General features: G+C 49.2%; 2 protein-coding genes across 8 annotated transcripts; one reads left to right on the forward strand and one right to left on the reverse strand.

Annotated features, from left to right (window-relative positions):
• Nucleotides 1–5925: 5925 nt before the first annotated feature.
• On the reverse strand, nt 5926–25749 carry LOC142023940 (uncharacterized). Its single transcript, XM_075015420.1, is given in 5 exon segments — nt 5926–6693; nt 6695–8117; nt 21302–21501; nt 22628–22690; nt 24157–25749. Coding segments are annotated over 5 exon segments (1890 nt in total). The 5' UTR covers nt 24228–25749; the 3' UTR covers nt 5926–6560.
• Nucleotides 25750–27830: 2081 nt separating this feature from the next.
• LOC142023938 (uncharacterized) lies at nt 27831–98020 on the forward strand. Of its 7 annotated transcripts, XR_012648343.1 has the most exons (5): nt 61223–61637; nt 64019–64067; nt 65385–65584; nt 86073–96904; nt 97263–98020. XR_012648343.1 is itself a non-coding variant. In XM_075015412.1 (4 exons), the coding sequence occupies exons 1-4, from the start codon at nt 61484–61486 to the stop codon at nt 87929–87931; spliced, it is 2262 nt and encodes a 753-aa protein (XP_074871513.1). In that variant the 5' UTR covers nt 61223–61483; the 3' UTR covers nt 87932–98020. The 7 variants fall into 7 exon arrangements, 6 of the variants coding, with proteins under 6 accessions (XP_074871519.1, XP_074871517.1, XP_074871518.1 ...); XM_075015412.1 differs by having other exon boundaries at nt 86073–98020; XM_075015413.1 differs by having other exon boundaries at nt 65385–65524; nt 86073–98020.
• The last annotated feature ends 10363 nt before the right edge of the window (nt 98021–108383 follow it).

Here is a 108383-nt window from a genome sequence, read left to right on the forward strand (position 1 = left end):
CCACCACCCTGGACTCCTCCTCCCTTTGACAACTAGGATGGATTTACCTGCTGCTCTAGGGAGCTGCCATCTGCAGTTCCCCTTTGTGCTGCCAGGCCATGCTGGGCCAGGTCACAGTGCAGCTGGTTTGGGGCTGGAGGTGGTTTAAGGTTGGGGCAGTTTACGGCTGTGGGGGGGGTGTTAGGGCTGCAGGAGGCTCAAGGCTGGGGCTGGGAGGGGTGTTTGGGACTATTTTGTGTTTGGTCCCTGGAACAGGTAAAACATTGCTATCTGCCCCCTGAGGAAAAAAGGGTGGACACCTCTGCCTTAACCAGTCAGTCATTCTACTGATGTTTAACTAGCCAGTCCTCTCATACTGTACCATGATTAGCTAATCAGTTATATCTGACTGCCTCAATTGTTTTACACCCAGCAAAATTAATTATACATCAGACAGAAGCAATCAAAGAACCAGGCAGAGGCAATACAGAGAAACAATACAGAGATGAGAAGCAGAACAACACAGCTATGACTACTGCATTACCACAACTGCTGAGAAGTGTGTCCTTGCCAGATATGAATGTCTCAACCTAAGTTTTCTTTAACTCTTCCAGGCTCTCTTTTACCTCGAGGTATTTTGTGTTTGGCCCCTGGAATATGTGAAAAATTGCTATGCTATGGTAACCAAATTGTTGACATTGAAGAAGCTATGTCACAATAGCCGCGTCTACACATGCACGCTACTTCGAAGTAGCAGCGCCAACTTCGAAATAGCGCCCGTCACGGCTACACGTGTTGGGCACTATTTCGAAGTTAACTTCGACGTTAGGCAGCAAGACATCGAAGTCGCTAACCCCATCAGGGGATGGGAATAGCGCCCTACTTCGACGTCCCACAACATCGAAATAGTTGGGTCTGCCATGGCGGCCATCAGCTGAGGGGTTGAGAGACGCTCTCTCTCCAGCCCCTGTGGGGCTCTGTGGTCACCATGTGCAGCAGCCCTTAACCCACGGCTTCTGGCTGCTGCTGCTGCTGCAGCTGGGGATCCATGCTGCATGCACAGGGTCTGCAACTAGTTGTCGGCTCTGTGGATCTTGTGCTGTTTAGTGCAAGTGTGTCTGGGAGGGGCCCTTAAAGGGAGCGGCTTGCTGTTGAGTCCGCCCTGTGACCCTGTCTGCAGCTGCTCCTGGCACCCTTATTTCGATGTGTGCTACTTTGGCATGTAGACGTTCCCTTGCAGCGCCTATTTCGATGTGGTGCTACCCAACGTCGAGATTCAACGTCGACGTTGCCAGCCCTGCAAGACGTGTAGACGCTATTCATCGAAATAGCTTATTTCGATGGAGCGTGCACGTGTAGATGTACCCTATATGATATGTATTTAAATCTAATTCTTGAAAAATCCAGGTCACCATTTCAAAGCTCTAAGTGTAACATGGCTGTGTTAGGGAATGGCCTTACTTCTGCTACTTGCTACACCGTCTGGCTCAGTGTCACACACAGATGTACAGCACTGATAGCACCACACAGTCCAAAGTTATGCACGAGAAAATTATGATTTTTAAAAAAGGAAACATTTTGGGTTCCTTGCATCTGCCCTTTGTTTCTGATTTGGTAAGTTGAATTACCTCGTTTTCCAGCTTTTGATACCCAACAATGGACCTGTTTGTTAAAATGTCAAATATTGCCAGAATCATGCCAAATTTATGAGAGCCATTGATACTTGGGATCTGTATTTCACACCTAGGTGCACAGGGGCTTGCGATCTGTGGAAAGCTGCGGTTTAATACATTTTCTGGATCTAGACCTTTGCAGTCTGATCCTGCACCCATTGTTTAGTGACACAGATTCTGACTCCATCAGGACCCTACGGCTGCCCCACACATGGAAAAAAAATGTGGGTAGCCAGCACCCTCCAGCAGCCCCACAGACCAACTTCTGCCTGCTATCCCTGTCCTTCTATGCACCCTTGGACCCCACCAATCAGCTTCTCCCCACAGCCAGTGCATAGCTCACTGGAACTAGAAGACACCCTGAGAGGTCAAATCCAGTGGTCTATCATCACGGCAGGCCTAAGCCCCATCTATATCATCCGTTAGATATTTATCTAACCTACTCCAAAATTTCTCCAATGATGGAGATTCTACAACCACCCTCGGCAATCTACTCCAGTGCTTAACTGCCCTGACAGTTGGGAAGTTTATCCTAAAGTCCAACCTAAACCAGCCTTGCTACAATTTAAGCCCATTGATTCTTGTCCTATCATCAGAGACTAAAAAAAATATTTTTTCTCCCACCTCCTTTAGCATCCTTTTAGGTACTTAAAAGCTGCTATCATATCCCTCTCAGCCTTCTCTTTTCCTCACTTAAAAAATCCCACTTCTCTTAAAGTTCTCTCATGGGTCATATTTTCTAGATTTTTAATCATTTTAGTTGCTCTTCTCTGGACCCTCTCCAATTTCTCCACATCTTTCCTAACATGTGGTGCTCAGAACTGGACACAATACTCCAACTGAGGCCTCATCAGTGCACAGAAGAGTGGAAGAATTACTTCTTGTGTCTTGCTCACAACACTCCTGTTTATGCACCCCATAATTATGTTTGCTTTTTTGCAACACAGTCACATTGTTTCCCCATACTTAGCTTGCAGTCCACTAGGACCCCTAGCTCCTTTCTGGAGTATTCCCCCTTCAGAACATCTGTTTGGCATTATTAAGGATGTCCTGAGAGGGGCAGAATGTGGATGGAAAGAGGTGGGGGGGGGGGTGATTGGGGGAAACAGAAGAAACTGGGAGCAGAGCCTAAGGTGGAGTGGATGGCTAACACCCGCCCCCCCCCGGAATTAACATATGATTACCTGCCCTACAGAGAAATAGTGCATGTACACATTTGGTGCAAAGAGCTCTTGGTCTTCCTGGTTGCTGAATTGGAGGAGCTAAGGGAGATAGAGAGAGGGGCACACGTGAGATTTTTCTGGGATTCCGAATGGCCCCATTCCCCAGGCAGGCAGCCTGTGTGCTGTTGAGGGTCAATGGCTCAGGGAAAAAGAACATCCAACTGAAGCAGAAGCAAATTACCTCATACGTAGGATTCTCCTTCCACATGATGTCAGGGTATCCTTTCACATGAAGGAAGCCTCTCTGGGGGAAGGAACTCCAGTTATATGGGAAAGATAGTGTTTCTAATAGTGGTTTCTATCACTAGAACCAGACAGGTGAGTTTGTGATGACCAGGAGAACCGCACAGTGACATGCCAGCCTAGTGAGAAGGTTGTGGATCAGTCAAGACATATAAATAAACCTATGTGAGGAGGAAGGGGGAGGAGTCTGGTGGCTGTGGTACATGTCGATACCAGTGAAATAGGGAAGAATAGCAGAAAGGTCCTGAAAGCCATATTTAGGCTGCAAGGTAATTGATTGAAATCCTGGACCTCAAAGGTAGGGTTCCTGAAATGCTTCCACTTGAACATGCAAGATCAGGTAGACGGGGAGAACTGCAGGGTCTCAATCCTTGGATGAGACAAGTGGTGCAGATTATTTTAGACAGGATGCAGTATTCCCACCCTTATTTCTGCAAAGTCTTCAGAATAAGGAGGCTGGAGAGTCGTGGTTGTTGGTCAGGCGCCCAGTTCCAAAGGCGAAGAAAAAGTGCAGAAGTAAGGGTAGAAATACCACACCCCTACCGCTTACAATAATCTTGTGACGTCCTTTCCACCCTCTGAAATTCCTTTTTTCACCAGACCCCAATGATTACTACATGAAATTTCAAATTAAACTATCTGAAATAACATAAAAACAAAAAGCAGTCAAATAGCACTTGAAAGACTAGCAAAATAGTTTATTAGGTGAGCTTTTGTGGGACAGACCCACTTCTTCAGACCATAGCCATACCAGAACAGACTCAATATTTAAGGCACAGAGAACCAAAAACAGTAATCAAGGAGGACAAATCAGAAAAAATGATCACGGTGAGCAAATCAGAAATTGGCACCCGCATGGCCCCACAATATGCTAATATATTTATGGCTGACCTGGAACAATGATTCCTCAGCTCTCATCCCCTATTACCCCTCCTCTACTTAAGATACATTGATGACATCTTTATGATTTGGACCCATGGTATAGAGGCTCTAGAAGAATTCCACAGAGACTTCAACAATCTGCACCCCACCATCAACTTATGCCTTGATTACTCCATGCAAGAGATACATTTCCTGGACACTACAGTACTAATCAAGGATGGCCTGATCAGTACCACACTGTACCGAAAACCCACTGATCGCTATACCTACCTACACCCTTCTAGCTTCCATCCTGCACACGTGACTAGATCCATTGTTTACAGTCAAGCTCTTAGGTACAATCGCATTTGCTCTGATCCAACTGACAGAGACTGGTCATCACCTACAGCCCCCAACTCAAACCACAGCAACAAATGATTAAAGACCTACAACCTACCCTTAATCAGGATGCCACACTCCAGAAGGCCCTAGGTGACATGCGTGTTCTCTCCTACAGACAACCTCCCAACCTTATAAGGATCCTCACCAACAGCCACAGTCTATACCCCAGGAATACCAGTCCTGGAACCTTTCCTTGCAACAAAGCCCACTCCCAGCTTTGTCCACATATCTTCTCTGGAAATACCATCACTGGACCTAACCAGGTTATTCACACAATCACGGGCACTTTCTCATGCTCCTCAACTAACATCACATAAGCCATCACGTGCCAACAATGCCCAGATGCTTTGTATAGTGGACAGACTTCTAACTCCCTTAGACAAAGGGTTAATGGGCACAAAAAGAGACATCAAAACACTCCAGATTCACAAACCAGTTAGTCAACATTTTAATGGAGTGGATCAATCTGTTAATGGCTTAAGAGTATGAGTGCTAGGCTATGTCTACACGTGCACGCTACATTGAAATAGTATATTTCGATGAATAACATCTACACGTCCTCCAGGGCTGGCAACGTCGACGTTCAACTTCGACGTTGGGCAGCACCACATAGAAATAGGTGCTGCGAGGGAACGTCTACACGCCAAAGTAGCACACATCGAAATAAGGGTGCCAGGAACAGCTGCAGACAGGGTCACAGGGCGGACTCAACAGCAAGCCGCTCCCTTAAAGGGCCCCTCCCAGACACAGTTGCACTAAACAACACAAGATCCACAGAGCCGACAACTGGTTGCAGACCCTGTGCATGCAGCATGGATCCCCAGCTGCAGCAGCAGCAGCCAGAAGCCCTGGGCTAAGGGCTGCTGCACATGGTGACCATAGAGCCCCACAGGGGCTGGAAAAACAGCATCTCTCAACCCCTCAGCTGATGGCCGCCATGGCGGACCCTGCTATTTCGATGTTGCGGGACGCGGATCGTCTACACGTGCCCTACTTCGACGTTCAACTTCAAAGTAGGGCGCTATTCCCATCCCCTCATGGGGTTAGCGACTTCGACGTCTTGCCGCCTAATGTCGATTTCAACTTCGAAATAGCGCCCAACACGTGTAGCCGTGACGGGCACTATTTCGAAGTTGGCGCCGCTACTTCAAAGTAGCGTGCACGTGTAGACGCGGCCTTACTGAAAAAAAATTTCGCACCGCTATTCAAAGGGAAACAGCCGAGCTGTCTTTTATATTCAAATTCGGCACATTAACACGTGGTTTGAACCGGGATGGGAATTTTCTGAGTCACTATAGGGGCTTGTCTGCATACTTGGCTTAATCTAATTCTTGACCCACACCCCACCCCTCCACTCTCTGATTTGCTCACCTTGATCATTTTTTCTGATTTGTCCTCCTTGATTACTGTTTTTGGTTCTCTGTGCCTTAAATATTGAGTCTGTTCTGGTACAGCTATGGTCTGAAGAAGTGGGTCTGTCCCACGAAAGCTCACCTAATAAATTATTTTACTTGTCTTTCAAGTGCTACTTGACTGCTTTTTGTTTTGATAGTATATAGACTAGAACGGCTCCTACTCTGTTACTAACTGAAATAATGAAATTTGTTTGAAAAATTGTGTGACCACACCTGTGACACAGACTATAAATTTGATAAGACCTATAGCTTATTCTATTTTTAGAAGACTGTTCTCCAGTCTCAGGTTGTACTGCTTTTACAGTGTCTAGCATGAGTCTTTTGTTTCCTGCCTATGGCATTACGACCTTTTCCCCAGCTGAATGGAAGCTATTGAAATTCTAGGACTCAGATTATTTGCTATTAACAGCAGCTACTAGCCCTAGAGTCCAGTTCTAGGGAACAGAACAGAACTCCACCGGGGTCAGTGTTCTAGGAAAACAATAATTACAGTCTCTCTCCCGCAGCTCAAGTACTGCTGTGAGGTAGCAGGAGAGAGGCAAGTCTACCTGTCATAGCAGCCCTGATACTGGGGCTGTAGGATATCTGTCTGTCCCTCAGCTACGGCAGATCTGGGCTGTGACTGAGACCAGTGGGTAGAGGCATCTCTCTGCCCACATCTTTAAGTGTTAGGACAGCTCTTAATAGGCTGTTGCTTAGACACAAGGTCACACAGCTTAAAGGGCACTAAGGAGACTGGATTTCTCCTGTAGATTCTTTGATAGTCAGTGAAGTTTCTGGTTTTTACTGAAGGTTTTGTGACAGTCAGAGCTGTTGAAGGGTTTCTCTTCTGTATGGATTCTCCTATATGTAACAAGATACAAATTCATACTGAAGCTTTTCCCAGTTGGATCAGCTAAAGGGTTTCTCTCCTGTGTGAATTTGCCTGTATCTAGCAAGGTATGAGCCAACACTGAAGCTTTTCCCATAGTCAGAGCAGCTCTGGGGTTTCTGTCCTCTGTGGATCTTACAATGCCTGTTAAGAGAAGACAGCTGACTGAAGGTTTTCTTGCAATCAGAGCAACTGAAGGGTTTCTCTCCTGTGTGGATCCTCACATGTCTAACAAGGCCTGAGCTGTCCCTGAAGGTCTTCCCACAGTCAGAGCAGTTGAAGGGTTTCTCTCCTGTGTGGATTCTTGTATGTCGAACAAGATCTGAGCTCTCCCTGAAGCTTTTCCCACAGTCAGAGCAGTTGAAGGGTTTCTCTCCTCTGTGGATTCTCATATGTCTAACAAGGCGTGAGCACCAAATGAAGCTTTCCCCACAGTCAAAGCAGTTGAAGGGTTTCTCTCCTGTATGGATTTTCCCATGCATAATGAGGTGCAAATTCGTACTGAAGCTTTTTCCACAGTCAGAGCAGTTGAAGAGTTTCTCTCCTGTGTGGTTTCTCTTACGTCTAACAAGACCTGAGCTCTCCCTGAAGCTTTTTCCACAGTCAGAGCAGTTGAAAGGTTTCTCTCCTCTGTGGATTCTCCTGTGTGTAACAAGGTGCGAACCAACACTGAAACTTTTTCCACAGTCAGAGCAGCTATGGGGTTTCGGTTCTGTGTGGGTTTTATGATGTCTGTTAAGAGATGAGAGCTGGCTGAAGGTTTTCCCGCAATCAGAGCAGCTGAAGGGTTTCTCTCCTGTGTGTATTCTTCTATGTCTAACAAGGTTTGAGCTCTGACAGAAGCTTTTCCCACAGTCAGAGCAGTTGAAGGGTTTCTCTCCTGTGTGGATTCTCATATGTCTAACAAGGGTTGAGCTCTGGCTGAAACTTTTCCCACAATTGGAGCAGTTGAAGGGTTTCTCTCCTGTGTGGATTCTCATATGTCTAACAAGGCCTGAACTCTCCCTGAAGCTTTCTCTACAGTCAGAGCAGTTGAATGGTTTCTCTCCTGTGTGAGTTCTCTGATGACCAATAACATTTGAATGTTGACTGAAGCTTTTTGCGCAGTCAGCACACTGAAAGGATTTCTCTCCTTTGTGGGTCCTCTGGTTTACTATAAGGGCCTGCTTCCATTGAAAGAATTTCCCACACTCAGCACAAGTGTAGGGTGTTTGTTGATGGGGGATTTTCTGTTGAACAGTTAGTTTGTTTCTTTTTACCCCTCTGCTCCTGGGACTGGAGTTTTCTTGTTGCCTTACTGGACTGTGCCGACTCTCACAGGTCTTGCCCAACACAGGACTCTGAAAAACTTGTCCTTCAGATCTTCCCAGCAACATCTCACCTGGAGACACTTGCTCCAGTTCCTCCTGCTGAAGATTCTTCTCATTGTTCTCACTCACCATTCCCACACCTGCTGGGATAGACAGAGAAACATTCTTTGAGTTGCACTGAAAGGAGGATTCAGAGAGGGGACTAGAAAAGGGGGAACACACTAAACAACTGCTCGGTAGGTTGAATACTCATGAGCTGAGTTCATCCTCCCTCCTCACAACCTTTCCCCAGGGAGAATCCAGCCTTGCTCCCATCCTCTGGCTCAAGATGAAGACAGGCTGAAGGGTCAGTCAGACTGGATGAAAAGGCACAAATGACATCTGCTATGTGGACACAGAAATTGGTTTCTGAGTCACTTCAGCTGATTGATCACTTCTGTGGGGGTCACTGATGATCTCCTCTTCCTTGGAGCCCTGGACATCTGGAACCTGCAGCTCCTTCCCTCGGTCCACCCAGGAGATCACATCAGTGAACACGGTGACTGCTAACAGGGAGCTTAGAGGGGGGAGTTGAGAGGGAGTTACTCACTTTTGACAATTTAAAAAACATTTATATTAAATTACATCCCAAACTACCACACTTAAATAACAACCCCCTAGACAATCCAATTATCCATAGACAGAGGTCTGCGACCAAAAGAGTGAGAAGAGCCATTTATCCACATTTGGTTACACAATCAATACTTCAAGCGCTGCAATGCATGTGAATACTAGACAGTCCTCCCTCCCCACAGTCCTTCCCTCATGTCGCCAACTCCCCAGGCACAACTACCCCACCCCCAGGCTCACAGCCACCCCATCCACTCATGCCGCATCTGCTTATCGCGCTACTGCACACCTTCTCCCCCCCTTGTATGGCTGCGCTCACCACAGCATGCTCTAGCTGCAGTCTCACCTCCCCCACAAGCCACATGCCATGAAAGGGCCTGACCAACCCTGCCCCCCATGCACCACTTCACTCACAGCCACCCTCACTCAGGTATGGACAGGGAATGAGGGATCACATTGGTGCTACTGAAGGGTAAGGAAAGTAGAAGCTCAGGCGGGGCAGAGAAAGCAGCCACATTCCTGCTGCAGGAGCAGCTCCACAGCTCTCCCTCCCTGCTTGTATCAGGGCACCTGCACTCACCCCACTGCCTGGCAGCCAGAGCCCCTGCCCTGCTTGCTGAGCATGCCCCAGCTCCTGCCCAGCTGCCAGCCATGCTGGGGAAAGGAGTATGCCCCCCACACCCCTACGCCACCATCAGGTGGAGCTCTGGGCCCTCCTTGCCAACACATGTCTCTTGCCATGCACCCCCAAGCCCTGACTTCTGGTTTTTCCCACCACCACCTTCCCCTTGGTTTCTCACCCCAGCTTTACCTCAGAGCCTTTGCACCGCCTGCGTTCAGGGTCCAACAGCATAACCCTGGGATCCCTCCTTTCTCCCCCCCTTCTCCCCACTCCTACAGTCTGGGCTGGGGAAAAGGGCTGTGTGGACCTGGCCCCCCGAAGTGTCCACAGCTCACAAGGCCAAGCTGCCTCTGCTCCTCCTTGTATTCCACTGTCCAAAGCCACACATAACTCCTTAAAGAGACGCATGATGCTCCACAGCTGCAGGTTGTACAGCTCTGTCCACGGAGAATGCAAGTAGAAGCCCAGCAGCAGAGCAGGGGTATCTTGTTTATTGCATCCAATTTCACATGTATGACGACCTACCCCATGGTCAGCTGGTGTGTGTGTGCATTCGGTGCAAGGAGCTCCTGGCCCTCAGAGACCAAGTGTGGGCTCTGAAGGCCAGCGTGGCTGAACTGGAGTAGCTAAGAGATGCAGAGAGATATGTTGATGAGGCTTCCCAGGACACTAAAAATCTCCCTCCTAGATGATGTCATATTCTTTTCCACTGACAATGTCTCTCCAGGAGAGGGATCTCCAATTAGTAGGAAAAGGCAGTTGTTAGTCATGGGAGATTCGATCAGTAGAAATAAGATAGCTGGGATTGTGATGATTGGGAAAACCATACGGTGACTACCTTTCTGGTGCAAAGGTTGCAGATCTCTCAAAGCATCTAGATAGACTTATGTGTAGTGCTGGGGAGGAGCACTGGGGTACATGATGGTCGTGGCACATGTAGGCACCAATGACATAGGGAAGGGTAGGAGAGACATCCTGGAGGCCAAATTTGGGTTGCTAAGAAAGAGACTGAAATCCAGGACCTCTATGGTAGCATTCTCAGAAATGTTTCCAGTTCCCCACACACAAGGCCAGACAGGCAGTGTGGTAAGGCTAACCTCCTTCCTGGGCTCTGGGCCTTTCTTTAGTCCACTTGGTCCATGGCAAGGACACAGTTTCCTTTCTTGGAACGGGGGGCGGGGGATGGTGGTCTTGGGGGAGCCCAGGCCACACCCACTCATTACAGATTCTGGCCCAAGGAATCTGGGTGGCTGCAACTGGTGGGGAAAGGCTCCCATTGCCCTGGACACCACAGCTCTTCTCCCTGGGCCTCTTCTCCAGATGATTCCACCCCCCCGCACCCCGCCACACCTCCTCCAGATAGTGACAGCAGCATTGTGTGTCCCCTCCCACCATGCAATCAGTTCTTTCCAGCCTCACATCAAATCTCAGGGCTGCCTGGACAGGAGCGCTAGCCCCTCACTGCTGAGAACACCTCCCCTCCTCTGCTGTTCCTAAAAAAATTTCTCTTGCACCTCTCCACACACCTCCTATGCGCTCCTCAATCACCTCCCCCCTCCCACTGGGCAAAGGGGGTTTTAAAGGCAGTCTTAAGTGGGATCATCTGGCCCCAGTTGACCCAGGGAAGCCTCCTCCCCAACTGCTCCCTCTCCTTTTGTTTGCCAGTTCACCACAGGCCTACTTTTCCCTCTTGTACTCATTCCCTGTCACAGCAGGCAGAAATTCAGAGTGTCGATGCATGGATGAGATAATAAGAGCATAAGAACGGCCATACTGGGTCAGACCAAAGGTCCATCCAGCCCAGTAGCCTGTCTGCTGACAGTGGCCATTGCCAGGTGCCCCAGAGGCTATAGACCAAAGGCAATGACCAAGCAATTTGTCTCCTGCCATCCACACCGTTCCTACACTTGGCTAATAGCCTTTTATGGACCTAACCTGCATGAATTTATCTAGCTCTTTCTTAAATTCTGTTATAGGCCTAATGATGGTGTAGGGAGAAGGGATTTATATTTATTAGGAGCTGGGGAAACTTTTGGAATGGGAGAGTCTGTACAGGAAGGATAGACTCCACCTAAACCAAAGTGGAACCAGACTCCTGGCACTTCAGTTAAAGAGGTCAAAGAGCAGTTTTTAAACTAAGTCATGAGGGAAAGCTGATTGGTGCAGAGGAGCACGTGGATTGGACAGAGACATCTGTTAAAGAGTAGTCTATTCATAGATATTTTCTAGGTTTTAGTCAAGAGAACAGGATGGAAGAGGATAAAGTGTGGGCTGGATTAGAAAAGTAACAATCATATCAAAAAGAATCTAACACATCAGAAAAGAGCAGACAAACAAATAGTGACAAGTTTTTAAAGTGCTTATACACAAATGCTAGAAGGCTAAATAATAAGATGAGTGACCTAGAGTGCTTATTAAAGGAGGATATTGATATAATAGGTACCACAGAAACATGTGGAATGAGGACAATCTATGGGACACAATCATACCAGGGTACAAAATACATCAGAAGGGTAGAACAGGTCATGCAGGTGCAGGATTAGTGCTATGGCCATGTCTACAAGGAGCCCTCCTTCAGCACTGCTGCCAGCAGTACGATGTTAAGCAGGGCTCTCAAAAAGGCAAATGACCGCCTAGTTGTATATTTATGTGGCCAATTTGCATTGCCATGTGAGATTGTCCTACCAGCAGAGGCTGCTGCCAGCAGTAAATGGCCTAAGTAGACTTGGCTGCGCTGGCAATAACCCCCCTTTTTGTCAGCAGCCCCTTATCCCCAATTTTTTTTCAGGGATAAGGGGCTGCTGACAAAGGGGGGTTTGCCAGAAGAACCACAGCCACACAGGTCATTTACTGCCAGCAGCAGCCTCTACAGGCAGTGTGATCCTGCATAGCTATGCAAATTAGCCATATGAATATGCAAAGGGGGAGCCATTTGGATTTGAGAGGCTTGCTTAGTATCATACTGCCAGCAGCAGTGCTGAAAGAGAGCTCTGCGTAGATGTGGTCTGTATGTGAAAGAAAATGTAGCGTACGTAGTATATGTACAGGCTCTACTTTACTTTACTTCCCCTGGGCCCTGGAAGGCCCCAGTCCTTAGTGATCCCTTTACTCCATTCAGGCACACTGGGGAATGCCCCCTATGGGAAAAACTCCAGCCCAGAGGACTTGAGAACAAAAACAAGCTATAACGTGATAGCCATATGGCCAGTAGACTCAAACAGACCCTTCCTAGGACACAGGATCAGATGAATTGCTTTAAAACTGTGAACAAGAGATAAGTAAATAATGGGTTGCACACACAGAAACATATTTCCCTGGGATTCAGCTAAAAAGTTACATGAGGGTAATCTCAAGTCAAATGTCCAGGGTACCTGGCACTGGTCATAGTCAGCAGACAGGACACTGGGCTAGACGGACCTTTGGCCTAACCCTGTACGGCCATTCCTATGTTCTTAACATTGGAGACTGGAAATCCTGCTTGCGGAGCAATTAACCAAGTACTGCATTCGTTCATTACTGTCCAAGCCATTACTACTTACAGCCATAGGATATGAGCTGCCCACACAGAGGGGCTCTTTCCTCACCTGACACAGATGGGGGTCTGGGTAGTACAGATTCCAATGACCCACTCACCTGAGCTGCTGCTGCACTACCATTCTCCTGTTGGAGGTGCCATGGTAATGAGGCAGTTTGAAGTACGCTAATGAGGCACTAAAATGCATATTTAGCACCTCATTAACAATGGCAGCTACACAAACAGACTTTGAATTGCAGATTGACAGTGAAGACGGGGGCAGCTTCGAAATATGCACTCCTCTTCAAAATTTCCTTACTCCAATCTAGTTCTGTGGGAGTAAGGGAATGTTGAAGTGGGGCACTTATTTGGAAGCCGCTGCCATCTTCACTGTCAATCTGCAATTTGAAGTCTTAAAATAACAATAAAAAAGGTAACCCAGGAGGTTCCATTTAAAATCTAAAAAGGTTCACCAGGTTTAAAAGCTTTGATTGCAGATGTTTCATTACTGAACGGAGTAACATCATCAGTGCCTAATAAGAGATCGTCCAACTGTTGTTTATATAGTCCTTTCTCACAGATCTTATCAGTAATTGGTTCTTAATTAGGTACTTGTGTCTTCTATTTAAATCCAATTGCGCCTGAGCATGCCCTCATTAGCACCCATTAACAGCGCACAAGTGTGGTCTGCTGTTAGGCAAAATGGGCGACGCCTGCCTAGGGTGATGATTACGGATGCACATAATCAACTTTCAGAGGGGTAGCCGTGTTAGTCTGGATCTGTAGCAGCAACGAAGGGTCCTGTGGCACCTTATAGACTAACAGAAAATATAAAGAGGTATGTGAACAAGCCAAAGAAGACTGTGCAAACATCATTGATACAACAACTATGACATCTTTGGAATTGGCTAATAACATAAAACAAAGGAAGAGGGATGCTCTTAATAGCAAGTTCTTGAAATTAGTAAAAGCAGTACCACAGATTGATAAAAGTGTTTGATCAAGAACTTTTCAAGCCGAACATTATCAGATAATGAACAAAATATCCTTATTCAGGGTTTAAATTACAACCATAAAGATGCTGAATAGAAGGATTTTCTGTCTAGCTTAGAAGGTGTAATGAGGATTAATCAGTTACTGAATGAAGTACAGCAGGAAATCAGACAAATGGTGGTCCCTCTTATGACACGGAATAGACCTTCTAATACTTTTAACACAATGGAACAAAAGGCATTAAAATCGTTACACCTGGATCAAAATATTGTGATATTACCAGCTGATAAGGGACGTGTCGCTGTCATCATGGATAAACAGGATTATGTCAACAAAGCTAGGATGCTTTTAGCAGATGAAACAACATATCTTCCTGTAAGGACTGACCAGACAACACAATTGGCAAATAGGATCAATCGAACCTTAAAGTCCCTAGGGGACAAAGGAGAGATTATAAAACAAGATCAGTTGAGAATGAGAGCAAATGATACGAATATAGCACAGCTTCATGGATTGCCAACGGTCCACAAAGAAAATGTTCCATTAAGACCTATTGTTTCCCTTCCAGGAACACCTACGTATAATTTGTCAAAAGAACTATGGCAGCATTTGAAATATCTGACTGCAAATTCACCGTATTCAATTACCTCTACTACACAGTTTTAATCAAAAATTAGGGGTAGGCAAATTGAAATGGATGAGCTAATGGTGTCCTTTGATGTCACTGCATTATTCACATCAATTGACTTGCAATTGGCCAAACAAACATTAAAAGAACTTTTACAGATGGACGAATCCTGTGTAATACAAACTATTGGTCAGGAGTCTTTAACGGATCTGATCGATTTGTGTCTTAATATCAGCTTTATATTTGATGGCAAGATAGATAAGCAAGTCAAAGGAACTCCAATGGGATCACCACTTTTGGGGTTAATCGCGGAAGCAGTAATGCAACGCTTAGAATGGACTGCGCTACAGGTAATTAAACCAAGTGTTTGGTTACGTTATGTAGACGACACGTTTGTTATCATCAAACGTGCAGATATAGAATGAGCACACAGTATTTTGAATGATACAATTCACGACATCACATTTACTATTGAACAGGAAAATAATTTCAAATTTCCTTTCCTTGATGTACCGGTCAAAGTGAGACAGGGCACCTGGAAACATCAGTATATAGAAAAGAAACACACACAGACCAAATTCTCAACTTCTTTAGTAATCATCCCGTCAGCCATAAAAGAAGTTGTGTAAGTTCTCTGTGGGAGAATTAGTACACACTGTAGTACTGAACTGTCACGTGAGACAGAAGAGAAGCACCTCAGGAGTGTATTAAAACTAAATGGTTACTCAATTAACTTTATTAGAAGGTGCCTACATAAGAAGCAACAAACTACAATCATGGATCTCCCAGTCAAAAGAATAACACTGCCATATATTAGCAATATCTCTGAGATAACATCAGGATTATTAGAACCATTTGGGATTAAAATAGCACATAGACCAACAAGTATGTTAAAGGGTATTTTATTTAAACCGAAGGATGTGGTCAAGCATATGTATAAAACCAATGTCATTTATAAGAGCCAATGTTTAAATTGTTCTAAGTATTACATAGGACAAAGAAGACGACAGCTAATTACCTGTATACAGGACCACCAGTTAGCTGTTAAACGGCATGATCCCTTATCACTAATTTCATTACATGAGGATAACACCGGCCACAAATTTGATTTTAGTAATGTGAAGGTAATAGGACAGGCTAGATCTACGCAGGGAAGAGAATTCTTGGAAGCATGGTTCTCTGGAAAGGATGCAACTAACCGTCATATTGATTTAGATCCGGTGTTCAAACCCGTGAGATTAAAAGATAATAGAAGAAGAACGGCTAACAGGAGTGGGATTGTGTGCAGCTGCTCTCAAATTGAAGACACAAGTAACTAATTAAAGATCTAATTACTGAATCGGACCCAGTGTTTGAACTTAGACAATCAAAGAACTGCTAATGAGGGCATGCTCACACGCAATTGGTCTTAAATAAAAGACACAAGTACCTAATTAAGAACCAGTTACTGATAAGATCTGTGAGAAAGGACTATATAAATGACAGTTTGAAGATTTCTTACTAGGCACTGACGATATTACTCCATTCAGTAACAAAACATCTGCAATCAAAGATTTTAAACCCGGTGAACCTTTTTAGATTTTAAATTTGAAGTCTGTTTGCATGACCACTATTATGCTAATGAGCCACTGAATATGCACATTAGTGCCTCATTAGCCTGCTTCTAATTGCCTCATTACCATGGCACCTCTAACAGGAGAATGGTAGTGTAAGAGCAGCCCTGGAGTAAAGGTACTTTCTCTCTACCTTGGGAACTGCCCAGCTCAGTTCTCAGGGGGAAGCTGAGTGCTTTGTTGCACTCTTCGGGGTACAACTAGGATGAGCAAAGTATATCAGATCAAGGACCTGGTAACTAATCACTTTGCATTCCACATGAGAGACTATGAATGGAAGTGGCTCTTGCTAGGGCTAAATTCCTTCCAAGGCCAGTCTAGACATCACAGCCAGGGCAGCTCCCTTGTTTCTTTCCACCTGTAACAAAGCCTGATTTTTGGCATAAACAGGATCCCTGCTGCATGAGGACTTTCCCATCCCTATTCTAGCCTAAACAGAAGCCACATCTTATGAACACCATGGGAGTTAAAATTCCAAGGGATTTCACACCCCTGATTAGTTAACTGGTTAAATATTGTGTTTGACTGGTTAACCAATTAAACTGGGAGTGGACAGGCTGCCTGAGGAATTGATAGAACTCTCATCTGGCTCCCTCTGGAGAACCAGAGTTAGGGAAGGCATGGGAAACTCCCTCACCTGGCAGGGAGCTGAGACCCCTCCCCTGATCTTTGTACAGTTATGAGGGAGAAAAAGAAAACATCTCCTGACTTTGAATCACTCTCCTCTTCCCCAGCCCCCCTCCCCTGTAGGCCTGAATGACAATGGGCAAAGGGGTATAGCGCTGGCTGGAGCCTACACATGCCAGGGTTTGTGTGCAGTATGTGTGGGTGTGACTCCAAACGGCATGGGACTTCAGGCCACACCAATCTCTGCTCCAGCAGCCCTGGAAGTGAGGCATGGTCCTGGTTACAGCACCCTGCTTGGCACGAGGCACTAAGGCAGCTGCAAGTGACGGTGAGAACCTGCCCTAAGTGGCCCAGGCTCAGCGAGAGCAGGAAGTGCACGAAGGGGAGATGTGTCTCCTGCAGCCACCTTACCCACTGGCCTGGCTGAGCTGGTCCTGGCCTGCAGCCAAAGAGAGCCAGTGTGACTGTTCAGGAAGTTAGGCAAACCCAGCCATTTTTCCCTAGGTGGGAACACTGTCCACAGCCAAGTGTGTGGAAAGCTAAATGTACTCACTGCTAACCTTTGCCATGGCCTGCTGTTACTTATCTGAGCCATTTCTGACGTGGACAGGCTTTGTCAGCTAGTGCTCGAAGCGAGAGGCGGGCTGTAACTGAGGAGGAATTCAAGCAGCACCAGAAAACATACATGGGGAACCTAACCCGTGGCTAATTCTTGATGGAGACCCCCAGCTGCCTGCCTTGATTGGGTTTACTCCAGGAACAGGAAAGCATTCCCCCACCAGCTGGTATACCTGGCCCTGGGCAGAATCACTAGGGTCAGAGACCTCCTGGACAACAACCGGGAAGACTGGATGGAGGCCCCAGCTCTCGTCCAGCACTTGGGAGTCTCCACCCTACATATTCCCTGGTGCACACTCAGGGAGGTGAAGGCCACCTTGCCGCCCGCTGCTCATGTTTACCTCAGCCGGATACTGCAAAAGGGTGCACCCCGCCCCCCTCTAACTCCTTGCCCTCCCAGTCTCTCTGTGGGCCCCCCTCCCCCTCACCATTCCAGGCAGCTGCACGCCTTGCAGCCAGTCCCCTTCCAAACTGCACCTAGGTGTTATCTGTACACACTCGAGCTTCACACGCTCTATTTGCCCACCCTCGCTTCTCAGCCTGATCATAAGTGGCAGGGCCTTCTGCCACCATCCGAGGGTAGGGAGCCCCGGGGGCCAGCCTCTATTCCACCTTGGTTCCGCAGCCCCCCAGGGACATCGGTTGGAGGATTCTCCATGGGGCACTGAGCATGGGCATGTACCTGGCGTGGTTCACCCCCCTCCCAGACACTTGCCCCTTCTGCAGCGTGAGGGAGACCCTGGCGCACATCTATGTCGAGTGCGCCAGGCTGCAGCCCCTCTTCCGGCTCCTCCAGAACCTCCTGCTGAGGTTCTGGCTGCACTTCTCCCCACACGTCTTGATCCTGGCACACCCCATGCGTGGCCCCACTAAGTCGCAGGACCTCCTCATCAGCCTCCTCCTAAAGAGTGATTTAATAGCAGCCTTCAACTTCCTGAAGGGGAGCGCTAAAGAGGATGGAAATAAACTGTTCCCCACAGTGACAAGTGGCAGAACAAGAAGCAATCATCTGAAGTGACAGGAGAGAAGTACATTGGATATTACGAAAAACTACTTCACCAGGACTGTGGTGAAGCACTGGAATGCGTTGCCTAGAGTGGTGGTGGATTCTCCATCTCTAGAGATTTTTAAGTCCCAGATGGACAAGTTCCTGGCTGGGATGCGTTAGTTGGGGTTGATCCTGCTTGAAGCAGGGGGGCTGGACTAGATGACCTCCTAAGGTTCCTTCCAGCCCCTATGATTCTATGATAAAGGTCCACTCACACCTATGGAAAACCAAGGGAGGTAAGTACCCTGAGTGGAGGCAAACATCTGTCTGAGCGTAGATGAACGCAGGTGTCATTATGATCTCCAACCAAAGATCTCAGAATATTCCTAAGTGGTGGCACTAGAGGATAACTGAGTGACTCCGGAGTACTTGCAAATCTTTTGTAGTTAATACCTTTTATGTAATTAACAAGGATGTAAATCCAAATCTGTATTTTTTTGCTTTGTACTTAAAATCAAGGGATGCGATAGAGATTACCAGTCGGAGCAGATGACCTCAAGGAACATCAGACCCTCATTTTATATGTATGACCTTGCTGAACCTGTAAAGGATCCTTCATTAGCTGTCTAACAAGAGATGTATACAAATCCAGCCTGACTTAACTAAGCATGTGGAGGTAGTGAGAACACAGAGTAGTTCCACTAAGTATGGTGCACCACTCCTCTAATCAAAGAAGAGGCTGTTTTAAAGAGGGTTAAGACATCTGTTGTAATCAGCCATTGGTGGCCATCTTCATTTTCAGATTCCCCCCCCCCCCGCCTAAAATGACAGACACTTGGCATCTGCTCTCACATCTCTTGCTTATATTGCTCATATTGGCCGTGTCTACACTAGCCCCAAACTTCGAAATAACCACACACGGCCATTTCGAAGTTTACTAATGAAGCACTGAAATGCTTATTCAGCGCTTCATTAGCATGCAGGCGGCCACGGCACTTCAAAATTGACACGCCTCGCCGCCGCGCGGCTCGTCCCAACGGGGATCCTTTTCGAAAGGACCCTGCCTACTTCGAAGTCCCCTTATTCCCATCAGCTCATGGGAATAAGGGGACTTCGAAGTAGGCGGGGTCCTTTCAAAAAGGAGGCCTGTCGGGATGAGCCGTGTGGCGGCGAGGCGTGTCAATTTCGAAGTGCCACGGCCCCCCGCATGCTAATGAAGCGCTGAATATGCATTTCAGCACTTCATTAGTAAACTTCGAAATGGCCATTTGCGTGGTCATTTCGAAGTTTGGGGCTAGTGTAGATGTAGCCATTGTAATTTCTGATGTTTGCATTGCACGTAATTTAATGTAGGTGAGCACAAAGGCAGTTTGGTAAACTGAGGCACAGGTCAAGATGTGCCAATATACCTGCATGCAATTGGGTGCCGGTGTCAGAACTCCCAGTATAGGATCCTTTGCCAGCAAGGAGGGGAATGTAGGAAGGAAAACTTCAGTAATCAACAGCACACGTACACCATCTGAAAAGGACTCCGCCTTGGCCACCCTTCTTCTTCTTCCCTTCAGGCACTTTCCTGCCCTTTCTGGTTCTGGTGGGAAAACTAGGCAGACGTGTGACCTAAAGTTTGCCCAGAGACAGCAGCCTACTTTAGGGCTGTTACTAATAGTCTGTTTTGCTGAGTGGCAGAGTGGAAAGCTGCTCAAGGTACACTAGTGCCCTGTGTTAGGTTCTGGGTAAGGGAGGGTGGACAGGATGCAGCAGAGAGGAAAAGGGCTGACCACTGCCACAAGAGAGCTGACAGCCTGACCTGGAGTCGCTCCATTGCTGGCAGGATCAGAGGCTTCAGGACATGGTATTGGATTTCTGGTTCTCTTTCCTACTTGAGCCACACCTAGAGGAAGTAAGTCCCCCCCCACCCCCCAACAGCCGTAGTCATGCTTCATTCTATGCCACTTGCCTTTTCTATAATGGGATGCTGGTTAGTTACTTTACTCACCATGTTTGTTTAAACTGGTACCTAAAACCCTCGTTTGATAGTACCACCTTCTCAATCACTTCATTCCTCTGAAAGGGCTGGATGGCAGAAGCAGGGAGTGGGGACGTTCCTAGGTTGAGTTTTCCCAACAGGACCAGCATTTAGTACCCATGCAGCCCCCTCATATGCAAGCAGCTGTGACCAGCTTATTGGCATTGTAATAACTGGTAAGAGGCTGTTGGCATTGAGAAATCCTTTGGTGGAAGTTGGCTGGCCTGGCTAGGGAGAGGTGCAGACATGGGCAGAAGTGGGTTTCGCTCAGCACAGCAATGGAAGGAAGGTGATTGTGTCACTCTGCTCTGCTAAGACCACCCCAGAGGACCAGTTTCAGGAACAGGGCCCTGCAACTGCACCTTCCCAGCACTCTTGTCACCTAATGAGTGGGCCAGGCAGCCTGATGATCTGCCCTGCCTATCTGACTGGGGACCTAGACATGGGCAGTCCAAGTGACTTAATCAAGGTCACACAGGAACTCTGTCATGGCAGGGAATGTAAGGCAAGTCTCCTGAGACCAAGTGCAGGGCCTAAAACACAAGAACTACTCTCCTCACATTTATCTGCTACAGAGCTCACCACATAGAAAGCTCACTGAGCATGAATTGCCTCTTCACCCGTCCCCCAACCTTGGAGCTCAGCCCCTCTCACTGACAGGAAACAGCATGTCACAGACATCAGCCACAGCCAGGAAAGAACTCCAGGAACCACAGCCTCCATCCAGGGGTCCAGCACACTGGCACCAGGGGTACCATGCACGTATAACAGCAGCTGGAGCCAGCCCCAGAGCTCTGATACCTGCCATTCCTGCCTGCGCCCTTCCACTCACACCTGCAGCCAAGGCAGAAAATGATCAAGATGGTGGGGAAGCACATGGAGACCTGGGTTGTGGGAAGAGCAGTATCACTCTCGTCCTTAAACCTGCTTCTCCTGGGAGAGGCTGCAGAGGGGACAACTGCCCACAACTGGAGCCAATGATTATTGGGACTGACACTGGGGCAACGAGGAACCTTGAACCAAAGCCAACTCAGCTGCAGCAGAGCCCACACAGCCTCTGACATGACAGGGGACAGGAATCCTCACCCAGCCAGTGCACGGACTGATAATTCTCCTGCATCACATCCCTGTAGAGGGCTCTCTGACCTGGGTCTAGCAGAGCCCATTCCTCCTCAGAGAAATACACAGCCACCTCCTCGAAGGTCACTGGCTCCACCAGAGCCATATCCTCTCTCTGTCTCTTCAGGGCAAGGACCAATCTGGAGCAAGACCGGGATGTTCTGCACCTGTCAGGAGAGAAGGGCAATTGGAGACATTTCAGAAGTGGCTTTAGTCCTTTCCCACACCTGAGGATCTCCCCAGACTCTTGCCCTGCTGACAGAGGTGCTGGACTCTGACATTTGGGAAAATGCTAGAGTCAGGCTGTTACAGAAACACCACACACAAGGCAGACCCCAAATCCATAGCCACTCCTCTCAATACATGGCTTGAGTTTCAACATTACTGTGCCTGCAACAATGGGATTCAGTTCTGAGTGCCCCGTGTATCAATAAACAAGCTGCATATTCAGCTGAGTATGTCGGAGTATGGATGCATGTGACTAAATGTAGGCTCCTGTAGTTAAAGCCCCCAGTCCTCCTCCACTGATGTGCAACACAGGGGTGGGGCTGTCACACTGGAAGGTGGGAAGCTGCAATTTGCAGATTGCTACTCAGTCTGCCACCAGGCTCTGCCATCCCATCACCAGCAGCTCCGGCTCCACAGCTGCCCCTCAGGGGCACATGCACCACACAGTGGATGCTCAGTAGTGGCTGCTGTGACAGCTGCCCTCAGGAGGTACCAGACAAGGTTTGTGACAGGCAGTAAAAGGGTCCAATTGCAGAGTGGGATGGGGTGGGTGGGGTCTGAGCAGGGAATGGACACTGCTTGGCAAGAAGGATCCAGCCGTTGTCTGGCCCTGGGCAAGGACTTGCCGCCTGCACCCCCGGAAAGCAGCCTGGGCATCCCCCGTCTCTCACACGTTGCACTGGGAGCAGGGCGGGGGGATTTCTCCCCTTCTCCCCACATGGCACTGTCAGCAGCAGGGCACTGGGTCCCAGCGACGGGGGCTCGGCCAGGCTGGGGTCTCTGCACTAGGAGTGCAGGAAAGTCTCTCAGGAGCAGCAGGCAAGTGCCTCCCTTGCTGGGCACCTCTCCAACTGCAGCCAGGGCTCAGAGGTCCCAGCAGCAGCAGCTGAGGCCTAGTGATCTGGGAAGGACTGAGGAGAGTCTGGCCTGGGGTCCCTGCAGAGCCTGCAAACCCTGCTATACCCAGGTGGAACAAGTGGCTGGCTCCACCTGCACCTCTGGGTTCCAGAAGCCTGAGCAGCCCTGGGGCAAGCTGGGATGTGTCAGACTATGATTTTTACGTACTCTGCAGTCAGGAGCACCAGGCCGCGCTTGAGTGTGGAGGGAGAAGGGACGACTGCCATGGACCTGGGGATTGAAAAGGTTCTGGACAGACGGAATGCAGAGACACACTTCTCCCTGCCCAACCCCCAACACCTCCAGAGATGTCACAGGCTGACCAACATTCAGGCAAGGGCCCAATCCATTCCCCTACTCCAGGCCCCTGGAGCTGCTCCCTTTCCTCCCCCACAGCAAAAGGCACCAGCCCAGCCAAGCAACTCCACAATTCCCACCAAGTGAGCTCCTTGACCCCCGTCATGCTACAGAGCTCTACCAGCCCATCCACTCCCACTCCTACAGGTAATACCTATGCCCCTTCTCTGCCCCCACACTCGTCAGGATTCGTTTACCCTTCCCGAGTGCTTTGGGTCAAACCTCCCTGGGGTGGGAGGGGGCGGCTGGTGCTCAGGATTAGCTCTAACCACCTCTTCTCCCTCCAACTCTGCAAATCTCTGCAAACTGCCTGTGGCACTGAGCAGCCTCTGGTGTTCCCATGTGCAGCTGGCCTGAGCCCAGAGCTAACCCTGAGTGAGTGGCGGTGAGACAGGGAGAGCAGCTCAGCCATGCAAAGGGGCGGCCAGGAGCAGGACATGAGCCCTGCAGGGCAGGGTGAGTCTGGCAGTGACATCATAAGGGCCTTTTGCAGCAGCTCAGTTGATTGGTTAACTAAAGTGGGGAGGTGGTGACCTCACAGAGTCCATGGCAACAGGCAGCTGGGACCGCTGCAGGGCAGGAGCCATCTCAGAGACCCCTCCCAGGGCTTTGCTGGAGAGAGTCTCCTGCCTCCGCTCTGCCCTGAAGGCTGGAGGAAGAATTCAGGGTGAGGACAGTGAGTGCGAGGAGCAGCAGCTGTGGAGTTCTCTCCTGTCCCATGACTAGCAGAGCTAACGACTGACGTACCTGTGGGGAAGGGAAGAGCCTGTGAGAAGTTTGATACCCACAGCCTGAGCCACTGGGGCTGGGCACATGGGTGGCGTGGAAACACTGGGCTCAGGTGTGAGAAATTCTCTCTTTCGGCCTCTCTCTCAGAGTCACTGTGGACATAAGGGTTTCTCTGTTTCCATTTCCCTTTTCCCTGCATCCCTTCCTCCACTGGTGGGGAGGGGCTGCTCCCGCCCTCCTGTGCGCCTCACACAGAGAGGGGCAGGCAGAGAGCTGGGAGCGGGATCCCCACGGTGACTGAAGCCATCCCTGGGAACCCACAGCTTCCTGCCCCTCAGAGGCTCAGTGCTGATTGGCTGAGCAGGGGCTTAGGTTCTCCCCTTTCCATCCCTTCAGCTCACCTGACAGCCTAACGAGTGTCCCTCCTGCAGCCAAAGAGCTCCTGTCCCCAAGGGCCCCACCCAGCCTCTAAGCAGGGCCAGGGGCTTGGCAAACATCAACTGCCTCCACGGGGTTCTGGCTGTTCCATGAGATCCCACAGGCAGCCTAGGTCCAGACTCCCCTTAAGGGACCAGCTGCCTCACACCCCCTCTGCACTGACACCCACTCACCTGCAGAGTGTGGAGCTAGGACTGGAATTGGGGACCCAGATCAGTGGTGCCCTCAGGTCAAGAAGCTGCATGTTGTTTGCCCTGAAGCGTCTCTGCCCCGTCCCATCAGCCTGGTGCTTTGGTGTCACTTCAGTCTGACAGTGCAGGAGTGGTGGTGCGCAGGGGCTTGTGCACAGGAGACAGTCGTGCTGTTTCAGCTCCACTGGCACAGATGCCTCCAAAGGGTTCTGGCTGTTCCATGAAATCCCACAGGCAGCCTATCTCCAGACTCCCCTTAAAGGACCAGCTGCCCCACAGCCCCTCAGCACTGACAGTCACTCACCCACCCAGAGTGAGGGAGCTGTGCAGCTGGGACCGGCATTGGGGATATAGCTCAGTGGTGCCCTCGGGCCAAGTATCTGAGTGTCTTTTGCCCCAAGGGGAGGCGAGCTCTCTGCCCCTCCCCCACCAGCCTGGCACTTTGGTTTCACTTCAGTCTGATGGTGCAGGAGTGGGAGTGTGCAAGGGCTTGTGCACAGGAGACAGTTGTGCTGCTTTGGCTCCACTGGCACAGCTGGAGTGATACATTCTCTCATACGGACACTGTGAGAGGCACCACAGGGGTAGTACTACAGGCAAAAATAAAGGAAAAGGGGGCAGGGCCCTGCCCCCTGCTGCCAGCACCAGCTCCTCCCTGCCCCCACATGCCTATGAAGCACAGGGCCCCAGCTGGTTCCCAACTTTGTCCTATAAGGCACAGGGCCCAAACCAGATCTGCCTCACAAGGGGCTACAGCCAGAACTCCCTGATGGGAGCCAAAGCTGGAGTCACCTGTCTGAGGTCAAAGCGAGAGCCATCCCACACTGGGCAGTAGCCTGGGCTGCCTGTCTGAGGCCAAAAGAAGAGGTGCCCCCACCCAGGCACCCAAGGCCAGAGAGAGCAGTGTCATGCCTGGGGCCAAAGCCAGAAATGCCCCACCTGCAGCCAAAGCTGGCACCTTGGTGCCTAGTGCCAAACCCAGAGCCAATGCACCCAAAGACCAGACAAGAGCTGCCCTGCCAAAGGTGAAACCAGCAGCACCACACCCACTTCAAAGCTAGAGCTGTCACACCTAGGGCTGAAGCTGGAACCACTGGGTCAGGCTAAAGCCAGAGCCCTGGTCCAGGACTGTACCTGGAACCACACCACCCGGGGCGACCAGCAAGGCTGCACCACTCAGGGCACAGCTGGAGCTGCCCCACCTGTGGCCAACGGAAGAGTCACCCCATCTGCAGCTGAAACTGGAAGCAACTTGCTCAGGACCAAAGCCAGAAATGCCAACTGGGGGCCAAAGTTGAAGCCTTTGCGCCCAAGAGCAAAGCTGGAGTCGTCTGCCCTGCGCAACAGCCAGAGCTGCCTGCCGGGGTCACAGCCAGCAGGAACCTCCCCCATCTGGGGCACAGCCAAAGTATCCATGCCCGGCACCAAGCCAGAGCCATCCCACCAATGCCAGAGTGCAAGCCAAAGCCAGAATCTCCACAACTATGGCTGAACTTGAAGCTGTTGTCCCCTGGGTGAAAACCAGAAGAGCTGCTCCCCAGGCCAAAGCTGGAGAACTGGCACCCAGTGCCAAGGCTCGAGCTGCCCCGCCTGAGGCCAAAAATCAGAAGCTCCCCACATGGGGCCAAAGCCAGAACACCCCATCCCCCCCAACAGACACACCCCTGAGTCAACAGCTAGAGCCACCCCACCCAGGGCTAAAACCAGAACCACCACAGCACCTGGGGACAAATCTGACCCAAGGCCACAGCTAGAGCCACAACCAGAGCTGCCCCATCCAGGCCTACAGCCAGATCATTCCCGCACGGAGCCCAAGCCAGAAGCTCCCCGTCTGGGGCCAGAGTCCCCACATGTGGGGACAAAGATGGAGTCGCTGAGCTCAGAGACAAAGTCAGAAGCTCTGCACCTGGGGGCTGAAGCCGGAGCTGCCAGGCCCTGGGTCAAGGCAGCAGGTGCTGCTCCAGGGACACACTCGGATGCACTGTGCTCAGAGCCAAGGCTGGAGCTGCGGTGCCATGAGCCAAAGCCCCCTGTGCGCTGCTGGCCGCAAGGACAGAGCCGCAGTGCCCACAGCCGAAGCTGAAGTTTCCACTCTCTACGCCACAGCCAGAGCCAGAGCCGCCGAGCTTGGGGCAAAAGCTGCAGCCTCTGCACCCGGCGTCAGAGCCAGAGCCCCCCTGGCGGGGGCGGGGCCAGGGCCAGAAACCCGCCCCGCGCCCGGGGCGAAGGCAGCGCCCAGCCCTACAGCCAGAAGTGCCCAGCCAAGGCAGAGCCCAGCTTCTGTGCCACCCACAGCCGCCGCCGCCCGGCCCGGCGCACAACCAGACCCCCCCACCCCCCGGCGCTCGCCTCAGCCAGAGCCGCACATGGCACCGCCCCCTCCCCACTGCGCAACCAGACCCCCCCACCCCCCGGCGTTCGCCTCAGCCAGAGCCGCACATGGCACTGCCCCCTCCCCACTGCGCAACCAGACCCCCCCCAGCGCTCGCCTCAGCCGGAGCCGCACATGGCACCGCCCCCTCCCCACTGCGCAACCAGACCCCCCCCACCCCCCGGCGCTTGCCTCAGCCAGAGCCGCACATGGCACCGCCCCCTCCCCAGTGCAACCAGACCCCCCCGGCGCTCGCCTCAGCCGGAGCCGCACATGGCACCGCCCCCTCCCCAGTGCAACCAGACCCCCCCCAGCGCTCGCCTCAGCCGGAGCCGCACATGGCACCGCCCCCTCCCCACTGCGCAACCAGACCCCCCCACCCCCCGGCGCTCGCCTCAGCCGGAGCCGCACATGGCACCGCCCCTTCCCCAGTGCAACCAGACCCCCCCCGGTGCTCGCCTCAGCCAGAGCCGCACGTGGCACCGCCCCCTCCCCACTGCGCAACCAGACCCCCCCCGGCGCTCGCCTCAGCCAGAGCCGCACATGGCACCGCCCCCTCCCCACTGCGCAACCAGACCCCCCCCCCCGGCGCTCGCCTCAGCCAGAGCCGCACATGGCACCGCCCCCTCCCCACTGCGCAACCAGACCCCCCCCCCCGGCGCTCGCCTCAGCCAGAGCCGCACATGGCACCGCCCCCTCCCCACTGCGCAACCAGACCCCCCCTGGCGCTCGCCTCAGCCGGAGCCGCACATGGCCCCCACCTTCCCCGGCCGCACTCAAAGCGCTGCGCGCGGCCCCTCCTCCGCTGCCGCAGCTTCCGGCAGCCTCACCCCCACCCCTCGTGCTGGACCCCGCCCACATCTTACGCCAGGGCCTGCTCCCGCCCCGCCCCCGCTCCGAGCCCCGCCCGCGGGGTGCTGGGGGGCGGGGCCCAGTGCGCTGGGACCTCCTCAGGCCGCCCGTGGCCCTTTCCCCTCACCGGCAGCTCCACCCGTGCACGAGAGCCTCAGAGGCACTGAGCATGCGCAGTAGCGCCCGCAGGGCCAGTTAGTGACAGGCGGCAAAAAGGACCAATCGTAGCGACCAAGAGGCGGGGATTGAGTAAAGGACAGGACGACGATTGGCCAAGGTTCCAGCAGCTGCAGGGAGGGGGAAGGACCGGACAAAGTGTCGGGTCAGTCACTGTTTCTGTCAGACTTTACTCCCTATGGCAGATTTCCACGTCCGAGCTGATCATAATTCGCTGCTGGTGCACATTGAGCTTGTCCGTCATAGACTCGGGCCTCACGGAGCTGAATGCTCCAGTTCCGCTGCCTTCGCGAGAGAGCCCGAGCTCGGGTCGGGGAGCCGTTACCGCAGCATCCCAGCTTACGGCCGGCGGTCGCGTCGATGCCGGATTTAGCACTTGTGCCGAAGGCCAGTGCCGGAGAGCGCGTGTTCGTCTGCAGAGTGTCACAGCGAAGAGCCAGTCACGGAGCACTGCGGAGACTAACAGAATAATTGATTAGGTGATGAGCTTTTGTGGGACAGACCCACTTCTTCAGATTACAGCCCTGCCAGGGCAGACTCGATATATGCACCACAGGGGCCCAAAACCTGTTATCAAGGTTGCCAAATCAGAAGAGCAGAGAGGCAGCGGGAGGGGGGTTAAGAGTTAGATTACACGTCAAGGCGAGGTCTACACATTCAGCGCCTCGTTAGCGTGCTGTATGCTGCGTTTCGCTCACGCCCGGCTCATCTACATGGAGGGTCCTTTTCTAAAGGACCCTGCAAATGTTGAAATCCCCTTATTTCTATCAGCTGATAGCAATAAGGCAATTTTGACATTTGCAGGAACCTTTCAAAAAGGGGCCCATGTAGCTGAACCACGCACGGTCGAAATGCAACACTTTCAAAGTGCCACAGCTGGCAGCATGCTAACGAGGTGCTGAATGTTCATTTCAGTGACTCATTAGTATTCTCTGATTTGGCTATTAGCATGGCCCTTTCGAAATTTTGGCCAAATGTTGACATGGCCCAAAGTATGTAAGAGCCCTTATAATGAGCCAGGTAAGTGCTGTCCTGGTTCAAACCATGTGTTAATGTGTCAGATTTGAATATAAATGATAGTTCTGAGCATTCCCTCTGTAGACGGCTGTTAAAGTTCCTTTTCAGTAAAACGCAGACTTTCGGAAAGGTCATTAACAGAATGGCCCACTCCGTAAAAGTGCTGGCTGACAGGCTTGTGTATTTGGAGTTTTTTGATGTCTGTTTTATGTCCATGCATTCTTTGTTAAAGAGTGTTTGCAGTCTGTCCTATATACACGGTGTATGGGCATTGTTGGCACATGATAGCATATGTGATGTTAGTAGAGGAACAGGAGAATGTGCCTGTGATTCTGTAATTAATGTGGTTCAGTCCCGTGATGGTATCTCCAGAACAGATACATGGACAAAGTTGGCAATGGGGCTTGTTGCAAGGAAAAGTTCCAGGATTAGTATTATTGTGGTATAACCTGTGGTTGCTAGGGAGAATCCTCATAAGGTTAGGAGGCTGTCTGTAGGAGAAAACAAGCCTGTCACCTAGGGCCTTCTGGAGCATGGCATCCCAATTTAGGATAGGTTGTAGGTCTTTAATGATGTGTTGCAGTGGTTTGAGTTGGGGGCTGTAGGTAATGACAGTGGTGCTCTGTTATGGCTTTTTTGGGCCTAGTTGATTTCTGGGTATTTGTATGGCCCTGTTGATTTGTTTTTTTCACTTCTCCCAGTGGGTAATTCAGGTTTATGAATGTTGGGGAGAGATCTTGTAGTTTTTTGGTCTCTATCAGTAGCAGATGCAATTGTATCTATGGCCTTGACTGTAAACGATGGATCGTGTCATGTGTGCAGGATGGAAGCTAGAAGCATGTAAGTAAGTATAGCAGTCAGTGGGTTTCCAGTAGAGTGTGGTATTGATCAGGTCATCATTGATTTGTACTGTGGTGTCCAGGAAATGTATCTCTCGTGTGGAGTGGTCATGGCATAAGTTGATGGTGGGGTGTAGATTGTTAAAAGCCTCTGTGGAATTCTTCTAGAATCTCTTTGACATGAGTCCAAATGATAAAGATGTCATCAATGTAAAGTAAAGGAGGGGTAATAGGGGACGAGAGCTGAGGAATCATTGTTCCAAGTCAGCCATAAATATATTAGCATATTCTGGGGCCATGTGGGTGCCCATAGCAGTGCCACTAATCTGGAGGTATAAGTTGTCCCAAAATCGGAAATAATAGTGGGTAAGAACAGAGTTACAGAGGTCAGACACCAGAGGGCTGTGGTAACATCAGGGATGATATTCCTGATCACTTGCAGTCCATCTTCATGTGAAATGCTAGTGTAGAGAGCCTCTACATTGTGAGCCGATGCCCAGGTGCCAGCTAAAGGTCCGGTGGGTCAAAGGGGGTGATGCCACACCAGCAGCTACGCTAAGCAGCCAGGGCAGGCTGGGTTCTTTGGTTTGCATTTAGTTTGGGTACAGCAGCAAGAGGAAAATTACACTTATTAGAGGCTTTAACAATTACCTTTTATTTATACAAAGATAGAAACAATTTAACTTAAGAAAAGTTTTAAACAAACTAGCTAGCTTAAACTAATGCAAGTAATGTGTACACAAGAAAGGCACTTTGCAGGTGTGATTTTCACCCCTGCCTCTTAGACCTGGTGGAACCAGAGTCTTTCCCTCAATTCCTATAGGAAAGAAGTGTAATACAGATGTAATTCTTACCCCTGCCTCATAGATCCAGTGTGACCCAGAATCTTTCTCTCAATGCCTCGGGAAGAAGTAGATACGAACCAGGCATCCCCAGTCTCGAGAGTCAATACCGGACGTGGCCAGCAGGTGTAGGTGATTGGAGCTCAAAGGGGGTGGGCTGCCAAACCCCTCTTTATACCTCTTTGGTCATGTAGGCTTCTTCCTGGTCTCAAGTGGCCAATCGGGGAGGAATGTGTTTGAACCCCAGGTTTCCCAGGGAAGGTGCAAGGCTCAATTCGCACCTGTGAATTGTGGACAATTGGGCATCTTGGAGGTGATGGGTGGAGGTTCCCCGTTCTTCCTGGGGTGGTGATCAGGCATGTCAACTACTGATATCAGCCAGAAGGGCAGCCATTAGCTAGCCCATTCACTGTCTGGTTTCTGTGTATGGTAGAGAGTCTGGGTGAGACAGCACACCTGCATTCCCAGGGCATCAAACGCTGCCTGTCTCCCTCTCTGTCTCTCTCTCTGTCTCTCCCAGTGGAGGGAGAAGAAGAAAAGGCCAAATGGGGGGTTCATGTCTGGCTACAAAGTTGTCCCAAAATCGGAAATAATAGTGGGTAAGAACAAAGTTACAGAGGTCAGACGCCAGAGGGCTGTGGTAACATCAGGGATGATATTCCTGATCACTTGCAGTCCATCTTCATGTGGAATGCTAGTGTAGAGAGCCTCTACATCCATGGTGGCAAAGATGGTGTTGTCAGGAAGTTTCCGATGTTTTGTAATTTTCTCAGGAAGTCAGTGGTATCTCAGAGATAGCTGGGAGTGTTGGTGGCACAGGCTTTGAGGAGGGAGTCTACATAACTAGATAGTCCAGTAGTAAGGGTCAATACCCAAATGATAGGGCCTCCAGGGTTGCCAGGTTTGTGGATTTTGGGAAGTAAATAGAATAATCCAGGTCAGGGGTCAGGTGGTGTATCTGAGTGGATAAGGTCCCGAGTAAAAGCAGGGAGTTCCTTAAGTAGTTGGTGTAGTTTCTTTTGGAATTCCAAAGTGGCTAAAGTGGAAACACCATGTCTTTGATTTGAAATTATTAGCCTCCCGAAGTGTCCTGTATATGGCCTTAAAGGAGGTAGCTCAATATTATAATTTCCCTGGAGGGTTGAATTTCCAGAAGGTTTGTGGACACACAACTTTAAATTCATAAGAACAAGCTTAAAAAATTGAAGTTAGTACATGACAGAAGGCAGTAATTTTATACTAGCAGCAGATATCAACAGCCAAACTCATAGTAAACTGCTGTCTGTTGGAATTCACCACGATCAGAGACTACAGCTTAAAGAAGTTAGCTCAATATTAAAAGTGCACTCTCTTCACTTTAACTACCATTAGCTTGAGTTAGTGAGCCCTGTTACCAATAACAAAATCTCAAAATTACTGGATGGTGGTAGCATCAATTTCGATTTTAAAATTTCTAATAAAAGCTAGTATGAAAGCACAATGTATTTAATTTGAATTGATTAGCCTCCCAAAGTGTCCTGTATGTATTGTACAAAGCTACAGGGTGAACCTCCACGTATGGCTGCTTCCTTCACCGCCACTCTCCATCCACTTGCACAGGAAGAAGGTCACAGGAACCCCACAAATTTTTGATTGAATTAGAATTTGAATTTGAATTCTGCAGTTCCCAGGCCTGACTGCAAATATAAAGGTCCAGACGCATGGCTGACGGAACTGGGCAGGGCTGATAGCACAGCTGCCTGCTGCTATGCCAATGTCCGCAGTGAATGCTCTGAATTCTGAGACAGTGCTTTGCGTTCTGGCATTCTAACACGAAACACCCACAAGCAACCAGGGCTAAGGCACCATGGGAACACTATGTTCCACAGGGCAGTGGAGACACAGAAACTCAACCCAGAAAAATGGTGAGTTGAATTTCAAGAAGGTTTGTGGACCGATATTCAAAGTTATGAGACCGAGGTTAGAAAATCGAAGTTAGTCCATCAAAGAAGGCAGTAATTTTATACTGGTAGCAGATTTCAACATACAAGCTGATTGTAAACTGCTGTCTGTTGGAATTTGCCACCGATGCACGTTGAGCTGGTCCATCAGGCTATGTCTACATGGGCATCTTCTCTTGGCAGATGGCGCTGTTGGCAGAATTACCCTGGCAAAACACTCACTATCGGGTTGCATTGGGTAATAAATACCAGAATGGGACCCCCAGATGGTGACATCACTAAAGGCCTGTGGTATAAAGAGTTCCCTAGAGCTATGTGGCTTAGAAAGCAGATGTGATAGTGGGAGAACCATCATAAAAAGTCATGCTGACCTGCAGTGCTAATCCCCAAAATGGCCATGAGGAGGTGCCAGTGTGGTGAGTCTTACACCCAACTGAACTATCCCGTTCAAAGTCTTCTGTTAGTAGATAAAGTTGCCCAAAATGTTTTGAAGTCTAAAGATGCCCCATAGCAGAACTACTGCCCTTCCCATCTTGCCATCTTAAGTGGCTTGGGGTACTTGGTACACCCCTTCCAGCAGAGGTCAACCAAAATATTTAGGGGGCTGGAGCATATGACTTATGAAGAAAGGCTGAGGGAATTGGGACTGTTTAGTCTGCAGAAGAGAAGACTGAGGGGGGACCTGATAACAGCCTTCAACTTACTGAAGGGAAGTTGCAAAGAGGCTGGAGAAAGGCTGTTCACAGTGGTCACAGATGGCAGAACACGGAACAATGGTCTCAAGTTGTGGTTGGGAAGGTCCAGGTTGAAAATTAGGAAAAACTTTTTCACTAGGAGGGTGGTGAAGGATTGGAATGGTCTACCCAGGCAAGTAGTGGAGTCTCCATCCTTGGAGGTGTTTAAGTCTCGCCTCGACAAAGCCCTGGCTGGGCTGATCTGATGGGTTTGGTCCTGCTTAGGGCAGGGGGCTGGACTTGATGGCTTTTTTAGGTCTCTTCCAGCTCTGTTGTTCTATGGTTCCATGATTCTATGTGCAGGTATGTGCTCTCATTCTCCTTGGAAGCTTTGGTCCCATCCCATATGGATTCCTCTGATCCTTACCACCCCTATCCTTAAGAGGGCATTCTGAGCCCCACATATTGCTTTACCAGAGGCAGGGATGATAGAGTTGTGTCTCTGGGTGAAGGGTGTCTTTCAGCACCAGTCAGCTGGCACCAGGCAGAGCTTGTTCTGTTGCCAGAACAGTCACCAAACGTCTAAACATCACTTTTGTTGACAGAATACTGTTGACAGAGTTATTATACCTGATTAGGAAGAGGCATAATGCTGCCGGCTGAAGAGCTGATTTTGCCAATAAAAATCTTGACAGAGTGCTTTAATCATGTGGTAATTTTTTACTGGTAGTAATTTTTCACTGGTAGCAGGTTTGTACTTACAAGAGGATGACCAAGTGCCATCAATTTGAATTTGCCCCCAAAGCACTGACTGAAAGGTTTGGGATGTGTAGTCCTAGGGATGCGTGTTCTACGAGCATCACCCATAAGAAAGGAAGACACAGGACTGCTGACACACCACTGGGGGAGGAGGAGATGGCTCAGGGTGGACACTGGCAGCTGGGGGGAGCCCTGGGGGCACTCGGAGGGCTGGCTTGCTGCCATGGTCTCGCTCTGGCTGTGCAGGGGCACCTTGTGGCACGGCTGTTGCCTGCACAGTGTCAGCTTCCTGCTACTGGGTTTCCGGGTCCATGCAGCTTTAAGAACCGCTGGGCACAGAGACCATAGAGCAAACACCTCTGTTTTCCTCCGCTTGCTCCCCATTACATGGAGCGCCTCCTCCTCACTCCAGAGCCCGAGCAGGTCACGGAGCTCAGAGTCAGTCCAGGAGGGGCCCTGCTTCCTGCCCTGCCGGCTGGAGGCCTGGGAGTCCTGGAATGGTCTTTGGTTCAAATCCAATCATCCCCTTTGAAAGGCATTCAGTTGAATGAAAATGATCATTTCACCTTTTCCATCACACTCTGAATTTCTATTTTGTGGAGATTCTTAAAATGGATGGGAACCCTCAGTATTTGCCAGTGCTAAGGCATATAAACCTTTCCCTCAGCTGAAGTCTGAATACACAAAGAAACTGAGAGTTGATATTGGTATGAGCAATTTTGGGTATCATCTCTATAAAAAGGTGTTCATTCAGAGTCTATCAAATGTATCACATTCAGCACATCGTACCTGCACACTTGATAAATGTGTGTATAGACAGGATGTCAATTACTCTTTCACAGCCAGGGCTATTATGTCCTCCCTTGGCCAGATATTCCTACATAATCACCACCAACCTTCCCAGTCTCTGGTTCTCAATCAGTTCTCTCCAGGCTCGTTATTGTAACAGAAAAAATGAACCTCTCTAGTCACTCTGTGGCTACAAAGAAATGCCGCCCTCAGGCGCTTTGGAGTCAGCAGCAAGGAAGGCTGGGATTGGTGTCTGGGAGAGAAGAGCAGCAAATATGGGACAGAAGAGAGTGTCCTGAGAGGTGGAGAAGCTGGAGGGAGGCAAGGCATGCAGGGGGCCCAGCCTGCCAAGAGTCACAGTTGACCAGAACAGGTTACAGTCAGATCAGCCACCTTCCAAACATCAGTCACAGCTCCCTTTTCTCCAGCTCCAGGCTGGGATTGGATTCATCCCAATGCTCCTCTCCAATCAGCCTCCTCCTTACCCAGCAACAACTGGGATTGCCAAGGGAAGTCTCATCTGTTTTCTACAAGGGGAGAGTAAAACATGAGCAGACATGAGCAAAGACCTACAGCCAGAAACTACTTGGATTTGAAACCAGAATCTTTTGCTTAGAAAGCAGGCACGTTAGCCAGCTAAGCCATGGTGCCTACCTCTGCCAGCCATCTGCTGTCTGCCTACACCTGCCTCCTGCCAGCCCCCACCTGGGCCTGCCCAGCTCTGTTGGTGTTTGGATCCTCTCAGGCAGAGGAGCCAGTGGAGTTTGCTCCCAAGGGGAGTGACTCTTTGGAAAGGTCTGGGCTAGAAAATTACGTGGGTGTCACTATATGACTCAGGGGTGTAAAACTGTCTGCCCTCCTGAGCAACAGTGACATTGACCTAGCTCCAGTGTAGATATCGCCAAGGCAACCGGGGGTCTTTTCACATCCCCAGCACATGAGGAGCTGCTGGATCAGTTCAGACCCAGAGAAAAGGTGGCTGGTGATGGTTACACTGGGGATACCAGTGCTGGGAGCTCCCTAGAGGTGGGAGGGGTCACTGGTTTGCTCTCTGCTGCCCCACACTCATCCTCCTCACTTTGAGGCCCCACCTGTGCTGCCCTCTCATTCCCATTTCACCTCTACTCATCCTCACTCTTCTTCTTCCACTGAGCAATGCCACCAGCCTGCTGCTCTCACCTCTCTTCCTCCCACACCTTCCTACCTGGAGCTCACGGCTCTCCACTGCTTACTCCATGGGCTGACCACCACCCATACAGGGGAAGCCCCAGCCTCACCTGGCCTACGACCACTGTTTAACTTCTCCCTTAGCCTGAGCTGGTGACAATTATACCTCCCTCTGTGGCATGTGCTGGAGAGCCTGCCCCACCCCCATGGGGATCATTGGGTGGAGAGCACAGGCAGCAAGAATTGCAGGGCAGGTCAACCCATTGGGGACAAAGAGTCAAGCACAGATCTGTGCCATGAGCCTCCTTTCCTGCCACTGGGGAAGGCGGCTGGGCCCAAGTCCTTTTCAGACCCAGGTGAAAGAAGTAGATAGGAGAAGGGTTCCACGGGGCCTGGGCATGCTGGATCCTCCTCCCACCTTCTCCTTACAAGCTACCCAGACTCTTTTTTCCCTCCAGAATCTCAGTGGTCACCTAAGAGCCAACAGATGATGGTTGGCCAACATTGGACAGGAACATCCCACCTTAGCATTATTAACACCTCACCCTTACCAACTGACTTAGAATGAAATTCCCAAGTGGCCCTTTTGGAAAGGAGCCATGGGCAGCTGCAGGGACATTGTGGCCTCTAGAATGAGATGAGGGTGGGTCAGGATATTTGCCTGCAGGCATGGGAATTAGCTCAAATGGTAGAGCCCTTGCTTTGCATATAAGAAGCAGTGGGCTCCATACCCACATTCTCCAGTGCACTAGTTCTTCCTTTCCCCAGGCACTTCTGCTGGACCCCTCCTCTTCTCAACTTGGTGTCCCTGGCAGGGCTGAAAGCTGCTGGGCCCAGCCCTTCTTTCCCTGGCAGAAGTGATAGACAGACTTGGGTGCAGCAGAGCTGGCTCCACTGTGAAAGTACCTGCTGTGCATGACAGAGACAGCGGACTTGTTCCCTGTGTTCTTCAGCAGGCTCTCTTGTGAAGAGGGGTTAGTTATTTTTTGCTGACCCAACTCAAGAGCACCAGCCATTTGACCCCTCCTCCATGCTTCACCATACAAAGCTGTTTGGCTGGCAGAGACTGTCATTCAAAGACACACTGACTTGGCTCCCTGGGATACAATGAGCGATGGAGCAGACTGGTGAGAGGGGCCTGATGCTGTCACAGCTGTAGGGAGGGCCACCCACCTGGCCCCTGCACTCAGCTCATGCTGGAGGCACCCAGACAGGTTGGCGTGAGCTGTGTATCTGTGGATGTGACAAGTACTTTCAGGGATTGGTGGGTGGGGAAGGAAGCTCAGGACATGACTGCTGAAGATTTCATCATGATCTGCCCTCATCCTCAGCCGTTGCCATGTTAAAAAGGCTGGGAGCAGCAAGCCCCTTGTGACACCACTAGACACAGGACTGCTCAGGCATGGGAGAGGGCTGCTGCCCCACACACGTGCAAGTGAGCCCAGCTTTGGATGTCTCAGTGCTTCACTGCCAGAGCATCAGAGCGAAGGAATGACCTCGTGGGATCTTCTGTCAAGATACCAGCATAAGTTGTCATGCCACAAACATCACTTCACTTCCATTTCAAACTTTCCTGGTTTTTCCCACCCTCCAATATTTGTGGGAATGGTAGCACCCCAGTCATCTCCTGAGCTTCCTTCTGTCTATCCTTCCACATAGTTCCAGTTGTCTGGGAGAGTCTTCACTTTGACTGCAGTGGGCTTAGGTTCAGGTTCCCAGGCTGGGCCCACACCGACTGTTACACACAAATCTTCACTTTTCTGTAGGGTTGCAGTTGTTTTTTTAATTCTAGGACTTTTTCCCAGAACACTTTTTAAGCAGCTGCTGGTTTTGTACATGGGCAGATAGAACAAATGCTGTTCTAAACAGCCAGCCATTGTACCGCTGTATATCTGCTGTGCTGTACATTCTCCTTCTCTTCCAACTGGTCAGTACTCTTTGCCCCTGTATATTTTTTAATATTTCTGAGGGAGGCATAGTCACACACACTTGAGAGCCTTCAGTGCATCTCATGGAGGTGATATTTAAACTTTCAAATCCTTAGAGCAATACATAAGGGACCTCCTTACAATCCTTTGTATTTATTCTTAGTTATTTGCATAAACCATTCAGTGCACATAAATTAACCAAAGCTGAGATTTGGCTCACAAAATTTGTTTGCTATAGATCTCTGCTGCTAACAACCATCAGTTAGTTGCTTAAATAAATAGACTGGGTTACTTTTGGGAACTGATTTTTGTTTAAGTGACTGTGAACTATTGATTCAGTACAAATCTGGCAGTTCTATCTTGGCTAGTTTTATTTTCTGTCATGTATGGTAAGTATTTTTTAATCTGTGTCATTATTTGGCCATTTTTTTTTACCAATCCACAGTAGGGGGAAGTACAGCAATTTCTATGCTCTCCATATAATGGGAAAAAAGTAAAATCAGGTACCCAATGTTTTATATTTTCTTCATAGCAGTTTGATATTTTTGTTTAATTAATTACAAAAGTGTTCCCTGTCTCACTGAATGATCCTGTAGGCTGTCTTCTTGCAGGCAGTCGTAGAAACAGGGAATGCTCAGCCCCAGGCCAGCCATAGAAACAGAAACACCTGACGGGAGAGAAATGGAAATCACAAAGAATGAGATACTGTGATTCTTGCTGGTTTTAATCGGGGAGCTTTTACAGGCAACACAATGTGATAACCAGTGCACCACAGAATCTCGGTGGGGTTCCTCTGCCTCTCCCCAGAAATGCCATCTGCCTGGATGGCACTTGCTCTAACATGTATGGATGGGCTAACCTGGAGGAAGCAGCAGCCCGAGAGGCTAAGACCTGCCTTTTGATAGCTCAGCTGGGAGAGCAGTGGCCTGTAGGGAGGGCTGAGCAAGTTCTCCATAGTTGTCTGCTTCATCTCTGGCCCAAAGGGGTCTTCTTTGTCCTCCCCTAACTGAGGAAGAGCAAGAGAAGAAAGGAACAGTTGGCTGGCACCTATGTGGAGTGAAAAGGATGATCAGGCTTTTCTAGAGAGCATTACCAGACTCAGAGAAACCTTCAGAGCCTCAGTCTGACATGCTCCCAACTGAGCTACTTCAGCAGCTACTGAAAGAGATCCAGGGCTATCACATCTCTACTGGGGACGATTTTTATCAGCTGTCACAGACAAGAAATAAGCTACGGCAAGTGGTTCTGCAGTGCAAGGTGAGTATTGCCTGCTTCCCTCAGTTTGACTTGCTTCTTTGCACCATTTCTACCTTACCTCCTTGGTTGACGTGGTAGCCAAAGGGGACTGCAGGCCACTGGTGGTGGGGAAGAAGATGGGATGCAACATCCTGGTGGCCAGAGGGTCCACCCACTTGGCCCCAGGATCTTGGTGTGAGCTTCTGGTGCCCAAGTTTTTGGGAGGGAGGTGAGCAGGGTCAGTCCTCTGTGACAGGGCCCAGATTTACAAAGACAAAGCAACTCCTAGAAGAAGCTCTGAAGAAGTGATGTCTAGGGATGAAGTCTCATCTGGTTTGATCTTATAAAAGTGGAGGTCTCTGCCGGCCTGGCTGAGAACGCTAGAGGAGCACTTGGGGTGAGCTGCCCTGTAGCAGATAGAGGCCATGCCCTGGGCCTTAAGATTAGGGTTCAACACGTGAGATCTGATTTTGTGTCTGTGTAGCTCTTTGTATCCAATATTTGTACTTTGTGTTGTGGGAATCTCTCTTCATTGTAACAAACTTGCTCCTGGCTTCCCCACCAATCACTCCCAGAGCTGTGTGTTAAGTGGAGTGATGACCCTGAGATCCAGCTAGTGAGTGGTAAGCCATTCCCTTGGGAGTAGGGACTGGAAAAGGTGTGAGCATGTCTAAGGCTGTGTATACGGTAGCCCCCCGCTTTCAAAAGGGAGATGCTAATGAGACATATTGGGATATGCTAATGAGGCACTGCATTGAATATGCAGCACCTCATTAGCATAATAGCAGTCACAGCACTTCAAAAGTGCCATTTTTGATCGCACGCAGCTTGGCTACCTGGGGTCCTTTTTGAAAGGACCCTGCACACATCGAAATCCCCTTATTCCTATAAACAAATAGGACTCAGGGCATTTAGATGTGTGCAGGGGTCTTTTAGAAAAGGACCTCATGTAGACGAGCCACATGTGATCGGAAACAGCACTTTCAAAGTGCCGCAGCTGCCTTTATGCTAATGAGGTGCTGCATATTCATTGCTGCACCTCATTAGCATATCCCAAAGTGTCTCATTAGCATCCCGCTTTCAAAAGGAGTGGGGACTAGTGCAGACACAGCCTAAGGGATTAAAGGTTAGAATCATAGAACACCAGAACTGGAAGGGACCTCAAGAGGTCATTGAGTCCAGTTCCCTGCCCTGTAGGCAGGACCAAGCACCATCTAGACCATCCCCAACAGGTGTCTATTTAAGCTGCTCTTAAATATCTCCAGTGATGGGGATTCCACAACCTCCCTAGGTAATTTATTCCAGGGTTTAATCACTCTGACAGCCAGGACATTTGTCCTGATGTCTAATCTAAACCTCCCATGCTGCAGTTTAAGCCCATTGCTGCTTGTCCTATCCTCAGAGGCCTAGGAGAACAATTTTTCTTCCTCCTCCTTGTAGCCCTCTTTGAGGTACTTGAAAATCACTATCATGTCCCCTCGAAGTCTTCTCTTTTCTGAACTAAACAAGCCCAGTTCTTTCAGTCTTCCCTCATAACTCATGTTCTCTAGACCTTTAATCATTCTTTCTCTTCTCTGGACCTTCTCCAATTTCTCCATATCTTTCTTGATATGTGGTGCTTAGAACTGGACACAATACTCCAGTTGAGACCTAATGAGTGCTGAGTAGAGCAGAAGAATGACCTTTCGTGTCTTGCTCTCAACACTCCAGTTAATGCATCATAGAATCATAGAAACCAACAAGAAGTCCTGTGGCACCTTACAGACTAACAGATATTTTGGAGCATAAGCTTTTGTGGGTAAAGACCTGCTTCATCAGGTGCATGGGGGTGGGGGGTTCGGAGGAATATTTAAAGGGGGGGTCCCAGTAAAAGGGAGGGCCAGAGTGACAAGGTCTATTCAGTCAGGGTGGAAAAGGCCCATTATCAGCAGTATACATCAAGGCTACGTCTACACTAGCACACTACATCGAAGTAGCCTATTTCGAAGTAAGAACATTGATATAGGCTACTTCGACGCGTATCCTCCAGGGCTGGTGCTGTCAACATTCAATGTCGAAGTAGCGACGGAGAACGTCGAAAGGAGCTGCCCTGGAAGGTAATGCGGAGCATCCACCTACACAAGCACTCTCCATCAAAATAAGGGGCCAGCAAAGCCTGCGGATGGGGTCACAGGTTGGACTAGCCCTTCTGGGGCAAGATCAAGCCACTCCCTTAAAGGGCCCCTCCCAGACACACTCGGCCTGCACAGCATGAGGTCCACAGAGCCAACAACCAGTTGCAGACCCCATGCACACAGCATGGACCCCCAGCTGCAGCAGCAGCAGCAGCACCCAGAAGCCCTGGGCTAAGGGCTGCTGCAGGCGGTGACCATAGATCTCTGCAGGGGCTGGACAGGGTGTTTCTCAACCCCTCACCTGATGGCTGCCATGGAGGACCCCACTATTTCGATGTAGCGTGCAACGTCCAAGTAGGGTGCTATTCCCATCTTTGGATAGGAATAGAGATTTTGACGTCTTGCCGCCTAACGTCGATTTCAACATCGAAATAGCGCATAGTGCATGTAGACGCGATGCATGCTATTTCGACGTTGCACCAGCTATTTCGAAGTAGCTGGCTAGTGTAGACGCACCCCAAGAGAGGAGAAAAACCAAGTCAGATCAGTCAGGGGGGCTGTGGCCATTGTCAGATTCTAATGTGGAGCTGTGAACTTCCAGAGCAGAGAAACTACTTTTGTAAGGGGCCAGCCACTCCCAGTCTCTGTTTAATCCTTGGTTGATGGAGTCAAATTTGAAAATGAATTGCAGGTCAGAGATTTCTCTCTCCATTTCATTTTTGATTTTTATTTTATTTTATTTTATTTTTTTTTTGGTGTAGGACTGTTAGTTTTAAATCTGTTACTGAGTGTCCTGGGAGACTGAAGTGTTCTCCTCCAGGTTTTTGTATATTACTGGTTCTGATGCCTGATGTATGTCCATGTATTCATCTACGTAGAGACTGTCCAGTTTGGCCAATGTAAATTGCAGTGGGGCATTGCTGGCACATGATGGCATATATTATATTAGTAGATGTGCAGGTAAAGGAGCCCCTGATGGTATGGTTGATATCACTGGTGTAGGTGTGTGAGCAGAGTTGGCAGTGAGGATTGTGGCAGGGACTGGTTCCAGGTTTAGAGTTACTGTGTTGTGGTCTATAGTTGCTGGTGAGCTCTTGTTTTATTTGCAAGGCCTGTCCTGTAGCTTCTGGGCAGCTGTCTGGCTCTGTCAATCTGTTTCTTCACTTCCTTAGGTGGGTACTGTAGTTTGAAGAAAGCTTGGTAAAGGTCTTGTAGATGTTTGTCTCTGTCTGACGGATCAGAGCAAGTATGGTTGTACCTTAGTGCCCGGCTGTACACAATAGATCATGTAGTGTGCTCTGCATGGAATCTGGAGGCGTGTAGATAAGCATAGAGGTCTGTGGGTTTTCGGTATAGGGTGGTATTTAGCTGAGCATCAGTTATCTGCACTGTAGTGTCCAGGAAGTGGATCTCTTGTGTGGACTGGTCCAGGCTAAGGTTGATGGTGGGGTGGAAACTGTTGAAATCATGGTGGAACTCTTCAAGAGCCTTCTTCCTATGGGTCCAGATGATGAAGATGTCATCACTGTAGTGCAGGTAGAGGAGGGGCACTGGACAACGAGAACTAAGGAAGCGTTGTTCCAGGTCGGCCCTAAAAATGTTGAGATGCTGTGGGACCATGTGGGTGCCCATAGCAGTGCCAATGATTTGAAGGTGTAAATTAACCTCAAATCTGACATAGTTATGGGCGAGGACAAAGTCACAAAGCTCTGCTGCCATTTGTGCCTCAGTCTCATCAGGGATAATGTTCCTAACAGCTTGGAGTCCATCTTCATGTGGGATATTGGTGTAAAGGGCCTCTACATCCATGGTGGCCAGGATGGTGTTTTCAGAAAGGTCGCCAGTGAATTGTAGTTTCCTGAGGAAGTCAGTGGTACCTTGAAGAAAGCTAGGAGTGCTGGTAGCATAGGGTCTAAGTAGAGAGCCACATATCTGCACAGTCCTGTGGTGCCAGTGCCAATGCCTGAGATGATGGGGTGTCCAGGATTCTCAGGTTTGTGGATCTTGGGTAGCAGGTAGAATAAACCTGGCTTGGATTTGAGGGATGTATCTGTGTAGATTTGTTCCTGTGTTTTTTATAAGGAGGGTCTTGAGCAGATGACGTAGTTTCTTTGTGTATTCCTCAGTGGGATCCTGGGATAGTGGCTAGTTGAATGTGGTATTGGAGATTTGCCCGGCAGCCTCCTTTTGGTAGTCTGTCATATTCACGATGACAATAGCATCTCACTTGCCAGCCTCTTGGATGACAATGCCAGAGCTGTTTCTGAGGCTGTTGATGGCATTGTGTTCTGCACAGCTGAGGTTATGGGGTAAGCAATGCCGCTTTTCCACAATTTCTGCCTGTGCACATTGGTGGAAGCATTCTATGTATAGGTCCAGTTTGTCATTTTGACCTTTGGGGGAGTCCATGAGGAATTCTTTTTCTTGTACCATAGATGGAAGGGTACCTGTGGGTCAGTGCACGGTTCAGTGTTGTGTTGGAAGTATTCCTTGAGTTGTAGACGGCGAAAGTTAGGCTTCCAGATCACCACAGAACTGTATCAAGTTTGTGGGGGTGGTGGGGCAGAAAGCAAGTCCCTGAGAAAGGGCAGATTCTTCTGTCGGGCTATGTGTAGCTGGATAGATGGACAATATTGCTGGGTGAGTTAAGGGTACCACTATTGTGGCCCCATGTGGAAAGTAGGAAAGTAAAGATAGTTTACAGTCCTTTTTCTTCTGCAGAGAAGATAAATGTGCATTATAAATCTCCTCCCTGTGTCTACACATGCCATTTCCTTTCGAAAGGGGCATGTTAATGAGCCGGTTTGAAAGATGCTAATGAGGCACTGCATATTCATTGTAATGAATATGCAGTGCCTCATTAGCATAATGGCAGCTGTGGCGATTCGAAGGTGCGGCTTATCAAATCATGTGCCGCCCGTGGAGACGGGACCGTCTGAAAGGACCCCCCCCCCCGGTTTTCGAAAGTCCTTCTTTTGAATTGCCACAGCCACAATTATGCTAATGAGGCGCTGCATATTCATTGCAGTGCCTCATTAGCATCTTTCGAACCTGCTCATTAACATGCTCCTTTCGAAAGGAAGGGGCACGTGTAGACCCAGCCCCTGTCTCGTTTTAGTAAAGTCCAGCCATGTGGAGGTCTGTGTGGAAGGTTGTTTTTTTATGAGGGTCTCCAGATTTGAGAGCTCTTTTTTGATGTTTTCGTGTTTGCTGTACAGGATGCTGATCAGGTGGTTCCTCAGTTTCTTAGAGAGTGTATGGCACAATCTCTCGCTATAATCTGTGTAGTATGTTGATTTCAGTGGGTTTTTCACCTTCAGTCCTTTTGGTATGATGTCCTTCTGTTTGCATTCGGTATCTGTGCAAGTTTTTCCATGAGGTTGATGGATTTCCACTCAATATGGCTAAATGCAGTGCCTTGCATGGTGACAAGTATCAGAGAGGTAGCTGTGTTAGTCTGCATCTTTGAGAACAACAAGAAGTTCTGTGGCACCTTATAGACGAACAGATATGTTGGAGCATAAGCTTTTGTGGGCAAAGACTCACTTCATCAGATGCATGGGGGGGCAGTTCAGAGGGGTATTTAAAGAGCGGGGTCCCAGTAAAAGGGAAGTCCAGGACTGACAAGGTCTATTCAGTCAGGGTGAAAATGGCCCATTATCAGTACCATACATCAAAACAGGAGAAAAAAAATCATAGAATCGTAAGGTTGGAAGGGACCTCAGGAGGTCATCCAGTCCAGCCCCCTGCTTCAAACAGGATCAACCCCCAACTAAGTCATCCTAGCCACGACCTTGTCAAGCTGGGATTTAAAAACCTCTAGGGATGGAGAATTCATCACCTCTCTAGGCAACACATTCCAGTGCTTCACCACCCTCCTGGTGAAGTAGTTTTTCCTAATATCCAACCGACATCTCTCCTTCTGTAACTCCAAACCATTGCTCCTTGTTCTGCTATCTGACACCACTGAGAACAGTTTCTCATCATCCTCTTTAGAGCTCCCATTCAGGAAGTTGAAGGCTGCTATTAAATCACCCATCAGTCTTAGAATCATAGAATCATAGAATGCTAGGACTGGAAGGGACCTTGAGAGGTCATCGAGTCCAACCCCCTGCCCTCATGGCAGGACCAAGTACTGTTTAGACCATCCCTGATAGACATTTATCTAACCTGTTCTTAAATATCTCCAGAGATGGAGATTCCACAACCTCCCTAGGCAATTTATTCCAGTGTTTGACCACACTGACGGTTAGGAACATTTTCCTATTGTCCAACCTAAACCTCCCTTGCTGCTGTTTAAGCACATGGCTTCTTGTTCTATCCTCAGAGGCCAAGAAGAACAAGTTTTCTCCCTCCTCCTTATGACACCCTTATAGATACCTGAAAACTGCTATCATGTCTCCCCTTAATCTTCTTTTTTCCAAACGAAACAAGCCCAGTTCTTTCAGTCTTTCTTCATAGGTCATGTTCTCCAGACCTTCTATCATTCTTGTTGCTCTTTTCTGGACCCTTTCCAATTTCTCCACATCTTTCTTGAAATGCGGTGCCCAGAACTGGACACAATGGCTGTGTCTACACTAGCCCCAAACTTCGAAATGGCCACGCAAATGGCCATTTCGAAGTTTACTAATGAAGCGCTGAAATGCATATTCAGCGCTTCATTAGCATGCGGGCGGCTGTGGCACTTCAAAATTGATGCGCCTCGCCGCCGCGTGGCTCGTCCCGAGGGGGGCTCCTTTTTGAAAGGAGCCCGCCTACTTTGAAGTCCCCTTATTCCCATGACTTGATGGGAATAAGGGGACTTCAAAGTAGGCGGGGTCCTTTCAAAAAAGAGCCCCGTTGGGACGAGCCGCGTGGTGGCGAGCTGCGTCAATTTCGAAGTGCTGCGGCCGCCCGCATGCTAACGAAGCGCTGAATATGCATTTCAGCGCTTCATTAGTAAACTTTGAAATGGCCATTTGCGTGGCCATTTTGAAGTTTGGGGCTAGCGTAGACACAGCCAATACTCCAATGGAGGCCTAACCAGCACAGAGTAGAGCAGAAGAATGACTTCTCGTGTCTTGTTCACAACACAACTGTTAATGCATCCCAGAATCATATTTGGTTTTTTTGCAACAGCATCACACTGTTGACTCATATTTAACTTGTGGTCCACTATAACCCCTAGATCCCTTTCTGCCATACTCCTTCCTAGACAGTCGCTTCCCATTCTGTATGTGTGAAACTGATTCCTTCCTAAGTGGAACAATCTGCATTTATCTTTATTAAACTTCATCCTGTTTCCCTCAGACCATATCTCCAATTTGTCCAGATCATTTTGAATTTTGACCCTACCCTCCAAAGCAGTTGCAACCCCTCCTAGCTTGGTATCATCTGCAAACTTAATAAGTGGGTATTTTCTATGCCAATATCTAAATCGTTGATGAAGATATTGAACAGAACACGTCCCAATACAGACCCCTGCGGAACCCCACTTGTTATACCTTTCCAGCAGGATTGAGAACCATTAATAACTAGTCTCTGAGTATGGTTATCTAGCCAGTTTTGCACCCACCTTGTAGTAGCCCCATCTAAGTTGTATTAGCCTAGTTTATTGATAAGAATATCATGTGAGACCGTATCAAATGGCTTACTAAAGTCTGGGTATACCATATCCACTGCTTCTCCCTTATCCACAAAGAATAATTATCCTTATCATTATCCTATCAAAGAAAGCTATCAGATTGGTTTGACATGATTTGTTCTTTGCAAATCCATGCTGGCTGTTCCCGATCACCTTATCACCTTCCAAGTGTTTGCAGATGATTTCCTTAATTACTTGTTCCATTATCTTTGCTGGCACAGAAGTTAAACTGACTGGTCTGTAGTTTCCTGCATTGTTCTTATTCCCCTTTTTATAGATGGGCACTATATTTGCCTTTTTCCAGTCTTCTGGAATCTCTCCTATCTCCCATGATTTTCCAAAGATGATAGCTAATGGCTCAGATACCTCCTCCATCAGCTCCTTCAGTATTCTGGGATGCATTTCATCAGGCCCTGGTGACTTGCAGACATCTAACTTTTCTGATACGGCTATGGTCTGAAGAAGTGGGTCTGTCCCATGAACGCTCACCTAATAAATTATTTTGTTAGTCTTTAAAGTGCTACTTGACTGCTTTTTTGTTTTGATAGTATATAGACTAACACGGCTCCTTCCGTTACTATCTAACTTTTCTAAGTGCTTTTTAACATGTTCTTTTTTTGTCTTATCTTCTAAACTTACCCCTTTCCCACTAGCATTCACTATGTTAGGTGTTACTTCTTCAGACTTCTTGGTGAAGACCGAAACAAAGTCCACTGAGCAATGGGCCTACCCTATCTTTGGTCTTCCTCTTGCTCCTAATGTATTTATCAAAAGTCTTCTTGTTTCCCTTTATGCCTGTATCTAATTTGATTTCATTTTGTGCCTTTGCCTTTCTAATCTTGCCCCTGAATTCCATCCTTTGTAATTTGTCCTAGTTTCCATTTTTTATATGATTCCTTTTTTAATTTGAGGGCTACGTCTACACGTGAAGCCTACTTCGAAGTAGCTTATTTCGATGTAGCAACATCGAAATAGACTATTTCGATGAATAACGTCTACACGTCCTCCAGGGCTGGCAACGTCGATGTTCAACTTCGACGTTGCGCAGCACCACATCGAAATAGGCGCAGCGAGGGAACGTCTACACGCCAAAGTAGCACACATTGAAATAAGGGTGCCAGGCACAGCTGCAGACAGGGTCACAGGGCGGACTCAACAGCAAGCCGCTCCCTTAAAGGGCCCCTCCCAGACACAGTTGCACTAAACAACACAAGATCCACAGAGCCGACAACTGGTTGCAGACCCTGTGCATGCAGCATGGATCCCCAGCTGCGGCAGCAGCAGCCAGAAGCCCTGGGCTAAGGGCTGCTGCACACGATGACCATAGAGCCCTGCAGGGGCTGGAGAGAGAGTGTCTCTCAACCCCTCAGCTGATGGCCACCATGGCGGATCCCGCAATTTCGATGTTGCGGGACGCGCAACGACTACACGGTCCCTACTTCGACATTGAACGTCGAAGTAGGGCGCTATTTCTACCCCCTCATGGGGTTAGCGGCTTCGACGTCTCGCCGCCTAACGTCGATGTTAACTTCAAAATAGCGCCCGACACGTGTAGCCGTGACGGGCGCTATTTCGAAGTTAGTGCCGCTACTTCGAAGTAGTGTGCACGTGTAGACACGGCTGAGATCACACAAGATCTCCTGGTTAAGCCAAGGCAGTCTTTTGCCATATTTTCTATCTTTCCTATGCAGAGGAATAGGTTGCTTTTGGGCCTTTAATAATGTCCCTTTGAAAAACTGCCAACTCTCCTCTGTTGTTTTCCCCCTCAGTCTTGCTTCCCACGGAACCCTACCTACCAGTTCTCTGAGTTTACCAGAATCCACCTTCCTGAAATCCATTGTTTCTATTTGGCAGTTCTCCCTTCTCCCTTTCCTTAAAATTGTGAACTCTTATGTTTTCATGATCACTTTCACCCAAGCTGCCTTCCACTTTCAGGTTCTCAATCAGTTCCTCCCTATTTGTTAAAATCAAATCTAGTCTTCTCCTCTGTAAACTAAATAACCCCAAATCCCTCAGCTTCTCCTCATAGGTCACGTGCTCCAGCCTCTTTATGATCTTGTTTGTCCTCCACTGAACCTGCTTCAGCATATTCACATCCTTTTTATACTCAGGGGCCCAAAACTAGATACAAATATTCCAGATGTGTCCTCACCAGTGCCGAATAGAGGGGAACAACCACTTCTCTAGATTTGCTCAAAATGTTCCTCCTCATGCACCCTAGGATGCTGTTAGTCTTCTTGACTACAAGGGCACACTGTTAACTCATATCCAGCCTTTCATCCACCATAACCCCTAGGTCCATTTCTGCTGTACTGCTGCTTAGCCATTCAAGCTGCAGCCTATAACAACGCTTGGGATTCTTCCGCCTCAAGGGCAGGACTCTACCCTTCTCCTTGTTGAACTGCATCAGATATTTTTTGGCCCAATCCTCCAGTTTATCCAGGTCACTCTGGATCCTATTTCTACCCTCCAACATTCTTCCCCTCAGCATTTTCAAAGTTGTAATGCAGGAGGGGTGTTTGTGTCCTGCCTTGCACATAGAACCAGTCATGACAAGAGAGTGGGAGAACAGCTGCACCTGCAGTCACTGTGATGTCTATGACATGTGTACATTGCCACTGCATAACCCACACTGACAATTTAATCACTGTTTTATTTTTGGATCCATTTTTGGGATTTCTTGAAATGCTGGTGTTGACATTCAAATGATGCTATTTAGAGAAGTTAAACTTGGATAGAGATGTGAGGGAAGAATTAAATGTAAGTCTTCTGCCAGAAGTGGTCAGCAGCAACCAGGGCCAGGTTCAATACATAGGGGTTCTTTTTCATCCATCTCATAGAGAATTGGCTCAAGCCCCCACCCAGTAGCCTGGGAAATTCACACGCCCCTGGGTGCCTCAGAGAAGCAATGCTTCCCCACTCACAAGCACAGAGTCTGAGTATAGAAAAGAAACTTTTATTGAAAGATGCAGAGAAGTCACATGGCATTAGCTTGGAAACTATACCCGGAGTTCATAACCAACCCTCAAGTAACTGTCCCAGTTCAAATGGATTGAGCAGTGTCCTTTGCCTCTCAGGCTCATTAGTCCAACACTGTAAGGGTCCCATTTACATACCCAGACTTTCTCTGTACTCCCCTTACAACTCTGTCCCATCAGTACAGGACCTGACACATCACCCTGATGCATTCCTTCAGTGTGTCTGAGGCAATGTCACTTTTGTGCTTGTCCAGTGTCCTGCTTGCTCCTGTTACCCATCCTGCTGGCCAGCAACTTCATCCTGCAGGCCACTTTTCCCCTGTGCTCTGGTGGCTGCTTGTCAACTGTATTGTAGGGTTTGCCTATGGCTGTGATTCCAGCTCTGCATGGTTTCAGCTCTGGAGCCAGCCACGGCATGCCCCAAGGGAGATGCTCACAACATAACCATACAGGGCAGCTTCAGATCTATGTGTGAACAAATAGGGGGGTGGGAGAGAAGAACTAATCAAAGCAGTCTTACAGGTGTAGAGCTGAAAGGCTGCTAACTCAGCCAACTCTTATCCCTCCTGCTCTTTCTAAATACAGAACCCTCACAAATGTTGAGATTGTACTGGACTGATGAATGTCAATGAAAATATTCTTGTATTTACACCTACTGGTAACAACATTTTCTAAAATAGAAAAATATTTTTTCTTATTTTACATTGAACTTTCACCAGTGCAGAATGATCCCCATCCCCCGTCATGTGCTACCCCAGGGCCAAAGCTCCCTCTAATGTTTCCATATGTATGTAGAATACATTTTGCTCTGTGCACCAAGGCATGTGCAGATGTGCACCTCCAAGAGAAACACCTGCTGCTGCCTGTGGTGCTCTGCTAATTAACTGGGCAGCACCTGAATCTCTCCTGAGCAGTGGTCCAAGCACAGAGCTTACAAGGAACACTTCTGAAGGCTGGGGCTGAGGAAAGGTGAAGGCAGCAACACCCACCAGCTGTCTGGCAGTAACAGAGAGGTAACCGTTAGTCTGTACTGCAACAAAACAAAACAAAACAGCAGAAATGTAGCACTTTAAAGACTAACAAAACAATTTATATGGCTAATAAACCATTTTGTTAGTCTTTAAAGTGCTACATTTCTGCTGTTTTGTTTAGCTGCCTGGCAGTATTTCTTACGAACCTTGGCCACTGAGTATTAATCACAGCAACGAAGGGTCCTGTGGCACCTTATAGACTAACAGAAAAGTTTTGAGTATGAGCTTTCGTGAGCACAGACTCACTTCATCAGATGAAAGCTCATGCTCAAAACTTTTCTGTTAGTCTATAACGTGCCAGAGGACCCTTCGTTGCTGTTACAGATCCAGACTAACACAGCTACCCCTCCCATACTTGAGTATTAATCAGTGTCTCTGACCTGGGGGAAGGGCTAGGTTCACAGCTGTGAGTGCTGAGGGGTTAAGGCTTTGGACCCAACATCCAACTGGGGTTTCCCTGTGCAAGTTCAAATCCTGCTCTTACCAAGGCCTGTGTTTTTCCCCACCTCCCCACCCAGGGCAATACAGCTGCACACCCTGAGGCCGTCTGTACAGGGGTGCACGTGCGCAGCCCACATCAGAAGTCGGGGAGGCTGAGCTTGCCACGCAAAGGTTGTCTGTGCCTGGGAGAAACACTGCAGCTGCGGTGCCGTCGCTGCTCCAGACACACGCCGGCTGCTGCTGGCTGCCGGGAGCGACGCTCCAGGCAAGGGGGTGCCCCCCGCCATCTCTGAATGGTTCCTGCTCCGCTCTGCTCTGCCCATCCCCACCTGCCTCTCCTCCCAGGCCCTTCTCCACCTCCTGCTCCCCTCAGGCAGGAAACAGCGACACGTGCCTGGCCCCAGGGCCCCGGCAGCGCCACTGGCAGGGCAGGGCAGGGCTGGGGGAGCCGCAATGGGGCAGCGGAGCCTCGGGGGAAGAGCCCCAGAGCAGCGAGGGGCAGATGGGTGGCGAGCAGCAGAAAGGGGAGGGGCTAGGGTGAGCGGGGGTGTCAATCATCGTCTCTCCTGGGCACGCAGGTTCCAGCCCCCCTGCAGGGGTCTCCCTCTGCGCTGGAGGGGCGGCAGGAGGCGCCTCCCTCCCCGCTCCAGCCCCCGCCAGCAGCGCCCTCACCTGGCCAGGGAGCGAAACGCCCCCGGGTTCCTCCAGCCCCTCCCTTACAGGGCTGGACCCTCCGGCCAATCACCGTCATTCCCCTGCTCAGTCCCCGCCCCCCTCTTTGCGACGCGGCCCTTTTACTGCCTGTCGCCAACTGCAGCCGTGTGAGGAGGGGGCGAGGCAGAGCCCCAGCGGCAGGTACTGCGCATGCTCAGCGCGCCCTGAGGCGTCGCTGCTCGTTCGGAGCTGGCGGTGAGGAGAAAGGGCGGGGGGGGCGCACCGGGCCCCGCCCCGTGTGACAGCCTCGTCCCCGGCACCCCGCGGGGGAGGGGCCTGTGCGGGGCCGGGCTGGCGGGGTGCGCGCTCTGCGGCAGCCGGGGAGGGGCGGCTGCGGCGTTAACTGCCGCTTGTGGCTGTAGCGCGTCCGGCTCCGGCCTGGGGTCCCGCGAGGAGGTTCGGCTCTGCCCTGGCCGGGCACTCGCGGCGGCTGCGGGCTCGGCCCCGGCCCCGGCCCCGGCGGGAGGGTCTGGCCTTGGCTCCGGGCGCGGCCCTGTGCGGTGCTGCTCTGGCTGGTTCCCGTGCCCTGTGGGCCCGGCCCGGCCCGGGGGGAGGCGGCTGGGGCTCTGGCGCTGGGCTGGCTGGTTCCCGTGCCCTGTGGGCCTGGGCTGGCCGGGGGGAGGCGGCTGGGGCTCTGGCGCTGGGCTGGCTGGTTCCCGTGCCCTGTGGGCCTGGGCTGGCCGGGGGGAGGCGGCTGGGGCTCTGGCGCTGGGCTGGCTGGTTCCCGTGCCCTGTGGGCCTGGCCCGGCCCGGGGGGAGGCGGCTGGGGCTCTGGCGCTGGGCTGGCTGGTTCCCGTGCCCTGTGGGCCTGGGCTGGCCGGGGGGAGGCGGCTGGGGCTCTGGCGCTGGGCTGGCTGGTTCCCCTGCCCTGTGGGCCCGGCCCGGCCCGTGGGGAGGCGGCTGGGGCTCTGGCGCTGGGCTGGCTGGTTCCCGTGCCCTGCGGGCCTGGGCTGGCCGGGGGGAGGCGGCTGGGGCTCTGGCTTTGGGCATCGCGGACCGTCTTTGCTGGTGGGAACAGCAGCTGCTCCCTTGACCGAGCGGGTGGCTTTGGCCGTGGCCCCAGGGCTGCAGCTGTGGCCTTGTGCACAGAGGCTCTGATCCGTGCCCTGGGTGCAGCAGCTCCGGCCTAGGCTCGAGGTGGGAGGCTCTGGCCGTGGACCCGAGTGCAGAGTTTCTGGCTCTGTACCTGGGCACGGCGGCTCCAGCAGGCAAGGCAGCGACAGCTGTGGCTTTTCCCCTGGCTGCCGAGACTCCTGGTTCAGCCCCAAGTGGGGTGGGGGTGTCTCATTGTGGTCCCAGGTGAGGCAGCTCTGCCTTCAGTCCTGAGGAAGTGCTTCTGGGTTTGACCCCAGGCACAGCTGTTCCAGCTTTGGTTCTGGCCAAGGAGGCTCCAGTTTTGACACTGGGCATGGAGTGGCCCCAGGCATTGCAGCTCTGTCTTTGTGCCCATAGTATCAGTTCCTGGTCTGGCCCTGGCCGTGGCACCAGGTGCAGAACTTCTGGCTTTGTCCCCAGGTGTGGAGGCTCTGTCTTTGGCCCCAGGCTGGGAGCTAGTGGCTTGGACTCCATGTGGGAGCAATCTGGCTGTAGGCCCAGATGGAGCAGTTCTGTCTGTGGCCTTGGGCACAGAGGCTCTGGCTGTGGGCCCCTCTGTGGTGGTTCCAGGTTTGTCCCTAGGTGTAGCAGCTCTGGTTTTAGCCCTAGTTGGGGCAGCTCCAGCTGTGGACTCATGTCGGGGTGGGGGATTCTGGATTTGACCCTCTGCATGGAGGCTGCTTCTTTGGCCCCAGATCAGTGCCTGTGGCTTTAGCCCCAAGAAGGGCACCTCTCTCTTTGGCTGTGGCAGGTTGGCTTTGGCCTTGGCCACAGTGGCTGGGTGGTGCTTATTTTCCCCCTGCATGCAGCAGTTCTGGTTTTGGCCCTCGTCATGGAGACTCCAGCTTTGGCTTCTGGCTTCAGCCAAATACTCGGTGGCTCCAGTTTTGACTCCTGACAGGGTCCTTCTGAATTTGGCTGCGAGCAGGGAACTTCTGGCCTTGGCTCAGAGCATCACAATTCAGCTTTTGGCCCCAGATGCAGTGGCTTGAGGTTTGGTGATGTTCAGGCTGTAGCCTCGGGGGCTTCAGCTCTGGCTGCGGCTCTGTGCACTGCAGATCAGGGTTTGGCCCTGGGCACAGAAACTCCAGCTTTGGCCTCAGGTAAGGCAGCTGTGGCTTTGGGCTCAGGCACAGGGTCTTGGCTTTACAACTTGGTACACGGCTCCGACTTTTGCCTTGCGTGAGGTGGCTATAGATTTACATCTGGGAGTTGCTCTAGCTTTGGCCCCAGACATGGTGGTACTGGCCTGGCCTGTGATGCAGCAGCTACAGCCTTGGCTGTGGGCATGGCAGCCCAAGTGTTGGCCCACGCACTGCAGCTCCAGCTTTATAATGGTGTGACCAGCTGTGCCTTTGGCCCCACACATGGAGGGCTCTGGCTTTGGCCACTGAGCGGGGCAGCTCTGCACTTGGCCCTGGGGGCAGCAGCTCTGTCCTTGTGTTCAGGTAGGGTACACCTGACTTTGGCTCCAGCCTAGGTCTTGGGCACAGAAGCTTGAGATTTGCCCTGAGTGTAGAGGCCCTGACTTTGGTGCCAGGCAGGCGTGTCTGTAGTGGCCCCAGACCTGGTGGCCCTGCTTTTGGCCTTGGACAGGGCCGCACTTGCTTTGGCCTTGAGTGGGGCAGCTCTAGTTGGGGTGGTTCTGGTTTTGGTCCCAGAGCTAACTTTGGGCCAGCACAGGGTGGTTCCAGCTTTGTGAGGGGAGCTCCAGTTTTTGCCCAGAGTGGGGCAACTCCAGCTTTGGCCCTGGGCAAGGAGACTCTGGCTTTATAACCGGATGGGCAGCTCCAGCATTGTCCCTGACCGTGGTGTCTCTGGCTTGGCCCCACAGAGGATATTCTGGCTCTGGCCTCAGGTGGGGCATTTCCAGCTCTAGCTCTGGACAGGAGAGGCTTTGATCTTTACCCTGGGTGAGGCAGCTGTGGGTTTGGCCCAGGGTGGGATGGCTCAGGCTCTGGCTATGTGTGCAATGGCTCCAGTCTTGATCCTGGGCACAGTAGCTGCAGCTTTTGGCCCCAGTTCAGCGCTTCTGGATTTTACCACAGACAGGGCGCTTCAGGCTTTGTCTCTGGGTTGGGTGGCTCCAGCTGTGGGCCTGGGTGAGGAAGTTCTAGCTGTCACCCCAAGTGGGGGGCTCTGGATGTGGCCCTGGATGGTAGCTCCAGGTTTAGCTGTGAATATGGCAACTCTGGCTTTGGCCCCATGTGGGGTAGCTCCAGCTTTGGCCTCAGGCAGGACACTGCACTCTCTAGCCCTTGGCAGGGCAGCTCTTGCTGTGGCCTCGGGCTGGTGGCTCTGGCTTTGGCTCCAGCAGTGGTGGCGCCAGTTTTGTCCCCCACTAGGGTGTTCTGGCTGTAGCCCCTTATGGGACAGCTCTGCTTTTGGCCCTGGGTCTTATAGGACAAAGTTGGAATCCAGCCAAGGCCCTGTGCTTCGTAGGTATGTGGGTGGCAGGGAGGGGCTGGTGCTGGCAGCAGGTGGCAGGGCCCTGCTTGCCCTTCCTTTTATGTTTGCCTGTGGCCCTACCCCTGTGGTTCCCCTCCCAGTGCTCATAGGAGAGAGACGGTGTCTCTCCATCTGTGCCAGTGGAGCTGAAACAGCACGACTGTGTCCTGTGCACAAGCCCCTGCACACCACCACTCCTGCACTGTCAGACTGAAGTGACACCAAAGCACCAGGCTGATGGGACGGGGCAGAGACACCTCAGGGCAAACGACATGCAGCTTCTTGACCTGAGGGCACCACTGAGCTGGGTCCCCAATTCCAGTCCTAGCTCCACACTCTGCAGGCGAGTGGGTGTCAGTGCAGAGGGGCTGTGAGGCAGCTGGTCCCTTAAGGGGAGTCTGGACCCAGGCTGCCTGTGGGGTCTCGTGGAATAGCCAAGAGCCATTGGGAGGCAGTTGATGTCTGCCAAGCCCCGGCTCTGCTTAGAAGCTGGGAGGGGTCCTTGGGGACAGGAGCTCTTTGGCTGCAAGAGGAAAGCCTGAGTCTGGGACATTCCCTAGGCTGTCAGGTGAGCTGAAGGGATGGAAAGGGGAGAGCCTAAGCCCCCAATCAGCACTGAGCCTCTGAGGGGCAGGAAGCTGTGGGTTCCCCCAGATGGCCCAGGGATGGCTTCAGTCACAGTGGGGATCCTGCTTCCAGCTCTTTGCCTTCCCTGTCTGTATGAGATGTCCCACCAGGAGGGCTGGAGCAGCACCCCCTCCTCCTGCAAGGAGAAGCCCTCATGCCCATAGTGACTCTAGGGGACAAAGGCCTTAAGGGAAGATGTCTTCCACTGAGCCCAGTGTTTTCACACCATCCATGTGCCCAGCCACAGTAGCTCAGGCTGTAGAAACAATAGTAAAGAATAAAATTGTCAGACATGTAGAGGAACATGACTTGTTGAGCAAAAGTCAACATGGTTTCTGTAAAGGGAAGTTGTGTCTTACTAATCTATTAGAGTTCTCTGAAGGGGTTAACGAGCATGCGGACGGGGGGATCCAGTAGACATAGTATACTTAGGTTTACAGAAAGCCTTTGACATGGTCCCTCATCAAAGGCTCTTATGTAAATTGGGTGGATAGAATAGGAGGAAAGATCCTTTCATGGATTGAGAACTGGTTTAAAAGACAGGAAACAAAGGATAGGAATAAATGTTTTGTTGTTACTTTTTGAGTGTTTGGCTAGCTGTTCCTCAAAATCCTTTTTTTGGCTTTCCTTATTACTGTTTTACACTTAATTTGGTAGTGTTTGTTTCTTTCTATTTACCTCACTAGGATTTGCCTTCCGCTTTTTGAAAGATGCCTTTCTATTCCTCACTGCTGGTTTTACATGGGTGTTAACCCATGGGGGCTCTTTTTTCAGTCTCTTAGTATGCTTTTTAATTTGGGGTATACATTTAAGTTGGGCCTCTATTATAGTGTTGGTTCAGCTTTGACCCCAGACAAGGAACTTCTCTCCTTACCTCCAGGTGCGGCAGTTCAGGCTTTGGCCTCAGGAGAGGAGGTTCTAGGTTGTGGCTCTAGCTTTAGACCCCTGCATGGAGGTTTCAGCTCTGAGCCTGGATGGGGCACTTCGGGCTTTAGGTCGGGGCACTGAGCTTCTGGATTTGGCCCTGGGTATTGGGGCTCTGACTTCATTCCCAGGTTCCGGAGCTGTGAATTTGTCCCCAGGCAGGGCGGTTCCAGGTTTGACATGGGGTGTGATGGTTCCAGTTTTGGCCCCATGTGTAGAAGCCCTAGCTTTGCCCCAGGCGTTCTCCTTTGCTAGTAGAAGCATGGGCTCCTGCCTTGACCCAAATGTGGTGGTTCTGGCCTTGGCGCCAGGGGAGGTGTCTGGCTTTGTCCCTCACCACAGAGGCTCTGATCTTTGCCCTGGGTACAGTGGCTTTGACCTAGACCTAAGGGGTGGCAGGTCTGCCCTTGGACCCAGCTGCAGTTTCTGGCTTTGTACCTGGGCATGGCAACTTCACCTTTGGCCAAGGGGAAGTGGCTGTGGCTTTGGTCCTGGGTGCAGAGGCTCCAGCTTTGGTCCTTGTCTGTGGACTCAGGTGTGGTGGCTCCAGCTTTGGCCTTGGATATGGAGGCTTTGATTTTTGCCCCTCCCCCCCCGGGGGCAGCAGCTGCAGCTTAGACCTTGGGTGCAGAAGTCCTGGCTTCACCTTCACGCAGGGCATCTCTCTCACTCTTTGGCCATGGGAGGTGCAGCTCCCTCCTTGGCCATAGTGAGTGGCTCTGGTTTTGCCCCGGGTGCAGCAGTTCCAGCTTTGCCCCTGGTCGCAGAGGCTCCAGCTTTGGCACCAGGTGCCTCCACTCTTTCTTTGTCTAACTAGGGAGGCTCCAGGCTCGGCATGTCTGACTTTGTCCCCTGGCTCAACAGCTCCATGTTTTGGCCCCAGCTGGGCAGCTCTGGCTTTAGATCTGTGCCGGGAGGCTCTGGCTTTCACCCCAGGTGGAGTGCATGTGACTTTGGCACCAAGTGCAGCGGGTCTGGGTTTGGCCCCATGTGAGGAGACTCCAACTTTGGCTCCAGAGTTGGCCCTCTGTGGGGATGTTTTTGACTGTAGCCCCAGTCATGGAGTTTCCAGCTTTGGCTCTGGGTGTGATGGTTGCAGCTTTGGCCCTGAACATTGTGGCTTGTTTTTGCTCCTGGGCACAGTGGCTCCCTCTTTGGCCCCAGGCAGGGCGGCTCTGTCTTTGTCCCTGGGCATGTTGGCTCTGACTTTGGCCCCCCCAGTGCTCAGGCTCTGACTCCTTGTCCCAGGCTGTGTGGCTCTTGCTTTGGCTGCCTGTGTGGAAGATGAATGTATGGCTCCAGGCAGGCAGATCCAGATGAGGCAACTTTGAATTTGGCCCTGGGCAGGTGGCTCCAGCTTTTGGTCTTGAGCAGGGTGGCTGTGGCTTTGGCCCTGGTCATGGAGGCTCCAGCTTTGAACCTGAGCCGAGTACCTCTCTCACAGCATGGGCAGAGCAGCTCCAGCCATAGCCATGTGTTTGGCAGCTCTGGCTTTGACCCTGGGTGTGGAGGCTTTGGCTTGGACCCTGAGCAAGGTGCTTCTGGCTTTGGCCCCAAGATGGGCAGCTCCGTCTTTAGCCCTGGGTGAGGTGGTTCTGGCTATAGCTCCTAGGGAGGAGCTTCTTGGTTTTGGCCCTGGGAGCGGTGGCTCTGGCTTTGGACCCATGCGTGGAGTTTTTGGCTCTCACCCTGGACAGGGCGATTTGGGCACTGAGCTTCTGGATTTGGCCCCAGGCTTGGCTCTGACCCCGCCCTCATGTGAAGGTTTGTGTTTGACCCTTGCTGGGGCAGCTCCATCTTTGCCTCTGGATGAGGCGATGTGGCTGCAGCTTTAGCCCCAGGTTCCGTGTCTCCAGCTCTTGCCTTGGATGGGGCACTTAGGACTTTAGCTCAGGGCACTGAGCTTCTGGATTTGGCCCTAGGCGGGGAGGTTCTGGCATTGGCGCTGGGTGTGACAGCTCCAACTTGACCTTGTGTGCAGAGCTCCAGCTTTTGCCCTGGGATTGGTGGCTCTGGCTTCTTTTTTTTCCAGGCATTGCGGCTCCATCTTTGCTGCCAGGCACATGGGCTCCTGCCTTGATCCAGGGCATGGTGGTTCCAGGCGTGGCCCTGTGTGGTGATATTTTGTCTGTAGTCCTGGGTGGATCGGCTCCGGCTGGGTCTTCATGCCTGTGGGCCTGGGCTTAGCCCAGGGAGAGGCGGCTATGACTCTGGCCCTGGGCATTGCGGCTCCATCTTTGCCGGTGGAAGCATTGTCTCTTGCCTTGACCTAGGGCACGGTGGCCCTGGCTTTGGCCCCAGGGCAGGGGGCCCTGGCTTTGGCTCTGGATGCAGAGGTTTCTGGGTTCAGAGGCTTTTAATTTGACTCCCGGTGGGGCTGTTGTGGCTTAGGCCCTGGGTGCGGAACTCTGGCTCTAGGCCTGAGCAGGGCATCTCTCTCTCTGGCTGTGGGCAGTGCAGCTCCTTGGCCATGGCTCTAGTTTTGGCTCTGGGTACAGCAGTTCCAGCCTTGGCCCGATTCATGGAGGCTCCAGCTTTGGCCCCAGGTGGCTGCACTTGACTTTGTCCCCTGGGTGCCTCAGCTCTGTCTTTGTCCATAGCCAAGGAAGCTCCAGGTTTGTCCCTGAGCATTGTAGCTTCTCTTAGCTCCTGGGAACAGTGGCTTCCTCTGGTCCCAGGGGTGTGGCTCTGTCTTTGGCCATGGACAAGACAGCTCTGACTTTGGCCCCAGGCTCAGTAGCTTCATGTCTGGTGCAGGGCAGGTGGCTCTGGCTCTGGCACATGTGATGAGACTCTAGCTGTGATCCTGGGCAAGGGAAACTGTAGATTTGGTTTTATACCCTGGTTCACGATCCCCTAGGCAGGGCAATTCTAGCTTTGTCTGGGAATGGCTCCAACTTTGGTCCTGGATGGAGTGGCTCTGGCTTTTCCTTGGTTGGGTTTTTTTTGTTTTGGCCTGAGACAGGGCAGCTCTAGCTTTGGCCCTGGTGAGGGGAGCTCCAGCTTTTGCCCTGGGTGTGTGTCTCATGTTGGCCCCAGATGGGGCAGCTCCAGCATTGGCTCAGGGTGGAGGTGACTCTGTCTTTGGCTCATGCAGCAGCTTCTTTTGACCCAGGAAGGGCGGCTCCAGCTTTCTCCACAGCCATGATGTCTCTGGCTTTGCCCCCAGAGGAGGATGTCCCAACTCTGGCTCCAGGTGCAGTGGCTCCATCTTTGGCCCAAGGCAGGAGAAGCTGTGACTGTGGCCCTGGGTGCTGGAGGTTGCTGCTGTGGTTCTGGGTGGAGCGGCTCTGGCTCTGGGCGCAGAGGCTTTGCCCTTGGCCCGGCGCAGAGTGTTTCTGCCTTTGGCCCCAGGCAAGGCAGCTGCTGGTTTGGCCCTGAGTGGGGTTGCTCAGGCTTTGGCAGCTGCAGCCTTGACCTTGGGCATGGAGGCTCCAGCCTTGACTCCGGTGTCGCTTCTGGATTGGACCTTGGACAGGGCAATTCTGGCTTTGGGTTGGGCAGCTCCATCTGTGGGCCTTGGTGCAGAAGTTCTGGCTGTATTCCCATGTGGGGTGGCTCTGGATGTGGCAGCTCCAGCTGTGGCCCCCAGCATAGTGGCTCCAGGTCTAGCCCTGAGTACTGCAGCTCTGTTTCTGACAAGGGCAGACCTGGCTGTGGATTCTGACGAGGTGGCTCTGGCTTTGGCCCCAGGGTGGCTCTTCTATGTTTGGCTGCAGGTGGGCTGACTCCAGCTGTGGCCCTAGGTGGCGCACTTCTGGCTTTGGCCCTGGACAGGACACGGCTATCTTTAGCCCAGGTGGGCAGCTCAGGCTCCTGCCCATGGCAGGGTGGCTCCAGTGTTGGCTCCAGGAGCAGCAGCTCCGGCCCCAGCCTGAGGCAGGTGACTCCGGCTTTGGGCCCCCATCAGGGAGTTCTGTCTGTAGCCCCTTGTGGGGCAGTTCTGGTTTTGGCTCTGGGCCTTTAGGACACAGTTGGGAACCAACCTGGGCCATACACTTCGGGGGGGGGGGCCCTGTGCTTCGTAGGTATGTGGGTGGCAGGGAGGGGCTGGTGCTGGCAGCAGGTGGCAGGGCCCTGCTTGCCCTTCCTTTTATGTTTGCCTGTGGCCCTACCCCTGTGGTGCCCCTCCCAGTGCTCATAGGAGAGAGACGGTGTCTCTCCATCTGTGCCAGTGGAGCTGAAACAGCACGACTGTGTCCTGTGCACAAGCCCCTGCGCACCACCACTCCTGCACTGTCAGACTGAAGTGACACCAAAGCACCAGGCTGATGGGACGGGGCAGAGACACCTCAGGGCAAACGACATGCAGCTTCTTGACCTGAGGGCACCACTGAGCTGGGTCCCCAATTCCAGTCCTAGCTCCACACTCTGCAGGTGAGTGGGTGTCAGTGCAGAGGGGCTGTGAGGCAGCTGGTCCCTTAAGGGGAGTCTGGACCCAGGCTGCCTGTGGGGTCTCGTGGAATAGCCAAGAGCCATTGGGAGGCAGTTGATGTCTGCCAAACCCCTGGCTCTGCTTAGAGGCCGGGAGGGGTCCTTGGGGACAGGTGCTCTTTGGCTGCAAGAGGAGATCCCAAGTCTGGGACACTCCTTAAGCTGTCAGGTGAGCTGAAGGGACAAAAAGGGGAGAGCCTAAGCCCCTGCTCAGCCAATCAGCGCTAAGCGTCTGAGGAGCAGGAAGCTGTGGGAGAGAACTCCGCAGCTGCTGCTGCTCCTTGTGCTCATGTTCCTCACCCTGAATTTTCCCTCCGGCCTTCAGGGCAGAGGTGAAGAAGGAGACTCCCTGCAGCAAAGACCGGGGGGGGGGCGGTCTCTGAGATGGCCCCTACCCTGCAGCCATCCCACCTGCCCATTGCCGTGGACTCTCTGGTTAAGAGGTTGGAAGGTGGTGACTTCACAATCAGCTGAAGACCTGCAAAAGGCCCTTTTGCTGTCACTGCCACACCCACCCCTGCCCTGCATGGCTGATGTCCTGCCCCGGCAGCCCCTTTGCATGGCTCAACTGCTCCTCTGTCACCACCACTCACTAGTGGTTAGTTCTGGTCTCAGGCCAGCTGCACATGGGAGCACCAGAAGTTGCTCAGTGCCACAGGCTGTTTGCAGAGATTTGCAGACTTGAAGGACAGAAGAGGTGGTTAGATCTAATCAGCCCCTCTCTCTTCTGCCCTTCTGCCTCTCAGCCTCTTGCCTATCACAGGTCTCCAGTCTGGCACATTAGGAAGTTTGAACAAAGGCAGACTCCAGAAAGGCAACTGGCCTGCCATGTAAGACAGCAAGAGAAGGAGAGAGCACCACGTCCTTTGTCAGTGTGGAGGGAATTGATGCAGTGAGGGGAAGGAAATTGCCCGTGTAATAGCTGAAGGTTTCTCAGCACTGCTGAGGGCTGACAGCTTAAAGGTGGGGCTATTTGTAGGCCAAGGTTGGTGGTCCTCTACTATAAGGCATCAAAGCAATCAGAGTACTACTGTAGCCACCCTGGCCAGCCTGAAGTCATACAAGGAGTACCCTTGCATGCTCCAGCATAATTGGACACTATGAAAACCAGTCTTGCCAAAACCACACAGGTTCTTCCCATCCCAAAGGAGCAGCTGCGTTCCTGGGTCAGTGCGCCTAGAAGAGCAGCTGCTGAGCCTGAGCTGCTGGTGCTGACTGAGCCTGAGACAGCCTGAGCCACTGCATACGAACTGCAACTGTCACAGAACAGGCACTGCTGCACGGTTGCTCAGGCTGGCAGCAGGTCTCAGATAAGAACTCAGAACGATTAATTTCCGCAGCAAAAATTAGTTGATTGTGTGTAACTCTGGTAACAATTTAAAAACCACCTTTCAATGGAATCATTAACATCAGAAAGCAAATTGAGTAATGTGTAGATCCAATGGTTAATGGCCTAATGTTTATCCCAGTTTAATGGCCTAAGTCTTAACCCAGTTAAGTGCATACGAGCTTACAAGCACACGCTCCCATCAGCACACTCACTCTCTGGGGCTGGCCAGACCCTAGGTAATGGTGGGTGGTTGGTTGAGGCCAGAGTCTGATGTGCACGGAACCCCATTATGCTGAATTGATGGACTCTGACTCGTATGGCAAATTGGTGTACTATTTATCTCCTTGGTAGGAGGCAGTCTAGAGGGAGTGATGTTCAGTTCATTGGTTGTACCTCTCAATCCAGGTGGAGTGCTTGCCCGTCACCCCAATTCTACTTGCCTCAGCCACGAGTGATGAGCAACAGTGGGTCCTTGCTGTATGCTTCTTCCTTGTTAACTTTTTATCTGGGAAACTTGTGTGTCATGTTGCTTTTTTCTCAGCGTACAGTTCTGTTCTCAAGTTGGCAAAGAAGTCCCTAATCCACTGGGGCCGTGGCTCTGGGCCTCTCTTCAGCCCATTTACTGTTAATTTTACTCATGGTAACTACCCATGTTTTGTGACATGGCTTGTGCCTGCCCCTGCCCCCAGCTTCCTGGGACGCATTGCAGCAGGGCGTCTGTGCTGGGCTGAACTGTCCACATTGGGAGGGGAGCAGTGCCCAGGCCAAGGACTGAGGGGTGAAATCAGAAGGGGCAGGTTTGGAGCAGAAGTGAGGCCTGGACAGCCTGTGGGGGAGGGGAGCTCTGAGGGCGGGGTGGGGGGATGATATGCATGGGAGGCAGGAGCTGGCTGTGGTGGTTGAAGACATTAGGGGAGAGCTTGGGAGGTTGTTCCACTGCCAGGATGGGGTGTTTCAGCACTGGCACCCCCCCCCCCCCGGGTGTTTCAGCACCAGTGGGTGTACCAGGCAGCTGCCCTTGGCCCGGCCCAGCCCAGCTCAGTGTTGTGCCCGCGCGTGGGATGCGAGTCATCAATCGGCCATAGCTCCAGCCCTGTCCCACTGCTGCCGTGACTGAGCTGGGGGTTAGGGGCTGACGAGATCCATGGGGGATGTCTGTTCTGTATAAAGCCTTTGAGGAGTTGGCCCCTGTGTCCCACCTGCTGTTCCCATCGCCTGAGCTGCACTGCCTGTCTCCAGCCATGGCTTATCGCTGCCCCTCACTGACCGCTGACAGTGTTATTTGTATTGCTCTGAACGTGTCCCCATTTACCTTTGTTAACACTGTGCCCCGCTACAGAGCTGTCATTAGCCATCACTATGTTTCCAGTAGCCGGAGACTGTGGAAAATATTCTATGGTGCTGTTCGCACTGTCCCATGACCCAGCGTTGCTAGTGCAGTACTTTCTTCTGTGCTGCAACTTAATAACTTTTGGGATTTTTTCCTTTATACAGAAGTTTATTCTTCGGGACCATGTGATCCCCAGGCTGACAAAGTTCCTGGGTCAGTGTCAAAACTCCTTCAGTTTTCTTTCATCTCCAGTGGGCATTGCTTTTGTCAGTGGTGGTTTTGCCTCTATGCCCAGCAGCCTAGTGCTCTGTCACTGCATAGGTAGATTTTGGTTTTCAGGTAGTCACTGCAGACCAGGCTTAATGTGGAAATACTGAGAAGCTTTTGAAAAAAAAATTGGTAACAAAAACATACTGTTCTTTATTGGTAAGGAATTCCCCATCCTGCAAACACTGAAGTACAAACTGGTCTACGCCATCACTCTTATTTCCTGCACAGCTAAATGTTTCTCATCATGTGATAATACTTTAATTGTACATTTCACTGTCACAGCGTTCTACGTGCACTACATCTGTTGTGATACATTTCAGTGACGTTCTTCATCCAGACAAGCTGAACTACCCTTTTCTGACTGGCTTGTATCCGCAGCATAGTGCCAGCCTTGCCAGCTTTGGCTCTCGCCCAGTGATTCAGTAGGGCAATAGCTGATGCTTGTTCATTAGTTCATGGTGAAACTGACACTTTCTTAGCACTGAGGATACAGACTCTAATGCTGACTCAGATGCAAAGTTAAACGTTGTGACAAGCTCTGATACTGATTGTGGGGCTAAACATGGCTGCCTGGACATCTGCAAACTCCTCCTTGGGTGGATTTCAAACTAAAGGAATTAAGAGTTTCTGAATCCTCGTTTTCCCTCATTCTGCTTCCTTATTACAGGCTCGTCTATATGGTGTGACACTAACAGTGTGATATTAAAACACTGAAGTTGCAAGGCCTTAAATCTCGGTTCATGTTAAATGTCAGTTCAGGTTAAATATGCTGTTGGTTTAAAACGAGCAGTGCACCAAAGGTCTGAGCGCTGACTAGCTTCCACTGTGTAAGCCTGTTCATGGACAGGAGCTGTTGGGTCTCCAAGGGCTCTTCAGTCTATGGGCCTAGGTCTGTGCCACAAATAAATGGAGGAAGACTGGGGGCCTTTTGCTATAGGAGCCTAGATATAGGCACCTGCATCCACTCTCAGACAGCAGAATATGCAGCTTGTGTATCAAACGCACGGGGTGCTCAGAACTGAACCCCATTGTTGCAGGCGCAGTCATGTTGAAACTCAAGCCATGTATTGAGAGAAGTGACTATGGATTTGGGGTCTGCCTTGTGTGTGGTGTTTCTGTAACAGCCTGACTCTAGCATTTCCCCAAATGTCAGAGTCCAGCACCTCTGTCAGCAGGGCAAGAGTCTGGGGAGATCAGCAGGTGCAGGAAAGGATTAAAGCCACTTCTGAAATGTCTCCAATTGCCTTTCTCTCCTGACAGGTGCAGAACATCCCTGTCTTGCTCCAGATCAGCCCCTGCCCTGAAGAGACAGAGAGAGGATATGGCTGTGGTGGAGCCGGTGACCTTCGAGGAGGTGGCTGTGTATTTCTCTGAGGAGGAATGGGCTCTGCTAGACCCAGGTCAGAGAGCCCTCTACAGGGATGTGATGCAGGAGAATTATCAGACTGTGCGCTGGCTGGGTGAGGATTCCTGTCCCCTGTTATGTTGGAGGCTTTGTGGGCTCTGCAGCAGCTGAGTTGGCTTTGGTTCAGGGTCCCTTGCTGCCCAGTGTCACTCCCAATAATCACTGGCTCCTGTGTGAGACTGTCCCCTCTATGGCCCCTCACAGGGGAAGCAGGTTCAGGGACATGAGTGGTGCTGCTCTTTCTACAACCCAGGTCTCCATGTGCTTCCCCACTATTTTACCATGTTCTACCTTGGCTGGAGGTGTGAGTGGAAAGGCTCAGGCAGGAACGGCAGGTATCAGAGCTCTGGAGCTGGGTCCAGCTGCAGTTAGTGTCTGCATGGAACACCTGGTGCTGGACCCCTGGATGGAGGGTGCAGGTTTGAGTCCTTTCCTAGCAGTGTCTGATTTGACATGCCAGTTCCTGCTGGTGAGAGGGGCTGGGCTCTGGGGCTGTGGGAGGGTTGATGAGTGTTCTGTGGGGGGAGCTCTTAGTAGATAAACACAAGGAGAGTTATTGTGCCATTTCTGGCCCTGCACTTGGTCTCGGGAGTCTTTTGTTCAATTCCCTGTGTGACCTTGTCACTGAGACGGTCTGTGCCCTGAACCCAATCACAGGGCATATCGCCAGGTAGCCTTGCCCCTGGGTTAGGCAGCTAAAATGAGCAGGGATTTGGAATGGGTCCCATATGAAGAGAGATTAGAGACTAGGACTTTTCAGCTCAGAAAAGAGGGGAAAAAATTAGGAATAAGGATTCTTTCAAACATAAACCCACTTGTGAAAGAATCCTGTCTATAATGTCCACAGTGCTTTTTTTCTTTTGAAAGAATCTCTTCCAAAAGAGTTCATGCAAATGAAGTGTGAGGTGTGTAAATCACTGCTTCATTTGCATTTTCAATTTCCCTCCTTTGCATTCCTCTTTCAAAAAAGGAATGTAGTGTAGACATAGCTCAAGTGAAATTCATGTGCAGCAGGTTTAAAAAAAAAATAAAAGGAAGCTCCTCACATAGCACAGAGTCAGCCTGCAGAACTCCTTGCCAGAGGAGGCTGTGAAGGCTAGGACTGTAACAGGGCTTAAAAAAGTTAGATACATTCATGGCTGTTAGCCAGGATGGGTAAGGAATGGTGTCCCTAGCCTCTGTCTGAAGCTGGAGATGAATGGCAGGAGAGAGATTGTTCCTGTTCATTCCACTCCCTCTGGGGCATCTGGCATTGGCCACTATCAGCAGACAGGATACTGTACTGGATGGACCTTTGGTCTGATCCGGTGTGGCTGTTTTTATGTTCTTCGTGTTCATACCATCTAAACCACAAATCTCCAGCACAATAATTCACAAGCCCCAAGTTTTCTGATGTGCAGCTCCCCTTTTGTGCAATACAGATGAAATGTGGAGAGGGCAAATGGGATCTGCACAACCAACCAGACACTGAGAATTCCTGGAGCTGGCCCTTGAAAACCCAAGACAGCTGCAGGGAGCGTATTTACCCTCTTACAGGGCCCTCCAGAGATGACAACATTGCTGGATCCAGCCACGTTGCCATCAGCTGCATGTTCAGTCAGCCTGTTCTGTCTCCCTGACAGTGGAGCTTGGAGATCGTACGGATGGCTCATGGGCCGTGTCTACACTAGCCCCAAACTTCGAAATGGCCACGCAAATGGCCATTTTGAAGTTTACTAATGAAGCGCTGAAATGCATATTCAGCACTTCATTAGCATGCGGGCGGCTGCAGCGCTTCGAAATTGACGCGGCTCGCCGCCGCGTGGCTCGTCCAGATGGGGCTCCTTTTCGAAAGGACCCTGCCTACTTTGAAGTCCCCTTATTCTCATCTCCTCAGGTTTAGTTCCAAAACCTCCTCTAAACAGTCACAAGTCTCCAGGATCGGAGGGTATTCACCCAAGGGTTCTGAAAGAACTCAAATGTGAAACTGCGGAACTATTAATGGTGGTTTGTAACCTATCCTTTAAATCAGCTTCAGTACCCAATGATTGTAAGACAGCTAATATAACGCCAATATTTAAAAAGGACTCTAAAGGAGACCCTAGCAATTATAGACCAGTAAGTCTAACGTCAGTACCGTGCAAATTAATAGAAACAATGGTAAAGAATAAAATTGTCAGACACGGAGAGGAATGTGATTTTTGTTGAACAAAAGTCAACATGGTTTCTGTAAGGGGAAGTTGTGTCTTACTAATGTATTAGAGTTCTTTGAAGGCGTTAACAAGCATGCGGACAGGGGGGATCCAGTAGACATAGTATACTTAGATTTCCAGAAAGCCTTTGACACGGTCCCTCACCAAAGGCTCTTATGTAAATTAGGTGGTCATGGGATAGGAGGAAAGATCCTTTCATGGATTGGGAACTGGTTAAGACAGGAAACAAAGGGTAGGAATAAATGGTAAATTTTCACAATGGAAGGGGGTAACTAGTGGTGTTCCCCACGGGTCAGTCCTGGGACCAATCTTGTTCAACTTATTCATCAATGATCTAGAGAAAGGGGTAAGCAGTGAGGTGGCAAAGTTTGCAGATGACACCAAACTGTTGAGGATAGTCAAAACCAAAGCGGACTGTGAAGAACTTCAGAAAGATCTCAGCAAACTGAGTGATTGGGCAGCAAAATGGCAAATGAAATTTAATGTGGGTAAGTGTAAGGTAATGCACATTGGGGAAGAATAACCCTAATTATACATATAATATGATGGGGGCAAATTTAGCTACAACAGATCAGGAAAGGGATCTTGGAATTATAGTGGATAGTTCTCTGAAAACATCCACACACTGTGCAGTGGCAGTCAGTAAAGCAAATAGGATGTTAGGAATAATTAAAAAAGGGGTAGAAAATAAGACAAAGAATATCTTACTTCCCCTATATAAATCTATGGTACGCCCATCTCTTGAGTACTGCGTGCAGGTGTGGTCTCCTCACCTCAAAAAAAGATATTGGAGTTAGAAAAGGTTCAGAAAAGGGCAACTAAAATGATTAAGGGTTTGGAACGGGTCCCATATGAGGAGAGGCTAGAGAGACTGGGACTCTTCAGTCTAGAAAAGAGGAGACTGAGGGGCGATATGGTAGAGGTGTATAAAATCATGAATGGTGTGGAGAAAGTGAATACAGAAAAGTTATTTACTTGTTCCCATAATGTAAGAACTAGAGGACACCAAATGAAATTAATGGGTAGCAGGTTCAAAACTAATAAAAGAAAGTCTTTCTTCACACAGTGCACAGCCAACCTGTGGAACTCCTTACCAGAGGATGCTGTGAAGGCCAGGACTCTAACAGAGTTTAAAAAAGAGCTCGATAAATATTTGGAGGTTAGGTCGATAGATGGCTATTAGCAAAGGGTAAGGTATGGTGCCTAGCCTTTTGTGGAAGGCGGGAGGTGGATGGCAGGAGACAAATCACTTGATCGTTGTCTTTGCTTCACCTCCTCTGGGGCACCAGGCATTGGCTACTGTCGGCAGACAGGATACTGGGCTAGATGGACCTTTGGTCTGACCCAGTATGGCCGTTCTTATGTTATGCTCTTAAGGCTACAGAGGAGAATATTTCCTTTGAACACGTTAAACCTGCAGAGGAACTGAGGTCCATTTTCAGAATTACAGGCTGTCTGAGGTTCCATGTTCAAGCATCAGGGTAGTATACTGCTACAGGCCGTCTGAGGTTCCATGTTCAAGCATCAGGGTAGTATACTGCTAAGGGATGTACACTCACACATTCTGTGTAGATGTTGTGTTTGAGCTGACATCTGGACTGGACTGCTGCCAAGTAAGTTGTTCAGGCAAATGCATTTTTTCCCCAGTCATCACCTCAAAAGGTGTCTTTCCAGTGGATGCAGCTGGGGGAGCCTAGAGTGCCATGAGGATTAAAGGCATCCAGGTATCCCAGTTGCACCCACTGGTATTAACCAGTTTCTCAACATCAGTTTAATGGTCCAGTTAGTTCATCCCACCATCTCAGATGATGTGGTCAGGATGGGATGTGTCATCTCTACAAGACTCCCAGTAATTTGAGACTGTTTGAACCACTGTCCAGTAAAGTGTGATCTCTGGTCTGATTTTACTTTCTCTCCCAGTGAGAACTCGTTCCACCACTACCTTAGCCATAGCTCTGTCCCTATTAGCTTTCAGGGGAAAAGCTTCCACCCACTTAGAGAGAGGATCAACTACTACAAGTAAGTATTGGTTACCTTGGGGAATTCATGGAAGAGGACTAATTAAATCAATAGGCAAAGCTGTCCAAGGTCCCTCATAAGCATGAGTCTGTAAGAGTATAGTGCTCGGCTGGAGTAGGATTAGCTTGAGTGCAAGTTAAGCAGTGATCACAGTGCTGCTGCACATCCAACCCTAATAGTGGCCACCCACCTACGCTTTGGAGATGGATGGCTTTCTCTGCCCCCAATGTCCTCTGGTAGGAGTGTCATGAACCGTATAGCTCATTTTCTTTGAATTGGGGTGGGCACCACCTATATAGGAAATGGGCCTCCTCTGTACAACAGAATGTCCTGTATGACGTGTAGGTGTTGGCGGTCCCTCCCATAGAGGGTGTTCAATTTAGGCCACTCGCCATCAGATTTGGAAGGTTCTCACTTCACCTCCACAATTTCTTTGTCTATGACTTGTAAGGCTCTGAGGTCTGGCACCTGAGGTTTTGCAGTTGTGACAGTATCCAGTGTAACAACCTTTTACCTAAGAGCTTTCTCTTTCCAGGGATTTCCTGAATGTACTGCTTTTCAAGCTAGTCTGTCTGCTTTCCCATTCTCAAGTTCATAAGAGTCTGATTTAGTATGTGCTTTGATCTTTTTCACTGACCTTTTTACACCACAACAAGCAAGTTTGCAAGCAGATTCATGAATGCACTTAACAGAGAAGCATATTTGAGCAGGGACTCATCAGAAGCTGCAAACCCATTCCTATCCCAATAGGGGAAAAATTGTGAGTTACACACCCATGCTGAGTCTGAAAACATACAGATGCCCTGATACTGGACTTCTGGAGGGGCTTGTAAACGGTATTCCAGAGCTCAAGCCATGGCTGCTAATTCAGCATATTGGGCCCAATGGGGTATGCATGCGTATGCTACTTCCCAGATGGGGAATAGTGGTGATTCCAAATATTGTGTATGAGCTTCCCTTATCATAAAAGCTTGATGCATCTGTAAAGAAATGGTACCCTGTGAAAGTCTCCATCTCTGAGTAATGGAACAAACAGAGTGGGTTTCTGCTCTTCAACTTCCTGATACTGTTCTTTCTTGCTTGTGCAATCATGTGGATCTCCCTGATCCAGCAAAGCGCTGGGCAGTAAGGAGGAAGTTTTCATGTTTTACAGAAATGTCCCTTCCCTGGAGTAACAATGTCCAGTGTACTAAGGCAGCATTTGAAACCTGACCATCTTTGATTCGGTCTGAGAGTAAAAGCCTCAGAGGGGTATGTGGTGAGTGTAGCATGACTGGATTAAGGCCAGTTAGGTAAGTGAGATGGTGTATGGCCCAAACAGTGGCCAACAGGTATTTCTCACAGGTACTATGTTTAATCTCTACTGGAGACAGTAAACAGGAGGCATAGGCTGTAGGTCAGATTTGCCTGTGCCTCTCTTGAGATGCAACAGCCACCAACACATTCTCACCACTATCTCCAGGTAGAAAGGTAACTCTGGGTTCAAAGCGATCAAGACCAGAACCCTACTAATAGCCTGTTTCAGTTTCGAAACTACCTCTGAGGTTGTGTCTACACTGAGAAATTCAATATTTAGTAAATTTGAATATTTAACCTCTATATTATGAATTTGAATAAAGTGTCTACAAACCTTGAAATTCAGCCCATCTTTTTGTGTCGAATCTCTGTGTTTCCATTGCCCTGCTCAACTTTGACAGCATGAGCAGTGCATTGTGGGTACCTGTTCCAGAGTGCCTTATGCCTAGTTGCTTGTGGGTTTTCATGTTGGAATCCCAGAATTCCAAGCACTGTCCCAGAATTCATCACATGAAAAAAGAATTGGAAATCATGCCATTTCCTGCTGCAGCGTTCCAGCACAAGCATGGATCCACATAGCACAGATCGTTCTGGCAACTACAGTGGCTGTCGCACAATTTGTGCTTCAATTCCAAAACTCATTGACGGTTGGCTATATAAATACTACTGCTGCTGCTGTTGATGATGAGGATGGCTTGGAAGAGCAAATCTGCCAACTGCAGTCCAAAAACTCAGCTGCTGGCTGCCATGAATGCATCGCCGACAGTGGAGCAGTGCTTTTAAACTCATGAGACCAGCACATGCTGGTGGGATCACATCGTTTTGGAGTCCTGGGATGATCAGCAGTGGGCACAGAACTCTTGGATGTGCAAGTCCACTTTTATGGAACTTTGTGTTGTGCTGGTGCCCGCCCTGAAGTGCAGCAACTCAAAAATGAGGCCAGCTTTAATGGCTCAGAAGCGAGTGGCAATCACACTGTGGAAGTTTGCAATGCCTGACAGGCGCCAGTCAGTGGCATATCGGTTCAGGCTGGGCAGATCTGCAGTGGGGGTCTGTGGTGATGGAGATGGCCCATGCAATCTGTCTGCATCTCCTCCTGAAGACTGTGACTCTGGGAAATGAACAGACCATAGTGCACGGCTTTGCTGCCCACAGCTTTCCTAACTTCAGTGGGGCAAGAGATGGCATGCACATCCCCATCAGGGCCTAGCTCAGAGTATATGTGTTGAAAGGGGTTCTTCTCCGTGGTGATGCAGGGCTTGGTAGATCAGAGAGGTTGTTTTACTGACATCAACATAGGCTGGTCAGGGAGGGTTCATGACACATGCGTATTCTGAAATTCGGAACTGCACTGAAAGCTCCTGGATGGGACTTCTCTTTCCCCTCATTGGAAAATCAAGATTGGCGACATGGAGATGTCCATTGTTATATTGGGTGACCCTGCTTTCCCGCTTTATGAAGCCCTACAGAATGGTGGTGGAATGTGCCTTTGGCTGTTTAAAAGTGAGGTTTGGGTGTTTATTGACACTTTTGGACCTTTCTGAAAGTAATGTCCCCACCATTCTCACAGCATGTACTGTTTTGCATAACATATGTGAATCAAGGCATGAGACTTTTCCATCAATCTGGAATTCCAAAACAGAGGCCATAGGCAGGGTTTACTCGCAGCTGCGTGCATAACCATCCACCACTAGCCGTGCTCAGGCAGCAGCAATAAGAGATGCTTTAAAAAGCATCTTCCTGAGTGATCTGTAACACACATGCTATTGAAGTATTTCTCTGCAACAATGACAATAAATTGTACTGTACTGTAATGAATGGATGCTTTTACTTATTGGGAAGGGGTTAAGTTGCCGTAACTAGAATACATGTGCCAGGCAGCTGTGCTTTCAGCGCCCCCGCAAACTGCTCAGTTCTCTCAACTGTGCGTCTGCTGTGGACCATGGAGTATCTGTGGGCAGCTGTGCCTTCAGACCCTCAACCTGCCTGGTTCCCTCAGCCGCGTGTTTTGTTGTGGACCAGGGAATATCAGTGGGTAGCTGAGCCTTCAGCCCCACCCCACCCTCCCAGCCCTCCCTGTTTGATGTGTGGTCACCCCCCCCCCCCCAACCTGCCCCACTCATGACAATAAATCACACCAAGCTCAAAGGAATTTTTATTTTGTGGGGGACAAGAGGTTGAAGCAGCTGGGAAAAGAAGCCTACTCAAGTGCCTGAATAGCCTTTTTGCTATTTGAATAGCCTTTGGGGCTGGAGCAGCAGGCTAGTCTTGCCCTTCCTGCATGTGGGGACTGTGGCCGTTGGGGGTTGGCAACCTCTCCTCAGGGGACTCTGGCCAGCAGGTATTAGCTGCCACACTGTTGGGTTGGTAGTCCCTCAGCAGCTGCAGCAGTGAGCGCAGGACCTGTTAGCTCAGTAATGGCTGTTACAAGCTTTGTTGCAACCTCACTCTGCTTTGCCACTTGCTGCTGCTGGAGGTCAGGCAGTCTCTGTTTAAACTCTACTTGACTGTGGTGCCACTGAGCTGTACTATGATGCCCTTGTGCAACGTCCTTTGTCCGCTTGGTGTGCTCTGCCTCAGTCTTTTGCATATGCTGCAAGAGAGATCTTGTTTCCGTTTGTTCCATCTTCGTTTTTTGTCTGGAGCGCTGGACATTCAGTCTGGAAAATGAAGGTCAAAACTGAGATGCAATTCACATAATGTGCTTTGGAGAGCAATGAATGGGTGTCTGTTTACTATCACTGAAAGTATACTTTTTGGGTTATTTAGGATGGGATGGGACACCAAGTTGTTCAGGACAGTCAAAACCAAAAGGGATTGTGAAGAACTACAAAAAGATTGGGCAGCAAAATGGCAAATGAAATTTAATGTGGGTAGGTGTAAGGTAATGCACATTGGAAAAAATAACCCAAATTACACGTACAACATGATGGGGTCAAATTTAGCTACGACAGATCGGGCAAGGGATCTTGGAGTTATAGTGGATAGTTCTCTGAAGACATCCACGCAGTGTGCAGCAACAGTTAGTAAAGCAAATAGGGTGTTAAGAATTATTAAAAAAGGGATAGATAATAAGACAAAAGATATCATACTTCCCCTATATAAAACTATGGTAGGCCCACATCTTGAGTACTGTGTGCAGATGTGGTCTCCTCACCTCAAAAAAGATATATTGGCATTAGAAAAGGTTCAGAAAAGGGCGACTAAGATGATTAGGGGTTTGGAACGGGCCCTATATGGGGAGAGGTTAGAGAGACTGGGACTTTTCAGTCTGGAAAAGAGGCGACTGAGGGGCGATATGATAGAGGTATATAAAATCACGAATGGTGTGGCGAAAGTGAATATAGAAAAATTATCTACCTTTTCCCATAATACAAGAACTAGGGGACACCAAATGAAATTGATGGGTAGTAGGTTCAAAACTAATAAAAGGAAATTTTTCTTCACACAGCGCACAGTCAACCTGTGGAACTCCTTGCCGGAGGCGGCTGTGAAGGCCAGGACTCTATTAGGGTTTAAAAAAGAGCTTGATAAATTTTTGCAGGTTAGGTCCATAAATGGCTATTAGCCAGGGGTAAAGTATGGTGCCCTAGCCTTCAGTACAAGGGCAGGAGATGGATGGCAGGAGATAAATCACTTGATCATTGTTTTCTGTTCTCCTTCTCTGGGGCACCTGGCATTGGCCACTGTTGGCAGACGGGCTACTGGGCTAGATGGACCTTTGGTCTGACCCAGTATGGCCGTTCTTATGGTAAGTGTGCATTTCACAATGTTACAAGAAGTTCACTGGATCTTTTTAGAGGGACAAGGCAAGAACTCTGCTTTTGTTGAGAATACAGTACCATATGCATATATAATATATAGTTTACTCACTGGCAGGAACGCGCGCACACACATGCACACACCTGTCTTGTGGTTGCTTATAGTTAGCAAAGGTTGCTCACTCTAATCCATTGGTGAGATGAATTAGAGTTGAGTGTGGAACAAGGTTCTGTTCATCCAGATCAATGTTCCAATGCTGACAAGATGAGAAGAGGAACCCAACTCCGTAGTGATGCACACATCTTTTATAGCTTTTAGTCCACCGACCTGGTTCTGTCTACTGCCCCAGGCATGAGGAGTCATCAGTCAGTGACAGATGGGTTTGATCCTTTCCCACTGCCCAGGTTTCTGTGTGACTCATCACCTACAGATGGGACTTAATCTTCCTCTCTGGGTGGGTCACTGCTGTAGAGTCCAGTTCTTATTGTTCTTCAGCATCCAAGTCTTTTGGCTCTAGAGGGTTGCTCTTTAAGCATCCACATTCATACTTCCAGGTGGCTCTCACACGCCCATTTTCACAGACAGCACAAATGTTACAGGCTCATACAAGAGTAAAATGAAGTTTTGGAAGCAATATGGAATCCGGTGCAAAGTGTCTTAAGAATATAAAATAACCAATATAAAGGATAATAGAAAGGCAGAAAGTAGTATATAAAATAACAAATCTAAAGAGTAATACAAAAGTCTGTGGACTATTAAAGTGTGATACCAAGATACATAGGAATGTAAGGTTCTATTAAAATATAGCTAGCCCATTAAGGTTGCTACATGTCCCCTCCTTGATCCCTCAAGAACAATTCTTGAGTGGGTCACATTTAAATTTTATGTAATGACTCAAGACTTCTGTTTGGGGTTTTAATTTGAGGTATATTCTACTCATCCAACAGCACGTACAACACAATCCCACAAGGCAAATTTAGGATAGTATTAATACAACGTGAGTGAAACACAATGGCCAATGTGCCTTTAGAGCTGGGAGACCACACTTTACACACTTGATGTAAAGTTACCAAACTCTTTGTATGAAGTTGTACAGTGACATTAGTTGGCTAATTAATTTGTATAAATCCAATAATACAGCTAAACCAAAGTTAATATTATTTGCCAGTATTAACATATTTTGCCATACAATAGATAATAATTTGACAGCACAAATAATTAGCAGAGACCGCATATTATACAAATATATACAACAATGCTAACCATAAGACCAACATCACAACACAGACAAAACATTAAACATATAAAACAAGTTTTGTTGCAACAGCTGATCCATGGTATTTTGAGCTGCTCTTCAGCTTGTACTAGCTTCTTTCAGTTTTCTGAAGGATAAAAAGCATTTTTCTGCCCCTTTTGGACGTGCAAGGTTATATTTTGAAACACTCCTCTGGCTGATATGGGGCAAAACGGAGGACTTAAGTGTTTTTATTCTGTGGGTAGGCAAGGTTTTGATGGCTTTTATTGTGTAGGTTGGTTTAGGGTGCATTATCCCACTGGTCAATCATTTTTAAAAAAAATTTTTAAGGTGGTGTACTTTTGTTCCCTTTTTATACAGCAGATTATATTTGTAGTAATTTTTCTGTTGTACTAACATTGGAATTTATTTACAGATAACTGAGAAGCATTATTACTGTAATTAGCTCCCCACCCTGCCCTTTTTATCGTGGACATGTTTTTCAGTTACCATTTTTAATGTGCTTAAAGGCTTTTCTTTTACCGAGTCATTTTGTTACATGGTTACTTATGGACATTAAATATATTTTAGCGTTAAACAGTATTATTAGCATTAGGTTGTGTTTTGTTTTTTTTAAACAACTGAGTGTTTATAGATATTTTGCTATACCATAGCTATTGTTTAGACAATTTATTATTATTGAGGCTAGTGTGTTTTAATACCCTCTTGAAATCTTTGCATAAGTTTAAATTCAAGCAGGTTATTTTAACGTTGGTGAATTAAATAAAAGGGTTTTATTCATAGAAGCAGACTCCCTTTTGTATTTGGTTTTAGATTTTACTACTGTGCATACAGGTGTTTTTTTCCTCCCTACTTAGAATAAACTTTTCCGCTTTTATTCTCAGGTTTGACTCTTGCCGCCCCTCCCCCCCCCACCCCGATCAGGGATATTCCTTATTTGCAACCCTTTGTTGTGCTGCTTGTGGGCAGTTGTTCCACAACACAATGAATTTAAAAGGAAAGCATGGTTTATTTTGGCTCCTTCTCAGAGCCCTAAAAAGATTTTAATGAAACAGCATATTTTGCCTTTTTTATACCCCTTCTATAATAGATGTTGCATATGTTATAGGAAAATGCACGTTCCTGTCCCTGTTAAACTTCCATAACATAAGCCATATTTTTTTTTTTTTTTTTTTTTAACATCTGGGCTGTGTCTACACTAGCCCCAAACTTCGAAATGGCCATGCAAATGGCCATTTTGAAGTTTACTAATGAAGCGCTGAAATGCATATTCAGCACTTCATTAGCATGCGGGCGGCCGCGGCACTTCGAAATTGACGCACGGCTCGTCCCGAAGGGGCTCCTTTTCGAAAGGACCCCGCCTACTTCGAAGCCCCTTTATTCCCACATGGGAATAAGGGGACTTCGAAGTAGGCAGGGTCCTTTCAAAAAGGAGCCCTGTTGGGATGAGCCGCGCGGCAGCGAGGCGTTTCAATTTCGAAGTGCTGCGGCCGCCCGCCTGCTAATGAAGCGCTGAATATGCATTTCAGCGCTTCATTAGTAAACTTCAAAATGGCCATTTGCATGGCCATTTCGAAGTTTGGGGCTAGTGTAGACACGGCCAAAGTGTAACTCTTTCTGTTATGCACAGAGTTGTCACATACTATAAGTGACAGTCTGATTAGTCAGAGCTCAGTGTTCCTAACAATGCCTTCCCCGCACCTTTGTTTCTTCAAAACAGCTTTTATCTGCCTTTTCCTCCCAAAAAACAAGAAATCCAGTATTTCTTCCCATTCTCCTGGTTCTATGGCTGCTCCTTGTAACAGCCACAATTTGGTCTAAAAAGAGCTTGGTAGAGTGTTCATTCCTGGGATTTGAATCTTCCATCCCTGGACTTACTGTGTCTTTTTCCAGTCACTATGCTTCTGCTTTGGGCTTTTAGCAGATAGTTTTCTTTCTTTATTTGTTGTAGTGTGCTTGTCTGGGCCTGATCCTGCCTTTTTAGCAGAACTTTTCCTTTCCTTGGACGCAGGCTTTGCTCCACTACCAATTTTGCAATGAGAGTGGTTTTCTTAACTAGCCCCCACATCTCCTGGTTCCTTTCCTTGTGTACATTTGAATTTTTATTTTTACAGTCAGGTAAGGCTTTTAAACACCTCACTACAGGCTTTCCATAAGAGCCAGACTGCAGCTGCATTTTTCTTTGGAGTAAATGGTTTATAGATCAGTAAATATTTGGTCAATTTACCCGTCAAATCTGAAATTGTGGGGACATCAGCCAATGCCTGATTAGGCCAGGGGCTATGTCTGAATTTTTGTAGGGTTTGTTCAAAGGGGGTAACGTTCTTTACAAAGGCCAATTTCTTAGGCTCGTCTTGGGGAGATTTTTTTAAAAGACTGCTTTCTTTTGAACATTTTTTTTTAAGGTATTCAATCTCCAAACAGCAAATTTTATCCTCCTACAGTACAATTTATGTGTCTTGTACCTTAGGACCCCTACAAAGTAGACAGTAGATTGAAGATACTAAACTTGAATCATTCTCTGGGCTCGGCCTGACTACAACCAAGGGTATACTACATTTTAATTTTTCTCTTTCTGTTGAAACAACCCTAATTGGCTAGGTATATTTTAATAAACTTTATATTCATATGTATCTTGGTATCACCTTGTATTACTCTATCTTTTTATGAGGCCACAGACTTTTGTATTACTTTTCAGATTTGTTATTTTATATACTACTTTCTACCTTCATATTTTCCTTTATATTGGTTGTTATATTCCTAAGACACTTTGTACCAGATTCCATATTGTAGCTAAAACTCCATTTTACTCTTGTATGAGACTGTAACATTGGTGCTGTCTGTGAGAATGGGTGAGTCTGAGAGCCACATGGAAGTGTGAATGTGGATACTTTAAAGAGTTACTCTCGGGAGCCAGTCTGTGTGGATGACAAAGACTTGGAGGCTGAAGAACAATCAGAATAATAGTCATTGGGCTGGAAGGGACCTCAGGAGGTCATCTAGTCCAGCATCCTACTTCAAGCAGGATCAACCCCCACTAACTCATCCCAGCCAGAACCTTGTCAAGCCTGGTCTTAAAAACCTCAAGGGATGGAGAATCCTCCACCTCTCTAGGCAATGCATTCCAATACTTCACCAGCCTCCTGGTGAAGTAGTTTTTTCTAATATCTAACCTACACCTCTCTTTTAACTTCAGGCCATTACTCCTTGTTCTGCCATCTGACACCAGAGAACAATTTCTCACCCTCCTCTTCAGAGATGTCCTTCAGGAAGTTGAAGGCTGCTATTAAATCACCCCTCAGTCTTGTCTTTTGTAAACTAAACAAGCCCAAATCCCTCAACCTATCCTCCATAGGTCATGTGCTTCAGACCCTTAATCATTTTTGTCGCCTTCTCCTGAACCTGCTCCAGCACATCCACATCTTCTTTATACTGGGGGACGCAAAACTGGACACAATATTCCAGATGTGGCTTCACCAGTGCCAAATAAAGGGGAACAACCACTTCTCTAGACCTGCTCGAAATGCACCTCCTAATGTGCCCTAGTATGCTGTTAGCCTTCCTGGCTACAATGGCACCCTGTTTACTCATATCCAGCCTTTCATCCACCATAACCCCTAGGTCCCTTTCCGTCATACTGCTGCTGAGCCAGTCGGTCCCCAGCCTGTAACAATGGTTGGGATTCTTCTATCCCAGGTGCGGGACGCTACACTTCTTTGTTGAATCCCATCAGATTTCTTTTGGACCAGTCCTCCAATTTATCCAGGTCCCTCTGGATTCTCTCTCTGCCCTCCAACATATCTACTTCTCCCCCTAGTTTTGTGTCATCTGCAAACTTGCTGAGGGTGCAATCCAGGTCACTAATAAAGATGTTGAACAACACCTGCCCCAGAAATGAGTCTTGTAGTACTCCACTTGAAACCAACCACCATGCAGATATTGAGCCATTGACCACTACCCGTTGGGTCTGACTGTCAAGCCAGCTTTCTATCCATCTTATAGTCCAAGGATCCAATCCATATTTCCTTAACTTATGGGCAAGAATGTTGTGGGAGACTGTATCAACAGCTTTGCAGAAGTCACTGACTTCCCCATGTCCACAGAGCCTGTTACCTCATCATAGAAGCTGATCAGATTAGTCAGGCAGGACTTGCCCCTGGTGAATCCATGTTGGCTACTTTTGATCACTTTCCCCTCTTCCACGTGCTCCAAAATGGATTCCTTGAGTATTTCCTCCATTATTTTCCCAGGGATTAAGGTAAATCTGACTAACTGAACTCTAGAACAGTGACTCACGCAGAGAGGAAGATTGAGTCCCATCTGTAGGTGATGAGTCACACAGAAACCTGGGGCAGTGGGAAAGCATCAAACCCATCTGTTACTGACTGGTGATTCATCATCCCTGGGGCAGTGGGGCAGAACCAGAACTGTGGACTGAAAGCTATAAAAGATGTGTGCATCACTAGAGAGTTGAGTTTCTCTTCTCGTCAACACCAGAGCATTGATCTGGCTCAACAGAACCTGGCTCCACACTCACCTCTAATCCGCCTGGCCAATGGATTAGAGTGAGCAACTTTTGGTAACTATAAGCAAGCACAAGGTGTGCGTGCGAGCTTCTAAGTAAACTATCTTATATGCATATGTCATGGTGCTGTATTCCCAATAAACAGTGTTCTTGCCTGTCTCTCTCAAAAGATCCCATGTACTACTTTATAACAACAAAACATCCCTTGCCATCACTGTATCCACCACATTGCTTTGTGGACATGGTAAGCTATAAGCAGTTTTTCTCTTCTGGGGCAAAGGGAAGGTATGCAATGCAGGGGAAGCCACTGGGTGTCCTGTGGCAGTGAAAAAGGGATGGCTAGGTAAGGGAGTTCAATGTACAAAAAAAGTAATGTAAAGAAAAAAAAAATCCAAGGAGGCACTGTGTGTAAAGGGAAAACTGAACACAACTGGTGCTTGGAAAGGAACGGGAGGGGAAACACCCAGAAGAGCTTGGCAGCCAAGGGGCATGGGAGTTCTGAAAAATGAAAAGAAATGATGGAAAAGAAGTGCTGAGGGAACAGGATAGGGGAGGGAAAAAGCCCAGCAGAGCCTGGCAGCTGTGGGGCAGGAAGCATGTTTTTAAAAAACAAAAACAAAAAAACATGCCAATTCCCATCTTCCTGCAGGGTGCCAAAGCTGACATCACTCTCCTAAAACTAACAGATATGGAGAAAGAACAGCTACTCCTGCTGTGTGACCAAAAGCCTGGAATATTTGCCAAAATGCTATATGGTACCAGATCGCTGTCTGGTGTGGCACGGTGTGCTACCGTGGAAGGTGCAACAAGTCACGCCTGCCTGAGAACCTTGTCCAAAAAATACAAGAGTGCTTGGATGAGGCTTTCAAAACACACCCTTCTGAGGGGTGCAGAACCACAGCTGGCAAACCTGTATGCATACACCACCCTATAGCTATACCCACCCATGCAGAATAAATACTCACCTAAACCACTTGCTTCAGGGGGGCTCAGGAACCAGCATGGAGGGGACTGTGGGGGGCTCACGGTAGGGGGGACTGGTTCCAGGGTGCTGGTGAAGAGCTCTGGGCTGTCTAGAACAACTTCCTTTGTCCTCTGCTTGTTGCCCTCTTCCTCCAGGCCACCTTGCTCCTCCAGGCTCACCCTGAACTCCATACCAGGGCCTCCACAAGTGCCCTAATTCAGACCTGGTTCTGTGGTAGGGTCGCTCCCCATCAGTGTGTGTAGCTGTTGATAATAGTGGCAGGTATGTGGAGCCACCCCGAGCAGTGGCTGGCTTCCCAGACTTGGATATGCCTGCCGGAGTTCTTTAACCTTCACCTGGCATTGCATGGAGTCCTGGAAGTAACCTCAGGTGGTCATCTCTTATGCCATCTGATCATAGATTGCCACATTTCTTTTGGCCACTTGAATTCTCTTCACCAATTGTCTCCCCAAATGGAAATAAGATTAAAAATCTCCTGAGCTACGTCTACACTAGCACCCTATGGCTACGTCTACACGTGCCCCAAACTTCGAAATGGCCATGCAAATGGTCATTTCGAAGTTTACTAATGAAGCGCTGAAATGCATATTCAGCGCTTCATTAGCATGCGGGCGGCAGCGGCGCTTCGAAATTGATGCGCCTTGCCGCTGCGCGGCACGTCCAGACGGGGCTCCTTTTCGAAAGGGCCCCGCCTACTTCGAAGTCCCCTTATTCCCATGAGCTCGAAGAAGGTGGCGTCCTTTCGAAAAGGAGCCCCGTCTGGACGTGCCGCGCGGCGGCAAGGCGCATCAATTTCGAAGCGCCGCTGCCGCCTGCATGCTAATGAAGCGCTGAATATGCATTTCAGCGCTTCATTAGTAAACTTCGAAATGGCCATTTGCATGGCCATTTCGAAGTTTGGGGCACGTGTAGACACGGCCTATGTCGAAGTAGCCTATTTTGAAGTAAGGACATCGAAATAGGCTGCTTAAGTGTGTATCGTCTACACATCGTCCGGGGCTGGTGCCATCGACGTTCAATGTTGAAGTCACGACGGAGAATGTCGAAAGGAGCCTCCCCAGAAGGAAATGCGGACCGTCCACACGCACCAGTGCTCCCCATCGAAGTAAGGGGCCAACAAAGCCCCAAGCTGCTCCCTTAAAGGGCCCCTCTCAGACACACTCGGCCTGCACAGCATGAGATCCACAGAGCCAACAACTGGTTGCAGACCCTGTGCATGCAGCATGGACCCCCAGCTGCAACAACAGCCAGAAGCCTTGGGCTAAGGGCTGCTGCATATGGTGACCATAGAGCCCCTCAGGGGCTGGACAGAGCGTCTCTCAACCCCTCAGCTGATGGCTGCCATGGAGGACCCTGCTATTTCGAAGTAGCAGGATGCGGATCGTCTACAGACGCCCTACTTTGACATGGAACGTCGAAGTAGGGCGCTGTTACCATCTTTGGATGGGAATAGCGATTTCAGCATCTCGCTGCCTAACATCAGTTTCAACATTGGAATAGCACATGGCGTGTGTAGACACGATGTGCTATTTCAATGTTGTGCTGGCTACTTCGAAGTAGCTGGTTAGTGTAGACACACCCCTGGTGGGTCCAAGCTGGAGCTTTCTTGTGAGCTTGAGAAATGCTGGTCAGATGACTATCTTGAGTGCTCATGATTGCAGTACAGGGCTACTGAAAATTGCTACCCATGCAGTGTGATGGCTGCTGATCCAGTGCAATGTGGTGGGCAAAGGAATTTTTTCATAATGGGCACCCTTTATATTTGCAGGGCTGAGCTGCTGAATTACAATTCTAATTCAAATTCAATCAAAACTTTGCGGGCTTGCTTTGACCTCCTTCCTGCACACCTGAAAGCAGTGAACAACAAAGCAGCCATAGTTGGAGGGTCACTGTGTAGCTTTGTGGGATACATACGGGACACTTCTGGAGACTAGTAAATTTGAATTAAGGACATGGTGCTTCCACAGTAGCCTTGATTTGAGATTTTAAATTTGAATTCGATGCTATACCCATCCCATAATATCAATATTTTGTAATTAGTATTATGGCTCAATAAATTGAGTTAATAGTATTAACTGTGAAGATAGTCACATTTTGATATCAAGCTAATGCTTTGAAGTTCAATTTTATCTCGTAGTGTAGATGCAGCCTGAGTGTTGCTTGGTCCACTCCCATTGTACGTTCTTCTGGAGAAATCAGTATAAGGGATCTGCAATGGAAGCAAAGTCAAGTATAAAGTCTCAGTGGAATCTTACTAAGCCTAAAAATGACCTTAAGGCTCTCACATTCATTGGCAGTGGTAGCTGCCATATCGCTTCCACTTTCTGTAGAGCTGGGGCGCGGCTGTCTCTGGCTACCTGAAAAACCTAGGAAAGAAACTGAATGTTGCTTACATTACTGCTAACAGAAAAGATTAAAAAAATAGGCCTGGGCTTAAGTTAGCTATACTATACTGGCTTTCTGATATATGACTATAGTAAAACAAATCCTTATTCAAACTACAATTTAAACTACAATTAAGCTAGCAAAGGCTACAAAGGTTTGGGGATGACAGGACTGGACAGACTTCTACTCTGCTGTCTGTGTAAATCTAGAATCACTGCGAGCAACTGCAGTTGGTGTTTGGTTTGGTTTGGTTCAGGTTCAGTGATGTTCAGGATGTTTGGTTTCATTTCTAGTTTAAGCCCCAGAAACTCAAAATGAAAGTTCAATTCTTGTTGAAATCCCATCTACATTAATGGAGAGAAACTGGCGGGGGGGAATGGAAATACAAATTAAAATGGGCACTGTTTTGATTTTTGGCTCTGTATTTTTTTAATGTTAGAAGAGTTTGTGTTTGTGTTTAATTTTTGTCAAAGTAGTTATTTTTCTGAACAATTTGCAGCACCTAAAATAACATCCTTGAACATTTCTTTTGCCCTATTGGACCTCTGCTGTGAAAGGAGACGTGAGGCCTGGATACTTTCTTGCCCCACACACACAGGTGTGGTGGAACTTCCAGGACAAATTGTGCTAGTTGATGTGTTTTTCTGCTGTTCCCTGTAGTTTGGTCTGTTTTCTTTTTTACTGAGCCATAGATCTTCTGTGAATAGATCAAGGATTAGCTCAATCATTTTGGGGCTTTCCTTGTTCCATTTTTGGAGATTTCACCAGTCTCCAAAAGAAGTTCCAATTCATTTTTCAGTTGCAGATGTGTCTGATATTGATTCCACAGCCTCAGTATTCCTGAGATAAGCCTTTCCATCTCCATCCACAGTTGGTTCAATGGTGTTCCATGCTCAATGTCCCTGGTCTGTGTCTTCTCCCAGTTCATTTACAGTTCAGGGTCAGTCAGTGTGAATCACCCACTTGCTGTGTATTGTGTCATCTCTTAGAATGAAAATCAAGTCACTAATTGTTTTAAAATGTTTAGCTTAAAAATGTAAAATCTTTATTTTAACTGGTCCCCTTCCCCACACACACTTTTTTTTCATTTCAATTGGTAAAACAATATTCTGAGCCTAGTTAGGTTCCAGCTCTAGTGTAAAGTGTGAATGCTGGTTCTCTAGCAAGGGACAGTGAGCTCAGCATGGGTAGGCCTAGCCCTGGGGCTGCAGGGGCAACACAGGGAGTCTGGGTCGTTGGCTACCCCCAGAAAAGGGCTCTGGTAATTGATAAGGCAGAGGAGTCTGGTGTTAGTGTCTGTGCTCAGGATACTGGAGCTCTGAAGCCAGCTGGGCTCTTTGCAGCAGTTGCTGCTGCCCCCATTGTGCTGTGGGAATCTGTGCATAGCCAGGGGAGGGACGTTCTCCTGGGGCTGGAAGAAGCCTCTGGTGTGGCCTTAAGCTCTGCCGGTATCAACTTCTGAGCCAGAGACTGTCATGGAAGAAAGGAAATTATCAAAGTGCGGGGGCTAGGCAAGACAGTGGCTGCACAAACGGCCCTGCACTGGCCCATCTCTCCTCCCAGGTGTCTGAGAGTCCCAGGCTTGCAGCCTCCAATGCCTCCAGGCTCAAATCCCTGTTGGCAGTGACAGTAGCTAGTGAAGAGGAAATGCTCCCAGGAATGACTGGGCAGTAAGCAGCTTTTGCAGGAAGAAGGGTGAGACTGAAAGAGGCAGCAGGAGCAGTCACTGGTAAGGGAGGTTCCCAGCCCTACTCAGCTCCATTGCCTGTAGCTCCCTGGAGCAGAGTGGAGAAAAGCCAGTTTCTGCACCTGCGTCTGGCACTGCTGGGGGAGTGTGCTCTCCTGGGGACAGTGTCAGAGCAGCAGCACCATTGATTCTCCTCCTTTGTCACGTTTGGCGCAGAGCTTTTGTCACTGGTATGGTTTAAAAGTGTCTTATCAGTTGGGTCCCGGAGATGGGAGCAGGTCTGTGTTGTAATAATGTTGCTGAGAGTTTTCCCAGCAGGGAGGAGTCCAGTGTGTCTTTATGCACGAAAAGCCTGGGGGCGGGGGATGGCGAATTGGGTGTGCAATGGACTAGGGCTAATCCAGAAACCTTCCCAATTGCCCTTCTCACCCTAACAGGCCGCACAGCAACGACCGTGTTTTGTTCCAGATCATCCCATCTCTCTAGAGGTCCACAGAGGAAAGGTCCTGAAGAAGAGGAACTGCACGGACCCTTCTTGAGAAGAGCTGAAGGGAATTTTTTCCAGTTCTTGGATCAGAGAAAACCCTGGAGTAATTGGCATAGGTCAGAGAGGAACCTGGGAAATACCCCAAGGAAGAAAGCAGATAAATCCATTGAATGTGGAGGAGGAGAGAAGAATCACAATGAAACTACAGCCCAGCAGAGTAATCCCAAGGAAAAGAACCTCTATAAATGCTTGGAATGTGGGAAAAACTTTGGTCAGTTCTTGGCCCTTATTTGCCATAGAAGACTCCACATGGGAGAGAGGCCATATGCATGCTGTCATTCTGGGAAAAGTTTCCAAGCAAAATGCTCTGGGAAAAGTTTCAGGCAGTGCTCTGGTCACGTTAGGAATGGGCAGAGCCACACAAGAAAGGGAGCATATAATTCCTGTTATTGCAGGGGAAAAAAATGTGTGCCCTCAACCCTTATCGTACATCAGAGAACTAACAGGAGGGAGAAACTTTTTAAGTGTTTGGACTGTGGGAGAAGTTTTAGTTGGCACTCACATCTTATTAACCACAGGAGACTCCATAGAGGAGAGAAGCCCTTTAAAAGCTTGGAGTGTGGGAAAAGTTTCAGTGAACCTTCACACCTTATTAAGTATTGGAGAAGCCATAGAGGAGAGAAGCCCTATAAATGCTTGGAGTGTGGGAAAAGTTTCAGTGTGTGCTCACACCTCATTAGGCATGGGAGAATCCATACAGGAGAGAAGCCCTTTAAATGCTTGGAATGTGGGAGAGCCTTCAGTCAGCTCACATACCTTATTACCCATGGGAGAATCCATACTGAAGAGAAGCCATTTAAATGCTTAGAGTGTGGGAAATGTTTCAGTGAGCGCTCACACCTTGTTAGCCATGAGGAAATCCATACAGCAGAGAAGTTCTTTAAGTGCTTGGAGTGTGGGAAAAGTTTCAGTTGGCGCTCACGCCTTAGTAGCCATAGGAGAATCCATACAGGAGAGAAACCCTTTAAATGTTTGGAGTGTGGGAAAAGTTTCAGTCAGCCATCAAGCCTTGTTAGCCATGGCAGAATCCATACAGGAGAGAAGCCCTTTAAATGCTTGGAGTGTGGGAAACGCTTCAGTCAGCATGCACACCTTATTACTCATGGGAGAATCCATACTAGAGAGAAGCCATTTAAATGCTTAGAATGTGGGAAAAGCTTCAGTGAGCGCTCACACCTTGTTAGCCATGGGAGAATCCATACAGGAGAGAAGCTCTTTAAGTGCTTGGAGTGTGGGAAAAGTTTCAGTCGGTACTCACACCTTATTAGCCATGAGAGAATCCATACTGGAGAAAAACCTTTTAAGTGCTTGGAGTGTGGGAAAAGTTTCAGTCGGCACTCTCACCTTATTAGCCATGAGAGAATCCATACAGGAGAGAAACCCTTTAACTGCTTGGAGTGTGGGAAAAGTTTCAGTCGGCACTCACTCCTTATTAGCCATGGAAGAATTCATACAGGAGAGAAGCCCTTTAAATGCTTGGAGTGTGGGAAAAGTTTCAGTCAGTCATCAAGCCTTGTTAGCCATGGAAGAATCCATACAGGAGAGAAACCCTTTAAGTGCTTGGAGTGTGGGAAAAGTTTCAGACACCGCTCAGGCCTTATTAGTCATGGGAGGATCCATACAGGAGAGAAACCCTTTAAGTGTTTGGAGTGTGGGAGAAGTTTCAGGTACTGCTCAGGCCTTATTAGGCATGGGAGAATCCACAAAAGAAGGAAACTCCATGAAGCAGGACAAGCAGAGATGATGTAAGTGGCTGAGTAAGGGGATTTGTGGGGTGATAGGGATGGGAGCTGGGGGGCTTCCCATCTCTCATCTGGACTTCTGCAGCTGGGAGAGGAGAGAGACTACTTGGATTATAGCAGCTGGCTGTTTGTGTGCAACCCAGCACTCTCCCTTCGCCCCCACCCAGCTGGCCTGGAGAGGGGACAGACTGCATGGGGTAGGTGTGGAGAACAGTGGAGTGTGGGGACTGGTATTAGTGAGGTGGGGGTGAGGAATTTGTGGTGTGTTCACTGATTCCTAGCTGGGCTGCAGTTGCTGGTGCCTAAAACTCCAAGTGGCAGGACTGTGTCCCAGTCCCCAACTGGGCTGTGGATGGGGGATCAGCTTGCACCAGGGTAGGTGGGGGAAAGAGGAGGTGGGTGGGTGCTGACATCTGTGTGGGAAGGTGCAGGTTGTGGAGGAGGTTGGGCATCCTGACTCCCAGCTGGGCTTCAGCAAGAGTCAGATGCATGCAAGGGATAGGGCTTTCCTGGGGAGAAGGGAAGCAGGCTGCGTGGGAGGGTGTGAGAACTTCAGGTGAGAACTGGGAGGTATGTGGGTACCTGGGAGACATGGTGCAGCTGGGGAAACTCTCTTGTCCCATTAATGCATCAAAGGGAGCTTAGTCCAAATACATCGTCCCTTTTCTTGTAGAGGCTGAAGTGAAGAGAATTTGGTGACATAAGTACATGATCTGAAATATGCCAGGAAAACTGTGAATGGAGGCAGAGGGAGGAGAGAATAATGCAACACCTGGCTATTATCCAATGTTAATCTTGCAGAGCAAACACTAAATAGTGAATCCTCTGTAGTTCTAGACCAAAATGATTTCATTTAGTATCAGGAGGGAAAAGTAAAGAGCTTGCTTTTGGACATACTGAGTTAACAGGTGGTCATCTGCCTGGAGAAGTTCAAAAACAAAGTCTAAAATGTAAAAACAAAAAAACAGTCAGATAGCACTTTAAAGATTAACAAAATAATGTATTAGGTGAGAAGCTTTTGTGGGACAGATCTACTTCTGATCATAGGCGTACCAGAACAGACTCAATATATAAAGCACAGAGGTCCAAAAATTATTGACCAATCAGAAAAATTGTTATCAAGGTTGGCAATTCAGAAGAGCAGGAGGGGGTGTAGGGTGGGGAAGTTGATTTAGATAAAACAAGGTATGTAAAAGAGTCCTTATAATGGGCCCTTGTTCAAACCACGTGTTAATGTGTTATACTGGGCTGGATGGACCTTTGGTCTGACCCAGTATGGCCATTCTTATGTTATTGTTATGTTATGTTATGTTATGTTATGAATATAAATGAGAGTTCTGAGCACTCCCTCTGTAAATGGTTGTTAAAGTTCCTTTTCAGTAAGACACAGGCTTTCAGGTCATCAACAGAATGGCGCACTCAGTTAAAGTGGTGGCTGAGAGGTTTGTGAGTTCAGAGGTTTTTTTATGTCTATTTTGTGTCCGTTCATTCTTTGTCAAAGAGTGTTTGCAGTCTGTCCTAGATGCATGGTGTGTGAGCATTGTTGGCACATGATGAATTATATGGTATTAGTAGAGGAACAAGAGAATGTGCCCATGATTCTGTGAATGACATGGTTAGGTCTAGTGATGGTATCCCCAGAATTGATATGTGGACAAAGTTGGCAATGGGGCTTGTTGCGAGGAAAAGTTCCAGGATTGGTATTATTGTGGTATAGCCTGTGGTTGCTAGTGAGAATCCTCATAAGGTTGGGAGGTTGTCTATAGGAGACATTTTTATTTTTATTTTTGAGACTCTGGGCATTCAGCATAGTTGAGCTTGTGTCTCATTTGGTATTGTTTGCCTATAATGTCAGTCTGTGCACAGTTGCAGAAGCATTGTACATGCAAATCCAGACTTTAACTACGGCCATCAGGGGGAGTCCACACAGAGTTCTTCTATTGGTGTTGGAAGGGTGGGTCGAGAGAGTCAGACTGATGTTCATAGGTGAGTTGGAAAAATGTAGTTTGTTTGGAGGAAGACAGACCCAGAACATTTCAAACAAAACTTGCATAGGTTTTAACAGCTTAAGAAATAAAAGGATTTGATTAACACAAGTTTTGGAGTGTAGAAAGTATCTGAAAACTCTAATCTTAATGATTATTTTTAAAAATTGGTAATTTACTAATACATGTTCAATTGTTCAAACTGGAAGAAAGTTGTTCATTTGTTGGGCCTTTCAATTAGAGTTGGATTCCAGACAAATGATTTCCATTAAACTCCAGAATTTGTATGGGGGGTAGTACAGTAGACCCTCAAGACATGTGCACTTGAGATCTGTGCACTCTGAGTGGCAGGGAACTGGTGTTGTTCAGTTTCCCAGTTCCTCTCAGGGGTGGGAGCTGCTCCTGTCAGTGGCAGCAGCCGAGAGTCATGCTCTCAGCTGCTGCCCCTGAGAGGAGTGGGGAAACATGAGGGCAACTGTCCTGGTTAGTTTCCCAGCTCTGCAAGTAGAGGGATCTGGGAGCCAGGCTACCGCCTGGTGCCTGACTCTCCAAGCTGTGTGGGAAATTTGACTTATGCAGGGGTGAAGTCAAGAGGTCTACTGTATTTGAAAACCATTAAAGCCAGGTTTTTGCTATCTGGCAGAGTACTAGTTCTCATGAGTCAGTGGGTGTACTCTGAAGTAGCAAGTACTAGATGTGATGCCAGGTGCTTTTTAGTATGAAGACTTTGCAGATTGCAAATTCTTTGAAGCATGGATCTGTCTGTAATTCTGAAGCCAGGTGTTAATGTGCTCTGGGACTTCTCTGCGTTGGTGACACACACAGTGTGAGAGTTCCAAACCAGGTGAACTTTTATCTGTTTTTATAGGTTTCCATTTCACTTGCATAACATTGGTTATGAGTCTATTAAATGAGTGTTTAGGATCAATCACCTGATGTTTTACTTCTCTTCCTATTCTCGAGTTTTCATTTTTTGTGTCTTTGTTTGCACTCTGTGTTGCTTTATTACTTATTTTTACTGTTTTATATCTGTGCACTATCAATTAAATTACAAGATGACTTTCCAGAGAAACTGCATAAGTCTGAATGCCTTTTATTCTCCTTTCCAGCATCAGTAAATATTGTGTTACTATTTGCAGGGAGAGCATGACTGTTTTTAGTTGATGTTTAGCATCTTAAAGCTGAGCTAAGTGGGGATTATTAACTGTAGCATGCTGGTGGTTTGGCAGATGCAGCTTTAGTGGAGATTTGAAGATTTAGTGGTCTATGGGAGTCAATTGTTAATTTGGGGCTCTGGTACATCTTTTTTATGTTCTTCTTAGGCCATGTCTTTGATTTATTAATATAGCTGTTTTCCATATGTTGGTGTGTTTACTAGCTTGAGTTGTTCAAAAGGGTGATAATACATGTACTCCAGGGGCAATATTAATTTTCTTTTTGATTTCATATTAAATACAATTCTTAGGTATTGAGTTACATTAATTATCCCTTATTTTAATTTTTTTCTTCTCTACCTATAAACTTTTTAAAATATGCAGTATATTTATATCTAGTTCTTTTGCTTATACTGGTGGTGCACACCCCCACACAACCTCAATAACCTCACTGGGTGAGGCGCTTAGGCAGAATCAGCTGGCTCAGGTGGGAGACGCTTGTATGGAGCAGCCAGCTCAGGGGCAGGATGGGCTCAGTCAGGGATGAGGATGGCCAGGAAGAGGTGTGTGCTGCTGCTAGGGTTTTGCTGGAGTGTGGATGCCTGGAAGCTGTAGTTATCAGTCAGGCACATGTGGTGTGTGGTTACTTAGTGCCAGAGACATGGCATCCAGGAGCTGAGAGTAGGGCTGGAAAGATGAATCCTTCAGCTTATGTTACTTGTAGCTGCCTGGGCCAATGGGACAGTTCCCAGCCTTCTCCACCTGGGGGCGTGGGACCACCCAAAGACAAGGACGGAACACAGGGCTGGGGCAGAACACGACAAGCCAGAAGCTGTGAGTACAAAGCACCTCAGTATGCTCAGGTCTGGCTATGTTTGCAAGCCCTTCCCACCCTCCTGGCTGACCAGGACTCCATATCCCCAGCCCTAGAAGGCTGTTGAGCACCAGATACCTTTGACACCCATGGTACTAATCAGTAAGCAGAGAAGTTGCAAAAGGTCACAATGGGGCCAGAATGAGTGTGTAGTGTGGCAGCCCCAGGGATTTGCTACTTGCCCCCGCCCCCAGCTTTAGTCTCTCAGTGTCAGACATCTGGGCTGTGGCTCTCCTGTTGCTAGTGCCACACCAGGGGTGCCAGAATAGGGGCAGGGCCAGGGCCCCATCATTTTTAGAAATGGGAGGTGTTTGCACCCACACGAGGTCTGGGAGAGGCTGAGAACTCTCCAGCCACTTGTTCATTCCACTTCAGGAAAAGAGCCTGGGACAGACAGAATGGCTGCTGAAGCTGGGAACAGACACCAGGAGAAGGAAAGTGCCCATGTTAAGAAGCACTGACTGGAGCTGGTGTGGGGGAGGCCAGTTGTTACACTGGCTGCTCCAGTGTTCCACTGTCTAGTGAGGGTGTGTGAGGTTCTGACCCAGTGTGTATGAAATCTCCCTCTGGTGCTTGGTCTCAAATCCTGGCAGTTCCTCCTGGAGTCCATGTGGAAAGGACGTGCTGGGCCAGGGAAGTGCGATAGACTGTGCTCCTGGAGGCACAGGGCTCAAGTGGCTCCATTTCAGAAATAGTTTGTGCTCTCACTTCATACTTTATTTGATTCACGTCCTAGTTAAAATGGTTACGATTTGTGGGTTTTGGGGCAATGCACCATAGGACCCAGGTGTTCCAGCCAACCAGCCGCAGTTTAATGGCTAGTGTCACATGGGCAGATTTGGACCCTGGGAAGGAAAGTGACTCACCAGCTCTCTGCAGAGCATGACTGAACAGTTCCTGAGGTACATGGTTATATAAAGCACATGGCCCAGAACACTGGCCAGAGATCACCTTATTACAGTGGGGTCCAGGCTCTCATCCTAGTGACATACGCTTTTCTCCTCACTGGTCCTTTTGGGGAACCAAGAAGAGTGCAGGCAGAAAAATTCCCACAGCTATAAGTGTAATAGGATGGGGTTTCTGGGCACAGCTAGAGAAATCACTCCAAGGTACCTTTGCTTAAAATCTGGGCCACTTACAGCCCCAGGCTGGGATTTCCTTCTGACTAAGGCAAATCCAATCAGCCACAACAGCACCTCTACCAGCCCCACTGGCCAGCCAGAAGACACACAAGCAAACCCACCCACAGACCTCTCAGCTGCTATACCAGCCCAGACCAACAACCCCCAACTTAAGGTGAGAGGCTCTTAAGCCTATTTCACCCAACACCGCACAGTTTCTTCCAGACCTCAAAAGGCCCAGACCCAGACCATGGTCAATATATACTTTGATCTTACCCAAACAACACACTCATCAATTCTTTAGATCTAAATAGCTAAACATTTATTAACAAAAGAACAGAATTAGAAAGAAGCATTGTTAAAGCAATACTTTTCATACATCAGTCACAACTAGTGATGCAAGCCAGCAATGTTATTTCCTGATTCTTAAAAGTCTCTGAAAGTTCATTCCACGTTACAGAGATTCAGTCATGAAAGCATTGTAAATCCGGCCCACTGGGGTCCACAAGTTGGTGCATGGACCCATGGAGACCAAAGGCAAAGGATCCAAGATGGACACTGCTAAGTCCACACCATTATTCACTCTTGTTGTTGACTCTCATGTTCAGGGACAAAACCCTTCTTCCCATAGCCCCTTCAGGGTCCGCCCCCGCCTAATTCAGGTGGGCTGTTGTGGCAAACTTCCCAGTTCAGATGAATCCCAGGAGATAGTCTCCAATTTCAGAAGTGGATCTGTTCCTTTGTTTTAGTTCAGATCACTTGATCATTGGTGTGCATGCCATTGACAATATCCCAAGCATCTGGAATGTGGATTTGATGTCTGAGCACCTGGTTTCCATCCTGTTGTTCAGCCCACTGTCCTGGCTGGGGCTGAGTTCACACCTGCAATTGTGAAGCTTAGCACTAAAACATTTTCTAATACAGCTACAGAGATAAAATCTATAACTTTACCTACATACGTAATACAGATATATAAGTAGTATACACAGATTCAGGGCATCATCATTTTTCCTTAGACACCTCACTCACTCACACACACACAGAGAGAGAGAGCGAGCACAATGTTTGGGGCCAATATCCATACTGAGCATTAGAATGGTTAAATAAATATATGGAGATACACATCGTGTAGAACTGGAAGGGACCTCAAAAGGTCATTGAGTCCAGTCCCCTGCCCTCTTGGCAGGACCAAGTACCATCCTTTTTTTTTTTAAAGGGGCGGGGGGAGGAAATGTATTTGCCCCCAGATCACTAAATGACTCCCTTAAGAATTGGGCTGTCAACTCTGGATTTCAGGGGCCCATGCTCAAACCACTGAGCTATCCCTTGCGTTGCTGGGAGCCACCTCCAATATAAAAATCCAGTCATATGACAATAAGCTCCCCCATGGGAAGATTCATTAAACCTGGGACCCCTAAATAAACTTGGGGAGCAACTGAAAAGAAAAATAGGAATGGGCATGGAGGTCATAGGGCCAAAAAGAGCTAACCAGAAGAGAACAGTGAACAGAGAGCCCTGGACAGCATCCATGGCTCCCCAAAGGTGTGGAGGGAGCCAGCAGATGGTGCCTAGAGGAACTCTGCTTGAATGTGTGAACAGATCAAGGAATTAAAGTAGGCACAAGAGTTGTAGTCCCCCTCTCAGCCAGCCTCCTCTGCCTAGTCTTAGAAATGGCCACATAGGCTGTAGTCAGGAAGAGGCTAAAGAGGAGGTCCTGTGACTTCACAGGGCCACAGATGGAGCATGAAAGGAGCAGAAGGTGTGGAGAGAAGTACAGCCAGAAGCGCATCTGGTGGGAAGGAGCCAGAGGATGGGTTGTAACCTGATGCACTCAAGTTAGATGTGTTCCAGGGTTTTCTTCACACCACAAAAGGAGAAAGTGTCAGGGATAGAGGCACTAGACTCCCATGCCTGTATCTTCCTTGCTCCCCTGGAGGGAGTCTGTTGAGGCCAGCAGGACTGGAGAGGAAATGGGTAGCATAGAAAGCCAATGAAGCCACGGTGGAGGGTTGGTGCCCCTTGGGAGAGTGCCTTCCTGCTCCTTCCTGTGTGAAGTGTGTGTGGGCTTGGGAGGCTGGGTCCAGGGAAGCCCCAGACTCACCTGGCCTAGGTCCACTCTTAAGGCTTTCCCTAGTCTGAGCTGGTGACTACTAAATCTTCCTCTGTGGCTTGGACTGCAGGGCCTCTCCCTGGTAGGTTGCAACTGGGGGACTCACTTCTCACTGCCAAACGAGAAAACAGGTTGATTCCCCTCCCTATGTTGAGTCTCAGCACTAGAGCACCTGGACAGGAAGAACAAGCCTTTACCTCATACCAAAGACTCAAGCACAATCTTATGAAGCTTGTGGTGTTGAGTGTGGAATTACCAAAGAGCCCCTTTCTCCCAAGGGTACCAACTGGAGGAATTGTTGGAGACAAAAGCTTACAAACTGCAACAGGGAAAGGGCAGGGCAGAGTCTGTCTGAGTCCCATTGCGCTGATGACCTCTTAGTGGCTGATCTCCTGATTTGGCTGCAGGAGCTTCCAGGAGATACATTCCCTCTGATGGTCTCCAACCCCCACCAGAGCCTTGGCTAGGTATTTTGTGATGTGCAGATGTGCACCACATTGGAAAGCAAAAATGGAACACATGTATCTCCTTGGGATAGTTATTCCAGTCAGGACAGGTTAGGCTTCTTAAGAACTCACTGCCCATAGAATAAAATTGAAGTATAAGAGAGAAAGTTTATGAAATGCACAGAGCAGTCATAAAGCTAAAAATGGCACACATTGTGAGAAGTAAAGGAAGTAACAACACCACCACAAGTGTGTGTTGGGTGAGGAGGTGAGTGTGACTGTGTGTGAGTGACAGACACAGTGTGAGAGTGACAGAGAGGCACATTGCCCACTTAAGGATGCTGAGCACAATAAGGTATAGGGGCAGCTGCCAGTTGCTTCTCTCCCAAGTCCTGTTGTGTCCCCACCCATTGGAGAAGGGGCAAAGGGGTGGGAGAGGGAAACCCTGTTATCAGTGACTCCTCCTCTGCCTCTTCAATGCAGCACAGCCAGCAGCATGCTCCTGGGGGGCATCTCCAAGGCAGAAGGGCAGGAACAGTTCAGCTGTGGAGGGAAGGGCAGCTGAAGTGCCCGTGCTTGGTAGTCTCCCAGCCAAACCCCTCAGGATCCCCTGTCAGAGACTCCGGGATCTACCAGGAGATCCCAGTCTATGGCTGGTGGACACTGCCTGAAAGGGACCAACCACCCTATGGCTCCTCAGCGCTGACACTTACTCACCCACATGGATTACAGGAGCTGTGTAGCTGGGACTGGCATTTGGTGCCATTTCCTTGGTACCCAAGGACCAAGTCTCTGAGTTTGTGCTGAGGGGAGGTGATCTCTCTGCACCCTTTACCAATAGCCTGAGTCTCCTCCCTTATTCCCATCCTTTTCCTTTAGGGCAGTAATTGCCTCCAAGCTCCCCAGGGACATGGGGCTTTCTCCAGTCCTGGGTGTTTTCCAGTGCAGACCAGCTGCCTTCCTGGAGTCTGCTTTTGTTCAAAACTCCCTAATGCACCAGACAGGAGGCCTGTGATCTGCAGGGGGAGGGGGGCAATTAGATGATCTAACTACGTTTTCTGTCCCTAAAGGTTGCAGATCTCTGCTTTTCACTTCCCTTGTGCACCTGGAGCCTAGTGAATCCTGCCTGTGTCCGGAGCGACACACCAATTTCCAGCCTGCAGGGTGATTTCCTAGACAGGACATTCCCTCTGTTCTGGGGAGACCTCAGCACAGAGGCCCACAGCCGCAGGAACAGGCCTGGTGCCCATCTCATGAGGTGGAGTTTACCCACAAAAGCCTAGTAAGTCGGTAAGTCTCTAAAGTGCAACAGGACTGGTAGTGGTTTTTGACGTTACAGACTGACACAGCTACTCCTTCTGAGCCTTTCTGCTTTCCTGCTCTTCAGAGGGAAATTGGCTGAGGCGCTGGCTACTGTGAAAGCTTTAGAAAAGGACCCATAGACTCCTAACAGCTGGTTTCTATAGGTTTATGGTTATCACATTTGCTTAACATCCAAAAGTTCCCTAGTTTAAAACCAGCCAGAACTGGTGCCACTTGCAGTTACTCTGGTCTCCTTTCATTCCAGCCCATTTCTGGAATACCCTTTAACTACTCTTTTTTATTTCTTCCTTGGTGGTTTCCTCTCATGGAACTTTTCAATCTGAAGAAGAGGATCAGCCTGTGTATTGAGGGAAGGAAGAAACCATCTTTTGGGAGGTTAGTTACCAGCTACTTAGTACATATGACCACAGTAGAAATTGAAGTCTTGGAATGAATGTACTAATAACAGGGCCTGACAGTTAGGCTTGGTGTAAGGCTAAAGGCCTAGAACAGCAGTCAATGCTTTATTAATATAAAGCAAAGCTAAAGGCCTCAAGCCTGAACAACAAAGGGTTAAAGCAAAAACTGAACTAGGTAGATTTTGCTCACAGGAATTTGGCAGAGACAGGGCTGTTCAAAACATTACTCCAAAGTGCTAAGCATTCCAGGATACACACAGACACATCCTGCTTGGTACCATACACTCCCCATACCTTCCCCATAGATAACAGCTTAGCACCAGGTACATTCCAACCTAAATTCAGGAACAGGTCATAATGACAACATGATGGATAGTGTTGTTTTGATGGTACCACCACTATCCCCCAAGTTAAGGCTAGATCTAGTTACGCTGGGGGGTGTCGATGTATTACAATTAGGGGGTGCTATCTGGATACATAACTTGTTTATACCTGTGTACAAAAGTGTGTGTAACAGGCTGTGTCTAGTGACCTAGGGGATGATTGAGTCCCCTTGCTGTCATCTGAGATGCGTCCATTGTCATGGCGTATGCACGTACCAATGTAAACTGTTGTCATACTGGTGACTTGTGAGGGTGTTGGAGCCCATGTGTTATTAACAATAAATCTGGTTCCAGTGCCTCTGCATCTCGCTTGATTTGTGGTTCTTGGGGGCTCTCCAAGGTCTGTAGTGTCACCTAATTGCAGAGCCTACATTGCTGTCCAAATGCACGTGGCCAAGGTGATTTACATCAAATGGAGCAGGTTGGATGTCCAAGGACTCCTGACTGTATTGGTGACCCCAACCACTGTTCTGGTGAGTAAGTGAGCTGTCCTCTATAGGAATAGTGATCTAACATGGGAGAAAATGCAGAGCTAGGGAATCCCTTGTATAACCCTCCCTTAAAATCTCCACAGAGTTTAATTGCCTGCCACAGATTGCCCCTCTCCTCATGGCTGGCATTCTTATGAATTTAAAAAAGAAAGTGGGGAAACTGGGACTGCCATATGTAAAGCACTCACAGAAACTGAAGCTCTAAAGAAGAGTAAAAAAAGCAAAAAATCCAGAACTTTTCAAATGATGAAGCGGGCAGTGAGATGTCTTACAAAATATACCACTCTACCTGTCTCCAATATGAAGGGAAAGATGAGAGAAAGAAAGGAGGTAACATAGTCAATAAATGACAGGAAAGTGCTAATCCTGCAGGAACAACAGCAAATATTCCAAACAGATAACCTTTTCCTTTCTTTTGATAATCTGTTTATGGGAGAGCCTTTTCCTCCTTTAATTGATTGAAAATAGCTGTTAGGAACTTGCAAAAGAAAAAAAATGTGTGCCGTCCCCTGTTGCAAAGCAACAGACTGCCAACATTTTTATAATGCCATCAGAAATGGGACAGAAATGGAAAAAAGTAGCCCTGGCAAACCCGCAACACACTACATGGGACAGCTGAGATGGGAATGACCTAGGCAAACCCTCCTCCACTGACCCACGGGCAGGAGCTACCACACAGCAAGCACTGCCTCATGCAGAGAACCAGGTTTTGGAAAATATCTGCCAAAACCTAGATCAATTTTTGTTAAATGGGGAACATGCCTGGTGAAGGGGAAAGTCAGTCTCCCCACAGTTACACCCAACTTACTCCTGAAGGCTCTCCCATAAACAGACTATCAAAAGAAATACAACATATTGCCCAGGAGAAAGGGAATGTCTTTTAAAAAATTGGTTAGAAAGGGGAATACTGAACAAAGTATTTGATAAATAAGTCATGGGCACCTTGAGACAGAGGGTTAACAGACAGGCTTAATGTTTTAAAAAGGAATGAATTAACTGTTAGTCCCCCTCCCTCTAGAGTTTTAATGTGTTTTGGCATGGTTGCATAAATGTGCATAACTATTAAAGACAGCAGAAATGAATATTGCCCAGGAACCAGTGTTACACAGACTTTATTGGAAACATTAAGCAGCTACACCCTAAATTTTAATAATAATGCTGCTCAAATAGCTAAAAGTTTACTCGAAAGTATTTTAAATTATCTGATGGTATGACTACTCTGAGGCTATGTCTACACTTGTCACCAACTTTGAAGGGGGCATGGTAATCAGGGCCATGGGAGATTACTAGTGAATACACAGCACTTCATTAGGCTAATTTTCCCCCACGGCAACTTTGAAGTAGCAAACTTTTGAGGAGTAAACGGACTTCAAAATAGCACAGGCACTTTGACGTGCCCGCAGCTACATGCATGCTGGCAGTTAGAAGTTTGCCACTTCGAAGTTGTCATGGGGGAAAATTAGCCTAATGAAGTGCTGCATATTCACTGCAGCACTTCGTTAGTAATCTCTCGTGACCCTGATTACCATGCCCCCTTGGAAGTTGCAGGCAAGTGTAGAAAAGCCCAAAGAGAGAATAGCAAGGCTGCCAGGAGAACCTCCTGCCAAACTGGCAGGCAGACCTCAAATGTACCTTAGGATAACAGTAGGGGAAATTGATACAAAAAATTGATACAAAAAAAATTGATACTGAAAATTTAAAATACAGGGTGCTGGATGCACTGCCCCTGGAGTGATAGAATGAATAAATGTATGTTGTGAGAATGAGGAGTGACAGAGAGGTAGCCGTGTTAGTCTACATTCTATCAAAACAAAAAAGCAGTCATTTAGCACTTTAAAGACTAACAAAATAATTTATTAGGTGATGGTGGGACAGACCCACATTTTCAGATCATTGCTTTACCAGAACAGACCCAATATATAAAGCACAGAGGTCCAAAAATTGTTATCAAGGTTGACAAATCAGAAAAATTGTTATCAAGGTTGGCAAATCAGAAGAGCAGAGGAACCGTGGGGGTGTCGGGCAGTTAAGAGTTAGATAAAACATCAACGTATGTAAAAGAGTCCTTATAATGGTTCAGGTAATTGCTGTCCCTGTTCAAACCACGTGTTAATGTGTCGAATTTGAATATGAATGTTAGTTCTGAGCATTCACTCTATAGACAGTTGTTAAAGTCCCTTTCCCACCTCCCCCGCTTTTCTGATTTGCGCTCTCTCTCCTTTTCTGATGTGCCAACCTTGATAACAAGGGAATGGAGTAGTGGCTTACTTGCAGTTTAACTTCAAAGTTAAGTGTGTGTAGACATTCTGCACTCCTTACTTTGAAGTAATGAATCCATCAAGGTGTCCGCCCCGGAGGATGGAAGCACTGGCCAGCCCAGGCAGGGCTCTATGGTCCCTGCTGACTGCCTTAAAGGAATTCTCTCCCCGGCAACCCCAGGCAGGGAACTGAGGCTACGTCTACACGTGTCCCAAACTTCGAAATGGCCATGCAAATGGCCATTTCGAAGTTTACTAATGAAGCGCTGAAATGCATATTCAGCGCTTCATTAGCATGCGGGCGGCAGCAGCGCTTCGAAATTGACGCGCCTTGCCGCTGCACGGCGCGTCCAGACGGGGCTCCTTTTCGAAAGGGCCCCGCCTATTTCGAAGTCCCCTTATTCCCATGAGCTCATGGGAATAAGGGGACTTCGAAGTAGGTGGCTTCCTTTCGAAAAGGAGCCCCGTCTGGACGCGCCACGCGGCGGCAAGGCGCGTCAATTTCGAAGCGCTGCTGCCGCCCGCATGCTAATGAAGCGCTGAATATGCATTTCAGCGCTTCATTAGTAAACTTCGAAATGGCCATTTGCATGGCCATTTCGAAGTTTGGGGCACGTGTAGACACGGCCTGAGAGTGTGCCACGAGCAGGGGCAGCATGAGCTCCCGCTCGGACTGCTCCTGCTCAAAGCACCAGCCTACCTCCACACCCCTGGCCACCATGGTGGCAAGCCAGGACCACCTTCCCTTCCAGGGATCCCAGACAAGGAGCCTGAGGGCTCACAGTACTCAGGCAGGGGGTGTGTAAGGAGGGGACCCTCCTGGACCAAGGAGGAGCTAAAGGACCTCCTCACTCTGTGGGGTGAGGAGGAGGTCCTTCAGCAAACCGGCACCTGCCAGTGCAACACCAAGGCCTTCCATCAGCTGAACAGTGGGCTTGCCACCCAAGGCCACCCTGGCCACAGTGGCAGTAGTGTTCACATCAAGGTCAAGGAACTCCATGCCAGACGTACATCAAGGCCCATGATGCTGCCAGCTGGTCGGGGGCATGGCCCGTCCACTGCACTCCACTACCAGGAGCTGCACAGGCTCCTGGGGCTGAGAGAAGTGGCCACCCCAGAGCACGTAGTGGACAACACCCCCCCCCTTCCACGGACAGCGAGGACGAGGCGAGCCCCTCTGGTACCACAAGCCCCCCACATAGGGAGCAGCCAGCTGAGACAGAGGGCGATGATAAGGGTTCCAACAACAGGACCCTTGCCATCGCTCTCCCCTCTGGGACACCCAGGTGAGCCTCCTCCAGCTGGGCCTCACCTGAGCCCTAGGACATCACAGCCAGTACATCCAGGATGAGCAGGATGTCACCAGGTATGGGGATGGGACCCACCCAGAACAGCCCTGCAGCCCACACACCTGGGGGCAGGGCAGCGGGAGGGAACATGGGCCAACCCTCACCTGGCAGGAACCCCTGGGCAGCTGGGATCCCATGGGGCTCATGGGTCATCAGGTAGCAGGGGAGTGGGGTGGGGACTAGCAGAGTGGAGGCCCTGGGTCCCCCAGGGTTGGGACCCAGCACTTATGGGCTGTCCCCCCGTCTCCAAAGGTCCATCATCAAGAAGGCACCGCAGCCCACCAGAGCAGGTCACAGCCACAGGGAGCTGGGTGGCCGCCCCATCACCCCAGCCTGCATCCCCCTCTGGCCGCAGCAGGGCCTCCCGCAGACAGCACTGGAGGGAGAACAAAGTGGCCACCAACCAGAAGTCATGTGGGAGATGACTGGGGTGCTCTGGAAATGGCTGGCGATGGAATAGGATGTGTGGATGCGGCCTCCCTGTGGTCCCAGCTGTGCCACAGCCCCACAGGGGACCCTGGACCCGGGCTGGTAGGGGCAGCCATGGCCAACATGCCTCCTGGCCCCCCCATGCCCCTGGATGACTCAGCCCCCCCAGCCCCCCTCTCCCAGTTCAGTCCCCCCACCTAGCCCCCTGCTTCTGTCCTGTGGACTGTTCCCCCGGTGCACTGTAAATAGACTCACATGTTCTGTTTTGTTTTGCCTAACATGTTTATTCCCCCAATAATAAAGCTCAATGTTCCCACCTTAACCCCATGTCCCCGGTGCTTGGTGGGAGAGTGAGGGGGGGGAGTGTGAGAGGTACAGGAGTGTGGGGGGCTAGTGGGGAGGTGTGTGGTTGGGGGTGGTCAGGGCAGGCCCTGCATGAAGACCTGGCACAGGGCCTCCTGGACCCTGACCCCCCCATTCCCTCTGTGCCTCACGGCATGAGGCAGTGGGTGGCTGCTCATACCCGTCCCTTGGGTCTGCGGCCCAGCCCTGGTTGAAGGGCTCCCACTGGCCCTCTAAGAGGTTGTGGAGGGCACAGCAGGTGGCGATCACTGTGGAGATGTTTGGGAGGTTGACATCCAGCCTGGTGAGGAGGCAGCGAAACTTCCCTTTCAGCCTCCCAGAAGCCCACTCGACTGTGCCCCTGGCATGGTTGAGGTGACTGTTAAGGGTGGCCTGGGCCAGTGTGGTGCATTGGGTATAGGGCTGCATGAGCCACAGGTGCAGCAGGTACACAGCATTGGCCATGATGCAGGGGGGTATCATGATGTCCATGAGTGGGAGCTTCCACAGGGAGGATATATGTGCCCTCCTGCATCTGGCATCCCAGCTATGAATTCCAGAACTTCCGGCAGCTGGGGGAACACCTGCAGTCCCAGGGCTGGGAGTGAACATGAAGTGGAGCTCCACTGGCAGCTCCAGCCCCAGGGACCTGGCCGGAGGGTAGGGGCCCCTTACTGCCCTGCAGCAGGAAGCCAGCTGGGGCACAGAGCCCCACCAGCAGCTCCACCCATGGAAACCCTAGCGGGGGGATGGTGGGAGTCAGCTACATACCGGCTCCTCTCTTTTTTTTTTTTTTTTTTTACAAAAAAAGCACTGAATGTAGGTATGTCAGAGTCAGACAGGTAAGTTAGATCAGACTCTGAACCTTGGACCATTAGTAATAGCTAGGGTATTTTTATGGCAATATGCTTGTCCCTTCATAGTTAGATTTCACACTAACTGCCCATTATAGTACAAGAATGAAGAGGCCAGTTTAGAATATCTTACTCAAACTAGACAGCACCTTGCTCCACAAGTTGCCTATTGATTACAATTCATGTCAGGTACTATCTGATGTCCCTGCTTCTCAGTATATTACTCATTTAATAAATGTAACCCATTTCGGTCCAGACCTGCCTACAAGTAATGGGACCTGGTTAAAACATAAGGTTTATGGAGACAAACTCTGCCCCCAATTGCATTCTAATCAAACTAGTGACATGCCTGTTGGGCTGGAGATATCTCTGCTGCACAGTATCTCTGCACTGAGGGCAGGAGGTGGCTGGGTCTGGTCCCTCCCAGCACTGGCTGATACAGGCTTGGCAGAAATTGTGCCCACACTCCAGAATGACCAGGGCAGTGAAATACTCCAGACTGATGAGATTTGTGGCTTCTTCCTGGAGACCTTCCACAGGGCTCCCTGTAGCCATGGCTCGCCCTGAGCCGGGGAACAGGGTTAGTTTCTCTTTCCCGAGCTGAGGAATAGGCTCATGAACTGCAGCAACTGGGCTTTTCCCTTCCTGGAGCTGACTCAGGCCGTTTGGGGATTCAGGCCAAAGTCTCCTTTGACAATGGGACTTGGGTGCTTAGGGCAGTTGGTGCTTTTTAAATTTGTTCCCAAGATCTTCTGCAATTCCCAAGGGAGGAGGTGCTGCAGAGGATTTAAAAGCACAAGTTCCATTCATTGCGATGGCAGCTGGGCACCTCAGTCCCCAGTCTCAGCCTTGCATATCGTCTGTGCCAGTAAACAGATAGGTGTTGGGGACACCAGACCTGAGGCACAGGCTCAAGGACTCTGTCTGAACAGCCCTGTGCCTCCAGCAAACTTTCCAAGGGCTGCAGGGCATTAGCTTGCAGCAGTATCACTTGTGCAGCAGTGAAGGTTGGGAGCATATTAAAGTCTGGTGCCAAATGAACACTCAGGAGAAAGGGGCTCCTTGTTAAAAATCCACACTCAGTACCGCAAGGTTCATAAAGATTGTGCTTAGTTGGTGTGAGAAAAGGGCTTGTTCTCCCTGCACAGGTGCTCTGGTGCTGAGACTCAGAGTGGGCAGGAGAATTAGCCCTTTTCTTCCTTTAACCTCACTGTGCCATAACTACAGCCCACTTTGCCCTCAATGCCAGCCTGGCACGCAGCCCAGCAGGTTCTGGTTACAGGACATCATTCAGTCCAGCAGCTTGTTACGGGTCTAATCAGTTCTAGAATCAACTTCACAGAGATCTGTAACCTGGGACTCTGGAGCCACATGCAGCTCGTTAAGGACTTCTGTATGGCTTCCAAGGCTGTAATCACAAAGTTTAAAAAAAACAAAACAAAACCTTCCTGGTTATTTTTGATAGACAGTGAACATCTAAAAGCCCCAAAATGAGCAACTCCTACCTACATAACAAAGGGTCTGTGATCTCAGAATGTTGGATAATTCCCCCTAGCATCCTCCACAGTACAAACACACATGAAAAGTTTGAGGAAATAGAAAACTGTAAGAAGTTTGTGAACATCCTGGCAGTAAACATGAATCAGATTACACATCATTGTGTGCACATAGTTCTTAAAATTGGGGTTACTTGAAGTCTGGTTTAATGTTATTTATTAAAGACTACATTATATTCAGATGCATTGCAGCTCAAATTATTGAGTTTTTGCTGCAGGAGCTGCAAGTGACCCTCCTTCCCCCTTCCCCCCAACCCCCAGAAACAGGAATTCAGCTGGCACTTTCCTCAAGGACAAAGTGACCCATATTAACCTTTGTTTTAAACAGAAATCTGTCAGTCCCAGGAGGGCCAGGGCCCAGCAGCTTTCTGCCCCACATGTACTCTTTTATTTTTTGGGTGAGGGGGTAGGAAGGGGGCACTGTAGGTGTTTAGCCTGTTCTCTGGCACTGCCTTAGGAGAAAAGGAGTAAGGACAATGCTTCCAGGAAGAATGTGGGTATAGATCCCCCTGCTTTTCATGTGCTAAGGGTGCACCTTGCCATTTGAGCTAAGTCAGCTCTGGCTAATTAGCTGTTCTGACCCACCTGTCTCATTCTAGAGATGACAAAGTCCCTGAGGATGCCCATGGATCCTTTCCTAAAGGGACATTTGTAATGCTCTTTCTTGTGGTCTGGATAGAGGAGTTCCTTAGAGATGACCATGTGTTGAGCCTAGCATCCCTTAACGAGGGGGTGGGCCTACTTGGGCAGGGCAGGGGTTTATAAAGCCTGCCCCTAAGTGACTAGAGGAGCTAGCAAATGGGAGCAACTAATGGGAGTTTTGTGAGTGAGTCCTCCAGGTGAAGGAGGAGCAATTATGTGACCCTTGTGGACCATGCTGACAGGTCTGACTGAAGATCTTCGGGACATCGGCGACACCCGAAAGACCGCTGTCATCGATGAGGAACTGAAGAGGCTCCAAGTTGACATTGCTGTTCTGCAAGAGACACATCTCGCAGATTCGGGATCTCTAAAGGAAAAGGACTACACCTTCTGGCATGGTAAAGCCCGAGAAGAACCGAGGGAGCATGATGTTGGCTTCGCCATCAGAAACACCCTTCTACAAATGGTGGAATTAGTCAACGGTGGATCAGAAAGACTCCTTCAGGTCATACTTCAAACTTGCGCCGGTCCTGTCCACCTGATCAGCACTTACGCCCCAACCCTGTACGCCGCAGAGGAAGTAAAAGACAAGTTTTATGACATGCGTAGTGCTGCCATAGTGCAAATACCTGCTCACGAACAACTGTACATTTCTGGGTGACTTCAATGCTAGAGTTGGAGCCGATCGTGACTCGTGGCCTTCCTGCTTAGGCCACTTTGGTGTGGGAAAAATGAATGAAAATGGTCAGCGTCTTCTCGAACTTTGCACGTACCACAATCTGTGCATCAAAAACACATTTTTCCAAACCAAGCCACAGCACAGTGTCATGGAGACACCTACACTCAAAACACTGGCATCAACTAGATGTGGTCATCGGTAGATGTGATAACCTCAAAAACATCCTTCTGACAAGCAGCTATCATAGTGCTGACTGCGATACAGATCACTCGTTAGTTTGCTCCGAACTCAAGGTGATTCCCAAGAAGCTGCACCGCTCTAAACCAACTGGAAGGCTCCGCATCGATGCCAGAAAGATGGCTAACTCAGAGAGAGCTGAAAAGTTCAGAGCAACCCTCGAGGAGAATCTGCGCAGCAACCCTGGGGGTGCCGATGTGACATCCAGATGGCAGCATCTGAGGGATACAATGTACAACACGGCCTTGTCGGTGTTTGGAAGAAGAGCTAAAAACACAAATGACTGGTTCGAAGCTAACTCCGATGAGATGATTCCAGCCATGGAAACGCGCTGCACTCCTGGAGTACAAACGTTCGCCGAGCCAGAATACCCTGCAAGCGCTCAGAGCAGCCAGACAAACAGTACAGCAGACGGCCAGGCGCTGTGCCAACAACTACTGGCTCGAGCTATGCAGCAGCATCCAGACCAGTGCTGACTTTGGTAACCTCAGGGGAATGTACAAGGGCATCAAGAAGGCATTAGGACCCACCCAGAACAAGATGGCACCACTGAAATCCAAATCTGGTGATGTCATCACTGACAAAGCCAAACAGATGGAGCGCTGGGTTGAGCACTACTCTGAGCTGTACTCACGCGAGAACATTGTGGTCGACTCAGCCCTCGATGCCGTCGAACTTCTACCAGTAATGGACGAACTGGATCAGGAACCAACTGTGGATGAACTGAAGAAAGCCATTGACAACATTGCAGTAGGAAAGGCCCCGAGCCAGGATAGTATACCACCAGAGGTTATCAAGTGTGCCACAGACCCTCTCCTGGAACCCCTACATGAGCTACTGTGCCTGTGCTGGAGAGAGGGAGAGGTTCCACAGGACATGTTTGACGCTGACATCATAACCTTGTATAAGAACAAAGGAGACAGAAGCGACTGCAACAATTACCATGGAATCTCCCTCCTAAGCATCACTGGTAAACTGTTCGCTCGCATCATCCTCAGCAGACTCCAGAAGATTGGTGAGAGGGTGTATCCTGAATCACAATGTGGATTCCGCGCAGAGAGATCTACTGTTGACATGGTCTTCTCTCTGAGGCAGCTGCAGGAGAAATGCAGGGAGCAGAGGAAGCCACTCTATATTGCCTTCATCGACCTAACCAAGGCCTTCGACTTGGTCAGCAGGAATGGACTATTCAAACTGCTCCACAAGATAGGTTGTCCCCACGGTTACTCAAGATGATCCGGTCTTTCCACGAAGACATGAGAGGAACCGTCCAATACGATGGCACATTATCGGATGCTTTCAACATCAGGAGCAGCGTCAAACAAGGTTGCTCCTACATTGTTCGGGATCTTCTTCGCGCTCTTCCTTAAACACGCCTTTGGATCTTCAACAGAGGGCATCTTTTTGCACGCAAGATCTGACGGGAAACTGTTTAATCTTGCAAGGCTGAAAGCTAAATCTAAGGTGCGGGAAGTCCTTATCAGAGATATGCTGTTCGCAGATGACGCTGCTGTCGTGTCACACACAGAAGACCAGCTTCACAAGCTGCTGGATCAGTTCTCCAAAGCATGCAAGGACTTTGGGCTCTCCATCAGCCTAAAGAAGACAAATGTACTTGCTCAGGACATTGCTGATTCTCCATCAATCAGCGTTGACAACTATACGTTAGAGGTCGTCCACGAGTTCGTTTACCTCGGGTCCACCATCACTGACACCCTGTCCTTGGAGACTGAGCTAAATAGGAGGATCGGTAAAGCAGCCACAACTCTGTCCAGACTCGGCGGGAGAGTGTGGAATAACAGCAAGCTGTACACTCACACCAAAATGC

This window comes from Carettochelys insculpta, chromosome 21 (genome assembly GCF_033958435.1).
Source record: "Carettochelys insculpta isolate YL-2023 chromosome 21, ASM3395843v1, whole genome shotgun sequence".
Lineage (NCBI taxonomy): Eukaryota > Metazoa > Chordata > Testudines > Carettochelyidae > Carettochelys > Carettochelys insculpta.

Bases quoted from the DNA above. Each gene is read 5' to 3' on its own strand.
- LOC142023938 (XM_075015412.1), top strand. From the start codon at position 61,484: ATGTTCCTCACCCTGAATTTTCCCTCCGGCCTTCAGGGCAGAGGTGAA. The intron at 64,068-65,384 runs GTCAGTGTCAAA...CTCTCCTGACAG, and splicing joins CAGGCTGACAAAGTTCCTGG to GTGCAGAACATCCCTGTCTT. The intron at 65,585-86,072 runs GTGAGGATTCCT...TCACCCTAACAG, and splicing joins TCAGACTGTGCGCTGGCTGG to GCCGCACAGCAACGACCGTG.